This window comes from Rattus norvegicus, chromosome 1, assembly GCF_021556685.1.
Source record: "Rattus norvegicus strain SHRSP/BbbUtx chromosome 1, alternate assembly SHRSP_T2T, whole genome shotgun sequence".
NCBI classification, from domain to species: Eukaryota; Metazoa; Chordata; class Mammalia; order Rodentia; family Muridae; genus Rattus; species Rattus norvegicus.
The window spans coordinates 36,977,264-37,121,442 of record NC_141534.1 but is presented as its reverse complement, the minus strand read 5'-3'; the positions used below and the strand labels follow the sequence as shown (position 1 = coordinate 37,121,442).

Below are 144,179 nucleotides of genomic sequence, written 5' to 3'. Positions count from 1 at the left end.
CTTTGGGACTCAGGTGTAGCAGGCATAGTTTTGAAGATTTAGGCAGGAGTGGTTTTCGATAACGCAACTGAAGTGTTTAAGTGAATTCTCTTTGTTCCAAGTAGGTCTCATTTTTAGCATGCGTAGTTTTCAAGAAATACACTAAGGAAGCTTTTGGCGAATTAAATCGCAGTTTCATTGCGAATTGACTTGGATACAAGTGGAACTCTGTTGTAGCAGGCACAGTTTTCACGATACAGGCTATTCAAGTTACTACAACTGGAGCTGCTGTTTCTAAGGAAATTCTATCCGTTCAAAGCGGGACTCATTTGTAGCACGTCTAGTTTTCAAGACACAGACTAAGGAAGTGTTTGGCGAGGGGAATCGTAATTTCTTGGTGAGTTAACTTCGTTCCAAGTGGGCCTCGGTTGTAGCAGGCATAGTTTTCAAGATATAGGTAGGGGTAATGTTCGCGAACGGAGCTGAAATTTCTAAGTGAATTTGAATTCCCCAAGAAACATTATCTTTGTTCCAAGTGGGTCTCATTTGTAGCACACGTAGTTTTCAAGAAATACACTAAGGAAGCTTTAGGCGAATGGAATCGCAGTTTCCTGGCGAATTGACTTGGATACAAGTGGTACTCTGTTGTAGCAGGCAGAGTTTTCACGATATAGGCTCTGCAAGTTTATGCAACTGGAGCTGCTGTTTCTAAGATATTTCTCTTCGTTCAAAGCGGGACTCATTTGTACCACGTGTAGTTTTTAAGATATAGACTAAGGAAGTGTTTGGCGAATGGAATCGCATGTTTCTTGGCGAGTTAACTTCGTTCCAAGTGGGTCTCAGTTGTAGCAGGCATAGTTTTCAAGATATAGGCAGGGGTAATGTTCGCGAATGGAGCTGAAGTTTCTAAGCGAATTTTCTTATTAACAAATGCTACTCATTTGTCGCCGACGTATTTTTCAAGATACAGATTAAAGAAGCGTTTGGTGAATGGACTCGCCGTTTCTCAGCAAATTTACTTCGGTCCCATTGGGACTCAGGTGTAGCAGGCATAGTTTTCAAGATTTAGGCAGGAGTAGTTTTCGATAACGGAACTGAAGTGTTTAAGTGGATTCTCTTTGTTCCAAGTGGGTCTCATTTGTAGCACGCGTTTTTTTCAAGGAATACACTAAGGAAGATTTTGGCGAATTAAATCGCAGTTTCATTGCGAATTGACTTGGATACAAGTGGAACTCTGTTGTAGCAGGCACAGTTTTCACGATACAGTCTACTCAAGTTAGTACAACTGAAGCTGCTGTTTCTAAGGAAATTCTATTCGTTCAAAGCGGGACTCATTTGTAGCACGTCTAGTTTTCAAGACACAGACTAAGGAAGTGTTTTGCGAGGGTAATCACAATTTCTTGGCGAGTTAACTTCGTTCCAAGTGGGCCTCGGTTGTAGCAGGCATAGGTTTCAAGATATAGGTAGGTGTAATATTCGCGAACGGAGCTGAAATTTCTAAGCGAATTTGAATTCCCCAAGAAACATTATCTTTGTTCCTAGTGGGTCTCATTTGTAGCACGCGTAGTTTTCAAGATATACACTAAGGAAGCTTTGGCAAATGGAATCGCAGTTTCTTGGCGAATTGACTTGGATACAAGTGGGACTCTGTTGTAGCAGGCACAGTTTTCCCGATATAGGCGTGCAAGTTTCTGCAAGTAGAGCTGCTGTTTCTAAGAAAATTCTCTTCCTTCAAAGCGGGACTCATTTGTAGCACGTGTAGTTTTTAAGGTATAGACTAAGGAAGTGTTTGGCGAATGGAATCGCATGTTTCTTGGGGAATTAACTTCGTTCCAAGTGGGCCTTGTTTGTAGCAGGCATCGTTTTCAAGAAATAGGCAGGGCAAGTTTTCGCGATTGGAGCTCGAGTTTCTAAGAGAATTCTCTTCGTTCCAAGTGTGACTCAGTGGTAGCAGGCGTAGTATTCAAGACATAGGGAGTGTTTGGGGATTTAGCTCAGTGGTAGAGCGCTTGCGTAGCAAGAGCAAGGCCCTGGGTTCGGTCATCAGCTCCGGAAAAAAAGACAGGCAGGACTATATAGGCTGTGCAAGTGGGCCTCGGTTGTAGCAGGCATCGTTTTCAAGAAATAGACAGGGCACGTTTTCTCGATTGGAGCTCGAGTTTCTAAGCGAATTCTCTTCGTTCCAAGCGGGACTCCTTTGTCGCAGGTGTAGTTTTGAAGATATAGACTAAGGAAGCGTTGGCGAATGGAATCGCAGTTTCGTGGAGAATTAACTTCGTTCCAACTGGGACTCATTTTTAGCAGGCCTAGTTTTCAAGATATAGGCAGGGAAAGTTTTCAGGAATGGAGCTTCATTTTCTAAGCGAATTGTCTTCATTCCAAGCGGGTCTCCTTTATAGCCCGCGTACTTTTCAAGATATAGAGTAAGGAGAGGTTGGCAAATTGAATCCAGTTTCGTGGCGAATTAACTTTGTTCCAAGCGGGACTAATTTGTAGTAGGCGAAGTTTTCAAGATACAGACTAAGGAAATGTGTGGCGAATGGAATCGCAATTTCTTGGCGAGTTAACTTCGTTCCAAGTGTGCCTTGGTTGTAGCAGGCATAGTTTTCAAAATATAGGCAGGGGTAATGTTCGCGAATGGAGCTGAAATTTCTAAGCGAATTTTCTTCTTACCAAGTGCTACTCATTTGTCGCCAACGTAGTTTTCAAGATACAGATTAAAGAAGCGTTTGGCGAATGGAATCGCCGTTTCTCAACAAATTTACATCGGTCCTTTGGGACTCAGGTGTAGCAGGCATAGTTTTGAAGATTTAGGCAGGAGTGGTTTTCGATAACGCAACTGAAGTGTTTAAGCGAATTCTCTTTGTTCCAAGTAGGTCTCATTTTTAGCATGCGTAGTTTTCAAGAAATACACTAAGGAAGCTTTTGGCGAATTAAATCGCAGTTTCATTGCGAATTGACTTGGATACAAGTGGAACTCTGTTGTAGCAGGCACAGTTTTCACGATACAGGCTATTCAAGTTACTACAACTGGAGCTGCTGTTTCTAAGGAAATTCTATTCGTTCAAAGCGGGACTCATTTGTAGCACGTCTAGTTTTCAAGACACAGACTAAGGAAGTGTTTGGCGAGGGGAATCGTAATTTCTTGGTGAGTTAACTTCGTTCCAAGTGGGCCTCGGTTGTAGCAGGCATAGTTTTCAAGATATAGGTAGGGGTAATGTTCGCGAACGGAGCTGAAATTTCTAAGTGAATTTGAATTCCCCAAGAAACATTATCTTTGTTCCAAGTGGGTCTCATTTGTAGCACACGTAGTTTTCAAGAAATACACTAAGGAAGCTTTAGGCGAATGGAATCGCAGTTTCCTGGCGAATTGACTTGGATACAAGTGGTACTCTGTTGTAGCAGGCAGAGTTTTCACGATATAGGCTCTGCAAGTTTATGCAACTGGAGCTGCTGTTTCTAAGATATTTCTCTTCGTTCAAAGCGGGACTCATTTGTACCACGTGTAGTTTTTAAGATATAGACTAAGGAAGTGTTTGGCGAATGGAATCGCATGTTTCTTGGCGAGTTAACTTCGTTCCAAGTGGGTCTCAGTTGTAGCAGGCATAGTTTTCAAGATATAGGCAGGGGTAATGTTCGCGAATGGAGCTGAAGTTTCTAAGCGAATTTTCTTATTAACAAATGCTACTCATTTGTCGCCGACGTATTTTTCAAGATACAGATTAAAGAAGCGTTTGGTGAATGGACTCGCCGTTTCTCAGCAAATTTACTTCGGTCCCATTGGGACTCAGGTGTAGCAGGCATAGTTTTCAAGATTTAGGCAGGAGTAGTTTTCGATAACGGAACTGAAGTGTTTAAGTGGATTCTCTTTGTTCCAAGTGGGTCTCATTTGTAGCACGCGTTTTTTTCAAGGAATACACTAAGGAAGATTTTGGCGAATTAAATCGCAGTTTCATTGCGAATTGACTTGGATACAAGTGGAACTCTGTTGTAGCAGGCACAGTTTTCACGATACAGTCTACTCAAGTTAGTACAACTGAAGCTGCTGTTTCTAAGGAAATTCTATTCGTTCAAAGCGGGACTCATTTGTAGCACGTCTAGTTTTCAAGACACAGACTAAGGAAGTGTTTTGCGAGGGTAATCACAATTTCTTGGCGAGTTAACTTCGTTCCAAGTGGGCCTCGGTTGTAGCAGGCATAGGTTTCAAGATATAGGTAGGTGTAATATTCGCGAACGGAGCTGAAATTTCTAAGCGAATTTGAATTCCCCAAGAAACATTATCTTTGTTCCTAGTGGGTCTCATTTGTAGCACGCGTAGTTTTCAAGATATACACTAAGGAAGCTTTGGCAAATGGAATCGCAGTTTCTTGGCGAATTGACTTGGATACAAGTGGGACTCTGTTGTAGCAGGCACAGTTTTCCCGATATAGGCGTGCAAGTTTCTGCAAGTAGAGCTGCTGTTTCTAAGAAAATTCTCTTCCTTCAAAGCGGGACTCATTTGTAGCACGTGTAGTTTTTAAGGTATAGACTAAGGAAGTGTTTGGCGAATGGAATCGCATGTTTCTTGGGGAATTAACTTCGTTCCAAGTGGGCCTTGTTTGTAGCAGGCATCGTTTTCAAGAAATAGGCAGGGCAAGTTTTCGCGATTGGAGCTCGAGTTTCTAAGAGAATTCTCTTCGTTCCAAGTGTGACTCAGTGGTAGCAGGCGTAGTATTCAAGACATAGGGAGTGTTTGGGGATTTAGCTCAGTGGTAGAGCGCTTGCGTAGCAAGAGCAAGGCCCTGGGTTCGGTCATCAGCTCCGGAAAAAAAGACAGGCAGGACTATATAGGCTGTGCAAGTGGGCCTCGGTTGTAGCAGGCATCGTTTTCAAGAAATAGACAGGGCACGTTTTCTCGATTGGAGCTCGAGTTTCTAAGCGAATTCTCTTCGTTCCAAGCGGGACTCCTTTGTCGCAGGTGTAGTTTTGAAGATATAGACTAAGGAAGCGTTGGCGAATGGAATCGCAGTTTCGTGGAGAATTAACTTCGTTCCAACTGGGACTCATTTTTAGCAGGCCTAGTTTTCAAGATATAGGCAGGGAAAGTTTTCAGGAATGGAGCTTCATTTTCTAAGCGAATTGTCTTCATTCCAAGCGGGTCTCCTTTATAGCCCGCGTACTTTTCAAGATATAGAGTAAGGAGAGGTTGGCAAATTGAATCCAGTTTCGTGGCGAATTAACTTTGTTCCAAGCGGGACTAATTTGTAGTAGGCGAAGTTTTCAAGATACAGACTAAGGAAATGTGTGGCGAATGGAATCGCAATTTCTTGGCGAGTTAACTTCGTTCCAAGTGTGCCTTGGTTGTAGCAGGCATAGTTTTCAAAATATAGGCAGGGGTAATGTTCGCGAATGGAGCTGAAATTTCTAAGCGAATTTTCTTCTTACCAAGTGCTACTCATTTGTCGCCAACGTAGTTTTCAAGATACAGATTAAAGAAGCGTTTGGCGAATGGAATCGCCGTTTCTCAACAAATTTACATCGGTCCTTTGGGACTCAGGTGTAGCAGGCATAGTTTTGAAGATTTAGGCAGGAGTGGTTTTCGATAACGCAACTGAAGTGTTTAAGTGAATTCTCTTTGTTCCAAGTAGGTCTCATTTTTAGCATGCGTAGTTTTCAAGAAATACACTAAGGAAGCTTTTGGCGAATTAAATCGCAGTTTCATTGCGAATTGACTTGGATACAAGTGGAACTCTGTTGTAGCAGGCACAGTTTTCACGATACAGGCTATTCAAGTTACTACAACTGGAGCTGCTGTTTCTAAGGAAATTCTATTCGTTCAAAGCGGGACTCATTTGTAGCACGTCTAGTTTTCAAGACACAGACTAAGGAAGTGTTTGGCGAGGGGAATCGTAATTTCTTGGTGAGTTAACTTCGTTCCAAGTGGGCCTCGGTTGTAGCAGGCATAGTTTTCAAGATATAGGTAGGGGTAATGTTCGCGAACGGAGCTGAAATTTCTAAGTGAATTTGAATTCCCCAAGAAACATTATCTTTGTTCCAAGTGGGTCTCATTTGTAGCACACGTAGTTTTCAAGAAATACACTAAGGAAGCTTTAGGCGAATGGAATCGCAGTTTCCTGGCGAATTGACTTGGATACAAGTGGTACTCTGTTGTAGCAGGCAGAGTTTTCACGATATAGGCTCTGCAAGTTTATGCAACTGGAGCTGCTGTTTCTAAGATATTTCTCTTCGTTCAAAGCGGGACTCATTTGTACCACGTGTAGTTTTTAAGATATAGACTAAGGAAGTGTTTGGCGAATGGAATCGCATGTTTCTTGGCGAGTTAACTTCGTTCCAAGTGGGTCTCAGTTGTAGCAGGCATAGTTTTCAAGATATAGGCAGGGGTAATGTTCGCGAATGGAGCTGAAGTTTCTAAGCGAATTTTCTTATTAACAAATGCTACTCATTTGTCGCCGACGTATTTTTCAAGATACAGATTAAAGAAGCGTTTGGTGAATGGACTCGCCGTTTCTCAGCAAATTTACTTCGGTCCCATTGGGACTCAGGTGTAGCAGGCATAGTTTTCAAGATTTAGGCAGGAGTAGTTTTCGATAACGGAACTGAAGTGTTTAAGTGGATTCTCTTTGTTCCAAGTGGGTCTCATTTGTAGCACGCGTTTTTTTCAAGGAATACACTAAGGAAGATTTTGGCGAATTAAATCGCAGTTTCATTGCGAATTGACTTGGATACAAGTGGAACTCTGTTGTAGCAGGCACAGTTTTCACGATACAGTCTACTCAAGTTAGTACAACTGAAGCTGCTGTTTCTAAGGAAATTCTATTCGTTCAAAGCGGGACTCATTTGTAGCACGTCTAGTTTTCAAGACACAGACTAAGGAAGTGTTTTGCGAGGGTAATCACAATTTCTTGGCGAGTTAACTTCGTTCCAAGTGGGCCTCGGTTGTAGCAGGCATAGGTTTCAAGATATAGGTAGGTGTAATATTCGCGAACGGAGCTGAAATTTCTAAGCGAATTTGAATTCCCCAAGAAACATTATCTTTGTTCCTAGTGGGTCTCATTTGTAGCACGCGTAGTTTTCAAGATATACACTAAGGAAGCTTTGGCAAATGGAATCGCAGTTTCTTGGCGAATTGACTTGGATACAAGTGGGACTCTGTTGTAGCAGGCACAGTTTTCCCGATATAGGCGTGCAAGTTTCTGCAAGTAGAGCTGCTGTTTCTAAGAAAATTCTCTTCCTTCAAAGCGGGACTCATTTGTAGCACGTGTAGTTTTTAAGGTATAGACTAAGGAAGTGTTTGGCGAATGGAATCGCATGTTTCTTGGGGAATTAACTTCGTTCCAAGTGGGCCTTGTTTGTAGCAGGCATCGTTTTCAAGAAATAGGCAGGGCAAGTTTTCGCGATTGGAGCTCGAGTTTCTAAGAGAATTCTCTTCGTTCCAAGTGTGACTCAGTGGTAGCAGGCGTAGTATTCAAGACATAGGGAGTGTTTGGGGATTTAGCTCAGTGGTAGAGCGCTTGCGTAGCAAGAGCAAGGCCCTGGGTTCGGTCATCAGCTCCGGAAAAAAAGACAGGCAGGACTATATAGGCTGTGCAAGTGGGCCTCGGTTGTAGCAGGCATCGTTTTCAAGAAATAGACAGGGCACGTTTTCTCGATTGGAGCTCGAGTTTCTAAGCGAATTCTCTTCGTTCCAAGCGGGACTCCTTTGTCGCAGGTGTAGTTTTGAAGATATAGACTAAGGAAGCGTTGGCGAATGGAATCGCAGTTTCGTGGAGAATTAACTTCGTTCCAACTGGGACTCATTTTTAGCAGGCCTAGTTTTCAAGATATAGGCAGGGAAAGTTTTCAGGAATGGAGCTTCATTTTCTAAGCGAATTGTCTTCATTCCAAGCGGGTCTCCTTTATAGCCCGCGTACTTTTCAAGATATAGAGTAAGGAGAGGTTGGCAAATTGAATCCAGTTTCGTGGCGAATTAACTTTGTTCCAAGCGGGACTAATTTGTAGTAGGCGAAGTTTTCAAGATACAGACTAAGGAAATGTGTGGCGAATGGAATCGCAATTTCTTGGCGAGTTAACTTCGTTCCAAGTGTGCCTTGGTTGTAGCAGGCATAGTTTTCAAAATATAGGCAGGGGTAATGTTCGCGAATGGAGCTGAAATTTCTAAGCGAATTTTCTTCTTACCAAGTGCTACTCATTTGTCGCCAACGTAGTTTTCAAGATACAGATTAAAGAAGCGTTTGGCGAATGGAATCGCCGTTTCTCAACAAATTTACATCGGTCCTTTGGGACTCAGGTGTAGCAGGCATAGTTTTGAAGATTTAGGCAGGAGTGGTTTTCGATAACGCAACTGAAGTGTTTAAGCGAATTCTCTTTGTTCCAAGTAGGTCTCATTTTTAGCATGCGTAGTTTTCAAGAAATACACTAAGGAAGCTTTTGGCGAATTAAATCGCAGTTTCATTGCGAATTGACTTGGATACAAGTGGAACTCTGTTGTAGCAGGCACAGTTTTCACGATACAGGCTATTCAAGTTACTACAACTGGAGCTGCTGTTTCTAAGGAAATTCTATTCGTTCAAAGCGGGACTCATTTGTAGCACGTCTAGTTTTCAAGACACAGACTAAGGAAGTGTTTGGCGAGGGGAATCGTAATTTCTTGGTGAGTTAACTTCGTTCCAAGTGGGCCTCGGTTGTAGCAGGCATAGTTTTCAAGATATAGGTAGGGGTAATGTTCGCGAACGGAGCTGAAATTTCTAAGTGAATTTGAATTCCCCAAGAAACATTATCTTTGTTCCAAGTGGGTCTCATTTGTAGCACACGTAGTTTTCAAGAAATACACTAAGGAAGCTTTAGGCGAATGGAATCGCAGTTTCCTGGCGAATTGACTTGGATACAAGTGGTACTCTGTTGTAGCAGGCAGAGTTTTCACGATATAGGCTCTGCAAGTTTATGCAACTGGAGCTGCTGTTTCTAAGATATTTCTCTTCGTTCAAAGCGGGACTCATTTGTACCACGTGTAGTTTTTAAGATATAGACTAAGGAAGTGTTTGGCGAATGGAATCGCATGTTTCTTGGCGAGTTAACTTCGTTCCAAGTGGGTCTCAGTTGTAGCAGGCATAGTTTTCAAGATATAGGCAGGGGTAATGTTCGCGAATGGAGCTGAAGTTTCTAAGCGAATTTTCTTATTAACAAATGCTACTCATTTGTCGCCGACGTATTTTTCAAGATACAGATTAAAGAAGCGTTTGGTGAATGGACTCGCCGTTTCTCAGCAAATTTACTTCGGTCCCATTGGGACTCAGGTGTAGCAGGCATAGTTTTCAAGATTTAGGCAGGAGTAGTTTTCGATAACGGAACTGAAGTGTTTAAGTGGATTCTCTTTGTTCCAAGTGGGTCTCATTTGTAGCACGCGTTTTTTTCAAGGAATACACTAAGGAAGATTTTGGCGAATTAAATCGCAGTTTCATTGCGAATTGACTTGGATACAAGTGGAACTCTGTTGTAGCAGGCACAGTTTTCACGATACAGTCTACTCAAGTTAGTACAACTGAAGCTGCTGTTTCTAAGGAAATTCTATTCGTTCAAAGCGGGACTCATTTGTAGCACGTCTAGTTTTCAAGACACAGACTAAGGAAGTGTTTTGCGAGGGTAATCACAATTTCTTGGCGAGTTAACTTCGTTCCAAGTGGGCCTCGGTTGTAGCAGGCATAGGTTTCAAGATATAGGTAGGTGTAATATTCGCGAACGGAGCTGAAATTTCTAAGCGAATTTGAATTCCCCAAGAAACATTATCTTTGTTCCTAGTGGGTCTCATTTGTAGCACGCGTAGTTTTCAAGATATACACTAAGGAAGCTTTGGCAAATGGAATCGCAGTTTCTTGGCGAATTGACTTGGATACAAGTGGGACTCTGTTGTAGCAGGCACAGTTTTCCCGATATAGGCGTGCAAGTTTCTGCAAGTAGAGCTGCTGTTTCTAAGAAAATTCTCTTCCTTCAAAGCGGGACTCATTTGTAGCACGTGTAGTTTTTAAGGTATAGACTAAGGAAGTGTTTGGCGAATGGAATCGCATGTTTCTTGGGGAATTAACTTCGTTCCAAGTGGGCCTTGTTTGTAGCAGGCATCGTTTTCAAGAAATAGGCAGGGCAAGTTTTCGCGATTGGAGCTCGAGTTTCTAAGAGAATTCTCTTCGTTCCAAGTGTGACTCAGTGGTAGCAGGCGTAGTATTCAAGACATAGGGAGTGTTTGGGGATTTAGCTCAGTGGTAGAGCGCTTGCGTAGCAAGAGCAAGGCCCTGGGTTCGGTCATCAGCTCCGGAAAAAAAGACAGGCAGGACTATATAGGCTGTGCAAGTGGGCCTCGGTTGTAGCAGGCATCGTTTTCAAGAAATAGACAGGGCACGTTTTCTCGATTGGAGCTCGAGTTTCTAAGCGAATTCTCTTCGTTCCAAGCGGGACTCCTTTGTCGCAGGTGTAGTTTTGAAGATATAGACTAAGGAAGCGTTGGCGAATGGAATCGCAGTTTCGTGGAGAATTAACTTCGTTCCAACTGGGACTCATTTTTAGCAGGCCTAGTTTTCAAGATATAGGCAGGGAAAGTTTTCAGGAATGGAGCTTCATTTTCTAAGCGAATTGTCTTCATTCCAAGCGGGTCTCCTTTATAGCCCGCGTACTTTTCAAGATATAGAGTAAGGAGAGGTTGGCAAATTGAATCCAGTTTCGTGGCGAATTAACTTTGTTCCAAGCGGGACTAATTTGTAGTAGGCGAAGTTTTCAAGATACAGACTAAGGAAATGTGTGGCGAATGGAATCGCAATTTCTTGGCGAGTTAACTTCGTTCCAAGTGTGCCTTGGTTGTAGCAGGCATAGTTTTCAAAATATAGGCAGGGGTAATGTTCGCGAATGGAGCTGAAATTTCTAAGCGAATTTTCTTCTTACCAAGTGCTACTCATTTGTCGCCAACGTAGTTTTCAAGATACAGATTAAAGAAGCGTTTGGCGAATGGAATCGCCGTTTCTCAACAAATTTACATCGGTCCTTTGGGACTCAGGTGTAGCAGGCATAGTTTTGAAGATTTAGGCAGGAGTGGTTTTCGATAACGCAACTGAAGTGTTTAAGCGAATTCTCTTTGTTCCAAGTAGGTCTCATTTTTAGCATGCGTAGTTTTCAAGAAATACACTAAGGAAGCTTTTGGCGAATTAAATCGCAGTTTCATTGCGAATTGACTTGGATACAAGTGGAACTCTGTTGTAGCAGGCACAGTTTTCACGATACAGGCTATTCAAGTTACTACAACTGGAGCTGCTGTTTCTAAGGAAATTCTATTCGTTCAAAGCGGGACTCATTTGTAGCACGTCTAGTTTTCAAGACACAGACTAAGGAAGTGTTTGGCGAGGGGAATCGTAATTTCTTGGTGAGTTAACTTCGTTCCAAGTGGGCCTCGGTTGTAGCAGGCATAGTTTTCAAGATATAGGTAGGGGTAATGTTCGCGAACGGAGCTGAAATTTCTAAGTGAATTTGAATTCCCCAAGAAACATTATCTTTGTTCCAAGTGGGTCTCATTTGTAGCACACGTAGTTTTCAAGAAATACACTAAGGAAGCTTTAGGCGAATGGAATCGCAGTTTCCTGGCGAATTGACTTGGATACAAGTGGTACTCTGTTGTAGCAGGCAGAGTTTTCACGATATAGGCTCTGCAAGTTTATGCAACTGGAGCTGCTGTTTCTAAGATATTTCTCTTCGTTCAAAGCGGGACTCATTTGTACCACGTGTAGTTTTTAAGATATAGACTAAGGAAGTGTTTGGCGAATGGAATCGCATGTTTCTTGGCGAGTTAACTTCGTTCCAAGTGGGTCTCAGTTGTAGCAGGCATAGTTTTCAAGATATAGGCAGGGGTAATGTTCGCGAATGGAGCTGAAGTTTCTAAGCGAATTTTCTTATTAACAAATGCTACTCATTTGTCGCCGACGTATTTTTCAAGATACAGATTAAAGAAGCGTTTGGTGAATGGACTCGCCGTTTCTCAGCAAATTTACTTCGGTCCCATTGGGACTCAGGTGTAGCAGGCATAGTTTTCAAGATTTAGGCAGGAGTAGTTTTCGATAACGGAACTGAAGTGTTTAAGTGGATTCTCTTTGTTCCAAGTGGGTCTCATTTGTAGCACGCGTTTTTTTCAAGGAATACACTAAGGAAGATTTTGGCGAATTAAATCGCAGTTTCATTGCGAATTGACTTGGATACAAGTGGAACTCTGTTGTAGCAGGCACAGTTTTCACGATACAGTCTACTCAAGTTAGTACAACTGAAGCTGCTGTTTCTAAGGAAATTCTATTCGTTCAAAGCGGGACTCATTTGTAGCACGTCTAGTTTTCAAGACACAGACTAAGGAAGTGTTTTGCGAGGGTAATCACAATTTCTTGGCGAGTTAACTTCGTTCCAAGTGGGCCTCGGTTGTAGCAGGCATAGGTTTCAAGATATAGGTAGGTGTAATATTCGCGAACGGAGCTGAAATTTCTAAGCGAATTTGAATTCCCCAAGAAACATTATCTTTGTTCCTAGTGGGTCTCATTTGTAGCACGCGTAGTTTTCAAGATATACACTAAGGAAGCTTTGGCAAATGGAATCGCAGTTTCTTGGCGAATTGACTTGGATACAAGTGGGACTCTGTTGTAGCAGGCACAGTTTTCCCGATATAGGCGTGCAAGTTTCTGCAAGTAGAGCTGCTGTTTCTAAGAAAATTCTCTTCCTTCAAAGCGGGACTCATTTGTAGCACGTGTAGTTTTTAAGGTATAGACTAAGGAAGTGTTTGGCGAATGGAATCGCATGTTTCTTGGGGAATTAACTTCGTTCCAAGTGGGCCTTGTTTGTAGCAGGCATCGTTTTCAAGAAATAGGCAGGGCAAGTTTTCGCGATTGGAGCTCGAGTTTCTAAGAGAATTCTCTTCGTTCCAAGTGTGACTCAGTGGTAGCAGGCGTAGTATTCAAGACATAGGGAGTGTTTGGGGATTTAGCTCAGTGGTAGAGCGCTTGCGTAGCAAGAGCAAGGCCCTGGGTTCGGTCATCAGCTCCGGAAAAAAAGACAGGCAGGACTATATAGGCTGTGCAAGTGGGCCTCGGTTGTAGCAGGCATCGTTTTCAAGAAATAGACAGGGCACGTTTTCTCGATTGGAGCTCGAGTTTCTAAGCGAATTCTCTTCGTTCCAAGCGGGACTCCTTTGTCGCAGGTGTAGTTTTGAAGATATAGACTAAGGAAGCGTTGGCGAATGGAATCGCAGTTTCGTGGAGAATTAACTTCGTTCCAACTGGGACTCATTTTTAGCAGGCCTAGTTTTCAAGATATAGGCAGGGAAAGTTTTCAGGAATGGAGCTTCATTTTCTAAGCGAATTGTCTTCATTCCAAGCGGGTCTCCTTTATAGCCCGCGTACTTTTCAAGATATAGAGTAAGGAGAGGTTGGCAAATTGAATCCAGTTTCGTGGCGAATTAACTTTGTTCCAAGCGGGACTAATTTGTAGTAGGCGAAGTTTTCAAGATACAGACTAAGGAAATGTGTGGCGAATGGAATCGCAATTTCTTGGCGAGTTAACTTCGTTCCAAGTGTGCCTTGGTTGTAGCAGGCATAGTTTTCAAAATATAGGCAGGGGTAATGTTCGCGAATGGAGCTGAAATTTCTAAGCGAATTTTCTTCTTACCAAGTGCTACTCATTTGTCGCCAACGTAGTTTTCAAGATACAGATTAAAGAAGCGTTTGGCGAATGGAATCGCCGTTTCTCAACAAATTTACATCGGTCCTTTGGGACTCAGGTGTAGCAGGCATAGTTTTGAAGATTTAGGCAGGAGTGGTTTTCGATAACGCAACTGAAGTGTTTAAGCGAATTCTCTTTGTTCCAAGTAGGTCTCATTTTTAGCATGCGTAGTTTTCAAGAAATACACTAAGGAAGCTTTTGGCGAATTAAATCGCAGTTTCATTGCGAATTGACTTGGATACAAGTGGAACTCTGTTGTAGCAGGCACAGTTTTCACGATACAGGCTATTCAAGTTACTACAACTGGAGCTGCTGTTTCTAAGGAAATTCTATTCGTTCAAAGCGGGACTCATTTGTAGCACGTCTAGTTTTCAAGACACAGACTAAGGAAGTGTTTGGCGAGGGGAATCGTAATTTCTTGGTGAGTTAACTTCGTTCCAAGTGGGCCTCGGTTGTAGCAGGCATAGTTTTCAAGATATAGGTAGGGGTAATGTTCGCGAACGGAGCTGAAATTTCTAAGTGAATTTGAATTCCCCAAGAAACATTATCTTTGTTCCAAGTGGGTCTCATTTGTAGCACACGTAGTTTTCAAGAAATACACTAAGGAAGCTTTAGGCGAATGGAATCGCAGTTTCCTGGCGAATTGACTTGGATACAAGTGGTACTCTGTTGTAGCAGGCAGAGTTTTCACGATATAGGCTCTGCAAGTTTATGCAACTGGAGCTGCTGTTTCTAAGATATTTCTCTTCGTTCAAAGCGGGACTCATTTGTACCACGTGTAGTTTTTAAGATATAGACTAAGGAAGTGTTTGGCGAATGGAATCGCATGTTTCTTGGCGAGTTAACTTCGTTCCAAGTGGGTCTCAGTTGTAGCAGGCATAGTTTTCAAGATATAGGCAGGGGTAATGTTCGCGAATGGAGCTGAAGTTTCTAAGCGAATTTTCTTATTAACAAATGCTACTCATTTGTCGCCGACGTATTTTTCAAGATACAGATTAAAGAAGCGTTTGGTGAATGGACTCGCCGTTTCTCAGCAAATTTACTTCGGTCCCATTGGGACTCAGGTGTAGCAGGCATAGTTTTCAAGATTTAGGCAGGAGTAGTTTTCGATAACGGAACTGAAGTGTTTAAGTGGATTCTCTTTGTTCCAAGTGGGTCTCATTTGTAGCACGCGTTTTTTTCAAGGAATACACTAAGGAAGATTTTGGCGAATTAAATCGCAGTTTCATTGCGAATTGACTTGGATACAAGTGGAACTCTGTTGTAGCAGGCACAGTTTTCACGATACAGTCTACTCAAGTTAGTACAACTGAAGCTGCTGTTTCTAAGGAAATTCTATTCGTTCAAAGCGGGACTCATTTGTAGCACGTCTAGTTTTCAAGACACAGACTAAGGAAGTGTTTTGCGAGGGTAATCACAATTTCTTGGCGAGTTAACTTCGTTCCAAGTGGGCCTCGGTTGTAGCAGGCATAGGTTTCAAGATATAGGTAGGTGTAATATTCGCGAACGGAGCTGAAATTTCTAAGCGAATTTGAATTCCCCAAGAAACATTATCTTTGTTCCTAGTGGGTCTCATTTGTAGCACGCGTAGTTTTCAAGATATACACTAAGGAAGCTTTGGCAAATGGAATCGCAGTTTCTTGGCGAATTGACTTGGATACAAGTGGGACTCTGTTGTAGCAGGCACAGTTTTCCCGATATAGGCGTGCAAGTTTCTGCAAGTAGAGCTGCTGTTTCTAAGAAAATTCTCTTCCTTCAAAGCGGGACTCATTTGTAGCACGTGTAGTTTTTAAGGTATAGACTAAGGAAGTGTTTGGCGAATGGAATCGCATGTTTCTTGGGGAATTAACTTCGTTCCAAGTGGGCCTTGTTTGTAGCAGGCATCGTTTTCAAGAAATAGGCAGGGCAAGTTTTCGCGATTGGAGCTCGAGTTTCTAAGAGAATTCTCTTCGTTCCAAGTGTGACTCAGTGGTAGCAGGCGTAGTATTCAAGACATAGGGAGTGTTTGGGGATTTAGCTCAGTGGTAGAGCGCTTGCGTAGCAAGAGCAAGGCCCTGGGTTCGGTCATCAGCTCCGGAAAAAAAGACAGGCAGGACTATATAGGCTGTGCAAGTGGGCCTCGGTTGTAGCAGGCATCGTTTTCAAGAAATAGACAGGGCACGTTTTCTCGATTGGAGCTCGAGTTTCTAAGCGAATTCTCTTCGTTCCAAGCGGGACTCCTTTGTCGCAGGTGTAGTTTTGAAGATATAGACTAAGGAAGCGTTGGCGAATGGAATCGCAGTTTCGTGGAGAATTAACTTCGTTCCAACTGGGACTCATTTTTAGCAGGCCTAGTTTTCAAGATATAGGCAGGGAAAGTTTTCAGGAATGGAGCTTCATTTTCTAAGCGAATTGTCTTCATTCCAAGCGGGTCTCCTTTATAGCCCGCGTACTTTTCAAGATATAGAGTAAGGAGAGGTTGGCAAATTGAATCCAGTTTCGTGGCGAATTAACTTTGTTCCAAGCGGGACTAATTTGTAGTAGGCGAAGTTTTCAAGATACAGACTAAGGAAATGTGTGGCGAATGGAATCGCAATTTCTTGGCGAGTTAACTTCGTTCCAAGTGTGCCTTGGTTGTAGCAGGCATAGTTTTCAAAATATAGGCAGGGGTAATGTTCGCGAATGGAGCTGAAATTTCTAAGCGAATTTTCTTCTTACCAAGTGCTACTCATTTGTCGCCAACGTAGTTTTCAAGATACAGATTAAAGAAGCGTTTGGCGAATGGAATCGCCGTTTCTCAACAAATTTACATCGGTCCTTTGGGACTCAGGTGTAGCAGGCATAGTTTTGAAGATTTAGGCAGGAGTGGTTTTCGATAACGCAACTGAAGTGTTTAAGCGAATTCTCTTTGTTCCAAGTAGGTCTCATTTTTAGCATGCGTAGTTTTCAAGAAATACACTAAGGAAGCTTTTGGCGAATTAAATCGCAGTTTCATTGCGAATTGACTTGGATACAAGTGGAACTCTGTTGTAGCAGGCACAGTTTTCACGATACAGGCTATTCAAGTTACTACAACTGGAGCTGCTGTTTCTAAGGAAATTCTATTCGTTCAAAGCGGGACTCATTTGTAGCACGTCTAGTTTTCAAGACACAGACTAAGGAAGTGTTTGGCGAGGGGAATCGTAATTTCTTGGTGAGTTAACTTCGTTCCAAGTGGGCCTCGGTTGTAGCAGGCATAGTTTTCAAGATATAGGTAGGGGTAATGTTCGCGAACGGAGCTGAAATTTCTAAGTGAATTTGAATTCCCCAAGAAACATTATCTTTGTTCCAAGTGGGTCTCATTTGTAGCACACGTAGTTTTCAAGAAATACACTAAGGAAGCTTTAGGCGAATGGAATCGCAGTTTCCTGGCGAATTGACTTGGATACAAGTGGTACTCTGTTGTAGCAGGCAGAGTTTTCACGATATAGGCTCTGCAAGTTTATGCAACTGGAGCTGCTGTTTCTAAGATATTTCTCTTCGTTCAAAGCGGGACTCATTTGTACCACGTGTAGTTTTTAAGATATAGACTAAGGAAGTGTTTGGCGAATGGAATCGCATGTTTCTTGGCGAGTTAACTTCGTTCCAAGTGGGTCTCAGTTGTAGCAGGCATAGTTTTCAAGATATAGGCAGGGGTAATGTTCGCGAATGGAGCTGAAGTTTCTAAGCGAATTTTCTTATTAACAAATGCTACTCATTTGTCGCCGACGTATTTTTCAAGATACAGATTAAAGAAGCGTTTGGTGAATGGACTCGCCGTTTCTCAGCAAATTTACTTCGGTCCCATTGGGACTCAGGTGTAGCAGGCATAGTTTTCAAGATTTAGGCAGGAGTAGTTTTCGATAACGGAACTGAAGTGTTTAAGTGGATTCTCTTTGTTCCAAGTGGGTCTCATTTGTAGCACGCGTTTTTTTCAAGGAATACACTAAGGAAGATTTTGGCGAATTAAATCGCAGTTTCATTGCGAATTGACTTGGATACAAGTGGAACTCTGTTGTAGCAGGCACAGTTTTCACGATACAGTCTACTCAAGTTAGTACAACTGAAGCTGCTGTTTCTAAGGAAATTCTATTCGTTCAAAGCGGGACTCATTTGTAGCACGTCTAGTTTTCAAGACACAGACTAAGGAAGTGTTTTGCGAGGGTAATCACAATTTCTTGGCGAGTTAACTTCGTTCCAAGTGGGCCTCGGTTGTAGCAGGCATAGGTTTCAAGATATAGGTAGGTGTAATATTCGCGAACGGAGCTGAAATTTCTAAGCGAATTTGAATTCCCCAAGAAACATTATCTTTGTTCCTAGTGGGTCTCATTTGTAGCACGCGTAGTTTTCAAGATATACACTAAGGAAGCTTTGGCAAATGGAATCGCAGTTTCTTGGCGAATTGACTTGGATACAAGTGGGACTCTGTTGTAGCAGGCACAGTTTTCCCGATATAGGCGTGCAAGTTTCTGCAAGTAGAGCTGCTGTTTCTAAGAAAATTCTCTTCCTTCAAAGCGGGACTCATTTGTAGCACGTGTAGTTTTTAAGGTATAGACTAAGGAAGTGTTTGGCGAATGGAATCGCATGTTTCTTGGGGAATTAACTTCGTTCCAAGTGGGCCTTGTTTGTAGCAGGCATCGTTTTCAAGAAATAGGCAGGGCAAGTTTTCGCGATTGGAGCTCGAGTTTCTAAGAGAATTCTCTTCGTTCCAAGTGTGACTCAGTGGTAGCAGGCGTAGTATTCAAGACATAGGGAGTGTTTGGGGATTTAGCTCAGTGGTAGAGCGCTTGCGTAGCAAGAGCAAGGCCCTGGGTTCGGTCATCAGCTCCGGAAAAAAAGACAGGCAGGACTATATAGGCTGTGCAAGTGGGCCTCGGTTGTAGCAGGCATCGTTTTCAAGAAATAGACAGGGCACGTTTTCTCGATTGGAGCTCGAGTTTCTAAGCGAATTCTCTTCGTTCCAAGCGGGACTCCTTTGTCGCAGGTGTAGTTTTGAAGATATAGACTAAGGAAGCGTTGGCGAATGGAATCGCAGTTTCGTGGAGAATTAACTTCGTTCCAACTGGGACTCATTTTTAGCAGGCCTAGTTTTCAAGATATAGGCAGGGAAAGTTTTCAGGAATGGAGCTTCATTTTCTAAGCGAATTGTCTTCATTCCAAGCGGGTCTCCTTTATAGCCCGCGTACTTTTCAAGATATAGAGTAAGGAGAGGTTGGCAAATTGAATCCAGTTTCGTGGCGAATTAACTTTGTTCCAAGCGGGACTAATTTGTAGTAGGCGAAGTTTTCAAGATACAGACTAAGGAAATGTGTGGCGAATGGAATCGCAATTTCTTGGCGAGTTAACTTCGTTCCAAGTGTGCCTTGGTTGTAGCAGGCATAGTTTTCAAAATATAGGCAGGGGTAATGTTCGCGAATGGAGCTGAAATTTCTAAGCGAATTTTCTTCTTACCAAGTGCTACTCATTTGTCGCCAACGTAGTTTTCAAGATACAGATTAAAGAAGCGTTTGGCGAATGGAATCGCCGTTTCTCAACAAATTTACATCGGTCCTTTGGGACTCAGGTGTAGCAGGCATAGTTTTGAAGATTTAGGCAGGAGTGGTTTTCGATAACGCAACTGAAGTGTTTAAGCGAATTCTCTTTGTTCCAAGTAGGTCTCATTTTTAGCATGCGTAGTTTTCAAGAAATACACTAAGGAAGCTTTTGGCGAATTAAATCGCAGTTTCATTGCGAATTGACTTGGATACAAGTGGAACTCTGTTGTAGCAGGCACAGTTTTCACGATACAGGCTATTCAAGTTACTACAACTGGAGCTGCTGTTTCTAAGGAAATTCTATTCGTTCAAAGCGGGACTCATTTGTAGCACGTCTAGTTTTCAAGACACAGACTAAGGAAGTGTTTGGCGAGGGGAATCGTAATTTCTTGGTGAGTTAACTTCGTTCCAAGTGGGCCTCGGTTGTAGCAGGCATAGTTTTCAAGATATAGGTAGGGGTAATGTTCGCGAACGGAGCTGAAATTTCTAAGTGAATTTGAATTCCCCAAGAAACATTATCTTTGTTCCAAGTGGGTCTCATTTGTAGCACACGTAGTTTTCAAGAAATACACTAAGGAAGCTTTAGGCGAATGGAATCGCAGTTTCCTGGCGAATTGACTTGGATACAAGTGGTACTCTGTTGTAGCAGGCAGAGTTTTCACGATATAGGCTCTGCAAGTTTATGCAACTGGAGCTGCTGTTTCTAAGATATTTCTCTTCGTTCAAAGCGGGACTCATTTGTACCACGTGTAGTTTTTAAGATATAGACTAAGGAAGTGTTTGGCGAATGGAATCGCATGTTTCTTGGCGAGTTAACTTCGTTCCAAGTGGGTCTCAGTTGTAGCAGGCATAGTTTTCAAGATATAGGCAGGGGTAATGTTCGCGAATGGAGCTGAAGTTTCTAAGCGAATTTTCTTATTAACAAATGCTACTCATTTGTCGCCGACGTATTTTTCAAGATACAGATTAAAGAAGCGTTTGGTGAATGGACTCGCCGTTTCTCAGCAAATTTACTTCGGTCCCATTGGGACTCAGGTGTAGCAGGCATAGTTTTCAAGATTTAGGCAGGAGTAGTTTTCGATAACGGAACTGAAGTGTTTAAGTGGATTCTCTTTGTTCCAAGTGGGTCTCATTTGTAGCACGCGTTTTTTTCAAGGAATACACTAAGGAAGATTTTGGCGAATTAAATCGCAGTTTCATTGCGAATTGACTTGGATACAAGTGGAACTCTGTTGTAGCAGGCACAGTTTTCACGATACAGTCTACTCAAGTTAGTACAACTGAAGCTGCTGTTTCTAAGGAAATTCTATTCGTTCAAAGCGGGACTCATTTGTAGCACGTCTAGTTTTCAAGACACAGACTAAGGAAGTGTTTTGCGAGGGTAATCACAATTTCTTGGCGAGTTAACTTCGTTCCAAGTGGGCCTCGGTTGTAGCAGGCATAGGTTTCAAGATATAGGTAGGTGTAATATTCGCGAACGGAGCTGAAATTTCTAAGCGAATTTGAATTCCCCAAGAAACATTATCTTTGTTCCTAGTGGGTCTCATTTGTAGCACGCGTAGTTTTCAAGATATACACTAAGGAAGCTTTGGCAAATGGAATCGCAGTTTCTTGGCGAATTGACTTGGATACAAGTGGGACTCTGTTGTAGCAGGCACAGTTTTCCCGATATAGGCGTGCAAGTTTCTGCAAGTAGAGCTGCTGTTTCTAAGAAAATTCTCTTCCTTCAAAGCGGGACTCATTTGTAGCACGTGTAGTTTTTAAGGTATAGACTAAGGAAGTGTTTGGCGAATGGAATCGCATGTTTCTTGGGGAATTAACTTCGTTCCAAGTGGGCCTTGTTTGTAGCAGGCATCGTTTTCAAGAAATAGGCAGGGCAAGTTTTCGCGATTGGAGCTCGAGTTTCTAAGAGAATTCTCTTCGTTCCAAGTGTGACTCAGTGGTAGCAGGCGTAGTATTCAAGACATAGGGAGTGTTTGGGGATTTAGCTCAGTGGTAGAGCGCTTGCGTAGCAAGAGCAAGGCCCTGGGTTCGGTCATCAGCTCCGGAAAAAAAGACAGGCAGGACTATATAGGCTGTGCAAGTGGGCCTCGGTTGTAGCAGGCATCGTTTTCAAGAAATAGACAGGGCACGTTTTCTCGATTGGAGCTCGAGTTTCTAAGCGAATTCTCTTCGTTCCAAGCGGGACTCCTTTGTCGCAGGTGTAGTTTTGAAGATATAGACTAAGGAAGCGTTGGCGAATGGAATCGCAGTTTCGTGGAGAATTAACTTCGTTCCAACTGGGACTCATTTTTAGCAGGCCTAGTTTTCAAGATATAGGCAGGGAAAGTTTTCAGGAATGGAGCTTCATTTTCTAAGCGAATTGTCTTCATTCCAAGCGGGTCTCCTTTATAGCCCGCGTACTTTTCAAGATATAGAGTAAGGAGAGGTTGGCAAATTGAATCCAGTTTCGTGGCGAATTAACTTTGTTCCAAGCGGGACTAATTTGTAGTAGGCGAAGTTTTCATGATACAGACTAAGGAAATGTTTGGCGAATGGAATCGCAATTTCTTGGCGAGTTAACTTCGTTCCAAGTGTGCCTTGGTTGTAGCAGGCATAGTTTTCAAAATATAGGCAGGGGTAATGTTCGCGAATGGAGCTGAAATTTCTAAGCGAATTTTCTTCTTACCAAGCGCTACTCATTTGTTGCCGATGTAGTTTTCAAGATACAGATTAAAGAATCGTTTGGCGAATGGAATCGCCGTTTTTCAGCAATTTTACATCGCTCCCATTGGGACTCAGGTGTAGCAGGCATAGTTTTCAAGATTTCGGCAGGAGTAGTTTTCGATAATGGAGCTGAAGTGTTTAAGTGAATTCTCTTTGTTCCAAGTGGGTCTCATTTGTAGCACGCGTAGTTTTCATGAAATACACTAAGGAAGCTTTTGGCAAATGGAATCGTAGTTTCTTGGCGAATTGACTTGGATACAAGTGGAACTCTGTTGTAGCAGGCACAGTTTTAACGATATAGGCTGTGCAAGTTTCTGCAACTGGCGCTGCTGTTTCTAAGAAAAGTCTCTTTGTTCAAAGAGGCACTCATTTGTAGCATGTGTAGTTTTTAAGATATAGACTAAGGAAGTGTTTGGCGAATGGAATCGCATGTTTCTTGGGGAATTAACTTCGTTCCAAGTGGGACTCAATTGAAGCAGGCATAGTTTTCAAGAAATAGACAGGGCACGTTTTCTCGATTGGAGCTGGAGTTTCTAAGCGAATTCTCTTCGTTCCAAGCGGGACTCCTTTGTCGCAGGCGTAGTTTTGAAGATATAGACTAAGGAAGCGTTGGCGAATGGAATCGCAGTTTCGTGGAGAATTAACTTCGTTCCAACTGGGACTCATTTTTAGCAGGCCTAGTTTTCAAGATATAGGCAGGGAAAGTTTTCAGGAATGGAGCTTCATTTTCTAAGCGAATTGTCTTCATTCCAAGCGGGTCCCCTTTATAGCCCGCGTACTTTTCAAGATATAGAGTAAGGAAAGGTTGGCAAATTGAAACCAGTTTCGTGGCGAATTAACTTCGTTTCAAGTGGGAGTCATTTGTAGCAGGCCTTCTTTTCAAGATATAGATTAAGGAAGCATTTGGCTAATGGAATCTCAGTTTCTTGACAAAGTAACTTCATTCCAAGTGGCACTCAGTTCTATCAGGCGTAGTATTCAAGATAGAGGCAGTGTAAGTTTTTGCAAATGGAGCTGCAGTTTCTAACAGAATTCTCTTAGTTACAAGCGGGTCTCCATTGTAGGAGGCATAGTTTTCAAGCTATGGACTAAGGAACGGTTTAACGAATGGAATCGGAATTTCTTGGCAAAGAAACTTGGTTCCAACTGGGACTCAATAGTAGCAGTAGTAGTTTTCAAGATATAGGCAGTGCAATTTTTCGCAAATGGAGCTGCAGTATCTAAGCGAGTATTCTTCGTTACAAGCGGGACTCAGTTGTGGCGGGCATAGTTTTTAAGATATAGGTAAGGCAAGTTATCGTGAGTAGAACTGCACTTTCTTGGCGAATTCTCTTCTTTCCAAGCGTTCCTCATTTGTAGCATGCGTAGTTTTCAAGATATATAGTAAGGAAGGGTTTGGTGAATGGAATCGCAGTTTCTTGGAGAATTAACTTCATTCCAAATGGGACTCAATTGTAGCAGGTGTAGGTTTCAAGATATAGGCAGGGCAATTTTCTCGACTGGAGCTGCAGTTTTTTATTTCCCATCACCGGAGCTGCAGTTTCTAAGTGAGTTCTCTTCTTTCCAAGCGTTCCTCATTTGTAGCATGCGTAGTTTTCAAGATATACAGTAAGGAAGGGTTTGGCGAATGGAATCACAGCTTCATGGTAAATTAACTTCGTTCCAATTAGAACTCAATTTAGCAGGCATAGTTTTCAAGATATAGGCAGGTGTAGTTTTCCCGAATAAAGCTAGAGTTTCTATGCGAATTCTCTTCCTTATAAGCGGGACTCTTTATTAGCAGGCGTAGTTTTCAAGATATAGACTAAGGAAGTGGTTGGCGAATGGAATCGCAGAGTCTTTGCGAAATAACTTCCTTCCAAGTGGGACTCAAATGTAGCAGGCATAGTTTTCAAGTTGTAGATTAAGTAAGCGTTTTGCGAATGGAATCGCAGTTTCTTGGCGAATTAACTTCGTTCCAAGTGGGACTCAGTTGCAGCAGGCGTAGTTTTCAAGATGTAGGTTGTGCAACTTTTCGCAAGTTGAGCTGCAGGTTTAAGCGAATTCTCTTCACCAAGAAATGTCAATTACATTCACCAAACGCTTCCTAGGTTATATCTTGAAAAGTACGCCTGCTACAAATGAGTCCCTCTTGGAATGAAGAGAATTCTCTTAGAAACTCCAGTTCCACTCGAGAAAAATCCCCCAACCTATACTTTGAAAACAATGCCTGCTACAACTGAGTTCCACCTCGAACGAAGTTAATTGACCAAGAAACTGTGATTCCATTTGCCAAACGCTTCTTTAGTCTCGATCATGAAAACACGCCTGTTACAAATGAGTCCCACTTGGAACGAAGAGACTTCGCTTAGAAATTGCAGCTCCATTCACGAAAACTTACCCTGCCTATATCTTTTTTTTCTTCTTAGTTTTTTTTAAATTTATTTAATACTTAATAATAATTCTTTGGTTTCCGGGCAAACGTCCCCTTCCCCCCTCCCCTTCCTTATGGGTGTTCCCCTCCCAACCCTCCCCCCATTGCCGCCCTCCCCCCAACAGTCTAGTTCACTGCGGGTTCAGTCTTAGCAGGACCAAGGGCTTCCCCTTCCACTGGTGCTCTTACTAGGATATTCATTGCTACCTATGAGGTCAGAGTCCAGGGTCAGTCCATGTATAGTCTTTAGGTAGTGGCTTAGTCCCTGGAAGCTCTGGTTGCTTGGCATTGTTGTACATATGGGGTCTCAAGCCCCTTCAAGCTCTTCCAGTTCTTTCTCTGATTCCTTCAACGGGGGTCCTATTCTCAGTTCAGTGGTTTGCTGCTCCCTGCCTATATCTTGAAAACTATGCCGGCTACCACTGAATCCCAGTTGGAAGGAAGTTAGTTCGCCAAGAAACTGCGATTCCATTCGCCAAATGATTCCTTACTCTATATCTTGAAAACGATGCCTACTACAAATGAGTCCCGCTTGGAATGAAGAGAATTCGCTTAGAAACTGCAACTCCAATTGAGAAAACTTGCACTGCCTAAATCATGTAAACTACGCCTGCAGCAACTGTGTCCCACTTCGAATGAAGTTAATTGGTCTAGAAACTGTGATTCCATTCACCAAACGCTTCCTTAGACTCTGTCTTGAAAACGACGCCTGCTAAAAATGAGTCCTGCTTGGAACGAAGAGAATTTGCTTAAATACTGCAGCTCCATTTGCGAAAACTTGCACTGCCTATATCTTGAAAACTGTGCCTGCTACTACTGAGTCCCAGTTGGAAAGAAGTTAATTCGTCAAGAAACTGTGATTCCATTCGCCAAACATTTCCTTAGTATATATCTTGAAACTACACCTCTTAAAATGAGTCCCACTTGCAATGAAGAGAATTTTCTTAGAAATTGCAGCTCCATTCAAGAAAACTTGCCCTGCCTATATCTTGAAAACTATGCCTTCTACAACTGAGTTCCAATTGGAAAGAAGTTAATTCGCCATGAAAATGCGATTCCATTTTCAAAACGATTTCTTAGTCTACATCTTGAAACTACGCCTGAAAAATGGGTCCAGCTTGGAATGAAGAGAATTCGCTTACAAACTGCAGTTGCATTCGAGAAAACTTGCACCGCCTGTATCTTGAAAACCATACGTGCTACAACTGAGTTCCACCTGGAACGAAGTTAATTCACCAAGAAACTGCAATTCCATTCGCCAAATGCTTCCTTAGATTATATCTTGAAAACTACGCCTGCTACAAATGAGTCCCACTAGGAATGAAGAGAATTGTCTTGGAAACAGCAACTCCATTTGCAAAAACTTGCACCTTCTATATCGGGAAAACTACTCCTACTACAACTGAGTCCCACTTGTAACCAATTAATTCGCCAAGAAACTGCGATTCCATTCGCAAAACGCTTCCTTAGTCTATATCCTCAAAACTACGCCTGCTACAAATGAATCCCGCTTGGAACGAATATTATTCGCTTAAACACTGCAGCTCCATTGGCGAAAACTTGCCCTGCCTATATCTTGAAAACTACACCTGCTACAGGGTGACAGTTGGAACGATGTTAATTCACCAAAAACCTGTGATTCCATTCGCCAAACACTTCTTTAATCTCGACCATGAAAACTACGTCTGCTAAAAAAAGAGTCCCGCTTGGAATGAAGACACTTCGCTTAGAAACTGCAGCGCCATTCGCGAAAACTTGCCCTGCCTATGTCTTGAAAACTATGCCTGCTACCACAGTGTTCCAGTTGGAATGAAGTTAATTTGCCATGAAATGGCGATTCCATTCGCCAAACAGTTCCTTAGTATATATCTTGAAAACTACGCCTGCTACAACTGAGTCCCACTTGAAACGAAGTTAATTCACAAAGAAACTGCGAACCATTTCCCAAACGCTTCCTTAGACCATGTTTGAAAACTACACCTGCTACAACTGAGTCCCACTTGGAACGAAGTTAATTCGACAAGAACCTGCGATTCCATTCGCCAACACTTCCTTAGTATATATCTTGAAAACTACACCTGCTACAAATGAGTCCCGCTTGGAACGAAGAGAATTCACTTAGAAACAGAAGCTCCTTTTGCAAAAACTTGCACTGCCTATATCGTGAAAACTATGCCTTCTACAACTGGGTACCAATTGTAACCAAGTTAATTCTCCAGAAACTGCGATTCCATCGACAAACACTTCCTTAGTATATATCTTAAAATCTACGCCTGCTACAAATGAGTCCTGCTTGGAACGAAGAGAATTCGCTTAGAAAAATGCAGCTCCATTCGTGAAAACTTGCCCTGCTTATATTTTTCTAGGGTGTAGCTTGCTTCCTTATGTTGTTTATTTTCCTTTGTAGGGTGTGATTTGTAAAAAGATATTGTGTAAATTTGGTTTTGTCATGAAATATCTTGATTTCCCCATCTATGTTAATTGAGAGTTTTGTAGGATATAGTAAACTGGCCTGGCATTTGTGTTCTCTTAGGGTCTGTATGACATCTGTCCAGGATCTTCTGGCTTGTCCCCTTCGATTCCTTCCATTGTAATATTTCCTACTTGTTTAGAAATGTGGTACAAAACAAGAGTCATTGAGTATGACCAAAGACGAGCACGGCAAGTCATTGGTTTGATAATAGTTGATAAGTAAGCAGCACACACTGCAAGGAAATTCTAGGTTATAGAATGATTGTCATCCTTGTAGATATAAGGCACTGATTGCTAAATATTCTTCACTTAACTCAGTATGGTAAGCATTCTCTTAATACTACAAATTTCAACTTTTAATGTTTCAGACTATAGTCAATTAAGGCTAATTGCAGGTGTGGAAAGAAGAAAAATTAAGTAGTCAAAAATGAAGGAATTAAATATTTACATTTAATTTATTTTACATTATACTATGAAAATGAATTTACCTTGTCAGAGAGGAGTGAAAATGTATGACTTGGACAAGTCAAAGGACTTGCACTGACAATCCTAAAGAGAAATAATAAGACATAATATGTTGAATTTTAAAAGGGTCCTTAGGTTTCTGAGAAACCAAATGAAGACCCAGAACTATGTTCAGTTCTATGGTAAAAAAAAATTCACTTAAGTCTAATCAAGGACAGTTGTTTACAAACTAAATCACAATAATAATAAGTTGTGTCACTTATTGCACCTATTCTGATATCTTATTATTGTCATATTTCATAGGTGTTGCAGGTGAGTAAAACTATCATTTGCTTCCTTAACATGTCAACCTGCCTACTATTTTATCTACCTTAGAACAGTGACGTATAGATAGAGCCTTCTAAGACAGATCCATCTACAATCAGTTGATTGCTGAGACATCCCTGTAAGATTTATTTAGGAACAGGCACTTAAGCCGCCAACTTTGACAGAAATCCAAGTGCTACCTAAAGCATCTATATATTGGAAAAAGTCACATGAAATACTTTAACAATTGGAAGAATTTCTCTCAAAATGAATGAAATCATGGCTGGTGCAAGAAATCTAGTCAGATTTATGGAACTAGTGATGTCATAAACCTTAAACTTTATCACATTAATTTACTAAATCTGCCACGCTTCTTACAGGATTCTAAATATTAGTATTATATCTACCAATAAGTGGGGCCATCACCCCTCATCAAAGAAGCCTCTTTGTACAGAAAATGGAGACCACTACAGAAAGGAAAAACTGGACACAAAGTGCTTTGTGTAAAACGCAGCACCTGTGAGTACATTATAGCGAAAAATCTCTATAGCTCAGGGAACATTGTAAAAGAGGGATTACAAATACTTTAAGAGCCACCATACTTGAAAGTGTGTTTTCAAATTGCCTGTCATAAAAATGGGTGCAAAAACACAATGTTAGCAATATCAATGCACTAGTAAAACAGTGGAAAAAATTCATGTGTCAAAAGTTATAGGCATCTAAAGATGACCGTCAGAAGGTTAATTTTTACAGAAATGACCTGCATATGGATTGTCTAATACACACTGTACATCATGGAAACTAAATCACAAACACAGGTAAATGGATTCAAGTTGTATCCATATTTTTAGGATACAAATATCCATAAATAAACACATATATAAAACAATATTGTTGAGTTTGAGATTGCAGTGACTGAAGGGAGAAAAGTCAGCCTATAGTGCTATAATTCATTTGTTAATAATGCATTGGTGAAATACCTGTGTGGGGGGAAGGGGAGGAAATGGGGGCTTATGGACAGGAAACCAGGAGGGGGATAACCTTTGAAATGTAAGTAAAGAAATATATCTAATAAAATATTTTAAAAATTTAAAATAATAGTAATAATAAATGAAAACATTTTGAACTTATTATAGTTGGGAGTTCAGGAGGAACCAAGAAAGAGTAAATATGGAAATTATCAATTATATTACTGGAGGTTTTCTCTAAGATTTCCATATCTCAAAATTGTATTACAGACCATTTCCACATAGACAATGAATAAAGAATATTTCATGCTGAGGTCTCAGGTTATGCAGAGAGATAAAACAAATATACTGTATGCTTCTGTATATTTCTGAGTGGATGTAATGTATAAGGATGAATATATGTGTGTATGAGTGCGTGTGTGTGTGTGTAAAGCATGTTTATTTATATTTGAAAAGAGCATCCAGTATTGGTCTTTCTCAGTTTGTTTTGGCATAAGGTCTCTTTTGATCATTGCTGAACAACATGTCAGGAATATCTGGCCTATAAGCTTCTGTTAACTACTGTCTCCAACTCCCACCTCCATCCAGGTAGAAGCTTCTGGTCTAGAGATGCTTGTGCAACAATATTCAATTTTGTTTGTGTTCTAAAGTATGTTTCGACGACCCAAATTCATGTCACAAAGCCTGTATCTCAGTTGCTTAAGCCTGATCTTTTCAGGTCATTTTGTATAATCTAACAACCGTGATCCATCTCTAACTTCATCATGTGTGATGATTAAATTTGATTGGTAATGGAATTTTATTTAGAACTTTGTATGGCACAGAATTCTGGGCACAATTCTGAGGGATTATTTAATGTCCTTAGTTTTGGCTGCACTTTAGAAACTGAGGTGGGAAAGCAAGTACTATAACTGGGCTGTAGAGGCAGAGACAGAAAAATGCCACTTTCCAAAGACTATGGAGAATCATGACCAAGGTACATTGGAGTGTAAGCAATAACACTTTTATTTATTATAACATTTATTATGATAGCATATGAATGCTGAAGCAGGATGTTGTAATAATTGTTCTGCTATGATATAGTGGAATGTAGAAGGGAACATTAAAATAGAATGACCTTATAATGTCTTCAGTCATCTTCTACCACTTATATGTGGTAGTTGTTCTGTTCTGTCCTGTTAAATGAAACATAAAATGTTATTGTTAGACAAACATTCTCAGATGATAGATTCACTTCACTTCAGATAAGAGCAATCTTTCAGTATATTTTCTTAACTCTATACAAATAATTACTTGCATTATCAATGTGTAGGAATTTGAGTGGTACTACCATATTAATCAGGTGCGTTTTAGCCTCTTTATCTTTCTTCACATAGGTTTTGTAATGGAGCCTGTGCATTTTAATATTTATGCCAATGCTAAGCATTTGGCAAGATTGTCTCTCATAGGAAATTAAACAAACATTATTATTTTTACATTAAAATCAAAAAGCATGTTGACAGTGGTACAGGACTTAAACATGCAGAATCTCTAATGGATGTATAAATTAAAACATTGTTTCTAAATGATCTTATCAAAAATAATAATTTCATATGCATGAATCCTCTATGACTTAAAGACCATAGGAAGAATGGCAATATTGTGGGGTTCTTACAAAGGCTGAATAAATAGTCTGTCATACTTACATGTGGTATACATAGTACATAAGTATTTGTGTGTGTGTCTGTCTGTCTGTTTGTGTGTACACATATAAATTATATATACATATATAGGTTTGTATATACATATGCATATATTTAAGTATAATTTAATTAAAGTGTTGGTTAAAAAGTTTTTCCATACTCTAATATCATTTTGTGCCCAAAACTGCTCTCATATTTACAAATTTATGAAATAAGTGAGTGATGTCATCCTTCCATTCATTTGATGACTAAATAAATCTTGGCTCACCAGTAGGACCTTCCTCCTGCAGAGCAATGGATGAAATTTTTAATTTTTCACCATTATCGCATGTTTTCTTGTTGTGGCCAGCTAGGAATTCTTTCATAATAGGTGATTTGCCAGAAGAGTTTATTGAATCTGCACAAGTCTTTAAATCCTCAGATCTTCTGTCAATATGTTTATTAAATATATCATCATTTCCAAATATTTGATGATAGTTGTCGATCATGATTTGTATAATGGACATCTGTAACAACACGAGGCAAAACAAGATTGTCATTTCACATGGTTTACAAAATTGAAATTTAAAAATGAAATCCAAAATTATGAGGAAAATAACAGTTGCCACAGATAGGAACGCATGATATGAAGTTTCTGAAATGGAGACTCTAAGTTCTCTGCATTTTACCGAAACTTGTCAAAATTTAAGGCATACTGCAAAGAATAGAAGAACTACTTAACCAAAGCAACATTTCAAACCTGATGTGCTGCCAAACACTGTGAGTTAATCTAATTAATGACTGTCTTTCGTTGACATTTTTAGGGGGTAGGGGGATTGGGGGTTTCTGTTAGGATGTTTTGAATGGGATGCCATTCTCGTTCCAGGCATGGCAATATCGTCTTTGTAACAACTTTCTGGTGGCTTAAGTCCCTTGGCCCTCCTGATAGAAGTATGCCATTGCCTATAATTTGGAATTATAAAATACAGGTGCCCATTTTCAATGTACTTTCTCTGCGACATTTTTGCTTCCCAAGACAAGAGACATCAGGTTTCAGCTTGCTGTTTGTTTTTTTTTTTTTTTTCCTTTCTGCAGACATGCTCCTCTGTCATAACATTGAAGCGCTATAATCTCTCAGCATTTCTAAGTCCCAAAGAACCACTTACTTGAATAAGTTTCCCTGGTCATATTGTTTTATTTTGTATTGATTATTTTATTTATTTATATTTCAAACGTTATCTCCCTTCACAGTTCACCTCCACAAAACCTGTATTTCCTCCCCCTGCCTCTATTACAGTGCTCCCTCCCTCACCTATACACTCTGGCCTCAACACCCTAGCATTCCCTAACCCTGGGTCATCAAGCTCCCTTAGGACTAAGCAGCTTCCCTCCTAGTGATGCCAAATAAGGCCATCCTCTGCTACATATTCAGCTGGAGCCACGGGTTCCCCCATGTGCAATCTTTATTTAGTGTTTTAGATCCTGGCAAAACAAATGTCCCTGAGAAAAGAAGTTGGTGAGAAAAGGGAGTTTAATGGAGAAAGTGCCTCCATCAGATTGACCTAATGTATAGAGAAGTCTAAGGGATATTGTCCTGATTAACCTTGGAATTTGTAGGGCCCAGATCTCCAGGATGGTGCCACCCTTGAGCTATTAGTCAGAAAATGAAAGATATGAGGTACAAGGCAAGAGGCAGAATTCCTACTCAGCTTCTACTTCAGTTCTTGAATCCAGGTTCCTGCCCTGCTTCAGTTTAGGCCCTGATATTTCTCAGGAGTTAACTAGTAACTCCAAGTATATCATGGAGTGTAACCTGTCTTCCATAAGTTGCTTTTATCAGTGTTTTGTCACAGCAATCATAAAAATTATAACACTTCCTAAATTGAGCAACACTGGTAAGTTCCTTTTCTTCTGAGATGATGGCTTAGTTTAAGTCAACTCTACTCATCACATATTTCTTACCAGCATGCAGCTAAGTTTATGTTTGAGCAGTCCTGCACAAGATAGTCATATTTTATATGCAGCTTGTACAGAATAGTTTTGCTTGTTTCTCTTCATGCTTGACCATACAAAAGAATATATTTGAAAAGAACTGCCCATAACAGAAGAATCACTAATAGCTATTAGGAGTGAAAACTGAATTTTGTTGCTTCATTTGGACATGCGCTTTGATACAGGCTTGGATTTTACGTTTCCAGGAGCTTGGTAATAAGAAATTACCTATAAAAGGTAGGTTTCTAGTCCAAGCCAAGTTGAGTCCTGGGTGAGAATACTATTCATGTGTGTGACATCACTAATTCGTCCTTCCTGTGGACTTAATCCCTGGAAACTACTAGTTAAAATGTACCCTGCTTTCTTTCATTTTTTACTCTTTTGTTGCCTTTAATCCTTTTCAAAATATATGTCTGTTTTTGAATCTTTAAATTTATCATCATGCTCACAAGTAACTCTCATTTTATTTTTCAATCCTTCCAATTATCTCTTGATAACAATCCCCCCTCGCAAAACTTCAAAAATTAAAATTAAATAAAGTTTTAAAGTTAAATTAAAAATCAAACAAAAAATTAAAATCCTTTTTAAAAATGCAGTCTGTGAGCTGTGTTGTGCTATACTATGTCACAAATTATACCCTTTTGTCCAAACAGGTTTACTTGCAAATGTACATTGAAATAAGTCACTGGTCTGCTTCAAGCCCTCTAGATTTTGCTACACCATCAATACCGGAGCCTCCCAGACATGCCTCTCCTTATATATCCTAGCTTGCTGTAGCCTTTAAATCATTGTGATCCTTCAGCTTTGAATCTGCAGGACCTCCCCCTTCATATGCTCCAGCAGCAGGATCTAGGCCCCCTACATATATGTAGCAGATGTGCAGCTTGATCTTAGGTATGTACCCTAAGTATTAGTGTGCGGGCTAGCTCTGACTCTGTTGTCTACCACTTGATTGCTTTCTTTTAGCTGGGCTACTTTGTCTAGCTTCAAAGGGAGGAGATGCACTTATTCCTGTTGTGAATTGATGTATGAGAGTGAGTTGGTGTTCATGGAAGTTCTACACTACTAAGATGAAGGAAAATGGAGGGAAGAAGGGGTCGTGAAGATGGGACTTGGAGGAAGGGACTGTAATCAGGATATAGAGTAAATAAATTAGTGAGTAAATATTTTTTTCTTTATTAACTTGAGTACTTATTTACGTTTCGATAGTTATTCCCTTTCCCTGTTTCTGGGCCAACATCCCCCTATCACCTCCCCTTCAATTTAGGTGTTCCCCTCCTCATCCTTCCCCCATTACAGTCCTCGCCCCAACAGTCACATTCACTGGGGGTTCAGTCTTAGCAGGACCAAGGGCTTCCCCTACCACTGGTGCTCTTACTAGGCTATTCATTGTTACCTATGAGGTTGGAGCCCAGGGTCAGTCCATGTATAGTCTTTGGGTAGTGGCTTAGTCCCTGGAAGCTCTGGTTGGCATTTTTGTTCATATGGGGTCTCGAGCCCCTTCAAGCTCTTCCAGTCCTTTCTCTTATTCCTTCAATGGGAGTCCCCTTCTCAGTTCAGTGGTTTGCTGCTCGCATTCACTTATGTATTTGCTGTATTCTGGCTGTGTCTCTCAGGAGAGATCTACATCCAGTTCCTGTCGGCCTGCACTTCTTTGCTGCATCCATCTTGTCTAATTGGGTGGCTGTATATGTGTGGGCCACATGTGGGGCAGGCTCTGAATGGGTGTTCCTTCTGCCTCTGGTTTAATCTTTGCCTCCCTATTCCCTTGTCAAGGGTATTCTTTTTCCCCTTTTAAAGAAGAAGTGAAGCATTCACATTCTGCTCATCCGTCTTGAGTTTCATGTGTTCTGTGCATCTAGGGTAATTCGAGCATTTGGACTAAAAGCCACTTATCAATGAGTGTATACCATGTGTGTTTTTCTGTGATTGGTTTACCTCACACAAGATATTTTCCAGTTCCCTCCATTTGCCTATGAATTTCATAAAGTCATTGTTTTGATAGCTGAGTAGTATTCCATTGTGTAGATGTACCACATTTTCTGTATCCATTCCTTTGTTGAAGGACATCTGGGTTCTTTCCAGCTTCTGGTTATTATAAATAAGGCTGCTATGAACATAGCGGAGCACGTGTCTTTTTTATATGTTGGGGCATCTTTTGGGTATATGGCCAAGAAAGGTATAGCTGGGTCCTCAGGTAGTTCAATGTCCAATTTTCTGAGGAACCTCTAGACTGATTTCCCGAATGGCTTTACCAGTCTGCAATCCCACCAACAATGGAGGAGTGTTCCTCTTTCTCCACATCCTTGCCAGCATTTACTGTCACCTGAGTTTTTGATCTAGCCATTCTCACTGGTGTGAGGTGAAATCTCAGGGTTGTTTTGATTTGCATTTCCCTTATGACTAAAAATGTTCAACATTTCTTTAGGTTTTCTCAGCCATTTGGTATTTCTCAGCTGTGAATTCTTTGTTTAGCTCTGAACCCCATTTTTAATAGGGTTATTTGTCTCCCTTCGGTCTAACTTCTTGAGTTCTTTGTATATTTTGGATATAAGGCCTCTATCTGTTGTAAGATTGGTAAAGATCTTTTCCCAATCTGTTGGTGGCCATTTTGTCCTAACCACAGTGTCCTTTGCCTTACAGACACTTTTCAGTTTTATGAGATCCCATTTGTCGATTCTGGATCTTAGAGCATAAGCCATTGGTGTTTTGTTCAGGAAATTTCCTCCAGTGCCCATGTGTTCGAGATGCTTCCCCACTTTTTCTTCTATTAGTTTGAGTGTATCTGGTTTGATGTGGAGGTCCTTGAGACCCGAGGAACGTAAAACTGCACCTGAATACATTAGTGGTAAAGTAATTGAAAGTATACCAAAATAATATACACCAATTTGTTACCTACACACACACACACACACACACACACACACAAATATGCACACACACATCTGAAATATATATATATTTACTTTTATATGACCATTATTTCACTTGATGTGAATATTTAGTAATATAATAGTCTAATTACTGTGAAACACAACTATTATATACTCCAAAAATAGGGCTGGAATGAAAAAAACAAACAAGCAAAACCTGGGTAAATAGGATTTTTTTAAACTTCACTCTAGTCTTCTTTGACTACCATTATATGTGAAGCATACTGTTGGCCAAAATCAGTATCTATGAAGAAAGAACAAAAGAAAGACTGAAATGATTCACTTATTTTTAACTACATTAACCATCTTTCTTCCCAAATCTTCCTGAAACAGATCAAAATATATTCCACTCCACTCCAGAAAATGGAATTCTAGGGTTTCCTTTTACAGAAATGATCTTTCCAAAGTGTTCCTACTTCCTGCATTACAATGAAAATTTTGTTGCCAAAGGCAAAAGTCAGATCCCCTTACCTTTCTTGATACATCACTCCCAAACCATGCGTCCTTTGTAGTCTGATCCCACAAAACATAAGGAGCTATCCGGATAGATAACCTGTGAGTGTCTAAATTATTCGTGGATGAGTCTCTTATTATTACTAATACGCAAATGAGATGCTTTAGAAGGATAAAGTTTGCCTGAGGAATCTTCAGTAGAAGTCTAAACAAAGAAAAGGGATAATTTTATTTTAGACCATCTGAAAACTAATGTTAGTTACAAAACTAACTATGAAGAAAACAGGGCAAATGTTTTTAGACCAACTCATAGTGTCACCAGAATTCAAAAGAAGTATAATATACAGCTAGAGTACTACATAAAATATTTTCTGCGAATCATTTTACTGTATAAAATCATGGGAACATTTTAAAAGTATGAATGATTTTCTATGTAATAGATATTTGACTGCTTCCTACAGAAGCCAGAGGAAGGTGTCGGGATATTGGTATTAGAATGAATGAGATTGTTGCAGACCATGTGTGTTCTGTGTATGAAAACATCTAGTGTTATTAAACATCAATCCATCTTCCCAAGCACCATGGAGTGGAGACACATTTAATATCTAATGTAGTGTAAATCCATGTAACATTCTTGTGACACTCTAGAACATAGGGAGCAGAAAGCACTCTAGTGACCCTACACAATGCGTTTATAAAAGCTTCACTACAGCAAGACAGAGATGCATGGTGCCTGGGTAGCATGTGGAGCTCAATGCTTCTGCTACACACAAAATCATTCTCTGGAGTATTGCACAGAAATAAGATTCAAAGAAGTCAAAACTATACCTGACCTAGACTGTTCGAGGTAGTTATATTTGAGAAAGAAGTATTCAGTAATAACTTCATGTTCTAATCAATGACATATATTTAGCATGTGGTATATTCACAGTAACATGGTAATAATACTAGGATGCAAATAATCCACAGGTATTATACACACCTCCTTCTTTTAATTTGTTTCACACAGGAACTAAACCAATACTCTAGGCTGACCTGCACACAAGGTGTTGCATAGGCTGTCTTCTAAACTGTGACAGTTATAAAGGAGAGGACACCCAGGTGGGATTACAGACATGGCTCAACACTCTAGTTTGAGAAATGAACGTATTTAAAAAGTGACAATACGTGTCTGTGCTAAGGAAACCTCTTGGCATGGGACATCACTCCAGCTTATAATACTGTAAACACAAGCATATGACCTTACAAAAACACTGCTTCTATATTGGTACAGTTCCCCAAGTGCTTTCTGTATCATTACCTTTGGATGGCATTAATTTTTCCAACCAGAGGTCCTTCATCTGGGACGCTAAGTCAATTCTCATATAAGTCAGAAGTAAGTAAACTTCCTTCAATGTTTGCAATGAAGTCCTTTTTTTAAATGAAAATAAAAAAGTAATGGTCAATGTACACTTTAGAAAGAACATGAAACAACAATGCCAAGCAACCAGAGCTTCCAGGGACTAAGCCACTACCTAAGGACTATACATGGACTGACCCTGGACACTGACCTCATAGGTAGCAATGAATATCCTAGTAAGAGCACCAGTGGAAGGGGAAGCCCTTGGTCCTGCTAAGACTGAACCCCCAGGGAACTAGATTGTTGGGGGTAGGGCGGCAATGGAGGGAGGATGGGGAGGGGAACACCCATAAAGAAGGGGAAGGGGAGGGATTAGGGGGATGTTTGCCTGGAAACCGGGAAAGGGAATAACACTCGAAATGTATATAAGAAATACTCAAGTTAATAAAAAAAAAAATCCATCTTCCCTATTTTGTGTTAGTTTCCTCTATCTCACTTTGGGTGGCTTTCAGTAATTGATGGCTTTTACCTTAAGAGACATTTCATTTATTGTATTTCTATCCTTTGCATTTTTAGTCCCTATTTTAGAAACCACGGATTACTTGCATGTGCAGGAAAAATAATGTATTCTTCTAAAGGCTGAAATATAGTAGATTCCACATTTTGATGATTTTTTTGTGAATAAGGTAAGACAAAGATTGAGGCAGATTTCAGTACATATACTTATTTCTTCCAATATGTCTTTTATAAAAGGTCATCCCTTACTCTGTTGTTTTGCCAAGAATTAATGTATAGCAGAGAGATGGATGAATTTCTAGACACTGACCTCTTTCCTTGATTGCCGTGGTTCTAGCTTGGTATGCCATTATTGTATCTTGTTGGTAATTCCTTAGTCAATTTTTAGTAACACTGGTTCATCTACATTACTTGGACTTTGGTATCAATACTTAATTTTGTTATCTTTTAAAAAGGTTACAGAGAGTCATAGAGATAGTTCATCAGGTAGAGGCCTTTGCTGCCAAAGCTGATCACCTGAGTTTTATCTCAAGGACTCCATGGTGGAAGAAGAGAACAGACTTCTCAAAGATGGTCTCTGACCTCCATCAACACAGCATGGTAAACATGTGCTCTCACACACAAAGAAAATGAATAAATTGAAGAGTTATCTCATTGAGGATATAGCCATTGGAACTTACTTGAAATTATATTAAATGTAAAGATCAATGTGCAAATTGAAAAAAAAGAACATGAAAAGCATTTTTATTTAAAATTAGCAGTTTAGACTAGTGATTCTCAACTTGGGAGTTATAATCCATTAGGGGTTCACATATCACATATCTTCCATGTCATATATTCTCTCCATTTTTCTTTATAATTCTTACCAATAGCAAAATTTTAATTGTGAGAAAGCAGCAAAATGATGTAATGGTTAGTAATTACCAAACCATAAGGAAATATATTAGTGTTACAGTATTAAGATGGCTGAGAATCATTGATTGAAAGCATATTACATAAAAGACTCGCAAACTTCTATCTCCCCAGAATCTTGGATCAAATGTGGAACCTATATGCAGGACCTTGTGTTTTCTTCCCTAAGACTTGAATCAATGAAGCAGTGTCCTAGTTGCTATAGCAATGAAACAAACGTATGGTCTGTTCAAATTGCCTCTCCTGACTTCTAGTCCACACCATGACTTGCAATCATAGATCTGCACTCCACTTCCCAGCCCAAAGCTTTCTCTGCCTTGAAAAACGCCAGATGCTATGTGGAATATCCAGACAGGAACCTATCATAACTGCCCTCTGAGAGGCACCACCCAGCTGCTGACTGAAACAGGCTATGTAGAGCCACAGCCAAAAATTGGATCTTATGGATCAATCAAGGGCTTGTATGGAAGAAATGGGGGAGAGATTCCATGACCTGAAGGAGATAGGAACTCCACAGGAAGAGCTACAGAATCAACTAAGCAGCACCACTTGGAGCTGTCAAAGGCTGAATTAACATCTAAAAATCCTGCAGAAGCTGCAGCATGACCTACAGCACAATTTCTAGCAAATGTAAAGCTTAGTCTCCTTGTGGGTCCCCCAACATGTGGAGCAGGGGCTATCTGTAAGCTGTTGACTGTGAAAACCTGTCCCTACCTGGCCTTAGGGGGAGAAGATGTGCTAAACCTGAAGAGAGTTGATGTGCCTGGGTAGGAGGACAACCCAAGGGTCCCAATTCAGCTCAGGGAAGGAGAGAGACCCTGTGAGGGGAGAATAGGTAGGGGGCAGCATACAAGACATAAAATGAACAAACAAAAAAATGTAAAATGATGACGACGACGATGACGATGATGATGATGGTTTAAAAATCCACCAAAATAATCAAACCAAAACCAAAGTCCTCTTCTTGGAATAGGCAACTATCAAAAAATGACAGCACCCAAAATTAACTCATCCTGACTGTATAATTGTTGAATCTGTACTTTAGGCTCACACAGCGTAAAGCTGTTGTATACACGTACACCTTGCTTACAGACCCAGCAGGAATAGTGGTGAAGCTTACTTATTTTCCATGTGAGAAGGTCTCACAGTTCCATGTCTTTTTCTTAAAATTTGTAAATATTCAACTATTTAAATTTAGTTGTAAGCATCAGATTGTTTGAAGGACAGAAACTGTCTTTTGCATGAAATACAACAATGAACTTTCATGTTGTACTAAGGATAGCAAGCCATAAAAATGGAAGAATCCCAGGTGCCCTTGTACCTGTAAATTGCTTTGAATACACATGGCTAACTTCAGTAAGGTCTTAAGTTTCTGGCAGTGAGAATCAGACACACTTGGCAAGCTCAAAGGCCAAGGAAGGATCATTCAGTACTTTTGCCTAATGTTAGTAAGCATAGTTAATCCCAGAGCATTATTTTTACTATTTATGTCTGGGCCATAGCTTCACAGACTTCTGAAAGGAGAAATCAGATCATGGCCCAAGTAAAAATAAAACAATGATATTTGCTCTAGAGTCACTGCAGCTCCCTGGCAAGTTAGGAGTGTTAGTGTGTTAGACAAGTTAAAAGTAGGTTAGGCTAATACTTGAATATTTGACATGGAATTAGAATGGCATTTTCTGGCAAAAGTGAAAGTGCTGGATTATTTTTTGATTGAGAAGGAAAACAACTTCCTGTATATACAAGACAGAGGGTAATATTCAACATCGATAGCTTATTGTAGGTGAGTGTTGGACTTGTCAATTTGAACTGTTATTTGTGAAGGATATTTTTTGGTAAGTATTATTTAATACATTCATTTGATAAAGCACATTTTTACCACCATTATAACTTGTTCAGCTATTAATTCACAGGGTATGTTCAGAGGTGAAATCAGTGGGAATATTTGTAATGCCCAACTAAAGCCCATCTGATATATGAGGATGTTAACTTCCAACAGAAGCTCTTCTCCTGTGTCTTTATGATGAATCTTTGGGTTTGTCAGACTTTTACCTGCCATGCCTCTTATCAAGAGGTCACGTGTCCATAGTTCTTGGAAACAGTCATCCTCCTGTAATCTTAAGGACAGAAAGCACATATGCATCTCTAGAGGGATGCTTAATGTTGGTGACATGAAAACCTTCCTTACCTTCAAGACAGATGCTATTACAAGCATGCATTCTTTCATCCATTCAATGAGTTGTTCACTGTCAATCCTCTCTCTGAGGCACCAGTGTGAATTTTCAGGTAGAATTTTGAATATGTGATCTGATTCTCGTCCTTTCCCTGCAATTATGGATGACATATCCTGTGTGGGATAAGGATGTAGTATTAGAGATCCACACCTGAAGTACAAATATGTCTTTTATTGTGAACCTGAGCAAGGACAGTTTTGGATGCACAGCTATAACTGAGAGGAATAAAGTAGTCATTGACCTTTTTTTCTGTTTTAGCTTCCAAATACATTTTCTTCCCTAATCCATTTTTTCCCCAATTTGTAACATCATGGTTTTGTTGGACTTCTGTTCCCCAAAGCATTTTGGTGAATGGTCCTGTATTACTTTGTGTTTCCTTCTATCAATATCTTTCTCGAGCCTGGCATCTTAAGTAAATATTGGGACATTTCCCTTCCAGAGATCAACTCACTATTTTACTTACTGTTTGTCCTGGCATGTATTATGAATCCTAACTTTTGTGTTTTGAAGAAATATTTTTTCACCATATTTCTGAGACTTTTATATCCTTATTCTGTGACTTCTTAATTTCAACTATGTCTACAGATGCTTACATTTAAAAACCCAAGCATATTTCTATCATTCTTCCATAATTTACTCTGTAAACATGACTACCATGCATAGGTTTACTCCACTTTAAATTGATTACACGAATACAAACAAGGTTACCAGAAAATTCTGCTCTAAAACACCTAAGAAATTGGCAGTAATGCTCATGTGTCAGACAGGATAAATTTGTTCACAAACAGCATAAATTCCTATCACAGCTATAGTGCTAAAAGAGATGTTGGATACTAAAGATATGTTTCCAAAGACGTTTAATAACTCATTTAAAATAGATTAAGCCATATTAGATGGCATTTAAATATAGTCCACTAGCATAAATGATGTTAATATATATAAAAAAACCAGTGTGTTCATCTAATTCATTGATCATTTAAAGGAAAAGCCTACAGATATTTTTCAGTATTGAGTACTTTCAGAGGCAATGATATTAAGGTAGATTCCAGAGAAATGTGGAGTCATAAAGAAGCTGCAAGACTTTACAGTTGGGTAATTAGTGGGGCACTTCCATAGAATTATTTCCTCCAACATACTGGTGGGTTTGAATCTTTGATGCAGTCAGTGCAAAACATGGGAATGGTATTTCTTCTCTTTTTCTTTCAATTGCATTATTCAAAATACAGTAGAACTTATTTCTGTTTTAAAATGATCTTACTCTCATAGATCGATTATCTAAACATTCCTCAGTTTGATTAAATAGCTTACTGAGGAGAAAGATGCTATAGAAAGGCAAAATGATACTCACAAGTTTTGGAGCAGGCAGCTTTCTGTCGACATAAATGCTTGTAAGATTTTTGCCAAATAAGCATTTCTTTCTTGGTGGTGTTGGATCAGAATAAACTGGTGGCTTGGTATGTATATATATATAGCCTTTCTGTTTCTCGCATATAAGAAAGACGGGAAATCATTTTTGAAACTGAACTCTCTTTAACCTTGTATATCCTTTGCATTTATCACACCAAATCAAAAAGAAATATGTGTTAAAGTACTAGAAGCATAGAAAACATCAAGTAGGCACATAATAGTCAAAGGCTAACTGAACATAGAAATAAAAATACGAAAAGCTATGAATGAAAAAGACAAAGTCACACTTAACATTAACTACATTAGACTAATACCTGAATTTTCAATGGATATTCTAAAATATAGTGGGCCTGCATCAACGCTCTCCGTGTTTTCAAAGAATACAGATACTAGCCTAGACTTTATTACTGAGCGAAAGCATCACTCATATCAACAAATAGGAGAAACATTACATAGGTTAAGCACCACTAAGTCATTTCTCATCATCAATCTTGGTCAACAAAAGGCAAACAGCAGGCTGAAGATAACGTACATATACACAAGACGACAGAAATGATAAATAACCCTGTAGTCATTCGAAAAAGAGGGGGAAAAGTATGTGTCAACAAAAAAATAACAAAGACCCATAAATACTGCTCATTAATAACTCTAAGCATTAACTGTCTCACACCAATAATATACAGACTATCAGTTTGGGTCAGAAAGCAGGTTTCATCTTTCTCCTGCATCCACAAAATACACTTGTTTTAGATAAAATCGCATACTCGTGTTTACGATGCAATTGCCTATATTTCTTTGTCTATGTTTCAGGTGCCATTTAATTTTCCATGTTCATTGGTGTTGCCTTGTTCAGTTAATGTTTAGGAAGTGATGTTGGTGAGGCTTTATGGGTGAGATCAGGGGAACATGGCAGAAGACTGGGAGGAAAGAAGTTTAAAAAATCACTTCTACAATATTGTTTCTCCTAATAACATCAAGAGTGTTATAAATTTTATCAAGCTTTCAAAGGATAGAATCAAAATGTTACTACAGGATGGTCTAGAATTTTTACTGTTTAAATCTCACTGATTCATGAACATGTGGGAATCTTTCCATTATCTGATATCTGTTCAATTTATAAGATATTTTGTTTTGTTTTGGGTTGAATTTTTTTTTCATTTTTTCTTTTGTTTTTGGTTTTGTTTTTTTAATCATAAAAGCCTTTTATTTCTCGGTTAGAATTTTCCCAAGAAACTTAATACTTTTAAAAGTTACTGTTAATGACAGGTTTTCATTGATTTACTTTTCAGTAAGTTTGTGATTTTTACAAAGAAGGAGTACTCACTTTGTGTGTTAATCTTGTATGTTGCTACTTTTGAAAGAATTTACAAGATATCTGATTATTCTTATGGAATATTTAGGCTCACTTATGTTTACTATCATATGATTTTCAAAAACACATACTTTGAATTCTGCATTTCTAATATATGTCCCCTTGGTCATATGCAGTTTTAATATTATCTTATTTGTTTACATATGCTGTATGAAACAAGAGTAAGTTGAGTATGACCAAAGATCAGCAAAGGAAGCCATTGGTACCATAATATTTCATAAATAACTTGATGAGGGGCAGCACACACTATAAGGAAATTCTAGGTGATAGAATCATTATCATCCTTGCAGACATAAGGCACTCACTGTTAAATATTCTTCAATTAACTCAATATGGTAAGCATTCTTATTGCTAGAAATTTCAACTTTTGATGTTTTAGACTATTGTCAATTAAGGCTACTTGCAGATGTGGAAAGAAGAAAACTAAAGTAACCAAAAAGAAGGAATTGTATATTTATATAACATTTATATCATATTACTTTAGGAAAATGAATTTATCTTGTCAGAGAGGAGTGAAAATGCGTGACTTGGACAAGTCAAAGGACCTGCACGGATGATCCTAAAGAGAAATAACAAGATACCAAATGTTGAACTTTAAAAGCATACTTAGGAATAACATTTTTTTCTGAGAAACCAAATGAAAGATCCAGAACCATGTTCAATTCTATGGTAAAGAAAATACATTTAAGTCTAATCAAAGAACAGTTGTTTGGAACTGAGCTGTTAGTGTCACTTATTGAACCTATTCTGCTATCTTGCCATACTGGTTATCATCGTACTTTATAGGTATTACAGGTGGGTACAACTATCAATTGCTTCCCTAACGTGTCAACTTGCCTACTGTTTTATCTACCTTAGAACTTTGATTAAACCTAGAGGCTTCTAAGACATATCCAGGTAGATTGCTGAGATTCCTTTTAAGATTTATTTGGCAACTGGCACTCAAGCCACCAACCTTGAGAGAAATCCAAGTGCTACCTGACACATCCATATTTTGGGGGAAAGCTACAGGAAGTACTTTAACAATTTGTAGAATTTCTCTCACCAGGATTGAAATCATGGCTGGAGGTAGAAATCTAGTCTGATTTATGTAGCTAGTTTGGTCATAAACTTTAAAATTGATGACATTAATTTAATAAATTAGTGACGTTCCTTACAGCATTTAAATATTAGTCTTATATGTACCAACAATTGGGGCCATCATCCTACATCAAAGAAGCCTCTTTGTATAGAAAATGGAGACCATTACAGAAAACAAAAACTTGGACACAATGAAGAGATAATTGCATTACGAAAAATCCAGCACCAGTGAATACATGTACATTAGAGCTAAATGCTCTGTAGCTCAGGGACCATTGTAGAAGAGGGCTTACAAATACTGTAAGACCCAGCATACTTGAAAGTCTGTTTTGAAATTGCCTCTCATAAAAATAGGTGCAAAATCACAATAATAGCAATGTCACTGCAGTGTTAAGGCAATGGTCAAAATTTTGCTTGTCAAAAGTTATAGGCAGCTAATTATGACTGACAGAATATTATTTTTACCAGAAATGACCTGCATATGGATTGTCTAATACATACTGTATATCATGGAAACCATATTCACAAACAGAACAAAATGAACTCAAATAATATTCATATTTGTAAAGATAAATATATACCTACCTACATATATATATATAAAAACATGTACAAAACAATATTGAAATGAGTATGAAAGTGCAGTGACTGTGATGGACTTAAGGGAGAAAAGTCAGGCTACAGTGCTATAATTCAATTTTTGATAAAAATTTAAAATCATACTAGTAATAAATGAAAACATTGTAAACTTATAGTAATGGGAGTTCAGGAAAGAAGAAGAACAGCAAATATGGAAATTATCAATTTCTTTACTGGAGGTTTTCTCTAAGATTTCCATTTCTCAAATTTGGATTACAGACACTTTTGAGATAGACAAACCATGAATAAACAATATTTCATGTTGAGGCCTCAGGTGATGAAGAGAGATATAACAAATATGCTGTATGCTTTTGTGCATTTCTCAGTGTACGTAATGCATGCATGCATGTGTGTGTGTGTGTGTGTGTGTGTGTGTGTGTAAAACACATGCAGGTCACATCACTGGTGATATATATTTAGAGATTAATTAGAGCTTTGAGCTTATTAACATATGAGGAGCCTCCAGTATTAGTCTTTCTCTGTGTCTCTTTTTTTTGGGGGGTAGGGGGAGTGTCTTTTGATCATTACTGAACAATATGTCAGAAATATCTGTCCAATAAGCTTCTGTTACTGTATCTGACTGCCATCTTTATTCAGGTAGAAACTTCTCGTTTAGAGATGATTGTGCTACAATACCTACTTTTGTTTGTTTTTTAATGTATGTTTTGATGACCCAAATTCATGTCACAAAGTCTAAATCTCAATTGCTTTAGACACTGGATTATCTTTTCAGGTCATTTTGTATATTCTAAAACCATGATCCACCTCTAAGTTCATCATGTGTGATGATTAATTTTGATTGTTAATGGAATTTTATTCATAACTTTCTATGGCACGGGATTCTATGCAGAATTCTGAGGGATCATTCAGTGTCATTAGCTTCTGGCCACACATTGGTAACTGAGGTGGGAAAACTAGTATTATAACTGGGCTGTAGAGGCAGAGACTGAAAATTTTTCCAAAGACTGTGTAGGACCATGAACAAGGCACATTGTAGTGTAAGCAATAACCCAATTTAATAACATTTGTTATAATAGCAAACAATATGAAATATGCAGCATAAAATAAGTACAATGAGTGGAAAGTATTTGTAACTAATACGGTGAAATATAAAACTAACATAGGATCTTGGAATAATTCTTCTAATATGATTAAATGGGAGGTAGAAGGGAACATTAAAATACAATGACCTTAGACCTTCTTAAATCATCCACTACCACTTATATGTGGCAGTTGTTCTGTTTTGTCCTACTAAATGAAACATAAAGTGACATCATCAGACAAATATTCTCAGATGATAGATTCACATCACTTAAGATAAGGGTAATATTTGGGTGTATTTTCTTAACTCTATAGAAAGAATTACTTCAGTTAAAAATGTATTTGAATTTGTGTGCTACCACCTGATAATCAGGTGAGTTTAATCTGTTTATCATACTTCTCATAGGTTTTGTAGTGGATCCTGTGCAAATACTTTTACCAATGATAAGATTTTGACAAATATTGTTTCTCATAGGATATTAAACAAACATTAGTATTTTCGTGCTAGGAAACCAAAGCATGTTGGCAGTGATGCAGGGCTTAATCTTGCAGAATGTTTAATCAATTTTTAAATCCAATCATTGTTTCTAAATGATCTTATCAAAAATAATAATTTCATATCCAAGAAATTCTCTAACTTAAGGACCATGGGAAGAAAGGGGGGAAATATAGGAGACAATATTGGTGGATACTCTAAATAAAGAATGTGTCATACATACCTGAATGATGTATCCAGATGTATTTCAGTATATGAGTACATATACATGTGTGTGTATATATATATATATATATATATATGATGTTTAAAAACTTTTCCCACACTCTCTCAAATCATCATTTTGTGTCCCAAAGCTTCTCTGATATACACAAATTTATGACATCATGAAATGATTTGATCAAATGATTCCATTCATTTGATGAATAAATAAATCTTGTCTTACCTGTAGGACCTTCTTCCTGCAGTGCAGCATATGAAATATTAAATTTTTCATCAATATCATTGGTTTTCCAGTTGTGGTCAGCTATGGCTTTTGTCATAATAGGAGATTTTCCAGAATAATTTATTGATTCTTTGTATGTCTTCAGACTTTTTGTCAATGTGTTTACTAAATATATCATCATTTCCAAATATTTGATCATAGTTGTCAATCATAATTTGTATAAGAGACATCTGTAACACCACAAGGCAAAAACAAGATTGTCATTTCACATAGTTTACAAAATAAATTTAAAAATGAAAAGAAATACTAGGAGGAAGATTACAGACAGGAACCCATGCAATGAAGTCTCGAAATGGAGACTCTAAGTCTTTTGCATCTTTATACAACTTGTTAAAATTTCATGCATATTGCAAAGAACAGAAGAACTACTTAACCAAAGCAACATTTCAGAACTGATATGCTGCAAAAAACTGTGAGTGTACCAAATTAATGACTGCTGTGTGTTACTCTTTTGTGTGTGGGTGGGGGTAGCTGTTTATTGTGATGTTTTGAATGGGATGCCTCTCTAGTTCCAGACACCGCAATACCCTCTCGTTGACAATTCTCTGGTGCCTTGGTCTGCCTGGTGACGAGTGCCACTGCTTAGAATTTGTAGTTACAAAAGGTAGGTGCCCATTTTCAATGTACTTTCTCTGCTACATTTTTGCTTCCCAAGATAAGAACCATCAGGTCTCAGCTTCCTGTTTGTTTTTTCTTCTTTTCTGCAGTTGTGCTCCTCTGTCATGACACTGAGGTGCTATACTCGCTCAGCATTTGTAGGTCCCAAATAACCACCTACTTCAGTAAGTTTCCCTGGTCATGTAGTTTTATTTTTTATTGTTTATTTCATTCATTTACATTTCAAACCTTATCCCCTTTCACAGTTTGCTTCCACAAATCCTATATCTCCTCCCCTGACTCTATTGCAGTTTTCTCTCACTTGACCACACACTCCTGCCTCAACACCCTATCATTCCCCTACCTTAGGCCATCAAGCCCCTCAGGACTAAGCAGCTCCCCTCCTAGTGATGCCAAATAAGACAATCCTCTGCTACATATCAAGCTGGAGCCATGGTTCCCCCATGTGCACTCTTTGGTTGGTCTTTTAAATCCTGATGTTTTATTAAGGCAATAGAAATGTGACTGAGAGAAGTTGGTGAGAAGAGGGAGTCTTAATTGAGAAAATGCCTCCATCAGATGAATCTATTGTATAGTGAAGCCTAAGGGATATTGTCCTGATTGACCTTGGAATTTGTAGGGCCCAGATCTCCAGGATGGTGCCACCCTTGAGTTATTAATCAGAAAAAGAAAGATATGAGATACAAGGCAGGAGGCAGTGCTCCTACTAGGCTTCTGCTTCAGTTCTTGCCTCCCTGTTTTATTTTTGGCTCTGACATTTCTCAGTATTTAACTGGTAACTGCAAGTATATTGTGGAGTGTAACCTGTCTTCCATTAGTTGCTTTTCATCAGTGTTTTGTCACAGCAATTGTAGAAAATTATGACACTTCCTAAATTGAACAACACTGGTAAGTTACTTTTCTTCTGAGATGATGACTTAGGTTAGGCAAACTCTATTCATCACATATGTTTCTCCTCAGCATGCACCTCAGTTTATTTTTGAGCAGTCCTGCACAGGATAGTCTTATTTTATATGCAGATTGTACAGGATAGTTTTGCTTCTTTGTTTTCATACCTGACCATACAAAAGAATATTTGAAAAGAACTGTCCATAAAGGAAGAATCTTTAATAGTTATAAAGAGTGAAAAATAGGGGTTGGGGATTTAGCTCAGTGGTAGAGCGCTTGCCTAGCAAGCGCAAGGCCCTGGGTTCAGTCCCCAGCTCCGGAAAAAAAAAAAAAAAGAAAAGGGGAAAAAAAAGAGTGAAAAATACATTTAATTGTTTCATTTGGACTAAACATGCAGTTTGATATAGTCTTGGATTTTAGGTTTCCAGTACCTTGGCAATTAGAAATTAACTAAAAAAGCTACGTTTCTAGTTCAAGCCAAGTACAGTCCTGAGCAAGAATCTTATTCAAGGTATCCCTTGGGCTATCATCCTCCATTGTGAGTAACATCATGATATCTTCTTTCCTGTGGACCTAATAACAAGGTATAAGTTAACATGTAGCTTGCTTTCTGTCATATTTACATTTTCTTTATCTTTTATCCTTTTCAAAATATGTGTCCTTTATTAATTCTCTGAAATTTCTAATCATGCTACCAAGTAACTCTCATTTCATTTTTCAATCCTTCCATATACCCCTTGGAAACAATCCCCCCTCACTAAATTTCAAAAATTAAAATTAAATAAAAATTTAAATTTAATTTAAAAAAATTAAAAGTACAGTGTGTGAGATGTGTTGTGCCATAAGTGGTCACACATTATACCCTCTTGTCCAAACAGATTTTCTTGCAAATGTATAGTGAAGTAAGTCTGGTTTAAGCTCTCTGTATTTTACTATACTCTCAATACTGGAACGTCCTGGAGATGCCTCTCCCTCTATATCCTGGTATCTTGCTGTAGCCTTTAATCATTGTGATCCTGCAGCTTTGAATCTGCAGGATCTCCCCCATCATATGCTCCAGCAGCAGGATCTAGGGCCCCTATATATATGTAGTAGATATGCAGCTTGATCTTCAGTTATGTCCCCTACCAGTTGTATGTACACATGCAAACTCACACTCATACACACACTCACACACACACACACATATGTCCCCTAGCCAGTATGCAGATGGCTCTGACTCTGTAGTCTACAACTGGATTGCTTTCTTTTATCTGGGCTGCTTTGTATGGCTTTAGTGGAAGGTGATTCACTTATTCCTGTTGTGAACTGATGTATGAGAGTGGGTTGGTGTCAATGGTAGGTCTACACTACTGAGGTAAAGAAGAATGGAGGGAAAAACAGGTTGTAAAGATGGGACTTGGAGGAAGGGACTGCAATCAGGATATAAAGTAAATAAATGAGTGAAGAATATTGATGTATATGTGTTTATAATAAAATTAACAGCTACAGTATACCTGAGGATCATAAAACTGTACCTGAAATAGGTTAGTGCTAGAATAATGGAAAGCATACAAAATAATATACAATTATTCATCATTACATATGTATATACAATACATATACTAATACATGCACATGTACAAGTACACTTACACGTATATGTACACATGCAAACACACACTCATACACACACACACATATATGTATACACACACACACATATATGCAATGTGCTTTAATATGACCAGCAATTCACATGATGTGAATATTTAGTAATATCATGGTCTCACCACTGTGAAACACAACTATTCTATACTCCAAAAATAGGGCTACAGTGGAAAAAACAAACAAAACCTAGGTAATCCAGATCTTTTAAAATTTCACTCTAGTCTTCTTGGATTACCATTATATGTACAGATTATTGTTGGCTAAAACATCAATATCTAAATCAATATCTAAGAAGAAAGAAGGAAAGAACAGTAGAAAGAAATGATTAACTTACTTTAAACTACATTAAAAATCTCCCGTCCCAAATCTTCCTGAAATAGATCAATACATATTCTACTCCACTCCATAAGAATGCAATCCTAGGGTTTCCTGTTAGAGAAATCATCTTTGTAAAGTATTCCCAATTACTGAATAATAATTAGACTTTTGTTCCCAAAGGCAAATTTCAGATCCTCTTACCTTTCTTAAGACGTCACTCCCAAATAATGAATCTCTCAAAGTCTGACCCCACAGTACATGTGAAGCTATGCGCAGAGATAATCTGTAACTGTCTAAATTATTCATGGAAGAACCTTTTATTATTACTAATACACATATGAGATGTTTTAATAGTATAAAGTTTGGTTCTGGGATCTGTTGCAAAAGGCTAAACAAAGAAAAAGGAGAATTTTAGGTTAGACCATCTTGAAAATAATGTAAGTTAGAAATCTAACTACAAAGAACAAATAGGGTAAATGTTTTGTAGACCAACTCATAGTATAACCAGAATTCAAAAGAAGTAAGAATATATAGCTAGAGTATTACATAAAATATTTTCTGCAAATCACTTTTCTGTACAGAATCACGGAAAAAACATTTTTCAAATTATTTATGAATTTCAGTGTACTAGATGTATGACTGCTACCTACAGAAGCCAGAGGAACATGTCAGGATCCCTGGTAACAGAATGAATGGATATTGTTGCAAACCATGTATGTTCTGTGTGTGAAAACATCCAGTGTTATCAAACAGCAAACCATCTTTCTTGCTACCATGGAGACACATTTAATATCTAATGTATTATGAATCGATGACACACCCTTATAACAATCTAGAACATAAGGAGCAAAATCACACTCATGACTCTACTCAATGCCCTGGTATTAGAATGAATGAAGATTTTTGAAAACCATGTGTGTTCTGTGTATGAAAACATCCAGTGTTATTAAACAGCAAACCATCTTTCCAACCATAATGGAGTGGAGACACATTTAATATCTAATGTTGTATGAATCCATGTAACACTCTTGTGACACTCTAGAACATAAGGAGCAGAAAGCACACTTGTGACCTTACAAAATGCAATTATAAAAGCTTTGCTACAGCAAGCCAGAGATGCAGGGCTCCTGGGTTACAATGGGAGCTCAAAGCTCTGGTTAAGTATGAAATCATTCTATGTATCACACAGAAAAATGATTCAAAAAAGTCAAAGCTATACCTGATCTAGACTTCTCTAGGTAGTTATAGTTGAGAAAGAATTCAGTAAGAGATTCCTGTTCTAATCAATGACACATATTGACCATGTGAACTATTCACAATACCATGGTAACAATTCTAGGATGCAAGTAACCCACAGGTATTATACACACTTACTTCTTTTAATTTGTCTCACACAGGAACTAAACCAATACTCTAAACTGACCTGAACATGCGGTGTTACATAGACTGTCTTCTAAATCATGACATTTATAAAGGAGAAGGCTCCCAGGTAAGATTACAGACATGGTTCAACATGCTAGCTTGAGAAATGGGAATGTTTAAAAAGTGACAAAACATGTCTGACCTAAGGAAACCTCTTGGCATAGAACATCATTCCAGCTTATAATCCTGTAAACACAAGCCTATGTACCCTACAAAAGCATTGCTTCTATATTGGTGCAGTTCCCCAAGTGTTTACTGTATCATTACCTTTGAATGACATTAATTTTTCCAGCCAGAGTTCCATCTGGGATGCTAAGCCAATTTTCATAAAAATCCAAGGTTAGTAAGCTTCCATCGATGTTAATAATAAAGTCCTTTTTTATTGAAAATAAAACAGAAATAGTAATGGTTAATGTACATTGTAGAAAGTACTTGAAAAACATTTTTGTTTAAAATTAGCAGTTTAGACCAGGGATTCTCAACTTGTGGGTCATAATCAATACGGGGTCACATATATTTTCCATATCAGATATTACATCCATTTTTCTTTATAATCAAATCAGGAGCAAAATTTGAATTATGAAGAGAAGCAAAATGAAGTAATGGTTAAGAGTCACAAAACCATGAGAAAATATATTAGTGTTACAGGATCAGGGAGACTGAGAATCATTGGTTGAGATCGTAGTTCCCTAAAAGATTCCCAAACTGCCATGGCTCCAGAATCTTGGCTCAAAAGTGGAACCTATATGCAGGATCTTATTTTTCTTCTTCCCTAAGACTAGAATCAATGAAGCAGAGTCCTAGTTGCTATAGCAATGAAGTAAGCCTACCGTCTGTTCAAATTGCCTCTCCTGGCTTCTAGACTACAACACTCCTTGCAATCATAGATCTCCACTCCACTTCCCAGCTTATGTAGTCCTGGCTGACCTAAACTCACAGAGATCCTCCTGCTTCATCTTCCCAGTGTCGGGATTACACACATGTGCCACCATGACTAGAATGTCTCTCCTTGAAATCGGGATATGTTTTACATGTTAATGTTGGTGTTGTACATACAGTATACTTAAAGACTGCAATTTGGAGATTTTCTTGTTTATGAAGCTTCCTCTGGACCCTTTCCCTATTTTTAACATGCCTGCCTGTTCACATGGATTTGTAGATGTCCTACCACATGAGTTCCTTCCCCGTTACTAAATCACATGCCCGAGAATCAACTTAATGAAGTGGTGTATGTTGGCCAACAATTGGAGGCCACAGTCCACCATGGCAGGTTGAGCAGCTGTCTATATATTATCCTCTCTGAGAACGCAGAGAGCAATGAATACTTATGCTCCACCCCCTTTCTCTTTATATACAGTCAAGGCCTATTGATTGACCAGTGCTGTTCACTGTTAAGATCCATTGTCCAACTAGCCTGACCCCAGTAATCTCTCAGGGTATCCAGAAGGTTATGTAATCAAGGTGTGGTACATTTCTTCAGGCTCTTCTTTTTTTTTTTTTTTCTTTGTGGGTTTTTTTTTTAGACAGGGTCTCACTCTGGGCTGAAGTTGGTCTTCACCATGACTTATTCTCTGTCTCCAGGTTGTTAGAATTACAGGGCCTAACAACCACATTTGCCTGGAAATCTCCACAGACCTAAATCTATTTGTTTCTTGGTGATCAAAACGAGACTCTAACAATGGTCAAGCTAGGCCCAATGTCTTTGCTCCCTTCCTGCTGCCTGCTGATTGGAATGTAGAAGTCTCAGCTATCTCTCTAGTACCATGGCTTCCTGTGTTCCCAGCCCCCCATGACAATAATAGACTAGACCCCTGAAAATGTTAAGCCAGTCCCAATTAAAATTTTTCCTCTGTAAGTGTTGTCATGGTCACGGTGTCTCTTCATAGCAATAGAACATTGGCTACGACACTGGTACTATGTCTGATCTTAAACAACTGTAAACTCAATCAGGCATGATGTTAGTAGAACATCCAGGTGAGATGATGTTGGGGCTACAAGCTCACAGAGAACCCCAACCAACAGATACCTGTAAGGTCTCATGGGCAGGTCTCTGTTTTCTTTAGTGTCCTCTTTCTGTCTATCTTACTGATTTTTATTCTCCCCATGAACAGTGTGTAAAAATACATTGCCTTTACTTCTAAGTCATCCTTAGCGTTCTCTTTAAGGCCTGAGTTTATGGGTCAAGGTTTCTTACTAGAATCTTCACCTTTGGTATATTTCTAGTCTCTGGACTCTTGGGCCCTGAAGAACAAAATAAGAACCAGGTTCTCAGAGACTCTCAAAGAGAAGAAATGAAGTCCATGAACTCAGTGAAAATTTTTACCAACCCAAAGTCAAACTGATTCAAATCAACACTGGCCCACTAAATTATCAGAGCATCTTCAAGAGAGAAAGCTCCCAGGACTGGGGACAAAAGTTGAAACTTGAGCTTTTAATCTCATTTCAGATGAAAGCGATGTGGTCTGGGAGTCAGAGGCATGAGGGTCTCTAGGTTGTGTTAAGTCTGGGCTGTGCATTGAGAGCCTTTCTCAAAAGAACAGCCATAAGGAAGTGACATGGAAACAAGCTATCATCTCAGGGGATGTCACTTCATATGATTTGGTGACTTAATCTTATGAAAAGAAACTCAGACATGGGGTGACAGTCTAATGGCAGAACCTTGTCTAGCACAGACAAATAGAAGGACAGGAAGGAGGGAGGAAGAAGGGCCAAAGATGAGCGATGCTACAGGCATTCAAATGTTAAGAATGCTATCCCCAAGAACTGGAGGAAAGCTAGTTGTCCCACACTGTAGCAGTGCTTACAATTTACTGCAGTTCAGAAACTGGAGATGATTGTCCCTGTGTTGCTGTACAGAAAGGACTGGAACAGTAGCAAAGACAGTGGCTGCGCCCATTTCCTGGGTGCTTTAGAGCAAGACACCTTCTGGAGAGGTTTCCAAATATAAATGTCCAAGTGGTACTTCTGAGCTTAAATTTTCATAGCTTAGGTAAAATCAGATTTTTCTTATTTCCAAATGAAGTTTTGAAGGTTTTCAAGTTGTTCCTCTAGAGGGTGCCCAAGTGCTTGAATATTCTGACAGTGAACCTCTCCAAATGAAGTTTTGAAGGTTTTCAAGTTGTTCCTCTAGATGGTGCCCAAGTGCTTGAATATTCTGACAGTGAACCTCTTCAGGCATCTCCCCAGTGGTCAAGGTTTAATATGGGAACAGTTAGTTCTTTTTACACAGTTCTTTTTGCTTGTGTGTGTGAGCTGTCCCTTGTCGACAATAGCTTTCTGTTTTCCTCAATGAGAAGTGTTGCTCATTTGTGAGCCTTCATTAAGTCAAAGTGAAATGGTTAAAAATATTTATCCTGTTTGAATAGGCTGCATCTTTTTCACAACTCATTAAAAAACGACAACAACGATAACAAGACTCTGGCTTTTGAGATGATGTATACTAATTCACATAGTTTACCTAGCTGTAGTGCTATATGAAGACTACTTAAAAGGCAAAATAAACTTGGTTTGTATTTAAAAAAAAGTTTCAGAGCTGCAGAGGAACAGCCTTTAAAGATGCTACTGACATAGAGACTCCAGGCTCAGCCTCAGCCCATGAAGAAGATAACAGAACACAGAAATCTTCCTGTTCCTGCTAGCGCTGTGGCAGCGCATACATGCCTTCCTGATGCATGGGGAACTGAGATAGGAGAGCCTGGAGTTTGAGGCTACAAAGGGAGGCACTGTGCTTTCTCATTACCAAGCCTAGTATAGGACAAATCAGCACAACTCAGAAATCGGTCTCTCCCGCTCTTGCAGTTGCAAAGGGAAATGGGATGTAGCTTTGGACAGTTCTCAAGTTCCATCTGGGTCTCCCCTCTCCAGCTCTGAGTCCAGTCTCGCCAGTTTGTTGGATGTGAATTCTATGATCCCAAATTAATGTGTAAAATATTTTTTCCTATAATTCAGCTTCTCATCAAAGCCTCTAAGAACCAGAAGCTAAACAAAAAGCCACAGCTTCTTAAGAACTTTTTACTTCTTTTGTTTTCAAGGGCCCAGGTCACCATCAAGGAGACTAAACCTGGGGTAGGAAGAGCATGAGAATGTCTCAGAGGTATTGGGCCTTTACTGGGAATATCTTTTCAGATACCCCTGGAATGCTCTGAACTCACAGGCAGGGGATTTAGAGGTGGGACTCTTTATCCTAGTAGCTAGATGTGGAAATGGCACTTCCAAGTCCTATTGGGGATGGCTTGCCCAGGGAGCTTGGCTCAGTGGAGTGTAGAATGAATGCCAACATTAACAATAATTCTGGTCCAAGTGCAAATGTCTGCATCAAGTCCTCAAAAAATCCTTTTATGGTCCATTTGTTTGGACACACCCTGGTTCCAAACCTTGTTTTGCCACAGGACCCACATTGTTAGAAACATGCTAGCTTGCTGAAGACTTGGCCTGCTTCTGCCTTCTGTTCTGCAACACTGACTGGATGCTAAGATTCATTCTTAGGCACTGTGACATTTGAGCCTTTGCAAAATATATTATGTTTATTCACGCCCCCCTCTCGTTGTGTGTGTGTGTGTGTGTGTGTGTGTGTGTGTGTGTGTGTGTGTGTGTGTGTGTGCACTTGTGCACATGAATTCCACCGTGCACTGTGTGGCATCAGTGGATAACTTTTGGGAGGAGTTCTGTCCTTTGGACCTGATTCCAGAGGTCACACTCAAGTCACCAAGCTTGGTAGCAAGTTCCTTTACCTGATGAGCTTGTTGGTCCAGTCTGAGCTTTCACTGAACCCTTAGCCCCTCTTTCCCCATAGCTACAAGAAAGCAATCTCTGCAGGGTTACTTTTGGTCCTAAGTGACTTTCTTAGGTCCCAACAGCTAAACATTTTAATTAGAATTCAACATAGTAACTCAATTGCTAAATTTAATAGGAATTACAGAATGTGGGCTTTTCTGATTCTTTTTTGCTTTCCATATTCTTAATTAAGAGTCTTCTATACAGTAAAACAGTCATCATTTGGACCTATTTGGTTTCCTTAAGATATATTTTTAGGAAGATTTTACGAAGTTTGGATGTTTAATTTGCTCCTCAAATACCAATTTTCAAACTAGGAAGTGAGTGTTCTATGAACTTCACATGAGAACTCACTCAATAGATTTTTTTAAAAACGCTTTTGAGTCATTTGAAAGCTGTTTCAACCTCCTTCTTTGCAGGTCTCCGAATTCCTGGGAGCCCTTTCATTTTCCTAATGAGAAATCAGACTGTGGTGGAGCAGTGGATGCACTGACACTGTCTCTCCTCTTGCTGTGCCTTCCATGCAGATGCCTGAAACCTTGGAGGAGCTGAATGGTTCAGTTTCCTTGTATCTTCCAGAAGAAAACACCATCCAGAATCCTTGTGACAAGCACTCGCTTGCGATTGAGCAAGTGTCATGTTGCCTGTCATCTGAAAAGCAGCAGAGAAGCATCATCATTGTGTCCCCACTCTAAAAACAAAATGCAAGTCTCTGGGCATGCTGGTGGCATCCCACACTCCCCCTGACCTGCTGGCTCATCCTGCTGCATAGGACATCATCTGCACATGGAACTCCTCGGTCTCCACCAATGGTTCTTCAAGTCTCAAGTCATGTACATTTTCAGACCATTGAGCTCCTCTGCAGGATACTGGTGCTACTAAGGCTGGAGACGGTAAGACATGTGCACATCCAGTGTATCCTCAAAGGCTTCAGTCCTTCATGAGTTCTAGGTTACCTTCATGGGTCTCATCTTTCTTGTTATCTTCTATGACCAGAGATCTACTCAGACTGCCTTTCTAGCAGGTCCTCAATGAGGTTCAGGCTCAAAACAAGAACCAAGGATAGTGACTGATGGTGCTGGAGGATAGCAAACATCCAATAACCAGCAACATAGAAACTTCACAGGACTCTGTGGACTGTGTGGATGACAGTGCACATCCTTTATATCTAATCTCCAGGTTTCAGTGACTTCTGTTTGCTACAGTGAATGGTCTGAGCCTTGTCTAGTTTACTACCAGGCACAGATGGAGTTCTTAGAACTCCCTTTGAAAACATTTAGACATGTGTAGAAATCAGGAAGTAAAGATTGAGTGCTTTGAAAGACACGAGCCCTGCCAATGTAACTATACAAGTCCGGTGTTAACTTACTCCATGACGTTCACCTTCCCTTCATGTTTATCTTCGCCTCCCTTTGAAGAATGACCTACAGCAAGTAACTTGCCTTCCAAAGCCTCTGACTTACAGATCCATAAAGAAAACTATGAATTTTAGATTTCAAGTACTAAGTATTATTCAGAGTTCTTCAAAGAAATAAGAGAAATAGAAGCAATTATATATGTCTCTCTCTGCATGTGTGTTCTCTATACACAGTCATATGATGCACAATGTTTTTTTCAATAGTGTATTTCACACTCAAGCTACAAAACTGCCTAGGAACAGTTTCCTCAGTCTGCATTCCAGCCCTTGACTTACATGTGGCTCTCTATGTGTGTCTACTTGTAAAGTCAGTGTTATGTTTGTAAGAAATCTCAAAACTGTAGAGCTCACAGTGGAGATCTAGTCAGCCTGACAGCCTGAGAATTAAAAATGTCACTGACAGATCAATCCCCCAAATCAAGCTAGGATCAACCTTCACCTATATTCCTTTTTCTATTCAGCCAGCAGCAACTGGCCAGATATCACACATACATACACACATACACACACACACACACATACACACACACACACACACACACACACACACACACACACAGGAGCAGTTATGTCCTTTAGTCCACCAGTGTGGATGCTAAGCTCTTTAGAACACTCTTCCAGATACTGTAAGACATACTATTTAGTCAGCACCTGGGCATCCCATGCCTGACCAAGTTGACGTGCAATTACTAATCACATGATGTTCCCCAAATACAATGGCCTCAAGAACAGGAACTGAAAATTAGCAAAGCTTTACGTCTCAGTTCTAAAGCTGAGGGTATCAATATATTTTCTGTTAAGAAATCCTAGACTATGTATAAACTAAACTTGTACTGAGATGCTGATGCTACAATTAGAAGTGGGAAGAAGTCACTTTTGAACTACAAAATGAGGATTCCAACTTACTAATCCAGCCTGATGGTCTAACTGCAGTAGTAGAGACAGAAAGTCAACCATCCAGTCATATGTTTGAAACACAGAACACAGTAGAACTGCTACCTCTCTCTGTCCAATACTGGAAAAAAACAAACAAAACTGGTGACTTGAATATGTGGCGACTGAAAGCACGCAGCCCAGAAGTGTAATTGATAAGATATGAAGTTCTAAGAATGTAAGACTCAGCTCTGGTCTCTTTCTTGTGACAAGTCCACCTTTAAGTAGGGATTACTCACAGAGACCCAAAGCCACCTGTCAGGCAGACAAACTTCCCTGAACCTGAGATCAGGGTATGCCCTGCTTAAATGTTTGCCCTAAGCAAAAGTCAGGGGCTTCATACTGGCTGTCTCACATTACTAGGATAGATATCCTAGGGTTTGAGGGGTTGTCATTGAGGAAGTGATGTAGACAGAGCTTGTTCATCAGAAACTAGACTGTCCACACACCTCTGTGAGAATCCTCTCACGATGCACTACTGAGCTGGGGTGGAGACTAGCAAGATAAAGGCAGAGGGGGTTGGGGTGTGGATATCAAATTTTCTCTGGTATCTATTAAAGTCAGCAGAGTCTGGCCACCATGTACGAATGTAGTGACAAGCTAGAGACAATCACATAGAAATAGTGACACACCTCACCGCCTGGACAGGTGGGCACTCCTGAGACTGCAGAGCGGAAGAGACCACCAACACTGCTCACCCCTGCCCACATCCCTGGCCCAAGAGGAAACTGTATTCGGCCTCTGGGTTCCCTTGGATAAGGGCACAACAGCAGCGGGTCCCCTGCATCTGAGACATCGCCAGAACCTGAAGGGACCGACCAGATAAACAGTTCTCTGCACCCAAATCCCGTGGGAGGGAGAGCTACACCTTCAGAGAGGCAGACACGCCTGGGCAACCAGAAGAGACTGCACTCTGCACACATTACTGATTCCAGAGGAAAACACCAAATGCCATCTGGAACCCTGGTGCACTGAAGTTCCCGGAAGGGCGGCGCAGATCTTCCTGGTTGCGGCCAGCTTGGAGAGCTCATACGCAACACCCCACAAGTAAACTTGAGCCTCGAGACACAGGTAAGACCAACATTTCTGCTGCAAGCGACCTGCCTGGTGAACTCAAGACACAGGCCCACAGGAACAGCTGAAGACCTGTAGATAGGAAAAACTACACGCCGAAAGCTGAACACTCTGACCCCATAACTGGCTGAAAGAAAACAGGAAAACAGGTCTACAGCACTCCTGACACACAGGCTTATAGGACAGTCTAGCCATTGTCAGAAATAGAAGAACAAAGTAACACTAGAGATAATCTGATGGCGAGAGGCAAGCACAGGAACCCAAGCAACAGAAACCAAGACTACATGGCATCACCAGAGCACGATTCTCCCACCAAAGCAAACACAGAATATCCAAACACACCAGAAAAGCAAGATCTAGTTTCAAAATCATATTTGATCATGATGCTGGAGGACTTCAAAAAAGACGTGAAGAACTCCCTTTGAGAAACACAGGAAAACATTAATAAACAAGTAGAAGCCTACAGAGAGGAATCGCAAAAATCCCTGAAAGAATTCCAGGAAAACATAAATAAACAAGTAGAAGCCCATAGAGAGGAGTCACAAAAATCCCTGAAAGAATTCCAGGAAAACACAATCAAACAGTTGAAGGAATTAAAAATGGAAATAGAAGCAACCAAGAAAGAACACATTGAAACAACCCTGGATATAGAAAACCAAAAGAAGAGACAAGGAGCTGTAGATACAAGCTTCACCAACAGAATACAAGAGATGGAAGAGAGAATCTCAGCAGCAGAAGATTCCATAGAAATCATTGACTCAACTGTCAAAGATAATGTACAGCGGAAAAAGCTACTGGTCCAAAACATACAGGAAATCCAGGACTCAATGAGAAGATCAAACCTAAGGATAATAGGTATAGAAGAGAGTGAAGACTCCCAGCTCAAAGGACCAGTAAATATCTTCAACAAAATCATAGAAGAAAACTTCCCTAACCTAAAAAAAGAGATACCCATAGACATACAAGAAGCCTACAGAACTCCAAATAGATTGGACCAGAAAAGAAACACCTCCCGTCACATAATTGTCAAAACACCAAACGCACAAAATAAAGAAAGAATATTAAAAGCAGTAAGGGAAAAAGTCAAGTAACATATAAAGGGAGACCTATCAGAATCACACCAGACTTCTTGCCAGAAACTATGAAGGCCAGAAGATCCTGGACTGATGTCATACAGACCCTAAGAGAACACAAATGCCAGCCCAGGTTACTGTATCCAGCAAAACTCTCAATTAACATTGATGGAGAAACCAAGATATTCCATGACAAAACCAAATTTACACAATATCTTTCTACAAATCCAGCACTACAAAGGATAATAAATGGTAAAGCCCAACATAAGGAGGCAAGCTATACCCTAGAAGAAGCAAGAAACTAATCGTCTTGGCAACAAAACAAAGAGAATGAAAGCACACAAACATAACCTCACATCCAAATATGAATATAACGGGAAGCAAACTACAGATTCAATGCAATCCCCATCAAAATACCAATCCAATTCTTCAAAGAGTTAGACAGAACAATTTGCAAATTCATCTGGAATAACAAAAAACCCAGGATAGCTAAAGCTATCCTCAACAATAAAAGGACTTCAGGGGGAATCACTATCCCTGAACTCAAGCAGTATTACAGAGCAATAGTGATAAAAACTGCATGGTATTGGTACAGAGACAGACAGATACACCAATGGAATAGAATTGAAGACCCAGAAATGAACCCACACACCTATGGTCACTTGATTTTTGACAAAGGAGCCAAAACCATCCAATGGAAAAAAGATAGCATTTTCAGCAAATGGTGCTGGTTCAACTGGAGGGCAACATGTAGAAGAATGCAGATCGATCCATGCTTATCACCCTGTACAAAGCTTAAGTCCAAGTGGATCAAGGACCTCCACATCAAACCAGACACACTCAAACTAATAGAAGAAAAACTAGGGAAGCATCTGGAATACATGGGCACTGAAAAAAATTTCCTGAACAAAACACCAATGGCTTACGCTCTAAGAACAAGAATTGACAAATGGGATCTCATAAAACTGCAAAGCTTCTGTAAGGCAAAGGACACTGTGGTTAGGACAAAACGGCAACCAACAGATTGGGAAAAGATCTTTACCAATCCTACAACAGATAGAGGCCTTATATCCAAAATATACAAAGAACTCAAGAAGTTAGACCGCAGGGAAACAAATAACCCTATTAAAAAATGGGGTTCAGAGCTAAACAAAGAATTCACAGCTGAGGAATGCCGAATGGCTGAGAAACACCTAAAGAAATGTTCAACATCTTTAGTCATAAGGGAAATGCAAATCAAAACAACCCTGAGATTTCACCTCACACCAGTGAGAATGGCTAAGATCAAAAACTCAGGTGACAGCAGATGCTGGCGAGGATGCGGAGAAAGAGGAACACTCCTCCATTGTTGGTGGGATTGCAGACTAGTACAACCATTGTGGAAATCAGTCTGGAGGTTCCTCAGAAAATTGGACATTGAACTGCCTGAGCATCCAGCTATACCTCTCTTGGGCATATACCCAAAAGATGCCCCAACATATAAAAAAGACACGTGCTCCACTATGTTCATAGCAGCCTTATTTATAATAGCCAGAAGCTGGAAAGAACTCAGATGCCCTTCAACAGAGGAATGGATACAGAAAATGTGGTACATCTACACAATGGAATATTACTCAGTTATCAAAAACAATGACTTTATGAAATTCGTAGGCAAATGGTTGGAACTGGAAAATATCATCCTGAGTGAGGTAACCCAATCACAGAAAAACACACATGGTATGCACTCATTGATAAGTGGCTATTAGCCCAAATGCTTGAACTACCCTAGATGCCTAGAACAAATGAAACTCAAGATGGATGATCAAAATGTGAATGCTTCACTCCTTCTTTAAAAGGGGAACAAGAATACCCTTGGCAGGGAAGAGAGAGGCAAAGATTAAAACAGACACAGAAGGAACACCCATTCAGAGCCTGCCCCAAGTGGCCCATACATATACAGTCATCCAATTAGACAAGATGGATGAAGTAAAGAAGTGCAGGCCAAAAGGAGCTGGATGTAGATCTCTCCTGAGAGACACAGCCAGAATACAGCAAATACAGAGGCGAATGCCAGCAGCAAACCACTGAACTGAGAATAGGACCCCCGTTGAAGGAATCAGAGAAAGAACTGGAAGAGCTCGAAGGGGCTCGAGACCCCTTATGAACAACAATGCCAAGCAACCAGAGCTTCCAGGGACTAAGCCACTACCTAAGGACTATACATGGACCACCCTGGACTCTGACCTCATAGGTAGCAATGAATATCCTAGTAAGAGCACCAGTGGAAGGGGAAGCCCTGGGTCCTGCTAAGACTGAACCCCCAGGGAACTAGATTGTTGGGGGGAGGGCAGCAATGGGGGAGGATGGGGAGGGGGACACCCATAAAGAAGGGGAGGGGGAGGGATTAGGGGGATGTTTGCCCGGAAACCGGGAAAGGGAATAACACTCGAAATGTAAATAAGAAATACTCAATAAAAAAAAAAAGAAAGAAAGAAAGAAAGAAATAGTGCCACAGAGGCTTTTGTTATAAGCAGAACATGAAAACAGCAAGGATATAAAAACATTTGGAAAGTAAACACAGTGGAAACAGCATCAGAGCCTGCATGTCCTTCTCATTCCCCCAACCACATGGGATGAGATGGTATGAGATGAAGATGCCACTTTGGGAGGCTGTATTGAGGATGCTACTGGCCTGCAGTTTACAGCTTGAAAGAAAACTAGAGAAGTTTCATACCCACTCCATCGATGCTCTGCAGAGTTTAGCAGTGGGGTGGATAGTACTGCTGTGGGAAATAAGCCTGCAGCCTTCATAAGTAAATTCTGCTTGCTTTATTTTGCTAGAAAACCCTCTGCACTCCAGTCCCCAAGCAAAGAAACATATAAACAGATAATCCAAACTTTTTAATTAAATCGGTTCTTCCCCCCCCCCCCCTCTCTCTCCTTTTCTTGGAGGCTGGATTTTTCAGTGATGCACAAACTTTTCCTGAGTAGCCTATAGATCAGCCTGGTTTCAAAGTCAAGTGATCTGCCTACCTATCTCTGTCTCCAGAGTGCTGGGATTAAAGGTGTGTTACTATTTCTTGTTCTCTGACACTTTTCATTGTTGTCAAAAGATAAAATAGAATTCATTTTTATTTACTTTTTGAGTGAAATTTTGCTGCCTACCAAAATTTGTTTGCCTTTCGAAGTAGTTTATCGGTAAGTCTAGAATGAAAGAAAAATGAATTGCTGAGAATGGGAAAGCTACAGATGCCTTTCCTAGGTTTTGCTTTGATGTTCTACTGGAAATACGATTGTGGTGACGAGAGAACTTACTGGGGCTTCCTTTATCCAGACAGGAAAACCCTAGAAGATCTCAGGGAATTCTGTTTCTTTTGTGTTCAGGAAGGAGAGGTGTCTTATTATCTTTAGTGTGATGTTTTCTACCATTTTCTACAAGGAGCTTTCCTACATGTTGTATTTTGGTTCTCAAGTTGGAGCGTATTTTTACTTAGCATTTGTCCTTGGCAAATGGTGTTTTGTAATTCCTTTTATATATCAGTCTCAACCTTATGTCATAGGATTGTAAGCCTTGTGCCTGACACTTAAAAATGAACATGAAACCCTACTTGTTTTTTAACATTTGTTTCAAAACTTAATAATAATTGGTGAATTCCATAGAATGGACTATGCTCCAGGACTCTTTGCTAAGTGGTTTCCCATTTAATATCCCAAAGCACTATTTAAATTTGATGTACGGATAAAGGAACAGGTTTGTAGAGATAACAGTACTTGATTGGCTCACATGGTATAAAATGAACCAGAATTTTTACTTCCCTTTGATTCATAACCCAGGTCCTAACACTTTTGTGAGCTACATTTTAAAAGGACAACTTTTGCATTTTTGCCATATATTTGTAAGTGTGTGTTCCTCCAAATTACTGGCAGTATTTCATTATTTCTGCCCAAGAGGATGTTGTCTGATCCCTGGCAGATGTAGTGGCTGGTGTTTGCAGGATGATGGGATTTGGACTCCAAGCCTTATGATCGCACAGCAAGTTCTTTTAACCAGGAAAACATGTGTCTAGCCACCAGATCTGTAGTTTATAAACAAGTGAATATAGAGTTAAACATGGACACTAAGAGAGGAGAAACACACATGCAAGCATGAAAGGCATGTGAGAAGGAGAGGCAGATGTGGGGAAGCGAGCTGTGTAAACCAAAGACAGAAGTGAGCGGGGGGCCAAGAACAGATGATTTGAAAAACCTTTAATTAATTTATTAATCCATTAATTGATACATTATCGTATTCTGTGTGCATATGCCTATATGTCTTAGTGTGCATATATGGAGGTCAGAGGACAATGAGTGAGGAGGTCATCCTCCTACCACATGGGTTTTAGTGATAGAACTTGGATCCCCATGGTTGATGACAAGTTCCTTATCCCCCTTTTTAAAATTACATTTATTTTGTGTGTGTGTGTGTGTGTGTGTGTGTGTGTGTGTGTGTGTGTGTGTGTGTAGAGGGGCAGGAGTTGTGAGTGTAGATGTTGTAGAAATTATTTAATCCCAACCCAGGTTTTCTCCCCTGCCTCTGACCACTTAGTTCCCAGATAAAAGACACCCACAAGCTTTATATTTACATTAAGCCTTAATCAGCACAGGAGCTGGGCAGATATGGATCCTCTGGCTGTTATGTCTGTTTCCCAGCTAATAATCCCACTATATAATTTGCTGTGTTTCATCTGGACTGCTCTTAACTCCAATTAGCCAACCCACCTGACCCATGGCGGCTTCCTCCTCCCTTCACCTTCTTTATTCCTCATGGTTCTTCTTGGATGCCTCAAGTCCTGGGATGCTAAACCCTCCCTGTGCCCTGCTGTTGACTGCTGGAATCCTTATTCATCTATCAGAAATAATTTGGGGACACAAGTTTACATAGTATCACTTGGGTCTACATGTGGACTCTCTTGTCTCTGGCACAATCAGGCCGGGGAGACCTGCAGTTAGCATTACAATACAGAGCAACAGACCAAACCTCAAAGCATGGAGGTCAGGGCCATCTGGTAGGAGTCAGGTTTCTGAGTAGGTCCCAGGTACTGAACTGATTATGTCAGGCTTGGCCACACAAGAACCTTTACCCATTGAGCTATCTTCTTGGCTCATGAAAAACCTTTTACAGGCTAGTTTGGTCCTGTGGCTCTGCATATGTGAACTTGCATGTGTGCAGGCCAGAGGACAACCTTGCAGTTTACTCTTCAGGTGCCATCCACCAGTTTTTATAAAATGGGAGTTTTCATTTGACTAGGAATAGGACAGGTCAGCCTGGCTGACTGGCTAGGGAGGATATGGAGTCTCTGTCCCCCCCAGCAAAAGTGTGTGCCATCAAACCAGGTTTCTTTATTGTTGTTGTTATTTTAATTGGCTTCTTGTGTTTGGACTGAAGTTTATCATCTTTGTTTCTGGCTCCATTGCTTTCCATGTAAACAGGAGAAGACAAAAGAAAATGTCTGTGATTGATGTGTGTATTGTATATGATTGTCCTTGAGTCTAGTATAAAAGTGAACCAGAATGTTGCTTTCTGGCTCAGTCTTGCTTGGTTACACTCAAGGTTTAAGAGGAACTTCTTGAAGGTTTAGTTATACAACAAAGGCTGTATAATTCTCTAAAGTCCCTGATTCTTACATCCTAGATTACTAAGAATTTACTTCCTTTCATTTTTCCCATTTTAGGCACAGTCTGAATTATGTAGCTGAAATGTGGAATAAATTATTAATACTAAAATTATTAAGTGTTTTTAAGTTAATTAGGGCACAGGCCAAACTATTGGAAAAGACTGGATCTGGTGCAAATATTGAGAGTTTTCCCTTGCCTGTGATAGCCCAAAGGTAGGCAGCCAATCCACAGAGGGCAGCATTTCTCTGGCTATTCAGGGCCACAGGTCCCTCTGTCTGCTTAGCCATTCTCTAGCGATTAGGGTTGACACTATTTTTCTTTAATTTAGAGAAATGTCATGAGGCAACTGCTCCTAGCTTGCCAGCTGCAGGGCACCCTAAGATGGTTCGGTCACTCTCAGCACACTGAGATACAGAGGAGGCAACTTCCTCAAGCAGAGGATCCTGGTGCTCTGTCTCCCAAATAAGCTGCAAACCTGAGGACATGGACTTCATGGTCATTTTCTCATGAGAAAGTAACATTGTTTATAGCTTAATTAGACAGCAGCACCTCTAACACGTCTAAGAGTTGGACTGCTCAAACCACTGAACTGAGAACGGGACCCCCGTTGAAGGAATCAGAGAAAGAACTGGAAGAGCTTGAAGGAGCTCAAGACCCCTTATGAACAACAATGCCAACCAACCAGAGCTTCCAGGGATTAAGCCACTACCTAAAGACTATACATGGACTGACCCTGGACTCTGACCTCATAGGTAGCAATGAATATTCTAGTAAGATCACCAGTGGAAGGGGAAGCCTTTGGTCCTGCTAAGACTGAACCCCCAGTGAACGTGATTGTTGCGGGGAGGGTGGCAATGGGGGAAGGATGGGGAGAGGAACACCCATAGAGAAGGGGAGGGGGAGGGATTAGGGGGATGTTTACCCGGAAACCGGGAAGGGGAATAACACTCGAAATGTAAATAAGAAATACTCAAGTTAATAAAAAAAAAAAAAGAGTTGGACTGCTGACAGATTCTGCAAGGAGGTTTGGGTCACTTTGATCCAAGATGTGCTATTGCTTGAGAAATAGCAGCTGGTGAGAACTAGAAACGGTGGGAAACTTTTATCCTGCTTTGCCTTTAAAAGAAGTTGAAACTGAATAAACTGTGCATTGGCTGACTGGGCTGTGTAACTCGTGTCCAGGTTAATGCGACACTCACTTGGGACCTCAATGTAGCAGACTGTAGCAGTGAATTAATTAAACAACTTTGGCTCCTTAGTACAGTCATGGCACCTGCCCAAGAGTTCTCCGGTTTTGAGAATGAAAGACACATTTCTAATTCTCCTGACAGCTACCATACATCTCCCTTCCACTCAGCATCCCAGGTTTAACACCTTTTAAATCTATGTTTTATCTTTGCTGCCCTGTTATCTTCTGGGAAAAACCCCACTCCCCCAATAGGGTCCTATTCCCTTCTACCTACATCATAGGCTGCTTTCTCTCCTGTAGCTTTTAAATCTGGTCCTTCTAACTCTAGATCATGGTGACTCTCTTCATCCTCTCCTCTCTCCCAATACCTTGACCTGTCTTTCTATCTTTCTGCTCAGCCATTGGCTATGGCAACTCTTTATTATCAGTTGAAGCCCTCAGGGGCACTCAGGTCTAGAAGTGAGGCTTTTGGGGGACAAAATAAGACAATTCCCAACACCAGATGTTGACACTTTACACATACATTCTTGATATTGAATAAAGCCACTATCTTTAAGAATATAGGAATTTGATCCTCAGAGCTAGGGAGGGTAAACATAAAGAAGAAAATGGCAGACATTTTGCCTATGGACTCTGTTCATATGTTTCTGGCTAGAACTTAGTCACATGCAAACTCTTGGTTTGAGAGACACCTAGGAAATATAATTCATAGTTGCCAACTCTGTACTCTATTAAAGATGTAGGAAATGTGAAGGGAAGATAGAAAATAATAGTACAGACTCTCTCAAAATTCTCTGAGGCCTGTGGGTTTGTACTCCAGGGACGCTGGAGGCCTGCTCTAACCAGAGACACAGGAGGCCCACACTAAACAGAGACAGTACTACCTGACTCCCAGGAGACCAGCAGTCACCCAGTTCACAGAGCTCTACATTCCTCCAGTGAGGCTGGATCCAGTCAGAGACATGAATGACAGTTAACAGCAGAGATAAACATAGGGGAGAGGCAAACTCCAGGTCATAAACAACAGAACCCAATGCAAAATCTGCTGCTCACTCAGAGGACCTATAGTGTGCTTAACCATCATCTGTAACAGGAGATGTTAACATCATCTGTAACTCAACATCTGTGCCATCCGCTGGCCACTGAGGGAACTGCATGCAGAGGGACCACAGACAAAAGTCAGCCAAAGAACAATTCATCAAAATAAATAAGAGTGAATACACTTTTCTTTCAAAAAGTCATACAAATGTATGGTCAAGGCAAACAACACCCAAGAAAACACAATAATGCAATATTTCATAACAACCCCAGAGTGCAAAGAAACAGCATAAAAACAATCTCTTAAACCTATAATAATTCTATAGGTATTTCTTGAAATAGCGGTTGGAGTAAGCAACCAGGCTGTAATGCTCTTATAAGTTCCATAGCCTCATCAACCCTTCGTAACAATCTCCACCTGTTTGATTTTTCCTTAATTACAAATATGTGTGTTAGAATCCTGCGTCTCTCTGTGATCGAACTGTAAACAGTAGTCAATGTAACACTGGCAATCATTAACCACAATCTTTAAGTTTCCCTTGTAACACAAGAGCACAGCCATAACTTTGGAAAGCAAAAGTCACCCTCCAACAAACAATCTATTCTCTAAAATCCAGTCTCTCCAAAACTCCAAGTCCATTCCTGGACCTATAAAGTATGACTGCCAAGTCTTGCATATGAACGAGCAATGGTGCAGGCTCTAATACCTCACCAAAGAGACATTGTCCTAAATTCTTTTAAAAGTCTGGTTTCCATGATAAGAGTTATATTAAAATATGATCCCAATCTAGACCTGTTTCCCTATGTTGGCTCATGCCACGTGTTGTCTAGAATGACTCCAGTTTTAAGCCAACTTTCTGTTACCAATGTTACAAATTTTTAACCATACCCAATAACTTAAAAGCCAGTCACCTATAGCCAAGACATGTAGAGCGCATTATACATTTAAAACCAAACAGAAAAAAAATGAAGTGACAACACATATCTTTAGTATTTAGATCAAACACCATTTTTACTTTTTCTAGCTGTCATTTTAAAAGAAGCACCTTGTTAGCTGTTGAATCCAATAATCACAGTCAAAGATTTCTCTAAGAGAAACAGCTAACAGCTCCATTACCATAGAAGGTTTGAAGCTGCTGGCACCTTTAAGATCAGCTAGTGTAAACATTTAGCCAGCCCCCTGGGGAGCTTCCCCAGTGGACAGACCTAGGCTCCTAGCTACATTCCTCCATTGATACCAGATCCAGTCAGAGACATGCATGACTGTGACACCAGAGATAACCAGTTATCTATGATGCAGGTCTCCAAAGGTCAATTTAAACTGCTTTTTATTTATTTGTTCCTTTCTTGAAAGGACTTAAAACTAAATCAAGGGAGGAATCAACCAGCATTTAAAGATTTAACCATGTTTTTCTTTTAAACATGAAACACAAAACATTCAAGCAACTAGAAGCAAAACCCAGCCATAAACTGACATACATGGACAGCTTGGAGCACCAAGGACAGACAATAGATATAGAGGGAAGGAGCTAGATGGTGTCCCACCAAAAGGTCCCAGATATCGTACTTAAAGGAAATAAGAGCCAGAAATAAGTGGGTGTGGTTGTGACCTTGCTGGAGTGGGTGTGACCCTGGCTGGAGTGGGTTTGGCCCTGCTGGAGTGGGTGTGACCCTGGCTGGAGTGGGTTTGGCCCTGCTGGAGAGGGTTTGGCCCTGCTGGAGTGGGCGTGGCCTTGGGGGTGTGGGTTGTAATTCTCTCAGTGATCTGCTAGCAGCCTTCAGATGAGGATGGAGAACTCTCACCCCCTCCTGCACCATCCTGCCAGGACGCTGCCCTGCTCCTGCCATGATGATGACGGAATGAACTTCTGACCCTGTAAGCCAGCCCCAGTCACATGTTGTCCCTGTGAGAGCTGCCTCATTCACGCTGTCTGTCCGCAGCAGTAAAACCCTAAGTAAGTCAGAAGTTGATACCAAGGCCTGGGTATTACTGATAGGCCTCACCATACTTTTATTTGGAAGAACGTGAATTTTGGGACTTTGGATTTGGAAAGCCACGAAATGGTTTGAGTGGGGCCCAATGAGCCACCCTGGCAGGAAGACTTTGTGGCTGTGAGTGATTTTAACTGCATAGACCTGGCCCAGGAGGCTTCAGGGAGAATAATTTCAGTGTGTGGCCTGGAGATTGTTTTTGTGGTGTTTTGGTGAAGAATGTGGCTGCTTTTTGCCCCTGTCTGAAGAGTCTGCCTGAGGCTAAGGTGAAGACTCAGATTCATTGCACCGACAAAGGACGTCTCAGAAAAGCCCAGCAGAGACTCTGTTCTCTGGTTAAGTCTCAGGAGGAGAATTTTGGGCAAGTGCAGTGAGATTAGTAAAGAAACAATATATAATATATTGTTCGGGTATTAAAGGGGCACCCACAAGTGAAACGGAGCCATGTCTGAACCCAGCACAGAGGCCCTAGCAGATGCTGAGCGGATGCCAATGCCCACAAGTACTCAAGACAGTTAAAAACTATGCCTGTGTGAAATCTTCTATACGGCCATATACAGACGTTCACAGCAGCACAGTTCTTTCATGAAGCCTTCGGTCTGGCAGTCCATCCACTGAAAAATAGCCAAGTAAAATGTTTGGTAATATATGGAAAAGGGCTTGGTGATGTGAATTATTATAGAACGATGAGGAGAAACTGGGTCAAGGGCATGAACATGAGATCACGATGTATACCGACTTTCTAAAAACACATATATTCAAAGACATGAAACTGTGACCAGGACAAATGCCCTGTTCTGATTGAATTTGCAAAGATTACAAAACTATGATGCTTGCCCGATTGAGGTTACAGGGACCTTGTCGCTATAGCAACCACCTTTACTTGGATGGACCCCATAGAATAAGAGGAATTACTTCAGTGAGGAAGTTGTGCTCAGTGGTTTGAATAAATCTTGTCCCCACGGAAACTTGCGGTAAAAACCGTGATGCTTCTGTTCGGTGCCACAAGAGCAGACTGTGTTGCCTTATGGGTCTGTGCCCATTTGCCCTTTTGTTTTTCTGCCATGTTAGGGTGCAACGTGAGACCTTCACCAGATATAGCCACCCATCTTGGTCACCCGGCTCCCAGAACTTGGAGGTAAATAAACATCTTTCCTTTATTAATATTACTATTAATTATTGATTATCTATTATTCTTATAGGGAAAGACAATGGGTTAAGAAATTATGAGTAAGCTCTGCTGTTAACAGAAGTGTCAGACTTTCAGCAGCTCAGAAACAAAGATGACAATACACACACACACACACACACACACACACACACACACACACACACACGTCAGCCTCGAGTCCTGTGGAGCCACTTCCTGGGAGAGGCAGGGACATGAGGTGGGAGTCTGCCCCTCTCTGATGGCCACCTAGGTTGTGGCTCCCATCGAGTGCCTGACACATCTGGTTGTCAAGGACACAGAGAATCATGGGATGGTGGAGTGATTATGTCGACAACTGCTGGGGACGTTGTGAGTGTTCCAGGCTTCCAGCAAGAAACAGCAAGGGCTTTTAAATATTTTTAAAAAGTGCTCTAATTGTCTCAAAAAATAGCAAGAGAGTTATGGTGCTTTTAGTCAATAAATAAAGCTACACCAGGTGGCGCCACCCTTAACCTAGAGAGCTAAGTCAGAAAGCTCATGACATCTAGGCAAGCTGGGGCTGTAAAACAAAACCCTGCCGAGAAAAAAAGTAATAAGAACAGAAAAAAGTAATAAAAAAGGGGGAAAATATTGCTGTAAAAAACTTATAATTACTAAAAAAAAGTAATAGAGGAAAATATTGCTGCAAAAGAAAAAAAACTTATAATTGCTGAACAAGATCAAACAGAAAAACTACTCCAAAATGTACTATCTGGGCTAACGACCAGGGAATATAGTATTCCTGCAGTTGCAAAATCTCTCACAGCCATGTTCATCCATTTCCTACCACAAAACTGAGAGTACTCTGTAGGTAATGCGCTGTTATCTACATCAAAACACCCAATGTTATACATGAAGAGCAGCTCAACAACTTCCCTATGTTCATGCTGCACTCCCTGATCTGTTGGAGCGACTGTGGGTGTCTGATGTGTCTCCTCACCATGGAACAGTATGTCCCCACGCTAAAGCCAGAAATATTGTGGAAACAACTCCAAAGAAACCTCTTTGGACCTTCTCTCATCCACACTACGAAATGAACAAGGCCATTTGCAAAAAATGGCAACAGTGTGAGTCCTGAAAGGTCAAAGGAGGAGGAAGAACAGAAGGTTTGCAAGCCACTCACTTCAAGAAATGCTGGAGGACTCAGGTACACACTCGCAGTGTGTCAACAATGTTGTCTGGAGGAAAAAATACACAACGGATAACATATTGCTTGACAAATCCACGCCAGAACGACTGAAGCTACGTTGTAAAGACTTGAGTCGAGGAACTTTGCTAATTGAGTTTATAATGTATGGAAATTATGTGATGCTTCCCCTTCCCTCGCCATCATGAGCTTGGTTTTTGGTGGAAGGGACGGTGTCTGTGAATGTCACCCGTGTTCCCGTGTCGCCCTTTGATCTTCTTTTCCGACACTTACAGTGATGGGTGACAGAGGGAGTAACCGTAGCCAACAATTAATTATTCTTTACAAGATGAGCTCCAATGTGAGCCCAATTAAACAATTTCCGGACACCTCTTCCTTGCAAAAACAAGTACATTTAATGAAGAGAAGCCCCCTGCCTGTCACTCAGGCTTTCATTCCCATGCACGCTTACAGAGGTAACCACTGCCCTTCTCTCCCCATCTGGAAATACCAATTGTCACCCTTTAAATGCTCCGTGTCCTCCTGACCCCTGGAAATTTAACTTAGAGGCTTTTACAACTTTTTCCTCCGGATGACACCATCTGGAAAGGTGTTTCTGGGGACAAACATGACTGCAGGCCATTTTAAGCAACTGAACACCGTTCCCATATGCAAGGCACAGCGCTTACAAGAATGAAGCAAATGCTTAACTTCAGCCTGGACTCGGAAAGAGGGGTCTTGATGGACTCAAAGCTTGAATTCTTTGGACCCTGCTACAATTTGTCCATCATAACATGGAATAATAAACAAAGGGTTTCAAACACCACAACATTCCAACATCTTGTCAAAAGTGATTATTTGAAAGGTCACAACTGTGGCATGTGACTCCTATGGGTTCCAACAGGAATGTACTTCACCACACAAGCCTCAGACATCTCACCCCATCCAAGCTTAAGATCCCATCTGACAGATGTGTGAAGAAAGGTTTCAGTCACAAACAGCTGTGGAAACTGCAAACATGAGGCTTGGGAAGGACATGACTGTTCAAGGGGCAGCATGCAGAAAAGATTTTATGATAATCTCTCCCTGGTTGTGTTAAGAGCTATTGAAATCTATACATGTGATAAAATTTCACACACACACACACACACACACACACACACACACACACACACAATGAGATCTAACATAATTTCCAAAATGTCAATAGGTGACTTTATTTCACAGATAACAACTTCCGATCTAGAACAACCATCTCTATAGTTCTACAATGGAGGCTCCTTGGGCGAGGCTGGATGAAGATTCTGTAGGAGTTTTCCTGAACCGTTTTAAAACTCTGACCTGTGCTACATTATTTTTTTAATATTAAGGGCTTTTATTTCTTTTTCAGTTGGTTGTTTTTGTTTTGTGTTTTGTTTTGTGTGTCAGACTGGATGGAAAATTCTAGACAGTCTGATCCTGTGGTTTAATTTTCCTACACATTTAAACACAGTTAAACCTCAGGGATGGCTACCTTGAAATTCTGTTGCAAAGTAGCAAAGCTCCCATGATCTTTAAGGTAAGAATGGATTCTATCAACTGATAAACAGGACTCGGGGCTCGGACCCAGCAAGGAACAATATGGGAATTTTTGTCTTTCTTTTTTTTTTTAATTTTTCACTAAATAATTTTTTTTATAAATTGCTTTTTGTATTAATTTTTCTTTTTTTAATTTTTTATTAGATATATTTCTTTACTTACATTTCAGATGTTATTCCCCTTCCTGCCTTCCTGTCAATCAGCCCCCATTCCCTCCCCTTCCCCTCCCCCAACTTTTTGCCTTTTTAATTAAAAATAGTTTCTTCACTCACATGATACACCCCAAGGAGAGTTTCCCCTTCCTGGGATCCAATAGGAGGGAAGTGTGAATCTTCCTGGGAAGGGGAAATGGAATCCAAAGGAATTTTGTGAACATCTGATTTGCTAGGGGCTTCTTTAAAATGTGTGCCATGTTAAGTTTAAACCCTTGCACTGCATGGAAAACTGGCTTACGAGGTGCACCTAGGTAGTGGGGACACCAGCTTAGGCTTAAAGAGCAACAGAGCAAATGGGTAGCATCCCAGGATGGCTCACAAATGAGCCCCCACCAGCAAGAGTGAGAGCCCACTGCACATGACAAGTGCACATGTCGAAGCCTGATTTGCCAGAGGCTGAGAGTGACATGTTTAAATGGCGGCTGGATGGTTAGCATTTTAAGGAGAATCCATGTGTTGCCAGACAAAGCAACATTCCTACCTTTATTCTTGTCAGGTTTGTATTCCCCGTCTCCCAAGATATCTTCAAGATCCTTGTCTGACCAACCTACAGAAAAACCACACATTTCAGTGGCCAAAAGAAAAAAATCTCAGCAGCAAACATTTGGATTAGTTAAAGTTGTCCATGACACGTGAATGTTCTTCATGGAACTGAGAGTGTGGTTCAGTGGCACAGCAGATGTAAGGTCTCAGAACCACACCTTGTGCTCATACTAGGGATCGATGGGGAAGGGGAGAAGGAGGAGGAAGGGAAGGAGGTTGAGGGAAATGAACAAGGAAGAAAGGGGGTAGGCAAAATTTCAACCAGCCCCTCAGACAGCTCACTGCCGATGTATATGTTCTGTAGAACGTCCAATCATCTTGAGTGTTTGTGTGACCACAGAGAGAAGAATACAATCCTATAATTAAGTTCAGATGAGACGCCATCCCCCTGCCTGGATGGCAGCTCTCTGAGGTCTGACTCTATAGAAGACTCTGCTTCTTAACTGAACCAAGGAGATTAATGCCTTTCTGCAAAAATAAGTCTCAACTTTCTCACAATCTGCGACACAATCACAGATGACTAATACGAGAAGCAGAATCATTATTAACCATAGTTCAGTAATTAAGTACACATCTTCCTGAATGTCCTATGCTCTGTGTGCAAAGTGTGCTTAAAGCCGTCCTGCTGTATTCCAGAGGACAGGGGAATGATTTGCTAAGCCCCTGGCATCACTGTCCCTTCTCTTACTTGACTTTGTCTGCTTTGTGTCATGAGACCACTTTTGCCAGACAGAATGAACGTCGTACCAACTGGATGACTTGGGAAGCATTTCTTACAACTGAATGAAATGAATCCATCAGTCCAGGACAGCCACTGATGGTGCGTGTCGACAAGATTTCGGGCAAAGCCTTTATAAGCTACCGTGAGTCTTTTCCAGTGGTATGGGTGGTGTTAGAAGCAAGTTAGATTTTTTTATTATAGCATGCAGCATTACACTGAAGTTTTATAAACCATAAGAGAACGAGGTTTTCTAAAAGACTAACCTGCAAGGCTAGAAAACTACAAATGAACACAAGTCCATTGAACGGGTGTTGTAATTCAAACATGAAATTTCCCTATAGGCTCATGTGCTGGGACTCTTGAGGCCTGCTTTTGGAAATACATCACTGAAAGTTGACATCTGGGTTTTACTAGCCCACTTCCTGTCTCTGTCTCTGCACTTCCTGTGTGTGGATACAAAGCAAGCAGCAGAGTCATATCGGGGCCTCATCGCTTCTAAAATGATAAGGTGAAAGAATCCTTCCTCTTCTCTTCGCTTGCTAGGTCCTTGTTCAGGGCAACCAGAAAAGTAATGAAAGGAGAACTAAGTGAGGAAAGGTTACTAAACACCTTTTAAAATGTATTATTCATTTATATATCTGTTTTAAACCCTTTTGAATTTAATTGTATTTGTGTGTGTGTGTGTGTGTGTGTGTGTGTGTGTGTGTGTGTGTGTGTGCGTGTCTGTGTAGGTCAGAGGACAGCTTTCAAGTTGCATATCTCAATATGAGAATCCAGGTATCTCCTAGCAAGATTGACATTCTAGAAATTTCTAAGAAGTATAAAATAATGCCACTCTCTGACAAATTGTTTTTCTCTCGACACAGACTCATACAATGTGCTATTTATGTTAATATGTATTGTTTTAGTATTATCATTTTATACGAACAATACTGATTTTTTTAAAAAAATTAAATATATAGATGATAAACAGAGATAGATATGACACACACAGACAATAGTTATTGAGATTCCCAATAATTCGGGGAATCCCAAGACCAAAATATATCAGTATTACCATTGTGGGGTTCTCCTACAGTTCGACGTGGCCCAGATCTGGCCCAGATCTACAGTACTCTGGACGTCTCAGAACGCCATTGCAGGTATAAGACAAACCATACCAGGAGCTGTAGCACTGGCCTGTGATGTCGAGCATCTAGAACTTATCTCCTCCTTCTCCTGTACGTGGCTTTTTGGGGCCATCTAGATCGTTCCGATCATCCAAGGAGTCTTCCAAGTCAAACCCATCAAGTTCTGGGGACCACAGAACAAAAGAGATAATCACTGCTGTACTGGGTAGTTTTTATGTCGGCATGAGCTAGAGCCATCTGCAAGGAGGGAACCGTGTTTAAGAAAAGGCCTCCATAAGCTCAGGCTGTTAGGCATTTTCTCAGTGATCGATCAGTGGGGAAGGACACGGTACACCGTGGAAGGTACCATCCCTATGCTGGTGGTCATAAGCCAAATAAAATAAACCCTTTCTTTTCCATGTTGGTTTTGATCGTGGTGTTTAATTATCACCATAGAAACACAAACTAGGATACCCACTGAAACAGGTAGCTGATATGGAAAATCCTTCCTTCCTTTTTTCCTCTGAGAGCTTGTCTTACCCATAGGATTTGACGGTGCTCTAGTTGCTCCTGGCCTTCTCGCTGTAGTAGTGGTGATGTGGTCCCATCTCTCTGAAAGTAGGAGGGAAAACAGCAATAAAAAATAAATAATAATAAAATGTATACCTACATCATAGTTTAAGGAAGTCACACTGTGAATAGACCATCGTTAGTACTTATTAAAGCTCCTATACAAACTCATGACTACCCGGAGAAAGATGGCAAAGAGATAGAACAGGTTTAAGTGAGGGAGATTCTAACCGTTCTTCATAGGTTGGGGACCGAGAGACCCACATCTCACCACTTGACCAGAGAAAGAACATGAGCCCAGATCTGCTGCACACATGGAGTAGGGAATTCTAGACGATCCCCGAGACCTTTGAGCTATGGTTTCCTCTACTGTTAGTGCAAGAACTGAACAGCAGATTATGATGCCCAGAGATGAATGAGCTGGTGTTGTCTGTAGTGTGCAGAGAATTGTTTTATAAGCTAGCATTTATGTGATGTACAGAGAACTGCTTTACAAAGTGAAAGTGGTTAAAGAAGCAAATTTGACCATCATGCTATACCATACATTAAAATCAACTAAAAGTGGATCAAAGATCTAAAAAGCTAGTTTCTAAACACTCAGCAGAAAACATTTTGGAAAAAATATATATCCAGTTCCTGTCAGCCTGCACTTCTTTGCTTCATCCACCTTATCTTGTTTGGTGGCTGTATATGTATGGGCCACATATGGGGTAGGCTCTGAATGGCTGTTTCTTCAGACTCTGCTCTAAACTTTGCCTCCCTATCCCCTTCTAATGCTACTTTTGTTCCCCTTTTAAAGAAGGAGTGGAGCATCCGCATTTTGTTCATCCTTCTTGAGTTTCATGTGATCTATGGCGATGCACTCTTTTAATCACAGTACTCCAGAACAGAGGCAAGAGGATCTCTGAACTTGAAAACAGCCTGGTCCACAGAGTGAGTTCCAGGACAGCCAAGAGAAAGAAACCCTCCATTAAAGAAACAACAACAAAAACAAAAAGAGAAAGAAATGAAAAGAAAAAAACAACAAGGATTTCCGAACAACTCACTTGCACCGTCACAGAACAACAAACAAATGGGTGTTGTAGTCAAACGTGATATGACCCTACAGGCCAATTGTTGGGAATACGTCACTGGAAGGTGACATGTAAGGTTTACTATCCACTTCAGTGGGGTCACATGGGGCCCAGGTTAAGAGTAAAGAAGATCTACTGTGGCATTTTGTAAGTGATGGATTGGACACTGTCTTGTCATCACTATTACATTTCGATGCTATTGAACTCATTTCATCAGTGTCTCAGAAAGCAAAGTATTTAAAGCAGAGGTGAGGGAAATTACTATAAATGTAGAGTAAACCTAAAGGTATAAAACCAAGAAGATCCAAATAAAGACACACACCAGAAAACACACCAGATTGGCAACAACAGCTCCCACACTCTCTATGTGCAATGAAAGCCTATAGAAGTCCCACTGATTGTTTCTTTCCAGAAAGAGTCAAATTTGATCTAAACTCTTTGGGGAAGGCAGAACCTGAGATTGTCTTTTTTAAACCTTAAAAAGAATAAAGTGGGATGAATCACTCTACCTAATATTTCATAGTCAACATTTATCAAAGATGTGGCAGATAGATAGATACAGGCAACAGAACAGAATGAAGAGCTCAAAATAATTATTAGAATAATAATTATTTTTTATACATATGCAAAGCAACTCAAGGGAGCAAGAAATCTTTTCAGCAAAGGGTGCTGGAATAATTAAACTTCCAAAACAAAAAGCAATGGGTTTCATTTTATATAAAACTAACTGCAAATGGATAGGTTCTATTTGCTTAAATATTAAACCATTACATTTTCAGAAGGAAGTGTTTCAGAATTGAATGCTTAGTAAAGAATTCAGATATTCGACAGCAGAAACACGGCCCATAAGAGGAAAAGTTGTTATGAAGCTGGAAAGAGCAGGCCACCTGGTACACGGCCACGATCCAGGAAGCTGAGGTGGGAGGACCTGGCATTTGAGATCCAGCTAGGACTGCTTGCCAAGATAGTAAGGTTCAGTCTCAAAAGAGGGAGGAAGAGGAAGAAGTGGCACAGGAATAGGATGTGTAGAAAGGAGGGAGGACAAAGGATTCTAGACAAGAAAACCATCAGGAAGCTTGAATGGAGCTAAGGTTCTTGTGGGCTGGTAGGGTAGCTCAGAAGCAAGCATGCATTTACTTAGAGGTCCTAGGTTTTTCCTCAGAACAAACAGGGAAAAACAAGGGGGAGGAGAGGAAAGAAAGGAAATCTGGAGTTGGCTTTTTGACAAAAGAAAACAAGATTCAAAACTTGTTCTAATGACTCAAAATTATAAATGGGAGAGGAGGCATTGCAACTAATACTAAATAGGTACAAAGGAAACTACAATGGACAATGTATTCCAACAAATCAGACATGCTAGAGGAAATGGATAGAGTTCTAGAAGCACACAAACTATTAAGGTGATTATGAAAAATCAAAATATAACTGGATGAATGATAATTAGAATAATTAACAACCTCCCAACAAAGAAATATCCAGGTAAGAGAAGGCTATAAAAATGAATTCAAAGAAAAGCTAAAGCTAATCCTTCTCAAATCCTGCAGATCTGAAGAGGAGGAAATAATTCCAAATTCACTTCATGAGAACAGCATGACCCTCACGCGAAGCCAGACAAGAATGCCAAAAACAAGCAAAACTACATGAATAGAGGCAAAAATCAAGGAAACATTACATTCGCAAAGAGAATGAACAGCACATTTGAAAGATTGCACCCTATAATCAAAACTGGATTTATGCCTGGGACACAGGATTGCTCAACATAAATTAAATCATTAAACATTAAAAGTATGAAGCACAAAAATCTGTGTCAGTAGGTATAGAAAGAGAAATTGACAAAATTTAACATCTTTTTGATGACAATCCTCCACATATCAGCCATAGAAGCTAGAGTGGTTAGCGGGAGTTGTCAACTCAGTGAGTTCTAGAACCTCCTGAGAGACAGGCCTCCAGCAATATGGTAGGAGATCATCTTGACTCGGTAAACTGTGTTGAAAAGAAGCACCTATGGCAGATGACATGGTTCTTCGGTCTGAGATCCTAGCCTGCACACAGGTGATGGAGTGAGCTGAGTGTACGCCATCATCGCTCAAACTGGGCAAAAATAACTCTCCCTAAGCGGCTTCCACCCTGGCGTTTTCTTACAGCAACTAGAAAAGTAACTAAGATGAAAGCAATGTCACCCAATGGAATGAGGACCACACAGGATGAGGGACCAGGGCACATAGTCAAGGGGGAAACACTGAAAGATTTCCTTCTAACCTGAAGAACAAGACAACCGTGTCCAATCTACCAATTCTATTCAATGCAGTACCAGCAGGCCTAGCAAGAATGAGGAAAGGATATTGAAAACGGTCTGTAGGTGGCAGGACTGTATGCACAGAAGATCCACGAGAACCAAGTGTGGTGGTGCCCACTTATGATCCCAGAATCTGACAGGCAGACTCAGGAGGAGAAGGACATGGAGGGCAGCCTGAATTATATAACAAGTTTCAAATCAGCCTGGGCTACAGATACGGAAAAAATAGACAAACTGAAAAAGGAAACACTGGCATATTCATGGTTTTGAAGATGAACAAAGTAGTCATAAGCCAAAAAATGTAGATGGCAAAAGGAGAGAACTCACTCCCCCGCAGAGCCTCCAAGAGGAATGCTGCCACACAGGCACTAGTGCTTTGCGCCACTGAACTATCCCTGCAGCCTCCCTGCTCATATCTGCTGCCAGTAACGAAACTTGGAATTTAAGACAGAGTTTTCTGAAAACTTTCTGGTGGCTGTGATATGAGCAACTTTTCAATATCTAGATGGTTTTTTAAATCATTGTTTTACTCATCATTTATTTGTTTATTTGTTTTTGGACAAGAGCTCTTGTTGTAACCCTGAGTACCCTGGAACTTGCAATACAGAACAGGATTATCCTCAAACTTTTGGTATTCTCCCCAAAAGTTTGCCTCCACAGTGCTGGGATTACAGGTGGTGCCACCCCGTATGACTTACTGAACGCTTTGTTCAATGAGATAGGTGTGATTCTGTAATATAGTACATTGTGCATTGGTTGGGTATCAGTGTTTCCAAGTGACCAGTGTACAGAGCTAGCACACTGTGAATGATCCATTCAAAGAATAGGAGAGTCCAATGGAAGAGCTGGAGGAAGGACTGAAGGACCAGAAGAGGACATGGACTCCAAAGAACCATGACCACCTTGGAGCTCTCAGGGTCAGAACCGCCAACCAGGGAGCATGCACATCTGGCCCTAGGTCCCCACACATATGTAGCAGATATGCAGCTTGGTCATGTGGGTCCCCAAATAACTGGAGCAGGGGCTGTCCCTAAAGCTGTTGCCTGCCTGTGAATCCTGTTTCCCTGGCTGGGCTACCTTATTACCTTCAGTGGAAGAGGATGAATCCAGTCCCAAAGAGGCTAGATGTGCCAGCTAGGTGTGGGGGGTGGGGAGTGGGGGCAGATACCCTGGGGGATCCACCCTCTCTGAGGAGAAGGGGAGAGATAGAGGGAGAGACTGTGTAAGGGAGCAGGGAAACTGGCAGCAATTTGGACAAAAAGGGAGTAAATAAATAAATAAGAAAATACTAAAGAAAAAAAGCACATTGAGTTCTTTCCCCTTTCCTCCTACACATCTGCATGAGTCTGGATTTTCTCCGCATGTTGTACTGAACCTAAGGAACTTATAACTGCTCAGTCCAGATGCAGATATTAAAAATCCAGGTGGAGTGGTAACACACATCTGTAGTCCCAGCACAGGGGTTGAGGGGTGGGGAGGTAGAGGCAGGTAGACAGATCTCTGTGAATTTGAGGCCAGTCTGGTCTGTCTAGTAAAGTGTGGTCTACATAGTGATTCCTAGGTCTGTCTCACAGTAACACACACACACATACACACACATACACACACACACACACACACACAGAGACACAGACACACACACACACATACACACACAGACACACACACAGACACACAGACACACACACAAACACACACAGATACACACACAGACATGGACACACACACATACACACACAAACATACACACACACATACACACACAGAGACATGCACGCACACACAGACACACACACAGAGGTGCACACAGACACAGACATGCACACGCACACGCGCAAACACACACATACACACACACACACAAAGAATCCAGATGCATTCTATTGAAGCCAGACATTACAGAAAACTATAAAATAATGTCATTCATTACTCTAAATTATGTTTTCACCTTATAAGCACAGTTATTTCTCATAAAACCCCACCCCGTATGTCAATGCATATGGCTTTTTACTTTCCTCAGATTACTATCAGTTTTTAGTTCTAAGTTCTCAGATGAGAAGTATTTATAGATGTGACCCACATACACAAACTCTCCTGAGATCTTCAAAAACTTAAGAGAATTTCAAGAAAACATCTGAATATCTTCGTTGAAGACTTCTCCTTTGGCCTCAGGTTGCCCTACTGTGCTCGACTATGAATGGCTCATGTTTAACCTGGGAGCTATGGGGATAGGCTGGGTCTTCAGTCAAGCCCAGCTCACCCCTTCTGCCTCCTATACCTGGATTCTGGCAGCCATCGTCACCCAAAGAAATAGGAAGTGGAAATGCATGGTTTTCCCATAAGGCACAGTGACCAACTAGATGGGATTCTGTTGAATTAAATCTAACATTCACATGGGTGCCTTTGCTGACTTTTCATATGTGCAGCTAAAAATTCTACATGGCTCCTTTTGACCCTGTCCCAGATGGAGTCCCAACGAGTCCCTCCTTGTGTCCCTTCTCAGGTGAGTCTTGTCTTCCTCACTTCCCACACCTCATTACCTGCTGGATTTGATGGGGCTCTGGTAGTTCCTGTCCTCCTAGTCGTGGTGCTAAAGTGGCTCTCGAAGGGAGATGGGAGGATGAAAGGAAGCAGATTGTAAAACACATTGGCTGCTTTATGGTTTACAGAAGTCACATCGTGAGAATGGTCTCGGTATTGGTCCCCGAGGCCATTGTGGGGATCACACTGAAGAATCATAAAAAGTCATGGGTTCTGAAGCTAGAAATGCATCAGTGGACAATAGTCACTGTTGTTCTAGCACTGGATCCAAGTCAAAGCCGGCCTTGTCGGCACAGAGAATTTCAGGACAACTCGGGCTAAATCAAGAGACCCTGTCTCAAAACAAAACAGTGAGAGGAATGAAACGGGTAGGAGTTCTCTTTTTGTACAGCAGAAAAAAGGTGAAGGCAGATGCACGTTCTCTTGTGGTTTCGACATAGACTAAATGAAAAAGGAAGATGACACACGTATGACGAGACGACACAAGCCTTGCACAACAGAACTAACAGGTAGATGGAGGTGCAGCTAGTCTCATATGCATGTACTTTTCTGAAGGCAAGATTGTGAGTGTGGTGCACGGCCGACCACTTGTGTTTGCTTGGTGGACTTGTTTGTTTGAGTCACGCTTTACTCAGGAAGTTTCTTTCAGCGCATCCTCTAGATTAAAATCATTGAAGTCTCCATATCCTGCAAAGAAGAAGACAATTTTAAGTTTAGGTAGTTTTTAAAATGAAGGAAAGATTGTAATATTTTCTTTGTCCTTACCATTATAATTTGTGGTTCTGAGATCTGAACCTAGGACCTAGAATGTACTAAGAAATTGTTCACCACTAAGGCTGATGCTAGAATATACTCTTGACATGGTGTTTTTCATTTAAAAAAAATAAGGGGATGTGAATGCAAACGGAAAACAAAAATTCAAAGTCGCTACACTTCCGCCAGGAAAAAATAGAGCAGAAGTCAAACACTCCATTGTGATAGAAAGAAACAGATCATTACATAATGCAAAAGGGCAACAAGTCAAATGCATTTGAGATGTGTGTGTGTGTGTGTGTGTGTGTGTGTGTGTGTGTGTGTGTGCGCGCGCGCGCGCGCACGTGTGTCTCCATTGTCAGGCACCCAAACATATATGGCAATCATTAATAGATATGAACATAGAATGTAACACAGTAATAGGAAACTTCCATCATCAAATGGATGACCTAAGCATGGGGAGAAACAGTGGGTTTTACACGTGTTCTTTGCAAACGCACATATAGGGAACATGACAAATCATGTGCTAATACACAAAGTACATTCCAGCAGTGATTATGGAAGAGTGGGATCATATCAAGTCTCTTTTCTGACTACAACAGCAAGAAACTAAGACTGAATGGTGAGATAGAGAGCTCACAAATATGTAGAAATTAAACAGCACTCTTCTCGACAATCCATAAGTCAAAGAAAACCAACTAGATGGAAACCAAACAGGATCCAGAGACAAGGGCAAATGGGATCACAATACATTCAAATGGAAAGCAGTCCTGACCAGAAGCCTGCATTACATCAGCCCTCATGTTACACCTCAGAAAGCTAGAAAGCAGAACAAAGGGAAAGCCAAGCAGAGCAAAGCGTTTTTAAAAAAAACAACAAAGTGGGTAATCTAAAGGAAACGACTGAAATTTCTTTGTGTGTGTGTGTGTGTGTGTGTGTGTGTGTGTGTGTGTGTGTGTGTGTATGTTTTGTGGCACCATGTATGTTTCTGCATGGCATGCATGCAGTGCCTTTAGAGGCCAGAAGAGGGTGTGTCAACTCATCTACAACTGGAGTTACAGATGACTGTGGTCTGCCATGTGGATGTTAGGGATCAAACAAACCCATGTCCTGTGGAAAAGCAGTCAGTGATCTTTACTGCTGGGTCATTTCTGGAACCCCACAGAAGAAGCGGTTGTATACAAGGATGAATTCAGAAAGCTGAATATCATACACTTTGTCTCAAATGCAGAGTCTAGATTTTAATTTTTATTTATTTTTAATTTTTAAAAATTACACATATGTATGTATTTGTGGACAGAAGTACAGGTGCTCTTGGAAACCAGAAGTGAATGTCAGTTCCCTAGGAGGTAGAGCTAGAAGCCCACCATGGATGCTGGGAACCAAAATCTTAATGACTAAGCTAGCTTTCAAGTCTGAGTCTAGATTTTAAACAAGCACTCAAGGAACAGAACAAATAAAATAAAATCACACATCACAAATCCTAGGACGCAGTTCAGAATAAGTGAAAGCCCTGTGTGGCCAGTGTGGAAAGTGACAGGGCCAACATTGGTCAGTGACAGGCACAAACTACAAGTTGGCGATAATATAAAAGTCAGAAATACAAAATGATCTAAAATCCGTATGAGCGGTACTCGACCTGAATGCTACAAAGCTGCCAAAAATAAAAGCAAAATAATAGTAGTGTAAAATACACAACCCAGAAATAAACTCGAACGTAACTCTTACGGAGAGTTGAAAATGCACAAAGGGTTAAGGATAGTGTCTTCAGGAATCACTGGTGGGAAAACACAAAAGAATAAAATTAGACTTTTATTCCAATATAGTAACTGAATCATAATTAATTTGCAATTTATTAAATGCGATACCCAATCCTGAAGAGCTACTAAAAGAAGTAGCGGGCACTGGTCTGGCTTATGGTTTCCTGAAGAGCATTCCCAAAGCATAGGCAAAAAAGCAAACTGCAGCAGTGAGGCAGAGCTTACAGGGCAAGGGCTCACTCCACAAGTGGAAAGCCCTGGGTTCAATTCCCAGCACAAAACAAGGAGACTAACTAACATGCGTCCAACCAAAATGCTTCACCACAGCTAAAGAATGACCCATGCAATTAAGTGACATTTTCCACAAAGAAATGATGTTTATGGTCAACCAATGAATTAAAAGATGATGTACGACAAGTCTAATCTCTGAGGAAACAAAAATTGCAAGTGCAATGAAGCCAGCTTTAGTCCTAGCCTATGGAAAATGGTATGGACACTCCTGAAAAGTAAGCATAGAATTATCCTATAATCCAGTTCTATGAAGCTTGGGAACTGAGGTTCGTAAATCAGAGGCATCTGAATGCTCACGCTCAATGCACAACTATTCACAGTAGCCAAGGTATGGGGAAAAAAACTCAAGCTTTATCTAGGTAAATGAATACAGGAAATGTTATTAGACTAGGGAAATGGCTCGGTGATAGCACACTTACTTGGTGTATGCAAAAGGCCCTTTATTTTTGAGATTATGAGTACAACACTTCTCCCTTCCCTCCCTCCAAATCTTCCCATATACCCCTCCAAACAGCACTGTGAGCCCCACTTAAATGAAACCACCCAGTGTACCATACTCAACCTGCCCAAAGCTAGAAGGTCATGTGGACCCTGTCCACAACCTGGCGATTACTGCTAGTGTCAAGCTTACAAATGCACCGAAAAGGTTTCTGAGCCAAAAGCTTAGAGCCCCGTAGCCAACTCTGGCTTCTTTTCAGAGTCCTTTACATATTACTTCCAAATCCTGAACATGGGATTCAGTATTATCAAGTTCAACTCTTATAATCTTCCTCCCACAGTGACACAGGGGAGATTAATGTCCCCTCTGGGATTCCGAGTCATACTGACAACAGGACTTAAAAACAGACTCACGAAGAACCACAAGGACGATTTATTAGAGTTCAGAAGAAGAACCCCAGGACTGGCAAGCTGTAAATCCCTAGCAGCTCCCAGAGGACGAGAAAGGAGAAGGGCCAAGCCGTGCTGTTTAAGCTGCCATGGAGGTAAGGCTCATGGCCAGCAAGCAGCCACATGTGGGGTTCAGGTTTTAAGGAAAGAGTAGAGAGGCCCAAAATGCTGGGGATAAAGACCCCAGTACTAAGGAAAGAACACTTAGAAAAGAGATAGAAAATGTGAAAAATATGTATGCTTTTCTGACTTGGTCATAGGGTAGACTTAGGACCTTTTTAGTATATGTGCTGCCGAAGCGAGCACGACTTAGGACCTTTTACATGACTGGTCAGTAAGCCTCTGAACAATGGTGGTGGGGATCGAGGGAAAGAAAAGTACAGTGTCTCATTTTAAAAACCATTCTATCTTTTCAGTAAGGTTTTAGCTTGTGAGCCAACCTTTCTATGGTGATCCCTTACCAAAGGGATCGAACCAGTCTCCACTCAGACCAGAGATCTTATCCTCTTGACCGACACTAAGAGTACCATAAACCAGTAGAGATGGACAGTTCTCTCTCTAGCCCTGGGCCCAAAGCACTACCCCAGAAACACACACTTGAATGCTAACCCAACTTACAGAACAAGCAGCCCATTAAGCAGTTTTCCCTGATATACCAGTCTGGAAATAATGCGAAATTACTTCGCCTGTTTTATTGCTCCGCGCCCCTTGTCACATTCTGGTCCATCTAATTACTGCTGCTCATAAGGAGATTCAAGACTTGTGTGTGAGCTGGATGATGGCTTAGGGGCAGCTAATTTGAAAGAGGAAACCTTTCCTCAGCAAAGGCAAAGAGTGATATAATGCACCTACGTAGGCAAGAACTATATATAAATATATCTGTCATTTATTTAATATATGTTATTAATATGATACACACACACACACACACATAAAATCAACAACGAGTGTGCGAGAATCCTTGGAGATCAGAAGAGGGTATCGGATCCCCTAAAACTGGACTTAGAGGCATCTGCGAGTTATCCTGTGGATGCTGGGAACTGAATACAGGTCCTCTCCAGAGCCTCTCTACTCCCAGGAACTGGGAGTCAGCAGACGTTCTACTAGAGGCGCAAGGCGAGCCTGGTATGCACAGCGATTTCAAGTACAGCTTGGTGTACGTATCAAGTCCTAGGTCAGCCAGGGCTACACGCTGAAACCCTACCTCAAAGAAGAGGAGGAAGGTATATAATGAAGGAGGCCTCTTGAAGATAGAAACGGACTGGAGTGAAGCAGCTCTAGCCAAGGCAGGGCAAGGATTTTAGTTCCAGTCCAGCTACAACCTACCCTTTGACTCTTTACTGCACACCGTTTACTTTAAGGACTTTTGTCCCTTCCAACAGCTCAAAGTATGGTCCTCCATAAAGCCAGTCACTGCTAATCCCTTCCTAGAGTGAGAAGGTAGACTCGTAGGGCATATAAAACTTAACAAAATGCCTCTGGTTCCTCGGGCTACCTCTAAATTGTTCAGAGAGCTCTATGGTTCAGCTTTGGTGAGCCATCACCCATGCTGGCGTAGAACTTCAAAACCAAACTTTGTAGATGTATGTGCAGGTGTGTGTGTGTATGTTTCTATGTTTGGGTTCACACACACCTTTGTGGGTATTTGAAGGCCCTTCTTTTTTGAGACACAATCTGTCATACATACACAGAACACAGCAATTAAGTCAAGTCAGCTTGCTACTCAGTGCCAAGGATCTGCTCTCCCCCTTTCACCAACAATGAGAGCACAAGTGTATGCCACTAGCATTGGCTTGTCACGTGGCTGTTCGGTATTGAGCTCAGACTCCTGTGTTTATGCAGCAATCACTTTACGGACTGAACCCTCTCCCCAGCCTCTCTGGTGAGCTTTTGGTGATGCAGCTGCCTTTCAGTCACACAGGTTCTTCTCAGTAACTAAGCCTCAATAAATTAATTGATTTACCAAGCTAATTGACACGCCAAAGTGGACGAAAGCCCGTGAAGCCTCAACTCTACACAAAGAACTACATGCAGCTAAGAAATGGTGAGAGAGAGATAATCTTCCCCGGGGAAGAGCAGGTCAATATTTACCCAATACCAAGTAGTCAGCACTGAAAACATAAACATAAACATACAAGCAACATCAGACAGGTTGAATAGGTTATATTTATATGTGTAGGAAAATCTATACATAGTTGCATGTAACAACAATTAATGAAAAAGGAGGTCATGGACTTGATGGAGAGCAAGCAAGAGTAGATGGGAGTCATTTTAACATTTTATTTTATATTATTTTCATCCTGTGTATGTGTGAATGCCCAAGGCAACCAGAGGCATCAAAGCCTGTGAGCTAGAATTCCAGCCAGTTGTGAACCATCTGCCAAGGGTACTAGGCACCAAACTCAGTTCTTCTGGAAGAGTGAAATACACTTCCAAATACTGAGCCATCTCTCCAGCCCACATGCAAGGGTTTGGTGGGAGGACAAGTGGAGGGAATGGAGAAATGTTGGGATGATGTTATAATTTCAAAAGTAAAAGAGATCATTTTAAAAACACACTTAAAGCATCATGTCCCTTTTCCCCTCCCCCCCACCAACCAGAATCATTTTGTCCTGGCTATCACCCCACATCCCTGTGGGATCACTGGGTAGATGAGTTCTAACATTTCTGCACAAAGAATGCCCAAGAGGCCTGAGGCAAGACACCTGTGGTAGAGCCGCTGAGACACAACCCCACTGTACACTCAACATGTTTGTCACACCTAGACCTGCATTGTGAGGAACATAGACATTACCAAATGAGACACATGCAAAAACATGAATACCAGACCTGTGCAAAAATAGCAGAACCCAGGCTACAAAAGAAGAAGACTGCATGCACAGTCCATTTAGCTTACTGTGTGCTCATTAACCACCACTTAGTGGAAGGAAAAAGTACTTAGGCCCCTGCAATGGGTCTGAGTCATTTCAGCTGACCCCTCACTTAACACACATATTGTGGAATTTTCATTTCTGTTTTTCATAAGATCTTATACGGTTTTTAAAACCATATATGGAAGTTGTCTAGATATGATCTTTTCTGAGAATCTATTGTGGTTTTATGTAAAATAAAAACAGTGTGACATCATGACACAATGCTAATGATATAATGTTCAATTTCCTGTAATGCACGCAATCCCTCAGGGGTGTTCTCATTTCGAGTGTCAGGGCATACACAGTTGATACCTTACGAGGCAGAAATCACTATAAAATAGAACTAAGCTAACTCTAAGGTATAGTTATAACCTATAACTCTAAGGTATTGGAGATACAGTTATTATATTATCTGGACTGGCTCAAAGTGAATTCTAGGGTCATGATAAGAAAAGAAGAGTGATAATCAGACAACATGTGGTCAGTGGATCAGGGGAAGGAGCCATGATCCATAAGATGAAGACACATTTCACAAAACAAAAAGAAACAAAACAAACAATAAGAACAAACTCAGGAAAGGCAAAGAAACTTCAGAGCCTTCAGAGGAGGACAACACTGCTAAAGCTGAACTTTATTCTAGTGGGAATCTTTCAGCTGCCTAATACCCAAAATGTAAATGGATGGATTTGTGTTGCTTTAGGCATCTAAGTTCAAAGCAGAAATAGAGAGACTATTTCCCCCTTTCTCCTAGGTATATAACAATCCATCACAGGCCTGGAGAACAGTAAGAACATTGTATTCTTTGCCTGAAAGAAGTTTCCACAGCAGGTGACATCTGTTTAAAATAAATCACGTGCTCGCCTTTGTTCTCCTGAGGTCTGCAGTATTCATTGGGAAATCTTTCCACATCCTATTCTGCTAACTCTTGAATGTCACACTTTAAACAAGCAATTATTCTTTTTGTAAAAAAAAAATGGAGTCCTACTTACAATTATGTATATTCTAACTGGGCAATATGACTGGCAAAGGCTCATTGAGGTTCATAATTCACACCTAGTGTATTAGGCCTTTGCTACACATTGGCATTTGTGAACATTGGACCATGGCCCTGTCGTCTGCACAGCTTCTTTTTTTTTTTTTTTTTTAAATACAGAGCAATTTTATTTTGAAAATAGAAATAGCACTAAAACACAAAACTAGTTGTTCTTTTCTTAGTTTGTCTCTTTTTTTCGTTTTTCAATTTTTTTTTTTTTTATTAACTTGAGTATTTCTTATATACATTTCAAGTGTTATTCCCTTTCCCGGTTTCCGGACAAACATCCCCCTCCCCCCTCCCCTTCCTTATGGGTGTTCCCCTCCCAAACCTCCCCCCATTGCCACCCTCCCCGCATAGTCTAGTTCACTGGGGGTTCAGTCTTAGCAGGACCCAGGGCTTCCCCTTCCACTGGTGCTCTTACTAGGATATTCATTGCTACCTATGGGGACAGAGTCCAGGGTCAGTCCATGTATAGTCTTTAGGTAGTGGCTTAGTCCCTGGAAGCTCTGGTTGCTTGACATTGTTGTACTTTTGGGGTCTCGAGCACCTTCAAGCTCTTCCAGTTCTTTCTCTGATTCCTTCAACGGGGGACCTATTCTCAGTTCAGTGGTTTGCTGCTGGCATTCGCCTCTGTATTTGCTGTATTCTGGCTGTGTCTCTCAGGAGCGATCTACATCCGGCTCCTGTCGGTCTGCACTTCTTTGCTTCATCCATCTTGTCTAATTGGGTGGCTGTATATGTATGGGCCACCTGTGGGGCAGGCTCTGAATGGGTGTTCCTTCAGTCTCTGTTTTAATCTTTGCCTCTCCCTTCCCTGCCAAGGGTATTCTTTTTCCTCATTTAAAGAAGGAGTGAAGCATTCACATTTTGATCATCCGTCTTGAGTTTCCTTTGTTCTAGGGATCTAGGGTAATTCAAGCATTTGGGCTAATAGCCACTTATCAATGAGTGCATACCATGTATGTCTTTCTGTGAGTGGGTTAGCTCACTCAGGATGATATTTTCCAGTTCCAACCATTTGCCTACGAATTTCATGAACTCGTTGTTTTTGATAGCTGAGTAATATTCCATTGTGTAGATGTACCACATTTTCTGTATCCATTCCTCTGTTGAAGGACATCTGGGTTCTTTCCAGCTTCTGGCTATTATAAATAAGGCTGCGATGAACATAGTGGAGCACGTGTCTCTTTTATATGTTGAGGCATCTTTTGGGTATATGCCCAAGAGAGGTATGGCTGGATCCTCAGGCAGTTCAATGTCCAATTTTCTGAGGAACCTCCAGACTGATTTCCAGAATGGTTTTACCAGTCTGCAATCCCACCAACAATGGAGGAGTGTTCCTCTTTCTCCACATCCTCGCCAGCATCTGCTGTCACCTGAGTTTTTGATCTTAGCCATTCTCACTGGTGTGAGGTGAAATCTCAGGGTTGTTTTGATTGTCTGCACAGCTTCTTGCAATTACTGTGATTACAAAGGACTTGTGAAAGCTGAGGTGACAAAGGATGGCATTCCACTCACCTGAGGGACACATCCTTTGCTCACACTGACCTAAACCCAGAAGAAAGGCTTCCAAGACATCACATCTATGAACAGGAAACTGGTTAGCTGTTCTTATATTTTAGTGAGATACAAAGTAGTTAAGAATGGCGGGGGTGGGGGGAGGATTCCATTCAAATCCAGGAGCACTCAGGAGTATGGCTCTGCTGATATTTTGAACTCTGTGGAATTCTACTCTGGGGAATTTAAAAAATTATTATTATTTCTTTTCAAATTTTAAGTTATCCAGTTGATTGTACAGTTATCTTCCGCATAAAAAGCAGAAACCCTGACAACCTGAGCTCGATTCCTTGAACCGATGGAGAGGTGAAAGAGTATCAACTTCATAACTTTTCTTGGACTTCCACAGGCACCATGATATATAACAATCACTCTTTGTGTGTGTGTCTCTGTGTCTGTCTGTCTGTCTTTCTCTCTTCTTACACATATACATACACATACACATAAATGTACACACTCTCGCACATGCACACACACACACACACACACACACACACACACACACACACACACACACACACTCACTCACTCATGCTCACACTAAATTACCCAAAAGCTCTCAGCTGCTCCTGACACCATGGCTTCTCTCTGCCATCATGGACTCTAACCTTCTGGAAACATCATCCTAATTTTATTTTTAATTTGCTTTGGCCATGGTGTCTTTCAAAGCAATAAAGAAGTAAATAATACATACTGTCATGTATTCAGTCTTTAATGGATCAAATGTTGCTGTGTGGCCAGTTGTTAATGTAGTACTTTAACCCCACTGTGTCCCAATAGCCCTAAGGAAGCAGTGCAACACAGATACCTACAGTGTCCAAACATAAGAAGTAGTCTGACAACACTTCCTAAAAGCTGCCCGGAAGCCAGTCTTCTCCTATCTGCCCTCAGAAGATGTTGAACTCTCAGCTTCTCTAGCCCCACATCTGTGTGGACGCTGCCCTGAACCGCCCTGATGATAACGGACTGAACCTCTGAACCTGTAAGCTGGCCCCACTTTGTTCTAAAAGCAGGAACCATAGAGGTTGGCAAGGTAAAAGACAATGGACAAATGGGTTGTGTCTTTGATTAGAGTACTGAGCACTCCTTGAAGGAGGAGATAGTGAAGATACACTACTTTACACCTATCCTGTGATCAAAAATTATTACACAGATCAATAAGGAGGCAACACAGAATCATTGATAGAGTGTTGGTCTAGCACACACAAGGTCATGGTTTCCAGCCTCAGTACTCAAAAGAATGGAAAGAAGGGAGGGAAAATGGAGGAGAGTGTGGTTGAAACATTAGAAACTATAGCGTGTCAAATGACTAGCTTTCCAGTATCTGTTTCTCCCACAATGACCTGCTCCTCCTCACACTGTACACAGTGTACTAATGAACGCTTATGAACAGATCATAAGCACAAAAACACACATGTCAAACTATGCTTGGAGACAAAGCAAGTTATAATGTGGGATGCCTCAATAGGTATGGTTTCTAAAAGCAAAGACAGATCATCTTCGACTGGTCCTTTAGTTTTTATCTAATACCTGTCTGCGATTTTCATGTCCTCTTTACATGGGTACATGGGTATGTTACCTTCTTCATCTTCAAGATTTTCCCAGCATTCTCTGCTGACTTAACAGTCAGCCTGTAAGAGAGGGTGTGTGCTCCTGGCACTGTTTGTTGCCAGCCAAGGCAGGCTGGTGTGCACTCGTGTGTTCTTTCTTCGCACTCAAGAGAGAGGAAAATGGACTCCCATTTTGGAGTGTTTTTCCTTAGAACTATCTGCAAAAGCAAAGAGACTCTTAAAACTCCCTCCGGTGCATTTGTATCTTTGGCCTTCTTCAAGAAGGGGAGAGAAGGAAGAGAAAGGACGACTGACTGAGAAGGTTGTTCTCATTCCCACTGCTGGCGAGGGGTTTGATTTCCTAAGTATTAATCAAAATTACTCTTGATTATAGCAAAAACAACCTTTGCTATAATTTTAATGAAATTAATGAGAATATATGGTAATTCTGAGCAATCTTGCTCTAGAGATTAAAGAACAGCCTGCCAGGAAACATAGGAATAAGGCTTTAAGATCAAAATTTGCATAATTAAGTTTCTTCCCTACACTGCCCACCCCCACCCCCAGCATCACTAGCTGTGCTAAGTTCTATGAAAAAAAATGTTTAAAGTCAAGTTGGCAAAGCCTCTAGCCTGGGATTCCCCCTGAGCCGGAATATCCTCTTCCAATACTGTTTTCGTGTTTTTTCAACTCATGCCTGCCAGACTAACAGATAGCCAATGACGATTGACCAAAATTACAGAGTGCAGAGGGTTTGAGCCCTCCTCTTAAATTCTTAAATGAAAAAAAAAAAAAAAAACCGAGACCTTCTCCCTCAGGAAACTGCTTTCCTGCCACGTTGGTACCATACGAATCTGTGTGTCCTGCTCTATGGAAGTGTCCTGCCAAGTCGTAGCCTAAGCAACAATCAAAGCCCCAAATGACAAGCATAGTTTAAGAATACCAGACAGAAAGACTCGCCCCTCCAGTACTACTCCCTCAACAGAGGCTGTGAAGGCCTCAGCCCAGTCTACCGCATGCCCCCTGTATCAGCACAACAAACTCTGGTCCTTTCAGGAGGGTATGTGTTTGTTCCAAGAGTACAGACAAAGCAGTAGCCGCCTGTTTCCTGAGAATGTAAGGACACTCAGGACAGTGCACACATTATAGGTGTTTGTGCCCTTGGCCCCACCCTCAAAAAGATCTTTAACATTTCAAAAAATCCTGTAAAATGTCAACAGGCCCATTTCCCCCCTTCAATGAGTAGTTCTTGGCTTTGTGATAAGGCTATAGCTGAAAGTTTAACAATCTTTGATCAGAGGGAACAGAAATCATCATTTTTCGTTATCTACCTCTATATAAAGAAAAAGCAGAGAAGAGGAAAATGTCAGGAACAGCTGGCCCTGTTTACAGAGAACTTCAAGCTGGATGCCACACACATCTGTATAATTAAAACATTATGTCCTCAAGCATGCATGTCTGTATCCTTGGTCTGTCCAAACACCTGGGACACAGTAAAAAAAAAAAAAAAAAGAGCACATGGGTGTCCACAGACACTAGCTAGACACAGGAGGCATTCCAAAGTGCTTCTACCATTTTTCTGTGTTTCAGTCAACATTTATTAGTGATTCAAAGCTCTTCTTCAGTGAATTTGTTTTTCTGATTTAAGCCACTTCTGTTTCTCTGGAAGTTCCTCTTAATCTTAGGAAGAATGGAATGTGCCATGCATTGCTACTGAGAGTATAACATGGTAGGAACATTTTAAAAACCCCCAGAAGTTTCTTAAGACATTAGACATATATGTGCTCCATTAGTCAGGAATGCCCCTCCTTGGTCTCTCAGACATGTTTCATTTGTAATAAAAACAAAGCACCTCAAAGATCTATTTTCAGGAGAAACACGTGGGATACAGAAAATTACCCAAGAACAATAAAAAGGGTGATGCTGGCCAATCACATATCACTTGTAACACTACTGAGCAGACAGCAACACAGCTATCTTCCATTGCATGACAAGCAGAAGTGCAGGATCACTGGGGCAATCCAGTCTGCTGAAAGGAATACAAGAAGAAACGGGGTGGGGAGAGAGGAGAAGGAAAGAAGAGAGAAGTAAAACTAGAGAAAGGTGAGGACAGGTCATCTCCTAAGATGCAGTCCAGTTACGCAGTGGGCTATCAGTCAGGCGCAAAGGCACAGAGTCCTGAGCCATGCTGCAGCTAGAATGCACCTTGACAGCATGTGTAAGTGCAGTCTCTGTGCCTGGGATTATCTGATGGTAGGGACCAAGCAAGTTCTGAACCAAGTGAGGAACAGCCCAGCCCATCTCTCCACTCTCTGACTTCTAGTCTTGTGGCTGGGACAAACACTTGACAGAAGCAACTTACAGAGGAAGGCCACACACTGACTCCAGTCTTAGAGGATAAAGTGCATCATGGTGAGGGAGGCCTAACAGAGTGGCTCGGTAAGGGACCACAGGAGTCAGCAGGTGACATGTCTCACATCTTAGTGGATCAGGACTTCTGCAGCTCCCATCTGCATCAGTGATGCCCTGTATAATGTGTGCTGAGAAGAAGGATGAAAAATTGCCAAGTATTCAGGGTGTGAGGTGGAGAGAGGGAGGTCTTATGTCTTAAGGAACATAAATATACATGGCTTCCAACCAAAACCTAAGCCTGACTGCCCAACCATGAAACCTGCTGTGCACATGAGCATCAGGAACTGGGCGCTACGATTCCAATGTCAGAAAAGCCTATTCTATTTCAAACAGTCAAACAGGGTTAGGGAGACCGCTCAGTAACGTTACTGCTGCACAAGCATAAGAGCCTGAGTGAGTTCAGGTGTGCAGCAGCAATATAAAGGCCGGATGTGGTGGTGCTCGGCTGTAAATCTAGCACTGGGTATGTGTTACCTGGCTTACAACCACCCGCACTCCAGTTCAAGGAGATCTGGCGCCCTCTTCTGGCACTGCATTCTAGTGATGCACTTATGTATGAGCAGCCAAAACAGACACAAAAGGGAAAATAAATAAATATATGTATATTTTTTTGGTTCTTTTTTCGGAGCTGGGGACCAAACCCAGGGCCTTGCGCTTTCTAGGTAAGCGCTCTACCACTGAGCTAAATCCCCAGCCCCAATAAATATATTTTTTAAAGTAGAGAACAATTGAAGACACATAGTGTTGCCCTCTACCCATGAGATGTATGCAGATGTCTTCAGAATTACTGAGTCACGGGATCTCAAACGTTTACCAACATAACTACAGGGTCACAGAGTTGTAAGAAGCAACAGAAGAGGTTTCATGTGCTTCACTCAGTTTCCTCCAAAAGCTTCCTTGCCATAATGTTATGGCAAGAAATAGTCTATCATCACAAGAAAAATACTGAAATTCACACAACCGTACACTGGGTTTAGACTTCCGCTGTTTTACCTTCGCTCTTTGGAGAATGTTTGCTCAGCCATACTTTTGTCAAATGTGTCATGTGACCCCACCACAGTCCAGGCAAAGAACAGTTATATCACTATAATGGCCCCTTCTCCTCACCTCCGATTAACACACATACTTGTCTCTACCTCTCCTAGGTCTCCATCCACTACCCACCTCAGAACCCAAATGACCACTAATTTGTTTTTTGCCTCTATAGTGAGGAAATTCCAACAAAGTCATACTTGTGGCATCATACTGCTTGACATGTTCAACACTGTCTGAGTCCATTCACCCCAACTGTGAAGCCATCTCTCCCAACGGAGTGCACCAAGTGATTGTTACAGTTCATTCCATTGTCTGGAACATATGAGTTCATTCCAGTATCAGGCAATTTCAAATAAAGCTGTTATGAAAATTCATGAATAAGAAGCCTGGTGAGGCAGAGAGCTACCATAGAAAAGGAATCAGAGAATAAGAAGACACACAAACCATCTTCTTACTTCAACTTCCCCACTATGCCTGGTTCAAAACAAAATCACTATAGCTCTGTGCTTGTGAATGGAAAATTTGGTATTTATCTGTTCTTCCTTCCATCGAACTGAAAAACACCTACCCTCTTGCACGTCCTAGGGATATAACAGTAAATAAAACAGACCAAAAAATCTGTTTGTGTACGAATCATATATTCAACTGGACTTAATGGATAGTATTCTATAACTACACATTTCAAAAACTTGGTCAAAACCAAGCATTCTGGCACACTCCTATGCTACACAGCAAAACAAAACATGGGTGGAGGAATGTAGCTCAGTCAGTGAAGTGTTCCCTGTCTCCCTCTCTCCGTCTCCATCTGTCTCTGTGCCTTTCTGTCTCTCTGTCTTTGTCTCTCTGTCTTTGTTTCTCTATCTTTATCTCTATCTTTCTGCCTCTCTAGCTCTCTCTTTCTCATGTGTGTGTGTGTATATGTGTGTGCATGCATGTATAGACTAGAGACTATGGGTCATCCATCATCAGAAGCTGTTCATGTTATACATGTACACACTAAACTTTAAAAAGTAGTTAAGGGTGTTGCTGCTAATTTCAGATATATGAAAAAAATCTTAAGTTTTCTCAGGCAACAATATTCATGAGTTAGAGAAATCGGGGAGGAGGAAAAGATCCTATTCATAACAGGAATCTATAATATACAATGCTTGGCAACTTGGCAACAGCCCTGTGAGAAACGAAAATGAATAAGAATATGAAAACAAACCCAAAGTTAAAAGAATTACATAGCTCACATTTGAATGGGAAATGTCAATAATGTAAAAGAAAATTACATCTTTTAAGATTTTTTAAATTATGCATATAGGGGCCGAGGGGTTAAATCTGTATTAGTGCAGTCCCTACAGAGAGGGCCTCAGATCCTCTGGACATGGAGCTATGGTGGGTGTAAGTGACCTGTCCGGGGTGCTGGCAACTGATTTCCAGCATCTGCATGGCTGCTTATATCTGTAACTCCAGTGTCAGAGGATCAAACACCTTCCTGACCTCTGCGGGCGCAAAGCACCACATGATACACATCCATGCATGTAGGAAAAATATTTCCAGTGATAAAATAGTAAAAAGTAAATCTAAAACAATATTTTAAAGCCCAAGGTAGGCCAGGCATAGTGGGGCAGGCCTCCAGTGGCAGCACTGTAAACACTAAGGCAGAGGATTGAGATTTCATGGCAGACTGAGCTACACAGGAATATCTTCTCTAAAAAAATAAAAATCAATGGCAGTGGGGAGGAATCCTAATAGCACTTAAAACTTTGAAAATTTTATACTCAGCTGTACGTGGCAGAAACTTGCAGGTAAGTAGATCTCAAAAACAAAGCATAATTTTAGAAAGACAAGGTTGGGGCTGTGCATAGAGCTCAGAAGCATTTGGCTAGTAAGCGACTATGCTAGGTTCAATCCCTTGTTTATATTATATTCTCCTGGTTCTGTTGTACTAGATTATAAACTGAGAGCAAAGAAGAATATTTTACGTCCTTCTCTGTTAACACAAAGTACATGACTTGATAAACAAAAGATACTGACTTTTTAAAATAAGTCAATAAAGAAATTATCAGTCCTTTCATATACTACTTAAGATTAGGGCAAACAATGGAAACGACTTGGATAGATAGACAGAAAGACAGAGAGATCAATAGATAGATATTGTAATGATAATAAAAAAATGAAAAAATACAGCAAAGAAAACAGGAAAAAAGAGCATTGTGAGCAGGAACCAGGAGAAAATATACAGAAGGAACTGAGCCAAAGGCTTGACCAGGCAATTCATTAAAGAAGAAACTATCTTAGAAAACCCCGTAGTAATCAGAAGCATGTAAATTAAATATAATTACAAATATATAATTATAATTGTATAATAAATGTGTAAATCTTGTGGGTTTAGATCATGATAAAGTTGACAAGTGCTGGCAAGGCCATTACACAATGGCTCCTTTAGTACACTGCTGGTGGCCAGAACCAAAACAGCCACTTCAGGACACAACAAATACCTCTAATGGTCATTGGTACTCAAAGAACTAAAGGGACCAGCTTCATGCTAGAGGTATACAGTCATTGCCACTGGGGAGACTGGGGAAAACTTTAGGGTAGCAGCATTTCAGCAGGACCCTACAACTCCATGAGTTTGTGTCTGTTGAGAAACTGTGGCTAAAATTCATTGGATACTCCTCCACTTTCATGGTGGAATATGTACCGTTACCTAGACTCTCCACCATCCTATGGGACTTACAATGTGCAGAGATCAATGAAAGCAACACAGTGTGACTGTGAAGGCCACAAAGGGCAGATATGCAGATGTATGGAAAAGCTGAGTCAAGGTTTCATATACCATTGGGTAGCCTCTAATTGGCTGTGTAGCTGAGGCTAGCCTTGAAGTCCTGGTTCTCCTGCCTCCACCTCCTGAGTGTTGAGATTACAGACATTCACCAGAAATCCAATGGTGATCTTATATATACCTACTTTAGAACAACAAATCCTCAGTCACTGGACCTCTGAGCGGGCTACTGGGAGAGCTGAGTCTAGAATAAACAAAGGTTCAGGAGCTTCTGAGCCAGGCTTTCTGGGAACAAAGAGCAGCAGAGGAACAGCATTCAAAATGTACAAGGTGACAGTAGACACAAAGTTGGAAAAGCCAAACCATCAATTAGGAAGCACAACTGGAGACAGGAAAGTCAGTGTGTCTAGGAAGTCTACTCTCAGAACCCAGTAAAGCTCCTGGCTTCAGGCCCCTCTGAGCAGTCTTTTCGTTGTCATCTGACACTGTGATCCTTTTTTTTTTTTTTTAATTAACTTGAGTATTTCTTATATACATTTCTTTTTTTTAAATTTATTTAATACTTAATAATAATTCTTTGGCTTCCGGGCAAACATCCCCCCTCCCCCCTCCCCTTCCTTATGGGTGTTCCCCTCCCAACCCTCCCCCAGTTGCCGCCCTCCCCCCAACAGTCTAGTTCACTGGGGGTTCAGTCTTAGCAGGACCCAGGGCTTCCCCTTCCACTGGTGCTCTTACTAGGATATTCATTGCTACCTATGAGGTCAGAGTCCAGGGTCAGTCCATGTATAGTCTTTAGGTAGTGGCTTAGTCCCTGGAAGCTCTGGTTGCTTGGTATTGTTCTACATATGGGGTCTCGAGCCCCTTCAAGCTCTTCCATTTCTTTCTCTGATTCCTTCAACGGGGGTCCTATTCTCAGTTCAGTGGTTTGCTGCTGGCATTCACCTCTGTATTTGCCGTATTCTGGCTGTGTCTCTCAGGAGAGATCTACATTTGGCTCCTGTCGGTCTGCACTTCTTTGCTTCATCCATCTTGTCTAATTGGGTGGCTGTATATGTATGGGCCACATGTGGGGCAGGCTCTGAATGGGTGTTCCTTCAGTCTCTGTTTTAATCTTTGCCTCTCTCTTCCCTGCCAAGGGTATTCTTGTTCCCCTTTTAGAGAAGGAGTGAAGCATTCACATTTTGATCATCCGTCTTGAGTTTCATTTGTTCTAGGCATCTAGGGTAATTCAAGCATTTGGGCTAATAGCCACTTATCAATGAGTGCATACCATGTGTGTTTTTCTGTGATTGGGTTACCTCACTCCGGATGATATTTTCCAGTTCCAACAATTTGCCTACGAATTTCATAAAGCTGTTGTTTTTGATAGCTGAGTAATATTCCATTGTGTAGATGTACCACATTTTCTGTATCCATTCCTCTGTTGAAGGGCATCTGGGTTCTTTCCAGCTGCTGGCTATTATAAATAAGGCTACGATGAACATAGTGGAGCACGTGTCTTTTTTATATGTTGGGGCATCTTTTGGGTATATGCCCAAGAGAGGTATAGCTGGATCCTCAGGCAGTTCAATGTCCAATTTTCTGAGGAACCTCCAGACTGATTTCCAGAATGGTTGTACCAGTCTGCAATCCCACCAACAATGGAGGAGTGTTCCTCTTTCTCCACATCCTCGCCAGCATCTGCTGTCACCTGAGTTTTTGATCTTAGCCACTCTCAGTGGTGTGAGGTGAAATCTCAGGGTTGTTTTGATTTGCATTTCCCTTATGACTAAAGATGTTGAACATTTCTTTAGGTGTTTCTCAGCCATTCGGCATTCCTCAGCTGTGAATTCTTTGTTTAGCTCTGAACCCCATTTTTTAATAGGGTTATTTGTCTCCCTGCGGTCTAACTTCTTGAGTTCTTTGTATATTTTGGATATAAGGCCTCTATCTGTTGTAGGATTGGTAAAGATCTTTTCCCAATCTGTTGGTTGCTGATTTGTCCTAACCACAGTGTCCTTTGCCTTACAGAAGCTTTGCAGTTTTATGAGATCCCATTTTTCGATTCTTGATCTTAGAGCATAAGCCATTGGTGTTTTGTTCAGGAAATTTGTTCCAGTGCCCATGTGTTCCAGATGCTTCCCTAGTGTTTCTTCTATTAGTTTGAGTGTATCAGGTTTGATGTGGAGGTTCTTGATCAACTTGGACTTAAGCTTTGTACAGGGTGATAAGCATGGATCAATCTGCATTCTTCTACATGTTGACCTCTAGTTAGACCAGCACCATTTGCTGAAAATGCTATCTTTTTTCCATTGGATGGTTTTGGCTCCTTTGTCAAAAATCAAGTGACCATAGGTGTGTGGGTTCATTTCTGGGTCTTCAATTCTATTCCATTGGTCTATCTGTCTCTGTACCAATACCATGCAGTTTTTATGACTATTGCTCTGTAATACTGCTTGAGTTCAGGGATAGTGATTCCCCCTGAAGTCCTTTTATTGTTGAGGGTAGCTTTAGCTATCCTGGGTTTTTTGTTATTCCAGATGAATTTGCAAATTGTTCTGTCTAATTCTTTGAAGAATTGGATTGGTATTTTGATGGGGATTGCATTGAATCTGTAGATTGCTTTTGGTAAAATGGCCATTTTTACTATATTAACCCTGCCAATCCATGAGCATGGGAGATCTTTCCATCTTCCGAGGTCTTCTTCAATTTCTTTCTTCAGTGTCTTGAAGTTCTTATTGTACAGATCTTTTACTAGCTTGGTTAAAGTCACACCGAGGTACTTTATATTATTTGGGTCTATTATGAAGGGTGTCATTTCCCTAATTTCTTTCTCGGCTTGTTTCTCTTTTGTGTAGAGGAAGGCTACTGATTTATTTGAGTTAATTTTATGCCCAGCCACTTTGCTGAAGTTGTTTATCAGCTTTAGTAGTTCTCTGGTGGAACTTTTGGAATCACTTAAATAAACTATCATATCATCTGCAAATAGTGATGTTTTGACTTCTTCTTTTCTGATCTGTATCCCCTTGACCTCCTTTTGTTGTCTGATTGCTCTGGCTAGAACTTCAAGAACTATATTGAATAAGTAGGGAGAGAGTGGGCAGCCTTGTCTAGTTCCTGATTTTAGTGGGATTGCTTCAAGTTTCTCTCCATTTAGTTTAATGTTAGCAACTGGTTTGCTGTAGACGGCTTTTACTATGTTTAGGTATGGGCCTTGAATTCCTATTCTTTCCAGGACTTTTATCATGAAGGGGTGTTGAATTTTGTCAAATGCTTTCTCAGCATCTAATGAAATGATCATGTGGTTTTGTTCTTTCAGTTTGTTTATATAATGGATCACGTTGATGGTTTTCCGTATATTAAACCATCCCTGCATGCCTGGGATGAAGCCCACTTGATCATGGTGGATGATTGCTTTGATGTGCTCTTGGATTCGGTTTGCCAGAATTTTATTGAGTATTTTTGCGTCGATATTCATAAGGGAAATTGGTCTGAAGTTCTCTTTCTTTGTTGGGTCTTTGTGTGGTTTAGGTAAAAGAGTAATTGTGGCTTCATAGAAAGAATTCGGGAGTAATCCATCTGTTTCAATTTTGTGGAATAGTTTGGATAATATTGGTATGAGGTCTTCTATAAAGGTATGATAGAATTCTGCACTAAACCCGTCTGGACCAGGGCTCTTTTTGGTTGGGAGACCTTTAATGACTACTTCTATTTCCTTAGGAGTTATGGGGTTGTTTAACTGGTTTATCTGTTCCTGATTTAACTTCGGTACCTGGTATCTGTCTAGGAAATTGTCCATTTCCTGTACATTTTCAAGTTTTGTTGAATATAGGCTTTTATAGTAAGATCTGACGATTTTTTGAATTTCCTCTGAATCTGTAGTTATGTCTCCCTTTTCATTTCTGATTTTGTTAATTTGGACACACTCTCTGTGTCCTCTCGTTAGTCTGGCTAAGGGTTTATCTATCTTGTCGATTTTCTCAAAGAACCAATTTTGGTTCTGTTGATTCTTTTTTTTTTTTTTCTTTTTTCTTTTTTCGGACCTGGGGACAGAACCCAGGGCCTTGCGCTTGCTAGGCAAGCACTCTACCACTGAGCTAAATCCCCAACCCCTGGTTCTGTTGATTCTTTCTATGGTCCTTTTTGTTTCTACTTGGTTGATTTCAGCTCTGAGTTTGATTATTTCCTGCCTTCTACTCCTCCTGGGTGTATTTGCTTCTTTTTGCTCTAGAGCTTTTAGGTGTGCTGTCAAGCTGCTGACATATGCTCTTTCCTGTTTCTTTCTGCAGGCACACAGCGCTATGAGTTTTCCTCTTAGCACAGCTTTCATTGTGTCCCATAAGTTTGGGTATGTTGTACCTTCATTTTCATTAAATTCTAAAAAGTTTTTAATTTCTTTCTTTATTTCTTCCTTGACTAGGTTATCATTGAGTAGAGCATTGTTCAATTTTCACGTATATGTGGGCATTCTTCCCTTATTGTTATTGAAGACCAGTTTTAGGCAGTGGTGGTCTGATAGCACGCATGGGATCATTTCTATCTTTCCGTACCTGTTGAGGCCCGTTTTTTGACCAACTATATGGTCAATTTTGAAGAAAGTACCATGAGGAGCTGAGAAGAAGGTATATCCTTTTGCTTTAGGATAGAATGTTCTATAAATATCCATTAAGTCCATTTGGCTCATGACTTCTCTTAGTCTGTCTACGTCTCTGTTTTATTTCTGTTTCCATGATCTGTCCATTGATGAGAGTGGGGTGTTGAAATCTCCCACTATTATTGTGTGAGGTGCAATGTGTGTTTTGAGCTTTAGTAAGGTTTCTTTTGCGTATGTAGGTGCCCTTGTATTTGGGGCATAGATATTTAGGATTGAGAGTTCATCTTGGTTGATTTTTCCTTTGATGAATATGAAGTGTCCTTCCTTATCTTTTTTGATGACTTTTAATTGAAAATTGATTTTATTTGATATTAGAATGGCTACTCCAGCTTGCTTCTTCTGACCATTTGCTTGGAAAGTTGTTTTCCAGCCTTTCACTCTGAGGTAGTGTCTGTCTTTGTCTCTGAGGTGTGTTTCCTGTAGGCAGCAGAATGCAGGGTCCTCGTTGCATATCCAGTTTGTTAATCTATGTCTTTTTATTGGGGAGTTGAGGCCATTGATGTTGAGAGATATTAAGGAATAGTGATTATTGCTTCCTGTTATATTCATATTTGGATGTGAGGTTATGTTTGTGTGCTTTTCTTCTCTTTGTTTTGTTGCCAGGACGATTAGTTTCTTGCTTCTTCTAGGGTATAGCTTGCCTCCTTATGTTGGGCTTTACCATTTATTATCCTTTGTAGTGCTGGATTTGTAGAAAGATATCGTGTAAATTTGGTTTGTCATGGAATATCTTGGTTTCTCCATCTATGTTAATTGAGAGTTTTGCAGGATACAGTAACCTGTGCTGGCATTTGTGTTCTCTTAGGGTCTGTATGATATCTGTCCAGGATCTTCTGGCCTTCATAGTTTCTGGTGAGAAGTCTGGTGTGATTCTTATAGGTCTGCCTTTATATGTTACTTGACCTTTTTCCCTTACTGCTTTTAATATTCTTTCTTTATTTTGTGCGTTTGGTGTTTTGACTATTATGTGATGGGAGGTGTTTCTTTTCTGGTCCAATCTATTTGGAGTTCTGTAGGCTTCTTGAATGCCTATGGGTATCTCCTTTTTTAGGTTAGGGAAGTTTTCTTCTATGATTTTGTTGAAGATATTTACTGGTCCTTTGAGCCTGGAGTCTTCACTCTCTTCTATACCTATTATCCTTAGGTTTGAACTTCTCATTGAGTCCTGGATTTCCTGTATGTTTTGGACCAGTAGCTTTTTCTGCTTTACATTATCTTTGACAGTTGAGTCAATGATTTCTATGGAATCTTCTGTTCCCGAGATTCTCTCTTCCATCTCTTGTATTCTGTTGGTGAAGCTTGTATCTACAGCTCCTTGTCTCTTCTCTTGCTTTTCTATATCCAGGGTTGTTTCCATGTGTTCTTTCTTGATTGCTTCTATTTCCATTTTTAATTCCTTCAACTGTTTGATTGTGTTTTCCTGGAATTCTTTCAGGGATTTTTGTGTCTCCTCTCTTGTAGGCTTCTACTTGTTCTCTAAGGGAGTTCTTCACGTCTTTCTTGAAGTCCTCCAGCATCATGATCAAATATGATTTTGAAACTAGATCTTGCTTTTCTGGTGTGTTTGGATATTCCATGTTTATTTTGGTGGGAGAATTGGGCTCCGATGATGCCATGTAGTCTTGGTTTCTGTTGCTTGGGTTCCTGCGCTTGCCTCTCGCCATCAGATTATCTCTAGTGTTACTTTGTTCTGCTATTTCTGACAGTGGCTAGACTGTCCTATAAGCCTGTGTGTCAGGAGTGCTTCAGCCAGTTATGGGGACAGAGTGTTCTGCTTTCGGGTGTGTAGTTTTTCCTCTCTACAGGTCTTCAGTTGTTCCTGTGGGCCTGTGTCTTGAGTTCACCAGGCAGGTCACTTACAGCAAAAAAGTTGGTCTTACCTGTGGTCCCGAGGATCAAGTTTGCTCGCAGGGTGCTGCCCATGAGCTCTCTGCGGCGGCAGCAACCAGGAAGATATGCGCCGCCCTTTCCGGGAGCTTCCGTGCACTAGGGTTCCAGATGGCGTTTGGTGTTTTCCTCTGGCGTCCGAGATGTGTGTGCAGAGTGCAGTCTCTTCTGGTTTCCCAGGCGTGTCTGCCTCTCTGTAGGTTTAGCTCTCCCTCCCACGGGATTTGGGTGCAGAGAACTGTTTATCCGGTCTGTTTCCTTCAGGTTCCGGCGGTGTCTCAGGCGCAGGGGTCCTGCCGCTCCTGGGCCCTCCCCTTATACAGTTTCCTCTTGGGCCAGGGATGTGGGCAGGGGTGGGCAGTGTTGGTGGTCTCCTCCGCTCTGCAGCCTCAGGAGTGCCCACCTGACCAGGCGGTGAGGTCTCTCTCCCACGGGGTTTGGGAGCAGAGAGCTGCTGCGGGCCAGGATCCGCGGGTGTGGACACTGTGATCCTTTAATACCATTTCTCACGCTGTGGAGACCCCCAACCATAACTTTATTTTTGTTGCTACCCACAAATATCCATTCAAATGTCTTCTGTACACTTGATACAGGTACCTGGTGTCTGTCTTGTATTGAAAAATGAAGACATGGCCTATACCACCAAAGGAGGGGCTGAAAACTTATCAAACGTCTCAAGAATGAGGCTCTAGACCCTGTGGAGGATTAGCTGACAAAATAGTGACCCCAGAACCACTGAGGGAAAGAAAATTCTCTCTGTCCTCATGATGCCCAATTCCCAGGACTGATGAAGGCACTCAAGGAGCTTGAAGCCAATCCCACACTCTTTCTGGGGCACATCTATAAAGCTTGATACCCCCAAATCAGTGCACAATTTCCTGTTAGGAACCCAGCCTGGCCACTCAGTATAATTAGCACCGGGGTTATTGTGCTCTTACCCACAATTATGTACACCTTATTCTGGTTGGCTGTTTGCTGAGCGGAGTCTAGCCCCAAATTCAAGATCCTCCTGACTCAGCTCATGGAGCACTGAGATTAAAAGGCATGTGTCACCACATAGGGTATAATTAGGAAAGCATTTTTTTTCTATTGGACGTGATGTGGTATTTTGGATTCCTTTCCTTTCCGTAGGCTAGCCTGGACCTCATCACGTAATCTAGACTGCTCTCAAACTCACAGCAATCCTTCTGCATCATCCCCAAATGCTGGGATTACAGACAGAGACCAACACATCCAGCTTACCTTTTAAAAAACTTACATTTATCTACTCATTCCTTTCTTTTTGTGGGACTGAAGATAGAACCTAGGGCCTTGCACATGTTAAATATATATTCTACCTGACAATGAGTGACATCTTCAGCCTTTGGGGATTATTTTAAATGAATATAGAATTCACATAACACAAGTCACCCTTTCAATGTGTCTAATTCAATGATGTTTATGATACTTGAAGAACGTACAGCATTACCTTTCTCTATTTCTAGAAGGTTTTTATTACTTCCCAAAGACTTTGCCCTTTAAGCTGTCACTTGCCATCATCCCCTTCCCCCTTTTTGTATGTATAGGTGTGAGATCTCTGACCATTTCATGTAAACAACACTGTCAGGATTTGCAAAGTGTATTTATTAAAATGTTGCTGGGAACATTGGAGAAGTAAGATTCATAAGTACTAATCTGAAAGGGGCTACTGGAAGGCAGGTCATGTGCTAAGCATTTTAGACACATTTATTTAATCCTGATAACCGCCACACCAGGAGAAGAGGGCCGACATCACCATGGTATTACTGAAGAGATGAATAGTAACGTCCCCAAAAGGTTGCTAAAGCCTTTAGAGCTACATGTTGCTTATGTAGGACCAACAGTCCTACTGTTACTGACCAGTTCTTTTATTTTGTTTTTAAAATTAACATATAAAGTAGTGGGCTTCATTATTACATTTCATACTTCACTCATGCTCACCGTCCCCATTATCCACTACTTAGTCTCCCTTCTGACTTCACATCTGAGAAAAAGGTTCTATTTATCTTTTCCCTATTAACCTCCTCCTTTTCTTGCCACATTACTACTCCCTCACCTCTTCTCAACAGTCCTGCTTTATCTTCATGTCTTATAAATATAAATATATACATGGATATACATATAGACTTAGCACATGAGAGGAAAAACTTGGGTATTTGTTTTTCTGGGTGACGTATTTTACTTAACATGATCATATTCAGTTCTATCCATGATTATATTCAGTTCTATCCACTTTCCAGCAAGGACTATAACTTTTTTTGTTCACAGATGAATGAAATCCATTGTGAGGCTGGTAAAATGGTGCAGTAGGTAGAGTCACTTGCCATCAAGCCTGATAACCTGAGTTTGATCCCTGGGACCTGTAGGGTGGATGAAGACAATCAACTAAAGAAACTTGTCCTTTGACTTCCATGTGAAGCCTGCAGTGTGGCTAGACATATATACCCCAATAGTAAAATAATAATAAAAGTAATGATAATGATAATCGTCTCAAAACTCCATTATGTACATGTATGTACCACATTGTCATTAGCTACCTGTCAACTGATGGGAGTCTAGACTGATACCATTCCCTAGCTATTGGGAATGATCACAAACATGGTGCACAGCTATCTTCATGGTCTGTTGACCTAAGCTCCTTTAGGTATATGCACAGGAGAGGTGAAACTGAAGCATATGGGAGTTCTATTCACAGATTTTGAGGAACCGCATACTAATTTCCACAGTGGCTGCACCAATGTTGAGTAAGCCGCCCCCACCCCATCCTCATCAACACCATTCTAAGCTCAAGCAATTTTAATTTGCATTTCCCCAAAGACCTAGGATATTGAACATTTCCTCAAATATTTATTAGCCATTTATAGTTTGTCCATTGAGAGCTGTCTATCTGATTGGATGGTCCTGACTATGGCGAGATAGAATTGCAAAGCAGTTTGAAACAAGTCACTATGTACGTTGAGTGTCAGAGCAGATAACTGTGGCAACCTTCCCAGGTTGGTACGTGGCATACATGTGTGTGATGCACCTGTCCTCAAAGGATGTTTCAGAAGCGGTAGAACACATTATTGTTAACTCCCCTTTGTCTCTATAGAGTTACATTTTAATCACCCTATCAACTTTTGAGAGCTAAAATGTGTTGCTACTTCCTAGCGCCTGGAGGGACTTTGGAACCCTCCAGGAGTTCCAAAGTGCTTCTGGAACCTTTTGCATGCCTTCTAGGGTTGTTCAGGTACAACCCATTAGTGAGGACCAGGAACAAGAATAAAGGGACACTGGGGCAGAGCTCCCTGGACCCCACTACAGAAAAATTAGGTCCCAACCTTTAAAGCAAAGATACTTCTGGTTCAGTATTCTTAGGTCAAACGAAACAAAACAAAAAGGTCACAGAGCGGCGTTCTTATCTGGTTGAACCCTGCTACTCTTTCTGATGTGTAGCCACAGTCCCCTTAATTGGAAGTGAGGACTATCTAACCTAAACAGTTGTAATGCTGATTCAAACCAAGATGCATGTCAGACATGGTGGCACGTAAGTATAACTCCAAGTCTCAGGTGGGAGAGGCAAGAGAATCAGGAATCTAAGCCTAGGTCTCAGGAAGCAGAGGCAGGAGGATCAAGAGTTCAAGGCCAGCTTTGAACACAGAGCAAATTTGAGACTCTGTCTTTTAAAAAAAGGAAGCAAGCAAACAAGGATGGAAGAAATATGATGGGCACAAAAACACGCAGGGAGTAGTACTTGATCTAAGATGGACACCTTCCTGGACCAGAGACGTCTTTTGCGAATATTAGTCATTTTATGGACTGATTGAATGGGTTTAGAAAACTCGTTTTCAGAAAGCCACAGAAGGTTAGAAGTGGGGCAACCTCCAGGTCTAAATGAATTATGCCACGTGTTTTAAGATGGTGACTGTGGAGTCATAGAATCCTGGGAGCAAACCCTAGCCGCCAATTAATCACTGTATGACTTCGCCTCTACCAGCTTCTCCCATCTCTCTCACTTCAAAGCAGGAAAAGCTAAGGGCATTCACAGTCTAGTTTCAAAACCTCCGTGCCATAAGATGCAATTATCTACCATGCACAGGGCTTCGTGTTTCAACTCAGCAAAGGAAAAACTATTGACATTTACAATCTCAGGCATCTCCCGCAGTGTGTGGGACACAAACCTCAAGGTGGGCTACTGGATACTTTTCTCTACAAAAGGCCACTAGACTATAAAAATTTTATCCCCAAAGGGAGACTAAAATCATGAGCCACTCTTTATCCCTGTGATTGTTTGCTTTCTTCCCCCCATAGCAGTCCATGACATAGATCTGATGTTTGTGCTGTGTTTCTTTCTCTACCATATTGTCATCGCCGAGATACAAGTGTTGGCTGTCTTCACCCTCTGCAGCATCAGTTCCTACAACCCAGAACGCAGACTGGCCATTTCTCTGTAGCTCACTGAAAGGTTCTTGTACCAACACCAGCAGAGATGCCTTAGGAAAACCATTTCTGCATTTATTCATTCATCCATCTATCCATTCATTCATTCATTCATTTATCATAATGACCTGGGTAAGGAGTTCTCTTTTCCAGTTCCTTATATGGGACATAAACCTTGCTAGAAGTCAGTGCTAAGGCCAGTTTGGTTTGCCTAAACCTATGTTTCTCACTGGTCGGGTTTGCCTTCGTTTTTAGAAAGCTCAAAGCATAATGCTGCTTTGAATCAACTACAATTGCAGTGTTTTCTTGAAGCCATTTTCCCCCTCCTGATGTGGAGACGGGACATAATAAATGAAAGAAGACTCTGCTGGTCCAGGCTTAAGATGCTATTCTGAATCACAGATTGTATTTATCATAAGAAGACACTACTCAGATTTGAATGTGCCTGCCTGGGGATCTGATTACTACGCTAAATAAATCACTGAATCTGTCTCAATAACTCAGGAACTGCTGCATTTCTAACCTCAGACCCCAGGTGATGACACTGAGGCATGGTCTGCAAATTGAGTTGCACAAGGTGAAAGAAACGTGTTCCCTTGATTCAGCACAATTTCTGTGTCCACCTCCTCCACAGAATATGACCAAAGTCTCTAGAAGTGTAGGGACAGACACAAAAAGCACGTAGGATGCTGTTAAGAAGTACAAGTTGCCCCCACCCTAATTTCCCTTTGTCTCTCTACTAACCCTCCGAGTTCCCGATGAAAGTGGCCAGAAAATCTCCTGGGAAGCTCTCCAGATGCTTTTGCTGCAGGTTGCCTCAAGGCCAATTTTAAAAATGACTGCTTTTTCCAAGGTTTTTCCCAAGGTACACTGCTGGGGACAGCTGTTATCAGTAATACTTGGCTAGGATTTTAACATCCTAGTGTTTTCATACCAGCCCTAAGAAGGTCCCATCCCTCATCTTCAATGCAGAGTTGGTTCAGTTCCAGAAAATCTTAGACCCTCGCCCCTAGGCCAGAGCAACCAGGTCTCCCTATTCCTACCCACACCTCAGGCCAGCCAGGTAGAGACAAAGCCTCTCATGCACAGAGCGACCCCCAGGCACCAGGGCGGGGTCCCCGGGTGCCCCAGCCCTCACTCACCTTACCTGTCTGGACCAGGATGGCCAAGTAGAAAACGAGGTAAATGAGGAGAACAGTGAGCCTGGCCACCATGGCTGGGAGCAGGTGCAGGGCCCCAGAGGAGGACAGTTATCCCAGGAGGGCCTGAGAAGTGGGTGGGGAGGAGGGGCCGGAGAGGAGGAGCCTATCACAGCTACAGGACCCCTCCAACAGCTAGAACCACTTTAGCAGCTTGGCTGCAGTATGGGGGTGGGAAATGGGGGAGAAGGCGGAGGTGGGGATAACAGACACCCTTGGGTCACCTGATCCGGATTGGGTGGTGTGTCTACTTGCTGCCCACAGACCCCTCCCCATCCTCCATCGCTATGGGAATGTCAGAAGTGGCCTGCGAGTATCAGAAGTCAGGGAGTGAGAAACAGCAGCAAAAATGATGCTCAGAAATGGCCACCTGTGAGACCACCACACCCTGGCCCAGAGCTTGCGACCTTGGGCCCCACCTTCCTCCTCTACTTCAGTTCTCCCAGCTGCGAGGACCCCAGCACCTCAGCAGCGCTTGCTACTCCAGGTTGAAAGCTGCAAAAAAATCCCTGCCCCAGACTAAAAGAACTGGTCTGTTTGTGTAGCTGCTGGGAACCAGGTGGAAGCTGAGGATCAGGGCAGGCAACAGGGAGGGTGAGCTCAGTCCAGAGTAAAAGCTGTAGGGAACAGTTCCTGAGGGTTCAGTTAGGGATGGCCTTAGTGAAGGGAAAGTTCACAGCTGCTCAGTCTACTGAGACTAACAAATGCACTGCAGTCTTTCCCCATGAATCTCTCTCTCTGCAAATGGAGTCCACCTCCCTGGCGGTGAGAATGCAGATACTCTCTGCTGTGACAACCAAAAACCTACTGCAGCCTGGAATTGAAAGCTCCCAATATGAGCAGTGCTGCAGCCAGCTCTCAGGACAAAGAAACACTGCTCAGGGTAGCAGCATGGAACCTGTCTATACCATCATGCTGCATAAGCTGCCCTGGGTGCCACTTCAGAGCACCGCTCCTATTCCTATTCCCATGGGGTGGAAACAACACATATACATATACACAGGCAGGCAGGCGAGCACAGACACACACACACACACACACACACACACCCTAATGAAAACAATACTAAAAAGAAGAGAAATTTTCTGAGCCTTCAACAAAATCCTAATTCCCTGACTCAGCAAACCCAATCCTATATGCTTAAAGGGGAAGTTAAAATTTATTGGGAAGGGTGCTCTCTATTCAGAAAATAAGGTTCAAACAGCATCTGTCTTCAAACTACACAACAGAGCTGTGGGGGAACTCAAGTCCATCCACTACCAGAAGCCGAGGATTTCCTACCTTGAGCTGGTACTAGAAGGTCTCACCCCCATGTCAACAGCTGCCCAGAGTAAGCCCACAGCTGCCAGATAAACCTCCAGGACACCAGTGTTTCCTCTGAACATAAATAATAACAATTACATGTTTCTATGCTTCACACAGCTCACCAAACATTCTTTCTTAAGTGCTAGGCTTTCCCACACATGAACTTGTACACATGAACACACATAAATATTTTTTTAAATAAAATTTAAAAGAATTTTTCTCCTCTAAGACTTAAAAGCTTCCAGTTGGACAATCTCCCCCTGAATGTCTTTTTCATAAACATTCTAGCATTTAGATGTCAGCATTGACTACATTTGGCAGCTGATTAAATACCACAGATCATGTCCCTCCTGGGTTATGCTGTTACCCTCAGTTCCCAGTGACTGGTTCCATTTCCGGCCTTTCTGAGCTCTTAAACAGCCACGCACAACCTTTGGCACTGTGACACATTGACATCTACAAAGTTCATGCTTCAAGGACCATGACCGAGTTGCAAAAGAAAACTCTCTGAAGGTTTTAGATCAGTTTACAGTTTATAGTCCGCTCCTCTGGTTTCAGATAACTGTACATAGACCTACTCTCCAATAACTGTGTGCTCTTCCTGGGCCAGGAAAATACAACCCCCAACAAAAGGCCACTCAGAAACACATCTGTAACACAAAATCCCTTTGAGGAAACTTTTGATTCGTGCCTTTAAGTCTCTTTAGATAGAAAGAACTCACACTGAATATTTTTGGAGATTGTTAGAAGAATTTGAAAGTTCTAGAACATTTAAAAGAAATCCATGCCTTTGGTTTACAAAAACAAATGCTCAGCAAACTTCATCAAGGAGAAAGGGAGCCAGGAGGCAAAAGCTTTTCAAAGAGACTTTCTGTTTTCAGTTTCCAGCACAGCTGTTCACTCTCCCCCCGCCCCATCCTCCAGTTTGATATGTTTTAAATCCTCTAAAGATTAGTAACGATGGCCGTAATTGTCTTCTAAGGAACCAACTAATGCAGGCACTCAAAACATAACATATACTAACAACAAATCCTGACAATACGTTTATAAATGAAAATCAGAGACTTGGGGGTGAAATAAGTTGCCTTAGCATGGCCAAGATTCAAACTTGACAACAACGCTCCTACCCTAACTATTACTCTATACTCTGTTAAACACGAAGTGTTTTCTTCCCTCCTGAACTATTTCTCCAAACAACTCCTGAACCTGCAGAAAATGTCCCAGCAGAACCAGAAGGTCCTCTTTGCTAGGTTAATGTTTTTGTCAAAACACTGACAGAAAAACTGTGAAGTTGAAATGCTGTGGAGAGAGGTGTGACCACTTCCTCCTGGCAGAGATCATTGAGCAGGGAGAGGGGGAGATAGGTGTGGGGGAGGATGACTCTAGGTTCAGTTTCCCAGTCCATCAGGGTGGATGAAAAGTTGTTCCCTCTGGGCATTCCCCTGCCTTCTTCCTGCTACCTTTAGTGCTAGTGAGTCACAGAACCAGGATAAGGTGGTTCAGGGGAGGTGAAGGCCACAGCTGTGGGGACAAGAACCAGAACTAATAGCAGACACAGGTATCTATATCATGTTCTCTCCCGAAGGCTCTTCAGCATGTTTGCCTAAGCCTGCAAATCTAACTACTACAGTCAAAACTAAATGGCTGTACCCTCCATCCTGCAATGCCTATGAAGCCTCGACATGGCTCACCTTCTCTGAACTTGCAAACCAAAATTTTTCATTACACTTGGGAGGAGAGCTGGCTGTATAATCCAGGCTGGGCTAGAATTCTCTATATGGCCCAGGCTACTCTTGAACCTAGACAATCTTTCTGTCGCAGCCTGCCCCAGCCTGCCCGAGCCTGCCCCATCATGCCCTAGCCTACCCTAGCCTGCCCCAGCCTGCCCTAGCCTGCCCCACCCTGCCCGGTACAGGGATGGGCCTAGGTGAATGACCATGTCTAGTTTGTCAACTCTGCTATATTTTCTTTAAACAAAACCGCAAATGCCCAGTTTTTCAATGCACTTGCCTTGAGCTTTAGAACTCACGTGGTCCTCCAGTCCTACCACATACCTCCCTCCACTCAGGGGTGGCATGTGACTAGACTCGGGGTAATTAGGAAGGATTTCTCCTTCCAAAGGAGCGACAGGAACATCTGGCTCTGAAGGCACTGGATAGGACTGGGTGTTTCTGTTCCCAAGGTCTTTCCTGCCTGGAGTTAGGAAAGCTGCATCTCCCTGTTGAGGAGCTGGGGTTCTGGTGCCCATTGGATCCAAAAGCAATGCTGGGTCCTTGAAATCCAGGACCTCTACCTTTCCCACAGGTGGCCCCTGTTTGATTTGATGGACCAAAGAAGCCGATTCTGTTTCCCGGTATGATGGCCAGTTACCAGGGGCTGGGTGTGGCAAAGGAGAAGCGTGATCAGAATCTGGAGACATGGTGCCAACATCCACACAGCTCAGGTTAGCCTTTGATTTGAAAGACACATCAATACATCCATTCTGCTGTGGTCTCCCCTGGTTCAATTGGTGGTTAGTCTACATCCTCTCCATTCTCACTGTAATAACTGAAACTGTCCTCAGTACAGATCTCCAGGGCTGCAGCATGGTTGAACGAGTGCTCCAGCACTGAGGAGTAGGCTGTGGAATGGGCACCTCTGACCGTGGCTGGCCAGACATTGTCCAGGGCCAGCCTGCTGCTGATGTGAAAAGCCCACACCCCAGGAATCCCCAGGTTGCGCAGTCTAAGAACAGAGGAAAGAGTGGATTATAACCAGTCCATTCATCCTCCTTCAGAATTTATTTTGAAATCAAAAGACTAACGATCAAAGTCAAACTTTGCCTGCTATGTCAAAAAGAAGCAAAGCTTCTAAGTAACTGAGATAAATACCATACAGGAACTTTGTTATGAGCTGCCTTTTGTCTGGCATTGTGTATGGAACACTAAGTCATCAGGTTATATGTCTGCTCCAGAAGGCCAAATCAAATATTCTGTCAAAACCTGGCTGTCTTGAGAGCAAACATGGAATGCAAGAATATTTTATGCTTTCTCTACGTGAATGAAAACTTAAATCGCACTCAAGCTTACTTAAGCTTACAATCCCTAAAACACTTAAATAGTACTGATTTCTACAAGCCATGCCTACACCAGTGCTTATCAGTCTTCACTGGGCTCTGCAAGATAGGGGTGGTAGCTGTGCTAGATCTTAGTGAGGAAAAAGTTGGTTTTGAGAGGTTTCTAATCTTCAGATCATACAGCCAAAAGTTGGCAAAGCCAGGGCAAGAATTTCATGCTAACAAAAAACTTTGTCTTCCAAACATCTCTGTGTACTGTGATTCACATGGACTAATGTATTAATGACAGAGGATGATAGATCTATCAGTACTTTTTAATGATTTTTGAGCAAAAGTTCAACATGGGTGAGATACAAATGTATTAATCAAAATGAGGCTCAGTATTTGGGAACAGATCTTCATTTTCTCTGTAGAGTAGACCATGAACCCCTCTTAGTTCCCAAGAATCTCTTTTCTTAGAGGAGTCTCACCAGATAGTCCCAGCTATCCTGAAACTCAAGATCTTCTGCTGGGATGTGGCACTGCTCTTGCCAGCTCAGTCACCTACTATCTCAGTGTCAATGGCACGCTTGCTGTGAAGAGGACAGCTATGTGTAAGACGACTCCTAACCCTAAGAGAAAGCTCGGGTTAGGAAGGCTCTGGAAGGCTGAAGGAACGCCCATTCAGAGCCTGCCCGAAATATGGCCCATATATATACACCCACCGAACTAGATAAGATGGATGAAACAAAGAAGTGCAGGCTGACAGGAACTGGATGTAGATCTCTCCTGAGAGACACAGCCAGAATATGGCAAATACATAGGTGAATGCCAGCAGCAAACCACTGAACCGAGAATGGGACCTCCCCATTGAAGGAATCTGAGAAAGGACTGAAAGAGCTTGAAGGGGCTTGAGACCCCATATGAACAAAAATGCCAACCAACCAGAGCTTCAGGTGACTAAGTCACTACCCAAAGACTGACCCTGGGCTCCAACTGCATAGGTAACAATGAATAGCCTAGTAAGGGCACCAGTGGAAGGGGAATCCCTTCATCCTGCCAAGACTGAATCTCCAGTGAACGTGATGGTTGGGGGGAGGGCGGTAATGGGGGGAGGATGGGGAGTGGAACACCCATATAGAGTGGGAGGGGAAAGATGTTAGGGGGATGTTGGCCTGGAAACCAGGAAAGGGAATAACAGTTGAAATGTAAATAAAAAATACCCAATTTAATAAACATGGAGAAAAAAAAAGACTCTGGAAAGCGGGACCTAGTCAATGATATCAATCCTGTGTTTGCACGAAATACCAAAGCTCAAATTATCCCAGACTATGTAATTTCCTCAAAAGTCAACAATCAAGAATGAGAGGGAATGGCTAAAAAGAAGTATTAAGATCCACTGAATCATATAACAAGATCTTTGTTCACTGGGGCAAGTATTCATCATTCTAGTCTAGGTTTCTACTGCAATAATGAAGAGAGTTGAGGTTCTCTTCAGTTCTCTTTCTCTCTCTCATTCTGTGCACTCTCCACTAGCCGCTACCTCTACCCAAGTGTATTCATGATACTCTACTGTACTGGCTGGATTTCGTCACCCTGATGCAGACCTGAGAAGAGACTGCCTCAATCACACAGGCCTGAAGGCAAGTGTGGGGGAGGGGCGTTTTCTTGGTTAATGATTGGTGGGAGGAAGAGCAATTCACTATGGGTGATACCACCCTAGGATACCATCTCTGGCTGTGTAAGAAATCAGGCTGAGTAACACAGAGGAACCAAGCCAATAATAATGTTCCTCCATGGCTTCTGCTCCAGTTCCTGCCTCCTTCTAGGTTCCTATCTTGCTTTAGTTCCTGCCTTGGCTCCCCTAATACACTGTGTGACCCAGGACAGTAAACCAAATAAACCCAAGTCAGGTCAGTGTTCGTCCCTTCTGTGATTTGCTATATTCAATTGCTAAGGTTTCTTTTCATTTTTTTGAGACACAGTCGCATGTAGCTGAGGATATCCTTGAGTTTCTACTCCTCCTGCCTGCACCTCCCAAACACTGGGATGCCAGCTGTGATACTAAACCCTGTTTGTGTGGCACCAAGGTCAAAACTCTGGGCTTTGTGTCCGCAAGGCAAGTGTTCTACCAGCAGAGCTTCAACTCTTGCCCTCAGTTGGTACTTATAGAAATTAGGGTTGCAAATAAAACACACCACAGAAGACAAAACTCCAGGCTGATAAAATGACTCAGCAGGGAAAGCCACTTATCTAAAAAAGCTGAGAGCTATACCCAGAATCCACGTGGTAGTGGGAGAGCACAAACTCTGACAAACTGGATTCCCACCCAGACACCTCCCCACCAGCTGCCTCCAACCCCCAACTCCCACACAGTAATGTAATTTTAAAAACTGAAACCAATCAGTAAGAAGAGACCCTGGAGCCCCAGCCCATCCCACAGCAGGGGTATTGCAGCTGGGAAACCTCTTGAGTTTGGAAGTGGACAGCTTCAAAGCTTCAAAGAGTAGGAAAATACAAATCATGCAAGAGTGGAGCTAAATAAATGCCTTCTAATGAGACATAAATCAATATCCTGGCGTTTGCCACAGTGCCTGGTGGGAATCTAAACAGTTAATTTACCCTCCACACTGAGGTCATTTTGAATGCTCACACATAGAATTTGTCTCCTAGAAAGAAAAACTGTATCACAAAACAGAACAGCCATGCTGGCCTGCCTGTGACTAATCCTTTCCCAGGAACTACTCTCTTCTCTACCTGAATATGCATATGTTCCAGAAGAGGCCTGCAAACATGAATAATGTATGACCTCTGTTGGAGGAAGAAATTCCAGGACTAGGAAAATGTTCTTCTCCTTGGAGGGATACAACAAAGCATCCAGAGGGAGCTAGGATCATGATCCTGAGCTACTTTGTTTACAAATGTTGTCCTCAATGCTGGGCATGTGTGATGCAATGTTTCAACCCTTAAGACAATGATAATGACAGAATCTGGAGGAAAGAAGCCTAGGAGACAGTGTTAAGTATGGAAACACTGAATGGGAGGCAAAACCCATGCTGAAAGGGGAGGTAGCAGAGTTGTCACTCAGAGTAGTGGTAGGATAATTCTGACTTGCATTTTATGTTATTCCATTGTCTGTAGTTTGTCTCATTTTATTAAGCGTGAGGCACACCAAATCTGTCAATCACTCTGGTCATGTCTCACGCTGCTCCTTTCTGGCACACCCCTGTGTCTTAAAAATCGTAGTATTTCAAGCACTCAGCCCTCCTTCCAAGGGGCTCTAGGTACAACCTGGGGAGAGAGAGTCTTTAAGCTAGAGGGTAAGAGGTTAGAGGAGAAAGGATACAGGCCAACTGCCAAGTCTGTTCTAGAGTCTAGACTACACAGCGGGTGAGATGGAGACCAAGACCCTGTACGGATCACAGAACAGAAGGGGACACTTGTATGTAGAGCCCTTGGAAATAGGGCTGAGTGTTTTAAATACTATGATTTTTAAAGGCAGATCCCCTGGACACCAACAGCATCTGGGAAGGACCAAGAATCACAGAGTATTAGAATGAGAATTGGTACCTGCATAGCCATAACAAGCTGCTGTGCATGTGCATGTGTGTGCCTGTGTGTCTGTGCCTGTGTGTGTGTGCAAAAAGCATGTGAGGAGAAAGTTGTGTTTCCCTACAAGAGCCATAAAGGCCTTCATACACGTGCTCACACACATGCATGCGCATGCACATGCACGTACACACACACACACACACACACACACACACACACACACACACACGCACACACACACACAAACACTGTCATCCATTCACTCCGGTTCTTCACTGTCTCCTTTGATGCTTTCCAGAAATATCAAAATTGCGGGAGAGTAGCAGAATGAACTGTAACTGGAGTGACTGATAAAATGAACCAAAATACAAACAACCAGGTATCATGAAATCCAAGTAAGAAACACCCTATCTACTCTGCATAAGAGATCACCCCTGTATCCATACTTCAGAGCTGTATTGACTATGGCTCGGCCATTTAACTCTGATATAAGCACCTTTCATAATTTCGGTAAGACTATTTGTAAAACTGGGAAGATAGTTATACTTACCGCCCATAAGTTGAGAGAGTTTTAATTAAGATAATATCTGCAAGTGTTTTATCACAATGCTCTGCAGATAAAGTGATCAGCAAATTTTTGCCCTGTCATTCTATCTGCGCACGATCTAGTTTTAGTTTGACTGAGAAGCAACTAAGGGAAGCCACAAAGTAACTCCTATGGGCTAAGCTGGTATTGCAGAATACAAAGACAAAAGAGCCCACCTGAAGTCAATAGTCTCATAGGAGCACCAACTGGACAGACACCTGCAGAATAGCCTACTGCAGCACTAGCAGAATAACCCACTGGGGAGACTAAGAAATGGATTTGTCTCTGGCAACGCTGTGGGTAAACCAATCAGCACTATTTCAGGTGATGATGCCAGGAGAAACCTGAGACGACTAAAAGCATCATCTACCTCCCCACCATTATAGTACTCATAATTTAATCCTTAACAATACCTGTTTGAAAGACTGAATCATGATGCCTCCTCTCTAGAAATCATTAACTTGAAAAGCTTCCACTGAGGCAGTTAGTTATGACTGGATATTTTTGTGTAGCCCCAAGAACAATGTTTTTCACAGCAAGCCCCAGTAGTTCTGCAAAAACATATAATCACTGCTGGTTCTGGTTTCTATGCCTGACAGATAGTGCAGGAAAAAGAAAGAATCTTTTACATCTTGGAGAGCCTGAAGCTCCAGAGGTCCAGCTTAGCTCTTGGTTTTGAACCAGCGCCTTTCTTAGAAGCCACCAAAGGTTATTATCAAATGGTTTCTGGCCACTAGAGACAGTGTCCCTCCTAATGTCCTTTCAGTGCATAGCACAGTCACACACTCCACATTACTCACGGGAAGAGATTCTTCACAGACTGCTCACTGTTAGTCAGGCTGAAATACAGGGCTTTTCTCTTCAGGTCATCTGCTTCCCCTTGGCAGAAGCCCACCTTAGCAGGAAGCTTCAGCTGGACACTGTAGGATTCTTTGGGGCGAGTTCCAAAAACTGAAGACCATTGGCAGGATAGAGAAAGAGGACATAGGAATCACATTCATCGGATGCCAGAACAGCCTGGAGAGTGTTCAGCTGTGGACAAAAAGGAATTGCAGACACCCTTAAACAAAGAAATAAACAAAAGAAGAAAATCAGAACACAGGTAAGGTGTTCCAACAAGGGGGCAGAGGCCAGATCCTTTTTAGGATTTCCCCATGTTGGTTTTGAACATAATCTCTTTAGAATCCCCTCTTCAAATTACAAATATAATTTTGTAAACCATGTGTCATTTTTTTAAATCTTTTCTACCAATTCAGATCAATAGTTAAATAATGCATAAATGAAACACTGGTTTAAAATCTTTAGGATTGCAGGGAAGAGGATGAAGAAGAACTAACTAACACTAAGGATATTTGAAAAAGCCATATGAAGGGGCAGAGAGACAGACAGTTAAGGGCACAGGCTGCTCTTCCAGAGGTCCTGGGTTCAATTCCCAGCGCCTACTCACCCATGGTAACTCACCCCTGCTTGTAACTTCAGTTCCAGGACTTCTGACAGCCTCACACAGACATACAAGTAGGTAAAACATCCACGAACATTAAAATACAAAAGCCATATGAAAAGCTACCTGCCAACTTACAATGAACGTTTAAAGGGAATTGACTTATAAGGTGGGTAATTCTCCTTCCATTGGCTACAAGTTCTCAAAAAGGCCAGAGCCAGATGTAGGACACCTCGCTCTCAAGTTGTTGGTCGAGGATGTCACAGAGATGATACCAGAGTTGTCAATTCTCATTGCTCAGGGCTACCCATCAGAATGTGATGGTAAGATCCTATAGTTGATAACACCACACAAGTAGGTCAAAGAACTTGAAGAAATCTCACAGACCTGCCTGCACAGTACTTAGCAGGAAGCTTCCACCCTTGCTAGCTACCCTTTATGATGCTAGAAGATGCTATGCAGACTATTCTCACTCCACTGTGACTACTCAGGGCTATATAACAAAAGCCCTGGCAGGATGTCCTCATGGGTGTGCCATGAATGGCAGGAATGTTATGAGGATCATCAATCACTTTCTGGGTGGATTGAAGGTCTGCACTACAAGAGGAAACTTTTGCCTGGCATTGTAAATCTGGTCAAGAAACCATGGCAGAGAGGCTCATAAACCCGGGGAGTGAACCATAACTACTATTTTCTTAAATGGATATATACTATCAAACTATACCAGTTACAAGCTCATAGATTAACACAGCTCTCGGTGGTCATTGGGGGAGGATCTTCATACAGTGGATGGTAGTTAATACACATTCATAACTAGTCCGAACTCTCTGTGGAGAGCTCAGCCACAGATGCTCCCACCATATCAAGTTCCCTCAACGCTCAGGGAATATTGGAAAGAAAAGAGGTGGAAAGAGTTTAAGAGCCAAAGGTCGGAAGGAATTGGGTCAAAACAATGACATGTGCTCATGATATAGCCGTTGAACTCCCAAACTCAGTGCAGTTGGTGTCCAGCAGAAGAGCAAACCACTCAACATTCCAGCACGGATGTGGTAGGGCACTGAAGCCCCTGCCTGCAGCTGAGAAGATTCTGACAGTTGAGAACTGCTAGGGGAAGGTTTTCTTTAGGGGTGTGGTCCCTAGTGAGTGCACCATGCTGCAGTGGTGGCCCCTCACCCATGAGTAGGCTTCACTGTATTCAAGGGATTTTTAGAACAAATACAGGGGTGAAGTGGATATACTGAAATATACTGTATCAATGTATGAAATTCTCAACAAATAACATTAAAACACTGTATTTAAAAGTGTTAAGGTTGTAAGCTTCTCCAGTCCAAACTCTTTTGAGAGTTCTGGACAAGGAACAAAATTGACTTGCTCATTCCTGTACCCTCAGTTTTTATTTTGTGTCTCAACAGCTTTCACATCCATATATCATATTAGCATCCATGCATGCACCCACCCATGCATCCATCCATCTATGCATCCATCCATCCGTGCATTCAACCATCCATGCATCCATCCATTTATGCATCTATCTAGCAGGCATCCAGCAAGCCATGCATCCATCCATCTATGCATCCATCCATCCATCCATCCATCCATCCATCCATCCATCTATGCATCCAGTCAGCATGCATCCAGCCAGCCAGCTATGCATCCATCCATCCATGCATCCAACATCCATGCATCCAGCAAGACATGCATCCATCCATCTATGCATCCACCCATTGCCTACTGCAGGCAACACTCAGTCAGGAAGCAGCTGATCAAAAGTCATCCTTACTGATCTCACAGCCAAACTCCCTTTCCTCTTCAATCTCTTTACAACACGAGTTATCTTGTCACATTGCAGATGAAGAAAGAGACCCAGGGGCTTGCTTAAGGTCGGGCAATGATTAATGGTGGAAGCCAGGCAGACCCAACAGCTCATCCCCTGCAATAGACAGTCATCTGAACTCTAACAACCAAGCCATTCCAGGACACATGATCTGACCCAATCTCCCTTCCCTGGCTCAGCTCCACTAAGCCCTCCACACAGTGTTTAAGGGTCCCCACTCCTACTAAGTGCTTTGATGCTGTGTTCATATTTCCCTGCAGCAAGAAAATCCTAACCAGCAAGCACTGCCTCCTGGGGGTCGAGGACTGTGATTCCCTGTGGAACCCCTTCCATCCTTCAGCACCCACTTTGTTGGTTTTCCAGTATGTATTTGGCTCCTGTTGGTTGTCTGGTTTGGCTTTGGCCTCCACTCACTAAACCATCTGAATATTAATTCATCGGGGTTGGGTACCCGCTAAACCACATTATGTTTGATGCTGCAGTCAGGACAGAGCCAAAAAACTATGCCCCAAGAGCCTGAATTATAGGAGAGGAAAACAGCCAGGAGTGGAATTTTAGGAGAGTGACTGCGGACAGGCATGGTGGCAGAGGCCACAGAAAAAGGAGAGTGTCCAGGACATCAGAGTGGGAGTGGGGGTGGGGGAGCATCACAGTGGCAGCCAATGAATGAAGATAAACACTGTGGGAGCCAAAGCAGACCTAGATGAGAGTTGGAGTCTGAATTAACACCAGGGTGACTGTGGAATTACTCCATGATATTTCGTTTACTGAGTTTCAAAGGGACCTTTTCTGCCATTACCACCTTCTTCCACCAAAGAATTAGTTAAGGGATGCTCCACTGTCTTAGACGCTGTAGTTGGCTTCTCTCACTAGATCATATATGTTTTACAATTTAATAGGGAACTGGGGAGACATTTCTCTTACAAATACTCGCTTTATAAACAAGGTGGATGACAAGAAGGAAAAGAAATCACTTATTGGTATCATTACCTCTTCATTTTGCTAAACAAGACAAACTGACACAGCAAGAACCTCAAAACTGAATACAAGGAATGAATGTGTCCTTCTGTTCTTTTCTGTCTTGTTCTAGAACATCTCAAATGTCACTTTTACCTTTCTGACACATAATGCTAAAGTACAGCTTTGAGGTTTGGGTAATAAGACAAAGAAATGCAGATATTAATATGGTTTCAAGAAAAAAAAAACCCCTGTAGCTCCTCTGTATTCTCTAAATGGAAGAGTCTACTTACTTTCCTTGTTTTTCAAAAAAAAAAGTTCATGAATTCAGTCCCCACATTCTACATTTGTTGCAGCTGTCGTCCTCAATTATGTCATCAGCGGGACTTGACCCTAGCCCAGAAAGGTCAAAACCTCTAAGTTTCCAACTCAGGTACACGCAGAACATGCGTCATCCATCATCAGTCAGGGTAGGGCCAGAGGCTGCCAAAGAAAGTTCAAGTAGGAGATGAAAAGCCGAACTAATAATCCCATCCTTAAATAACCAATTGTGGAGGCTCCTGATACGATGGCCACAATCAACATCACAAGATAAGGGAGAACCAAGGTTCTAAATTTAGAGAAATTCCCTATGATAAGGGCTGTCTACATGTGGAGATCAGAAGGCAGTGGGGAGGATCTGGGAAGAAGTGAGGAGGCTGTGATGGGACAGCCTGACTTTTAACCTGGAGACGTGCACATGTAGTGCCTTACTTGTTCTATGTCATTTCTGTGTCACCTTTTGGCGAAGCAGTCACTTCAGATGGCAAGTTTTTCATTTCCTCATCTCCACTAAAACAGGCAAATAACTTCCTTTTAATATAGTTTATGATCCCAAAGTACATTCCGGAAGAGTTGACCTGCTTGAAATCTGCCACACATGAACCCCTTGTCAGGGCTACAGACTTCCACACAGAATCGCTAAGAGGTCACTTTATAGACCCTGAAGAGCCCCTCCTTAGAGACATGTTCTGTCTGACTCTTTTCCAAAGGGAAAGGCCCTCACATTTCCAGATACAAGTTTTCCAAGAGTCCTCCACACAGGTTCTGAAGGTAAGCCCTCAGCTGCACTGCCAAAACCTGTACAAGAGTCATGGCCTCCCAACTTCCCCAAAGAGAAAGAGAGAGTGCCAGCTAGGAGAGGAGCTCGCCACAGGGTGGGGAGCAGTGCAAAGAGGATCAGGTCAGAGTTGCCCAGCTGCAAGGTCTCCAGTTTCCTGTTCAGAGAGAAAACCAGAAGGCTTCTCAAACATACCATCCAACAAGGGTAAAACATCAACCAGCAGAATGTCATCTTTACAACAAGGGATTTGTCTATCCAGCCTTACCAAAATGATAACAAAATAAGAAATGAGGTGATTCCTTCCTGGGGGACAAAGTTCAATGCTCAGTCTTCCTTAAGGACACATTCTCTGGAGGTATAAGGCCACTGATTCTGGCCTCCGATGTTTGGTGTGAACACCAACCACCACTTTGTATGTTATTTTTTCCCCATTCCCATGGGGACACTGATGTGCTTAGGGTGTTCCAAATTCACCCCGCCCGGTACTGCAGAGTCAAGAGAATGCCTAATGCTTTCATGATGGCATAGTGTATCCTCCTTCATATGTAGTCTTCAAGGACACCTAAGCAGTTTTCTTCAACCCATTTTCATATATCTAGTTATTCTCTATCCTCTCTGTCTTCACTGACATGTGGTAAATTACACACATACCCTTTCTGTGGACTCTAGCTCCATTAATTAAAAGCTCCAGCTAAATCCAAAGTTCTTGATCAACAACCGTCACCTCTGCACCAACTCAACACCCACCATTCCATGTTAAAGCGTCCAGGGACCAGCTGTGATGCATACTATTAGCTGTCAATCTGACGGTATCTACAACCATCCAGGAAATAGTCACCAGGCATGTCTCTGATAAAGTATCTTGATTAGATTAATTAAGAAGGGAAGACCCACCCTAAATATAGACACCACCATTCCCTGGGCTCAGGCTTGCACTGCATACAAAGAAAAAAGGAAGCTTAGAAACAACACCCATCTTTCTCTGCTTCCTGACCACAGATACAATGTTTCCATCCTTTTCTGAAGCAACCTCCATGCTCCCATCCTTCTCCCAGGATGCAGCCCAGACTAAGGAAAGCTCTCCTACCACTCACACTCAGTTCCCATTCCTGTGGTCCTTCCAACCCAAATGAAATTCCTCATCAACAAAAACCTTTGACATACTATCTAACTGAGTTCTAGATAATACCCTCCTCCCCAGTGAGAACACAACAGCCTTCCCCTGACACCAAAAACACACAGAGCAACAACGAAACAACAACAACAACAACAACAACAAAAAACAACAAAAAAACAAAAAACAAAACAAAAAAAATACGGTACTCATCATTACTCAGATCTTCCGGCCATAACCTCTTTGCTCTATGAAGTGACAGTTTAAGAAATCTCAGATTAACTAAATGAACAAACACTTTATTTGTTCATTTTTTTAATGTAGTTGCACCATGCCATTCTTGCATGCCAGGTAGAACACTCTGTCATACCCAATGTGAACATCCTGGAGGGAATGAAGAGAGCAGAAACATTTCACACTGTAAAGATATTATTCCTCTGATGTCATTTCCAGTGCCTAATATTGATATTACCATACCAGATGTAAGAAAACTATGTAGAGATCACAGAATCTTCCAGGCAAAGGAGATTGGTGTGTGCCAAAATCTACCTCAAATATAAAAAAAAAAAAATCTATCAAAGCAAGAGTTCAATCCAGGGCCTTCAAAGTATTCAGAATGGCCCTCCACAGCAGTAATTGAAAACACATCCTGTGCTCAAAACCTCCTCGAATGGAACAAGTCCTGAAGCCCATTCAGCCTATGGCAATATCTGAAGAACAATATGGATGTTTGGAAAAGTTAAAAGACAAGAAAGCCACAGAATTTTCCCCACCAAATTCCCCTACAGAAAGATAAGAAAAACAAAGGGGAAAAACCCAAAACAGTAATTTGGAAAGCCCTCCATTTGAAAAGTACTTATAGAGAGGGCCAGAGAAGGCTCAAAAGGTAAATAAATCCCTTGCCTTGAAATCCGAGTTCAGTTCCAGGAACCCATGTAAAAGGAGAGAACTGGTACCGGGAGGATCTCCTCCCAATCTCTGCATGTGCACACATAAATCATACAAAACCACATACCATACATGTCCTACACACAGACCATACACACACCCCACATATATATCATGCACACCCATGTGGCCTCAATGCAGTATGCACATACCGTACAAACACCACAAACTCACACACAACCTGCACACACCATATGCATATAAACACACCATACAGACACACACAAGCACACACATCATGCACATAAACGCATCATACACATAAACCATACATAGATAACACATCACACACACATATACAAACACACACATAATGCACAAATGCAGACATACATACACATCATGAACATGCAGACACACAATTTCATATACAGCATAAACAGATTATTTACATACACACACAATACATAGACATACATATTCACATGTAGCACATAAACATATACATACACATACATGCACACACACACACAGAGAATAACATGAAATAAAAAAACCAAGTCCTTACATGAAGGAGTTCTACCACAAGATCGTTACATGGCAGGAACAACACATTGCCTTGGTTAATTCTCATGACAACCCTAAGAAATCAGCACTACCATGTCAATCTACAGCTTAGAAAATGAAGACTGAGGGCTTGTGTCTTCCAAGACCACTGCTGCAAGTGTTTTCTGCCTTGTGCCTGACTACACAAGTACCTGCAAGGTGTCATGAAAGAATTACTGTGCCTATGGGTGTTGCTCATTCATGAAGGACTTACTTAGCTAACCTTCATGAGGACTTGTGTTCAAGTCCCAGAACTGCAAAATTGAAGGAAGAGCTGGGAAAATGGCTCAGTGTGAGGAGTTGCTATTCAAGCATGAGGACCTAAGTTTGATCCCTAGAATACACACTGAACAAAAACAGTCATGGTGTCTGTCAGTCCCAGATCTGTAGTCCCACAGGAAGGAAGGGCAGCTCCTCGAGCCTCGTCACCCAGCAATCAATCCTAGATTAGCTGCTGAGTACTGGGTCAGAGGGAGGTGTGCCTGAAAATGATTTGAAAGGGAGCTGGATAGAGTGCTCAGCAGGTTAAAGGCGCTTACCTCAGAAGCCTGATAACCAGAGTTCAATTCCCAGACCCCATGAAGGAGAATTAGCAGAGAGCTGACTCTGAAGTTGTGCTGTGACTACCACAGTGTCAAAGCATGCACATGTAGGCAGAACAAATAAATAATTTTTAAAAGGTGGAGAGTGCCTAAGGAATGACACTCAAAGTTCTTCTCTGGTCTGCACACACATGCATCTCCACAAAATGTGAGCCATGCATGAATGTCTGTGTGTGCCTGCACGTGCGCCCACATGCGCAGGCATACACACAGACACAGGTACAGCATGCACGGACACCAAAAGGAAACTGTCAAAGACCGTTTCTAATGAAATATTGCTAATGAAATGAGAATCCTAAGTAGTAAACTCATCTCTCTGGGGCTATAACCTTCATGTCAAATAAACAATAAAACACTTGGCACCCACTGCAGCCTCAAGACCCCGGAGCCTCAGTGCAAATGCTTCCTGCTCTAAATTTTGTTTTTGTTTGTTTGTTTTTTCTGTTGCAAGAGGCTAGCTAATTCAGCTGAATTTTCCTTGGGAGCAGCAGAGCAGTAATTTCAAAGTGAGGTTATCATCAGAAGCATCCTTCACAGAAACTTCACTCCAGTTCACACTTCCTTTGAATATGGCTCCAAGAACTGTCCTAGCACCAAAGCCGCAATGAACACTAAAACACTAACCTTATTTATTAGATGTCTTCAGAAAAAGCACAGCGATTGTTACTGTAACTACTTATATGATTCGTGTACAGAAAATGGGTCTTGCATGAAAAGTGTAAGAAAGGGGAAAAGTATGTCTTCTAAGGTGACTTTGCCTCACTTAAGGCAGATTTGGAAATTATTTTTTCTTCTGTGATATAAACAGTAATTACTGTACTTATCCTGTGGGACTGTGTTGAGAAGACAGTATAAAACAGTCCTGCAGGAAGGTAAGGAGAGGTGGGGCAGAGGGATGGCTCCCTGGTTGAGATAGATCATTGGCTCTTCCTCCAGAGGACCTATGTTCATTTCCCAGCACTCACATGACAGCTCACAACTGTAGGTAATCCGGTCCAGGGTATTCCACGGGAACTGCATGCAACAGTGTGTAGGCATATGACCCATGTGCATAAACACAATTTTAAAAATTTAAAGAGAAGTCTGATGGTGTGAACAAACAGACTATTTAACAGTTGTCTAAGTAGTTTGCCCTTCGACCCTTACTAAGTTCACCAGAAAGACTGTGGCTCAGCCTGCACTCTGGGTTCAGTTCCCATCAAATGGGTAGGTTGTAATGCTGCACAACCACTATCTCAGCACAGGTCAGTCAGGTCAAAGGATCAGAGATTCAAGATCATCCTCCATTATGAGGTTTGAGGCCAATCTGAGATGCATGGCGGGAGTGGGGGGATCAAAAGCAAAACAAAAGGAACAACATAAACGTCAGACTCCCCCAACTTCAAATCGTTCAAGGCTGCCTACTTCCAGGAACCAATTGCAGTCCTCAGAGGGGACAACGTCTGTACCCTTGAGTGCTCCTGCATCAGATCCCAACACGCTGCTCTTCTGAAAGACACTGTGTCTGCCCTGCCCCTAGTACATTAACCTCCAGTGCACAGGCTGATACATGCTCTACCTTCTATCCTGGAGATATTGCTTGCTCACTGAAACCTACCCAAATGGAATCCCTGAATCAGGATGGGTTAGGAGGAAGCTCTAGCTGGAGAGTCTACCATATTACCACAACAAAATGTTATCAATGGTGTTCCTACTAAATGTAAGAGAGGCCTTTCAGAGTAAGAGCATTCTGCTTAGAGTCTATGTCTATTTCAGTGCCGATATAAGGAAACTGTGTAAAAATAGTTTCTGAATTAACATACTGACTATGTTTAGATAGAGATTATATATGATATATATGACTCTCTGCATATATAACCCTACGCCTAACCCTAACCCCTAGCTCCTAACCCTAACCCTGTGACATAAAGTTTTTTTAACATTACAGGAGAAGCTGGGAAGGCAGCACACCCTATGAAGTGCTTGCTGTGCATGCATGAAGTCCTGAATTGAATGGCAGCACCCAGATGAAAAGCAGGTCGTGGCAGCACACTTATAATCTCTGCTCTGGAGAGAAAAACAAGCAGATCCCTAGGGCTCACTGGCCAGCAAGCCTAGCCTAACTGGGGAGCCCCAGGTCCCAGAGAGACCCTGAGTAGAAAGACAACATGGCTCTCAAGCAAAGACATTTAAAATTGACCTCTGGTTCACACATGCATATGCACACATGTGCATGCACACCCACACTCTCACTCATAAATGAAAAATTTTTAAAAAAGACCGTAATAGAAATATTAGAATTGGCGACCTAGTTGCTTGTATTAGAAAAGTTTATTTTTTTTCACTATAAGCTTGTTATACATGATATTAGATAAACGTTTTAAAAAGAATATATGAATGAATGACTGAGCGAATGAAACTTAACAGTGGGGACTGTCTTCTCTAGCCCTCTAGCTGGCTGGCCTGCCCCAAGGAGGCAGTGTTTGAGTTGAAGGTATTCTGTTGAACTGTAATTGAGATGTCAAACCCAAGGCAATACAAGGCTAGTCAGTAAACAAAACTGGATGTTAACCTGTCAAGTAAAAAACTTAGCTCCAAACAAAGTTTATTTCTCCGTCTCTGCTGGTGCAGGCTTTAGGAAAACATGTCTCTTCCTTTAAGTTCACAGAACAAACACAGCCACTGTCAGTGACAGGAACAATGGGCAAGCTCTTAGGGAAGACATCATTTCTGTAGTTCAGAGGCTCTAGGGGAGTTAAAGCAAACAGATTTGCTCCAGGTCTATGGCATTTTACACCCAGGTGGAATTTCACAAGAGGACTCTGTCTCTACCTACACCGGGAATGAGGCCATTTACCCTCACCCACCCATACCCATTTCACATGTTGCCAAGACCAAAGCCAGAGCAGAGTTGGTGTTTTCTCCAGGGAGACTGCAAAGCAGGCTCCTGCAGACAGAAGTATGTAAACTGTTACAAAGGCAATGTGGAGAAAGCTATAAGGAACTTACTAAGAAGTTCATGGCATGCTTGCTCACTTTCCTGTGATGTCAGCTAAGGCTGTGCAGTGTTTTGACACTTTAAAAAGTGTTGGCTTTGAAGAGGTGGCTCAGCAGTTAGGAGCACCTTGTAGTCCTTTCAGCATGCTAGCTCAAATCTCTGTATCCATTGTCAGTCAAGCAGTTCACAACTGCCTGTATGTAACAACTCCAGCTTCAGGGGGCCCAAGCCCTCTTCTGGCCCTACCAACACAAGCAGACACAGAGAAAGACAAACACACACACACACACACACACACACACACACACACACACACGAATAAAAAAACCTTATAAAGCATTTTATAGTATTGATTATAGTAAAAACGTCACGGGAGCAACTTAATGACCACTAGGAAGGGTGAGATTTTATATGGTTGTAATAAATGTTACAGAAATACACTGACCAGAGCATACTATACAGCAGAACAAGCAAGTGAAACAGTAATATGGGCACTGTGGGCCCACTGTTGTCAACGGCAACAATATGCTAAAGAAATAACTAGAAATGTACACACGAACCTACATGTTATTTTTGGTTTCTCCAGACAGGGTTTCTCTGTATTCTGTCCTGGAACTCACTTTGTAGACCAGGCTCGCCTAGAACTCACAGAGATCTGTTTGCCTCTCTGACTCTGCTGGGAATGAAGGGGAGTGACACCACACCCAGCTCATACAAAAAAAAAAAAAAAAAAAGTGTTCCTTTTTAAATTTCCCAAATTTTTACTTTTTTCGATGAATATATTATTAGAAATATTTGTGTACTTATAACTTATAGGTGATTCCAGAAAACAGAAAAAACCCTGTAAAGTGCCTTAAGTTCCCTCAGGGTCTTTGGTATCTGCACCTTACTCCCTCATTTTACTAAGCGATTTTCTTAGTGTTGAGGAGCGGAATCAAGGGAATGTCTCCTAGCCAATGCCTTAATTTCCGGTTCAAGCCCAACCCTCCTGTTTATTCAGCTGCAGAGTACCCCTCACTTACCTCTCCAGACCACGCAACCCCAAGCCTGTCCTCCTCCTAAGGGCCCACTTGCTCCCAGGTGGCCAGGAAGAAGTGGGTAGGGGAGAAGCTGGACCGGGTCAGCGGGAAGCCTGTGCACAGGTAGCAAGCAGCCAGACTCAGCCCAGCCCAAGAGGTGTCCTCCATACAGGATCCGGCCACTGCTGTGACTCGAGTGGATGTCAGCCAGGAATGGGGCGATGGCTGGGAAGCCAGTAGGAAAATCATCAACGACATATTAAGTCTCCCTGGGTAAGTCCTGGGTGGATATGATGCCATTGGTGCCCACCTACAATAAGACCACAGGGCGGTGAGACAGTTCAGCAGGTAAGGGCACTCTGCAGTCAAACCTGAGGACTTGAGTTTTAGGACCTGACAGAAGGTGGGATAAAAAAAAAAACCTGGTTGTTCTCTGCTCTTCACACGCATGAGGTGGCACGTGAATCCCGCCCCACATAAACGTTTTTAAAAGGGCAAAACAGTGGTCGCTCAAGTCCCAAGGGCAACCCCCAGTCGAACGCACCTACGGTCCGAGTTCTACTCGAGTCAAGAAGACTCCCTCCTCTTTGCAGGTTGAGATACATCCAGGGTAACAAACTCAACTTTGGCGACAGTCCTCAAGTGCACTGCGACCCACAGGTGTGGCCGCTCTCGAACCCGCTCATCTTTCTCCACCACTGCACACCGTGGGCGCCGTGTCCTTAATTAGATTGCTATGCCTGCATGCACAGCCTCCCACCGCCCCTAAACGCAAATCGCACCAGCCACCTCAACTTCATCTTCCTGCTTGGGAAGTCGAAGTAGAGGGGGACGGTTCCAGCTCTCCCTTGAAATGATCCTTATTCCTCCACAGTAGGGATCAAGAAGCAGCAGCGCCGCTGCTAAGCCTGGTCCCCAGCGGCGATGACAGTTAAACATGGAGGTTAGTTGCTCCACACCCTGGGAAGAAACTACGACCCCACACCAAGCCGCGCACCTCTGGGAGCTGAACTTACGTAGAGGTTGCTGAACTGGACACCGCAGAAGCGTAGAGGTACTGCTAGCTTCACAGCCGCAGAGCTTTCATCGTCGCCCTCCCGCGGCAGCCGGTCTCCCCACGATTCCCCTTAAGGAAAGAGCTCTTCAGGACGCAGAGCCCAAGGCTCCGGACAGCAGCACCAGCACCAGGAGCAGCGATAGCGGTGATGGCGGTGCCAGCCGCCTGACTGTCAGGTCCCAAGACGTGCTCACTCCTCCCTGGCTCTGCCCTCCACACCTCGAGTCTCTGCAGGCCACAGTGCCCGCCAGACGCTCACGCAGACCTTCGGTCCGCAATGAGGGCCCAACCACCGCACTGATTGGCTACAGGTCTCGGCCACTGACCAATCAGCGAGTCTGAGAAAGTTTGCCAGTGGCCACTAAAACTGGTTCTCATTAGGTTTTCTAAGACTGCTGTAGTTTGGTGGAGCAGCCAGCCTGGGAAGGTGAGACTGTTGGCCGGATCTGGTCTGGGCTGTTCCAACTACTCCTGGGCTACCCACAACTCTCCAGTATGGGTTATGGCTCTGCAGGAGGTGACCTCATGGGCTGGAGGGACACTAGGCGCGGGCAGCTGTAGGCTGTAAGCGACTGTGCACGCTAGGTTGGCAGAGCGAGGGAGGGTAATGAGATTACACACTGGAGTGTGCTCCCTGCCCTGGCGTCCTGTCCCGGGTACCCCGCTTGCAAGAGGCCAGGCCCTCTGATAGATTCAAAGGACCTTCATCTCTATCCTGGGACTGCTCCGCCCCACCCACATTTCCTGCTGAGAAGCATGGCTTTGTGAAAGGCTGACTCCCAAGTTCTATCCCCAATCACTGGCTAACCTTTGGGAGGACACTGCCACCCTCTGAAATGTCCTCCCCAGCTGTTTACCTTCCCTGGGGCAAACCACTCCAGCGCAGACTGTGGATCCCACTTTGTGTGACACCATTCAATTGGAGCCTGGAGTGAAGCTGCCTGGCCCCAGGGTGGGACAACTGAGTGTTTTCTCCCAAAGCCTGAGAGTAAAGGAACTGCACTAGCAGGAGGCCACAGAGTCCATAACCCCAGCTGCCCTGTAGGCCTGGAAAACCTCACAACCTGGAAAGCAGCTGCAACTGTGTTGGGGAATCCCTTCCACCATAAACATCCCCTCTGCTCTAAGCCTTGGGAGCCTGATGAGATTTTGTTACCATTTTATTATCAGGAGCGTGAAATTTCCCACATACAGCCAGTTTTCTCTCAGCTATGCCCACCCCCCACGGGCTGCTTAGAAGTAAAGGTAGTTTTTAAAAAGGCCTTAGAGATACTTTAAAGGACTCCCAAAACCAGCTTTCTCGTTGTGTTTATCCCAGCCATGTAATTCTTAATTATTTATATATTATTTAATATTTTTCTTTATTATTTGGCCCCAAGGGGCCAAATACTAAAATCCTTGAAGATACCAGACTGACAGACTCCGAATCAACACAACAGAAAAGGCCCAGAGCAGTTTGTCCCTGCAAGCTGGAGAGAGCTATGTTTTCTCCCTCAGAAAACAAACTGAAGCTTGCACTTTTTTTTTTCTCATTTGCCCCACTGTGACCAAGTATTTACATTTTGCTGAGGACAAAATGATGTCTCAGAGGCAGGAGGCGATTTGACTTGTCCAAAGTCACCTTATTTACTCTTCCACCCACCATACATTCTGCCTCTGGCTCAGTATCCCTCCATTCAGCATAACAATAGCTCTAACATTGACTGGAGGTCTAGCCTACAAATTAGAGGCAAACCAAAATCCAAGATGGAATCCCCACAGCTTGATTTCCTAGTGTTCTCTTTCTTGTATAAACCCCCATCCTCCCATGCACTCCTACTCTCCAACAACCCACCCCTGCCAACCTAAGAAGGATAGGCTTGCTTGTGAATTCTGACCAACAGAATGGGGCCATAGTGATCAGAATTCACTTCAATGGCCTTTCTGGCTTGCCAGTCAACACCATATCTCCACTGGTTCTGAGGAAGCCATAGACTGCATTAGGAGGGCAACACATAGTAAAGAACTCCAGAGATCCTCTGGTCACCAACCAGCAAGAACCAAACTCTGCCAAGAGACCTATATATAAATGAGCTTGTGGAGTCTTGAGATAGCACCACAATGCTGGTTGACTTTGGTTGCAGTCATGTGATAGACCCTTGAAGCAAGGGCCTCATTTAAGCCATAACACATTCTTAATTCATAATGACCCTGAGAATTACTAAATATGTGTTGTCTTAAGGCATTTCATTTGAGAGGAGTTGCTGGACATCAATAGATAACCAAATCAGGAGGACACTGTGCTAAGGAAACTAAGCTAATGGCAGGGAACAGCATGCAGCCAGATATGATATTAGAGAAGGAGCTAAGTGTTCTTCATCTTGATCTGAAGGCTGTCAGCAGAAGGGTTGAATCACACTTGCCAGACTTGTGCACATATGTGAGACCACAAAGCCTACCATCACAGTGACATACTTCTGCTAACAAGGCTACACATCCACCAAAAAGCCATAATTCCTAATAGTGTCACTTCTCAGTGTTCATTCAAACTACCACACTATCCATCTGTTTGTTTGTCAGCATCCATATTGTATGCATTAACTATCGATCATCTACAATCAATCTAGTAAACCATTGTATATAATTAGCCAGTCTATGACCTAAATGTCATCCACCTTTTTATTATCGATCTATCAATTTTAGGTCAGTGAATATCTGACAAAGACATACAGTTTGTGTTCTATGTGTCCTGCTTTACACTAGACATTTTTTGGAACACCATACAGAACAACTTGCTCAAGTACAATGACTTACCAGCATCATGTAACAGATAGTTATTATAGAGGCTGTTGAATTTTTTTTTTTCATGTTAAAATATTCCACCTGGAACAGCCACCTGAGAAAACTGCATGCAAGGGAACTGAAAAGTTGAGGGAGCTCAGTTAGAGGAGTAACAAAATGGTTATGATTTTTCATAATGATTATATACTATGTAAATAAGACAAATAATAAATTAAAGGAACATCACTTGTCATTTGTGTAGCAATAGCCTCTGAATTGTAAATGCTGTAGGCACTAATATATCTGAATTCTCTGTAACAAATTGGACCATCAAAACCTATAATAAATTTCATTGTCTTGTTTTTATGCCTGACAGATTTGTTTATTCTTTCCTCTATGTTTCTCCTACTCATCAGCTTTGACTTGTAGCATAGGCAGAGGTAGGAGAGAGAATAAATTAAACCATGTTGTGAAAGCAGGATGACAACAACCATGGTGGGGGCATGGGGTATCTTTGCCAACACTAAGGAAGGACATGAAAATTGAAGCTGGTAGTGAGGTAGCAACAAGTCTTCACTAGGCATGGTTCATTTTTCTTGTTATTTCATAGGAAAAATAACTGTGGGTGGAGGTACCATGAAGGTGGGTTCCAACATGTGTTGGACATGTTGAACAGTGTACAGCATCCCATCTGGGTTCATAACAATTGCAATGGTTTGAATATTTTTGATGCAGTGAGTTGCACTATTAAAACCAGTTATGGCCTTATTGAAGTAGGTATGTCACTGTGGGTATGGGCTCTAGTATGTGTGTCCCAGTTTCCTGGAAACCAGTATTCTCCTAGTGGCCTTCAGATAAAGTTGTATAATTCTCAGTCCCTCCTACATGTCTACGAATGGCTTGATGATGTGGACTAAACCTCTGAACCTGTAAACCACCCCAATTAAATGTTGTCATTATAATAGTTGACTTGATAATGGTGTCTGATGAACAGCACTAAAACACTCGTTTATTTATTTTTTTATTAATGATTTAATTCAATTTGATTTATTTAATGTATCAGTGCCCTTTTGTATACACTCTGCCTGCCTGAAGAGGACACAGATCCCATTATAGATGTTTGTGAGCTACCATGTTGTTGATGGGAACTGAACTCTAGACCTCTGGAAGAGTAGCCAGTGCTCATAACCTCTGATACGTCTTACCAGTCCCCTAAAACACTAATTTAGACAGAAGTTGACACAAAGGACTAGGCTATTGTTGTGATTGGCCTGATCATGCTTTCGCTTAGAAGAGTGTGGATTCTGGGACTTTGGTTTTAGAAAGCATTGGAGTGCTTTAAATGAAGCTTAATGGCCTATGCTAGGAGGACTGTGAAAGACTTTGTTGTCAAAAGTGATTTTAACTGTGCAGACCTGGCCAAAATGGTTTCATTGGAGAATTTCAGTATTTGGTACAGAGACAGTTTTTGTGGCATTTTGGTGAAGAATCTGGCTGGCTGCATTTGGCCACTGTAAGAAGAGTCTGCCTGAAGTTAAGGTGCAAAGATTTAGATTAATTGCTTTGGATAGGCAAATCTCAAAATAGCCAGGTATAAATTCTGTTGTGTGGTTACTAAAGCTTACTTTTATGAAGAACATTTTAATGAAAAAGAGCAAACTGAGAAAGGAAAAATACAAAATATATGGTTCAAATATTAGAGGGGCACCAGGAAGCACAATAGAGGTGTATCCTATGTCCTAGGCGATAACAGATTAAGAGATTTTAGGGCAAGATCCCACCCAGCTAAGATTAGATCCAGGCATGGCAGTATACACGTTTAATCCCTGGATACAGAACCATCTAGATATCTGAGTTCAAGGTTAATTTACAGAACAAGTTCTAGGACAACTATGCATAAATAGTGAGGAAGTTGGAAAACAGAAAGCTGTAACAGCATAAGGGGTGGGGATTTGAGCGGGTGGGGACATGTTCCAGCCATAACAATTAGCAGGACAAGGCAGCCTTATCTACATGGTTCCATGGAATTAAAGTACAGAAGGGACTATTGCAACAATTGTTGGTGGTTAGCAGTGCTAAGAAGTTAGTGGTGATTATAAAGACACCAGCATTACTGAGGTGAAGTCTGGCAGTAGTTTTCTGAAAGGACAAAAAAATTTGTGTTCCAAAGATAGCGAAGATTGTACCTTATGCTGTAGCTGGACTTGGTAACTTGTAAGAATCACCTAGGTAGTACTTTTTGAATATATGAAGGGGTCATGAAGAGTAGGTAAGACCAGGGACAGTCATTTGTGACGGTGCAGTATCAGTTACAGTTCATGGACAAATACTTAAGTTGTCATGGGAAGATGTTGAGGTTTGGCACTATAAAGAGACATTATAAGAGTCTACTGGTGAAGCATAGTTGAAGCAGAAGATCCCTGAGTATTGGAGATGCCAGTACCATGAGACTGCCATCCATAACAGCAATAGTATCTGAGTTGAGTCAAGGAGACCATAGAGTGCCACAGAGGGCAGAACTGAAGAAGTAAGCCAAACCCTTTGGAAGAGACCAGAAGATCAGGTTTGGATCCCAGACATTGGAACAAGAATCTGTCAGGTTGACTTATAGTACTCAAAATGTTAAAGATGCTATGGTCATGGGATACCTTCCAAGAAAAGCTGCTAATAGAAAGAGAAACCAGCCCAGGAGAAAGAATTTTGTCACAGTCAACAAAAATGAAAAAGGAGTTTGATATCTGAAGACTGCTTTGACATTAGACATGGAGATATTTGGTGTATGGCCAGCTGGTTTCCAGTCTTGGGTTGGATATCAGAGGTAAGTAATAAGATAAATCTCAGAAGAGTTTTTGAACTTTGGACTTCTAACATTATTGAGACTGTCATAGTGTATGGGATTTTTGAAGTTGGCCTAAATGTTTAAGCATTATGTTATGGCAATTTATGGCACCATATACTCAGGTGTTTGAAAAGACCTAAGTGGGCCACGGAGTATAATATAGTAGTTTGAATATGTATGGCCAAAGGAATGGCATTATTTGAAGGTATGGCCTTGCAGTATGTAAGTCACTGTGGATGTGGGCTTTAAGACCTTCTCCTTCTGACTGGAAGCCAGTCTTTTCTTAGTAGCCTACAGATGATATGTAGAACTCTCATCTTTTCTTGCATCATGCCTTCCTGGACACTGCCATGTTCCCACTGTGATGATAATGGACTGGACCTCTGAACCTATAAGCCAACCCCAATTAAATGTCCCTATAGGAGTTGGCTTGGTCATGGTGTCTTTTGACAGCAGTAAAACCCTAACTAAGTAAGACACCTTTATTTGAGCCAACTGAAGTCTGTGGTGTATGTGTGTTGGGGGGGGGTGGTTAATAAAATGCATTGATAGGCCAAATTTATTCATTAAAGTATTAAAAGAAGAAAAATACTAGGTGATAAGTCAACAAAGTTGTTTCTGTGTTGCAATAATAAGACAGTTTAACTTACTATGTCCTGCATGTACTTTTAAAAAGCGAGCTAAAAAGAAGGGAGAAAGAGTAAAGTTTTTCATACATAAGCATAAGGATCTGAGTTTAGAACTCCAAAGGAAGCTGGGAACAACATTCCATACACAAGTCTGTAATGCAGGCCTGGGTGCAACAGACAGAGATGGATTCCTGGAACTTCTTGGCCAAATGAGTGAGGTCAAGCTTTACTGACACAGTGGATGGTGTTAGAGAGAAAGTGCCCAATTCTGACATACTTCTAGCTTTGATGTGTGTGCATGCATGCACATACAGACACACACACTCACAGACACAAACACAATATTTAAATGAGTAAATGTAATAAAAACAATTTTCAAATAAACCTTCTGTTGATGGAGATCAAAAACATAATGCAAAACCCCAGGAACAGTTCTGTCTGAACATTTCATTATTACACTCTTCATTGTTTTCTTCATATGTGTAATCATGTACAGAGGTCTGTATCTCTTATAGTTACCTGCCATTCTCTAAAGTTTTCTGAAATTGTTGTAAAGACCTTCTGAGATTGGACTAAAGAATAGCTTAGTTCTAGAAGAAAAAGGCTTTGCTACTGTAAGTAGATCCATCTAAGTGCTTGCCATTGAAGTGAGATCACATAGCTTGGAACTAACCATAGCTGTGGAAAGCTCAAAGAGTCTCCTCTTTGGACAAATGAGTATAATGTTAAATGAACAACTAAATTAAACATTTACCATGAAGAAAGATTCAATCTGATGAACTAGTGTTCTTATCGATAATTTTCACTGTCAACTTGATTTAATCTGGAATCAACTAAGAAACATAGGGCTATGGGCATTTCTCGGGATGTTAGTCTATCTCTTTCCCATATCTAAGCATGATATACTTTCATAGACATTATTATATTTAATGTGCTCACCTTGCATTTTAAAGAGAATAAAGCCTTACAGAGTTAATAGATTATTAGTGAAATCATAGCTCAGGAGAAAGATAATGAAAAGTTAATACTGTAAAAGATCCTATTCATTCCAGGAGCTCTGCATGAGACAAGTACTCATTCCATGACACTGAGCTAAAGCCTTCTCTGAAGTATAGTTTCTTTTGGATGCCAGAAAATATAAAGTGCAGCTACTTGTCAGAGAGTACTAAGTCTCAAGGGAAAGTTGTTTTTAAATTTGTCTTGCTGTATTTATATCCAAGTATCAAAGAAAAAGTATAGTATAACCTATTGATAAATTCAGTCACATGCTTCAGATAAATCATAGCCTCCAGGAAGAACTGTGGCTGTTAAGACTTCTCAAAGTGACTGTAGGGTGGCTACAACTTTTCATCCACTTTCAACGTGATAAATGAACCTCTGAGATCAGAAGGACTGCTTAGATGTGTTAGGCATGCAATAATCACAGGCTTGTTCCTTCTTTGAATTGTGCAACTAGGAATACAAAAGGGCAAGTTTTTTTTTAAAAATATGTGAAAGTAGTAACTTATCCAGCAAGACCAAATTAAATATAGGGTATATGAAAAGACCTTTGTCAAGATAGAAGCTGCTGTGATAAGATGTAAAAAGGAGCTGCCAAAGGCTCTGCATGCATTCTTAGAAGCCAGGAAAGATCTGAATGGTGAGGAGCAGGGCTCAGAAAAAGACAAAGAACAGTGGTCAAGAGTGGGCTGACACAACTATTAGTACTTGATATATGATCACTTGGTCCCTATCAAATTTGGTAGCTATTATTTCTTCATATTATATGTTGCTTCTTGTTTATAAGCTTCTTAGTTTGTAGTCTTCTACTTTCTAAAACACTGAAAAAATTAACTGAAATATGATGGGTCAAATGTTTTTTATTGATGTATATGTTTTTTGTTTTCCTGCGTCTTCATATGTCTGTTTTTTCTATCTTTCTCTCTTTGTGTTTTATGAGTTGGTTCTCCTCTCTGTCTCCTTCCCTGCCATTCTGTCTCCCTCTGTCCCTCTGTGTTGTTATCGTGCCAAAGTCCTTTTCTACTGTGAATTCATGCTTTCACATTTTATTGTTTGCTCTGAAATCAGTATGACAACTGGCATTGTCAGAGCTGGGGGTGTCTCTGCCAAAAGTTGGGGTAGGACATGAGACTTGAAGCTATTGGTGAGGTAGCAGAAACTCTTTACAAGGCATTTTTATTTCCCTTGTCTACTCAGAGAAAAAGTAATGAGAATATTTAACACAATTTACATCTTTTTGAGAATTTTTTTAGAAGCTTCTAAACTATACTATAAATTATATTTTCACTTTATTAAATTGATATTTCCACTCATCTATCATATGTTACTTTTAAATTTCATTAGCTTTGGTTAGAGAGAATACATAGAACACTCAATATATTGAGGTATTCTATGTTATATATTTCACTATTTCATATACTTTGGAGAAAAATGTTTTTTATTACAAATGATTTTTCATAAAGTATATTCTAACTAGAATTTCCACTTCTCCAAATCCTCCCAGATCCTCTTCTCCTTTCAACCCATGCAAATCTTCACTCTTTCTTGCTCTCTCACTAGAAAACCATTAGGGACTAAGTAATCATCATCATCATCATCATCATCATCATCATTGTCGTCGTCATCA

General features: G+C 41.4%; 1 long non-coding RNA gene across 15 annotated transcripts; it reads right to left on the bottom strand.

Moving 5' to 3' along the window:
- Positions 1–29,553: 29,553 nt before the first annotated feature.
- Positions 29,554–135,567, bottom strand: LOC681177 (similar to GTPase activating protein testicular GAP1). Of its 15 annotated transcripts, XR_015644985.1 has the most exons (19): positions 135,285–135,567; positions 134,272–134,578; positions 122,529–122,760; positions 84,131–84,818; positions 78,192–78,263; positions 77,703–77,835; positions 75,760–75,825; positions 71,699–71,784; positions 52,315–52,421; positions 50,827–51,013; positions 50,642–50,736; positions 49,089–49,230; positions 47,092–47,321; positions 41,960–42,088; positions 40,566–40,724; positions 36,911–37,020; positions 35,629–35,815; positions 30,522–30,759; positions 29,555–29,746 (listed from the first exon to the last, which is right to left on the bottom strand). It is a non-coding gene; the product is annotated as a similar to GTPase activating protein testicular GAP1 (long non-coding RNA). The 15 variants fall into 15 exon arrangements; XR_015644991.1 differs by lacking the exon at positions 71,699–71,784; XR_015644986.1 differs by lacking the exons at positions 49,089–49,230; positions 71,699–71,784 and having other exon boundaries at positions 29,554–29,746; positions 41,960–42,156; positions 77,600–77,835.
- Between the last annotated feature and the right edge of the window lie 8,612 nt (positions 135,568–144,179).